General features: G+C 35.6%; 1 protein-coding gene and 1 pseudogene across 1 annotated transcript; one reads left to right on the top strand and one right to left on the bottom strand.

The window, feature by feature from the left end:
- Positions 1-20534: 20534 nt before the first annotated feature.
- Positions 20535-100323, bottom strand: BMT2 (base methyltransferase of 25S rRNA 2 homolog). Its single transcript, XM_059932686.1, has 5 exons — positions 100099-100323; positions 85053-85194; positions 68336-68506; positions 38080-38194; positions 20535-22645 (listed from the first exon to the last, which is right to left on the bottom strand). The coding sequence occupies exons 1-5, from the start codon at positions 100256-100258 to the stop codon at positions 22016-22018; spliced, it is 1218 nt and encodes a 405-aa protein (XP_059788669.1). The 5' UTR covers positions 100259-100323; the 3' UTR covers positions 20535-22015.
- Positions 23511-24511, top strand: LOC132372179 (protein-L-histidine N-pros-methyltransferase-like; annotated as a pseudogene).
- Positions 100324-105116: the final 4793 nt, after the last annotated feature.

Genomic DNA, 105116 nt, shown 5'->3' with positions numbered 1-105116 from the left:
CCTTGACCATTAAGCCTCTAGGCCGCCACCTCGGGCTTCACCGAGACTGGGGCAAAGCGGCCGGGCCGGCCGGCCACACAAGGACAGTAAATACTGCAGGAGGCGTTGCTGCTCCTTAATACCTATCGCATAATATATAGCTTTGTGTCCACTGACCAGCTAAAAGCTCAAGCTCCTTAGGCTCGCCTTCAAAGCCCTTCTCGCCTCCTTTTCTAATTAAGACTCCCTTTCATAAACCGCCTGGGTCTTTACTCCGCAGACAACGCTAAGCTCCCGCAGTCCTGACCCATTCCATTACCCCTCTCCCCCCCCCCCTCCCTTACACGTTCACCGGCCCCGCATCCTGAGGGTCCTTCACATTCCAGGGCTAATTCTTCTTTGTATCTGAACGCACTGAATAAACATAAGGGGTTATTACTCGGCAGCGTTTCACAACAGCTGTGGAGCTGATGATCTTGGGGTTTGAATTCTGGTTTCTCCCCTTCCTATGTGCCACCTAGGTTTCTCCATCTAAGAAATGGTAACAAAACCTTCCTTGCAAAGGAAGGAAACCTTCCTTCTATGTTGTGAATATTCAGTAAAACATTTTTTTTTTTTTCTGGCATCATAAGGTAGGCCCTCAAAAAGTATGAATCCCCCCTCCCTCTCCAAGAAGCCCTTCCTGCCTGCCAGCCTTCTGTCCCTACCATCATTTTCTACTGTTCATAGCACTTAGCAAGGTCAGTCTCTATGAACCCCAGTTCCCTCATATGTAAGTAGAATGCTAATAATACCTACCTTACAGGGTTGCTGTAGGGATTAAATGAGATGATGTATGTAAAAATTACCTTAAAACCTTTACATGGTTTATCCCCTTTGGGATAAAGCGCAACAACAGACTATACAGCAGCTTGACCTCCAACTGAAACAGTAGGAAAGGGGGGCAGGGCACAACCTTTAAAAGAATGACATAGCCATAGGACATGACAAAAACTGGTTAGAACCAACTAGGTCCAAGATGGTGGAAGATTTGACTTCCAGTGGACCTTGAGCCTCATTATACGCTCATTGTAATACATTAGCGGGCTAAATGACACACCCACAGGTTCCATGACAGTTCTAAGGTCAACCATAAAAGGTCAAAAAGTGAGCCATGGCCCAATTCCTGGAAATCTCCACCCCTTCCCCAAAATAACTGGAATAATTCTCCCACTAATTAGCCTTTGAAATTACCCAGCCCATAACAACTAACCACCCCATATTTCAGGGCCTCTCGCCTTCTGAGATGGCCCACACTCTGTCTGTGGAGTGTTTCTCTCTAAATAAATCCACTTCTTACCTATCACTTTGTCTCTCACTGAATTCTTTCTGCAAGGAGACATCAAGAACCTGAGCTTCTTTAAGTCCTGAGACCAGGTGTGTGATCTCAATTAAAAGACCATGGGTTCAAGTCCCAATCTGGGTTCTGGCTGGGTTCAAGTCCCAATCTGAATTGCACGATTTCACCACCACACTCCCCCAACTCTGCACCCTAGCCTGCTTCCATTTCCTCAAATGCAGTGACATGTCCAGTTTTGCTCACCATTAAATAGGCCTACATGGTGCCTGATATATAGTTGGTACTTAAATATTTGTTAAATGAAATAATAGAACAGAGTAGGTCCTCTCCTCCCACTTATTTTCTATTAGTGTCTTCTATATTCTTGTCCTATTTCCCCTAACAGAGTATGAATTTCTTCATTTTCATTTCATAGATGGTGAGGGGTTGGAGTGGACAGCACGTCCATAAGTGATGAAGCACCCTCAGACTCAGATTCCTCATTTGTAAATGAAAATTTTGTGTTTGATTCTCTCCAGACTCCTGTCTAACTCTAAATTCAATCAGTACCCAGCTCCCAAATCTGTAACTCTGTCTCTCTAGGGAATACAGTGTCACATTTCCAACTACCTGCTAGATGTTTCTACTTGAATATATTGTCCTCACTTCTAATTCAACTTGCCTTTAATGGATTCCCACCACCTGAACCCTGTTTCAGTGTGTGGGGAATTCTCCCCTGTTGACTGAAAAAAATGCACAACCTAAAAGTTGAGAATTATGTTTTGTTTGGCAGACAAAACAGAGGACTTAAGCCCAGGACACAGTCTCAGATTGCTCTGAGAGACTGCTCCAAAGAGGTGAGGGAGGAGCCTCAATATATAGGAGTTTTCGCAACAAAGACCAAGTAATCGGAATTTCAAAAGATTAGTGTTAATTACAGAAAACCAGACATCTCAAGTTAATGAATTTAACACTTTTCTATGTATGGGAAGATGCAATAGTCTGGGCTTACTGAAATCATTTCTTTGATATGTACATCAGCTACCTTGGGCCAGTATCCTGTATTTTCCCATCCTGAGTCTCCTCAGGGCTCACCTTCGGAGGGTGGGGAGGGACCTGTAATTTGATGGCTGCAACATTCTTCGTTTACTGACATGGCAGCCAACATTTTTCACTCACACCCCCCAAGCTTACGAGTCTAGTAGCTGAAACTGAAATGCCAAGTACTTATTCAACCAATCATGAGCACCAGCTGGAAGCTATTGACTCAAAAAAGCAGGCACAGAAAGCTGTGCTCCCTGGATAACTGCAGGAATGCAGCAAGGTAAGCTCCTGGCGCAGTAGTGAGAGTGGTTCTAGTCGTGACATCCAGTATTAGCAGTGTCATTGATTCAAGGTGCCTGTGCATGGTGACGGCAACTCCAGAGCTTTCTCTCATCAGTTCTGTGGTCTTTTATTATTGATTGTAGTCTCTGGCCATGCAAGTTCAAGCCTCGCGCTCCAGCAATTCTCTGAGCTACCCAATATCCTCTAATAAATTTCTTTCCTGTATAAATCAGCCACAGCTATTTTCTGTTCCTTAGGACTAAGACCCCTCATTAAAACAGAGCTTTTCATCTTCCTCAAACATGATCCTTTGCCTTGTGACCTTGCAACCATTTTTGATGCTTGTTATCTTTGTCAATATACTTTAGAATACTTCAGTGAGCCGTGTATGTGTTTGAGAGTTAACTTCAATCTGAACGCTCCAGGGTAGGTAATTAGCATTTGAAAGCCTAATCAGGAACCTTCACTACAAAGTTGGATGCACAAGTGCTTCCAATATCACTATGTAAATCTGCACTAGAGGTATATTAATTAGCATAAAAGATTAGAATTTTTCATTGTGGAAATAACTGGTGGTCAGGATATGTGGCTGGTTAGAATATTGTACAGGCACTTCTGTCCTTGCATAAATGTGGTATGTCTGCTGAGTCTAGCAGACTGACACTCATCAGAGTGGCTCCCTAGAGTCTAGACCTCTGTTTCATACTTTGTCACAAAATATTTTTTGTGTACTGTTTTTTCGTGTGTGCCTGCTGTTGATGAATATTCGTGTAGTACTATTATGTCCAAGACTTGCTTTCACTGTAGGACACTACCTAGTACCAAGGGAGGAGATGGGTAGCTCTCATCAGTCTTTAGTTGTTGAAGGCTGCCAGCATTTACTAAAAGGACCTGACAATTGTGAAGGTCAAGTGTTGCTTATTTTCATCCACCATATTTTTTGCATTTATCATTTCCTATCAACTTCCATTGCCACTACCCTAGTTGAGGTCCTGACCCTGAATTACTTCAGTAACTTCTATGCTGATCATCTTGATGTCAGCCTCACCTCAGCCTAACCTACTCTACAGTCCCCCTGACTGATATACCCAGGGTACCACTCTGTGTCAGTCTTGGATTAAAACCAATGATTTATACGAATTCGAGAATAAAGTCCAAACTCCTTAATCTGGCACCTGAGGCCTCTGGTGTATGATCTACCCATACGCCCCCTTGCCTGGTGCCGTTTATCTTGAAATTAGAAGTATCAAGGTCAGTTCTTGGAGATCTGGCACATCAATAGCCAAACACCTGGATATAAAACAGCCACCTGGGAACCATTTCAGTGACAGATTTCAAGCTGCAGTTATTGATGGCAGTGTAATGATCCTAATAGCTGGACCATCCATTCTTCAACACTTGCTTCTCTGCAGGCAAGGTCTGTGTGCTCCAGGCCAGGAATTTCACCAGAGGAGTTACTTCAGACTAAGAACACCTGTTGAAAATAGAATCATGATCTTAAAAAAAAATCAAGGAAAGGAGGAGGGGACAGCACCCATGGCAGGAGAAATGGATGATCCTATCATCCATTTCAATCCTCTGTGGCAAGCATTCACAGATGACTCCTACATTATTTCTAAGTTCTCTCTTATTTTCCTCCTACTTCTTTCAATCCTTCAATCCTGTTCTAGAGCTAAACCAACTCAGGTTCTCCATAAACGATTTTCTTGGCCTGATTCCTTGTTATTTCTATGTAATACTTTGAGATTACAGACTTATTTCACCTCTATCATGTAATCTAATCTTTACAAAAACATGGTGATATAAATATTTTCATCACCATTTTTTAGATAAAATAACCAAGCTCCAGAGAAACTACACTGTCCCATAGCAGGGACTTAAACCTCGATCTTTGGACTTCAAGTCCTAGGCCACAAGTGCAACTTTCTATCATTTCCCTGTACATGAAACAAAGGTATTTCAGTCTCATTTCTTCTGTTCACAGTAAGTAGGGAAAGGATTCGTGTTAAGTCTTGGTACACTTCTTGTTAATCATCTGGAAGATCTTTAACCTACACACCCATACCCAGGCCCAGCCTAGATTAGTTAAATTAGTTTCCTCTGGAGTGAGTCCCAGGTAGATTGTGTGCTTTTTAAAACGCCCTCCCTTCCCCCTCCCTAGTGATTTTAATGTGAAGCAAGGGTTGAGAACCACTGAGTTATTACTTCCATTAGTGTAGTGATTCTGCAAATGTTAGAAATGCAGATTATCAGGCCCTACCCCCAGATCTACTGAATCAGAAACTCAAAGCATAAAGTCCAGATTTTAGGATTATGTTCAGATGCATGTGTCAGAAAACTCAGTAACTGTGGCTTAATAGCAGTTTATTTCTAGAAGAAGGTGTTCCAGAGCATATGTGGTGCTCCTCAGTGTTAAAGATCCTGATTCCTTCTGCCTTTTGGTCCTCTACTCAGGGCATGGCTTCCTCCTCATAGTCCAAAATGGCTGCTTAATTTCCAGCTGTCACTTCTGAATTCTAGTCAACAAAAAGGAGGAAGTACAAGAGGCAAAGTTATTCCCCTCACCCCTACTTTAATGACACTTCTTGGAAGCTGTATAAGACACTTCAGCTTATGTCACATTGACCAGTATTTAGCATTTATAGAGTCTGGGAAATGTGCCATGTTTTTGAGTGGCCAAATGCATTACTGTCTTCTTGAAATCTAAAGATGCCAATGACAAGTTGGATAACAATTTGATTCCCATTCCCTTGAAGGTAATCTGTCTTCTCTCTTACCTTTTAGAAAATTGTCTTTATCCTAAATCTTCTGAAATTTCATTATGTTTAAATTCAGGAAAATGCTGTATTTTTATTTAGTAATCTTTTTTTTTTTTTTATTGAAGGATTCTGATCATTCTTAAATTCTGGAAAAATATTCGCCATATTATTTTTTTCAGTATTTCCTTCCTTCCATTTTCTCTATTCTCTTATCTGGAATTCCTGTTTCTAATATATGTTAGAACTGTATCTAGACTTCACGTTTCCTTCATATTTTTTATCTTTTTTTTCTTTGTGCTGTTTTATGGAAGAATTCCTCAGTTTGATCTTACAGGTAGTAATATACTACTCAAGCTATTAAATTTTTTTTTCTAGGCCTCTTTGTTTTCTTTTTTTCCGTGAAATATCTATTATCTTTTTATAATTTATTTCTCATTTTATGGCATTTCCCTCCTTGGAGGATATCGAACATACATGTTTTAAGTCCTGTGCTGAATGCTCATTTTACTGTATTTTATCATCTCTTCTTCCATTTGTTGGATTTGTCATGTATCTTTCATGGCTTTGACTTTCTTCACGTGTTAGGAATTTTTGCTTTTCCACAGTAGCTTTCCTGCTGGGATCCCTGAGCCTTCCTGTTTTAGTCTTTCAGTCTGATAGGGTTTTTTCTTGCTTTCCTTACTTTGAGTGCTCACAGTTCCCTGTTGAGAGTTACCTTCCAGTTTTCAATGTAGCTATATTTATACTATATTATTTAGAACATATTATTATTTTTCTGGACTTGGTGTCGGAAAGGGGTATTTTTGCCTTTGCTGATTTTGCCTTCTTGAATTTTGTTTTATACCTTCTGAGTATTACTTTATTAAAAATATATTACATTTTAAAAATGTGGCCATCTCACTTAATTTTTTAATATTATATATAGCAATTTTTTTCTAAAAATAATGCACATTTATTTTCTCTCTACTTGTTATACCTCTTATTCTTCAATCAAAATTTAAAGCATTGTTTAATAATTTTGGTTGAACTTTAAATATGTAGTAAAAATAGGCCTTCTTGTCATGTTCCTGACATTATTGGAAAAGCTTTTAGTATTTTCACCATTGAGCATATTCTTGATGGATAATTTAAGTAGAATGTTTAAAGAATATGTTCTTTCATTCTCAGTTAACTCCAAGAAATTTTTCATTGTATGTTTTATCTTAGAAATTGGTTTTGAAGTCAATCAAGTTCTTTTTAAGGATCTTTTGAGGTGTTTATATGATTTTCCCTCATTGACAAACTGATATATCAGTCTACCATATTAAGTACAAATATTAATCTATCCTTGCAATTCTGGAATAAATCCTCATTGGTCTTTTAACTGACTATTGAATTCAATACCCAATATTTTATTTTTGATATAATTTTAAGTTAGATTTGTACATGATCGTATTTTCTTAGTATTATCTTTTTAGGTTTTGGTATAGTGGTATATTTGTTCTATTTAAAAAATTGGGTAGGCTTCCTTATTTTTTTCTATTTGTGCATCAGATTATTTTGTATGGAAATCATCTTTTAAGTTTGAAGGAACTCAATCCTCAAGCATTCAGAACTAGAGGTTTTTTGGGTTTTTTTTGGAGTTTTGTGGGGTTTTTGTGTTTTTTTCTTTTTGAGAGGTAATTCCTTATTAAAACATATTCTATGCTCATTGGTCTTTCAAGTTTTTACTCCTCTTTGAGTTTATTTTAGTAACTAATATGTTTTCATAATACTGACCACTTAATCAAGATTTTCTAATTTTTGAGATAGTTTAAAAAGTGTGTCCTATCACTTTATATTTTAAAATTTAACTTCTGAGAACTTACTTGATATCTTCTATTTACTTGTTCCCCATATACTCTCCAAAATATCTGTGTTCCACTAGTTTATTTTCCTCTCTACCTCATTCCTTGACTCGGCCACTTGCTATTTATTTTGAGAAGCAGTATAGGGTAGTGGTTAAGATGCAGAGATCTGGAGCGAGACTGACTTTGAATTCTATCTGGAATATTTATTAGCTCTGAGTTTCCCCATGTGTAAAATGGAAATAGTATTTATTCATATGGTTGTTAGAATTAAATGAATTAACATAGGTAAAGTATTTAAAATAGTACCCGACACTTAGTAAGTTCTCAATTGTTAGCCATTTTCATTTTTATATAGATCAGTATAGCGTCTCAGGGCTTCTTTCCATTTTTTCCTTCCCTCATTTTTCAGATCAGCTCTGTAATACCCAGAGCTCAGCAAGAAGGCCAGAAACCTTTTTAGGAAGCAGGGGGAGGGGTGAAGGCTACAAATACCCTTAATATCCTTTTATCTTTGTCACATCTAATTATAAAATAGACAAAACAATAACCTTTGACTTTCACATGTAGAGGGATTCAACCCAACTTTGCTTCATCTTTATCCTCTCACATATCCATTCATTACTTTACCATATATCCTAAGAAATTAATAGCTTTCTTTCAGCTTTGCAACAATTTTTATTAAAGTTATTTATGTTTTATTTATATGTGTTTATTTGATTTCAGTGTTCACTACCTTTCCTTTCATACTATGCCCCAAATTATATCTGGCTTAGTGGCCCCCAAACTGTAAGGAAACTATTGGAATACACAGATTTTGAAGCTCCGCATAAAACCTACTGAATTATAAGTTCTAGGGTTGCTGCCTCCATACCTATAATCTTTAAAATCCTCATTCCCAGGTGATTCCAATTAAATGCCATGTTTGGGAACCACTGTTGTAGCCAATAGAGAAATGAAATTAAAAACTCAAGACAGGTGAGAGTAGCGGAGGAGAGGTGGTGGTTTGGTTGACCAAGATCCCTTCTCCATTAGCTTGGAAGGCCAATATTCTCCTTGTTCTCATCCTACATCTCTGACTACTTTTTCTTTGCTTTATTTGTTTGAATTGCTTCAAACACTGGTCCCACTTCCTCCTGAATAGATTTTTCCTAAAGTCCAGTTTGGTTCTCTTTTCCTTTTTTGCTCCCTTAGCTAGATATTGATGTTAATTTCACTTCTGTACAGCTGATTCCCACGCCCATATACCTCAAGCTCTCCATGCCATGTTGTAAACTTGCCCAAATGCTATTTCTCCCAAACTGAGCTCTTCCCCTCGTCTCTTTCTTTATATGTTTTCTACTCATAGCCCTGGCTCTATGTTCCTCTGTATCTACTGTCTCTACCATAATTCATGCTCATTTTTTGGAAAGGACTGTGGCCTCCCACTTCTAGCTTCTGCTTCTTCAATGCATCCTGGTATCCAATTAACCTTCTTAAATATCATTCTACTCTTACAAGATTTTTTTTTTAAGTCTTTATTGAATTTGTTACAATATTGCTTCTGTTTTATGTTTTGGTTGTTTGGCTGTGAGTCATGTGGGACCCTAGCTCCCCGACCAGGGATCGAACCTGCACCCTCTGCATTGGAAGACAACGTCTCAACCACTGGACCACCAGGGAAGACCCTACTCGTACAAGATTCTTTTTTTTTTTTTTTAATTATTATTTATTTATTTATTTATTTATGGCTGTGTTGGGTCTTCGTTTCTGTGCGAGGGCTTTCTCCAGTTGCGGCAAGTGGGGGCCACTCTTCATCGCGGTGCGCGGGCCTCTCACTGTCGTGGCCTCTCTTGTTGCGGAGCACAGGCTCCAGACGCGCAGGCTCAGTAGTCATGGCGCACGGGCTTAGTTGCTCCGCGGCATGTGGGATCTTCCCAGGCCAGGGCTCGAACCCGTGTCCCCTGCATCGGCAGGCAGATTCTCAACCACTGCGCCACCAGGGAAGCCCCGTACAAGATTCTTAAGTTCGATATCTTTCAATTGTTTTACATTTTCACTGTTTATAGTGTTCAAATACTTTAGCCCGATAACCAAGACCCTCCAAAAATATTGCCTTAACTATTATTATCTCTTAATTCCAAATAATTTCTCTTCAGTGTCATTAGCTCTATCAAATGGCAATATTCCCTAATTGAGAGCCCTCATTTCCCCCCTCTGTGCTCTCATCTCATTCCTCTACCTAGGATACTTTTTTTCTCAGTTTTACTTGTCCTAACCTTAGCTTTTCCTTCAAAGCTCATTTCAAATGTGACTTCCTCTAGGAAGTTTTCCCTGATTGCCCCAGATGAAAATATTTTCTTCCTTTGATTTCTCATAGATTTTTCTGTTAGGTGACTGAAGACACTTCATCTTTTTTGTATTTTCCTTCTCTGTTGTTGCTTAATTGCTTTTAAAATGTACAAACTACACTAATTCACACAATTCAAACAAGTTAAACTACACAGAGTAAAAAGTGGAAGTTCCTCTTCAGCACTTTGCCAAAGCCACTCGCATACATAGAGGAAAACAGTATTACTCTCAACATGTTGGCCGGAGACTCTACTTCAAATCATGGCAGGTGGGGGGTTGGGGGGAGGGTTGTTACAGATCCCGACCTCCTGAATCAGAGTGGCATGGAAGTGGGACCTAGGAAGCTGCACTTTGATGATTCTTAATCATACTAAAATTTTGTGAGTCATTGATCTTATCCTCTTTCCATGTGTTAATAAGAATTCTTATACAAACATATAATTCTGTTCTTTGGTTGTTATATTCCTACTACTGTTGTTTGACTTGCTTTTTTTAAAAATTTATGTATTTTTAATTTATTTTTGGCTGCATTGGGTCTTCGTTGCGGTGTGCGGGCTTCTCATTGCGGTGGCTTCTCTTGTTGCGGAGCACGGCTCTAGGCATGCAGGCTTCAGTAGTTGTGGCGCACGGGCTCAGTTGCTCTGCGGCATGTGGGATCTTCCCGGACCAGGGATTCAACCCGTGTCCCCTGCCATGGGTAGGTGGATTCTTAACCACTGTGCCACGAGGGAAGTCCTTGACTTGCTTTTTTATTTTTAGCAATTTATCTTGGAGATGTTCTCAAGATAGCACACAGAGATCCCTTAGGGGTTTTGGTTTTTTAAAAAATTTTTAGACAACTGTATAAGATGATTGTACTATGATTCAGATTAACTATTTTTCTATTGATGGACATTTAGACTTCCCATTTTTTTTTTTGTTGTTAAGAACTGTGCTTCAGTGAATATATGAAATTTGCATACACAATGACATGTTTATGAATTAGAAATTGCTGGATTAAGTGCATATTCAATTGTTCACCAAAAATCCTTTTTGAATTTATACTAAATTTCTACCAGTAAGGAAAGGTAATATTCTTATTCCCCCCACACCCATATCAGTAGTGCAAATTCTCATTTTTCATTTCTGTCTGGCTGATGGGTGAAATACAGTATCTCTCTGTTGTTTTAATTTGCTCTTTTTCTCTTTACTAGTGAGTTGAGCTCTTTGTCATTTTTTTTTCTATTTGTATTTTTCTTGTGTGAACTGTCAGTTCCTAGCTTTTGTTCATATTTATTACGATTTATTCAGTTGTCTACCACCAACACTATTGTCTATATTTTTTCTACTGATTTGAGATGTCATGTTGTCTTATACTAAATTCCTATAGGTACATTGGACACTTTCTGGACTTTTTATTCTGTTCTATTAATCCTTTTGCACCTATACCTTACAATTTATATTATTAAAGCTTGTATGTTTTATACCAGCATCTTCTTTATTCTTTTAAAAAAATTTTCTTGGTTTTCCTTGCCCATTTTCTTTTTCATATGAAATTTTAATCTGGTAATAAAATTGATACAAAAATATTATTTGGATTTTGATTGAGATGGGAAGATCTGACATTTTCCAAATCTTGATATCTCCCCAAATCACAGACTTATCTCTGATATTTAGTCTTCCCATGAGGAACTTGACAGTGTCTGCAGATATTCACACTTATGTTCTTTGGTAAAGTGGTAGTATTTTCTTTACATAAGTCTCAATACTTTTTATTTTATTCTATTTTTAAAATTTATTTATTTATTTATTTATTTATTTATTTATTTATTTATGGCTGTGTTGGGTCTTCATTGCTGGGTGTGGGCTTTCTCTACTTGTGGTGAGCAGGGGCTACTCTCTTCATTGTGGTGTGCGGGCTTCTCATTGCGGTGGCTTCTCTTGTTGCGGAGCACAGGCTCTAGGTGCGCGGACCTCAGTAGTTGTGGCACGCGGGCTCAGTAGTTGTGGCTTATGGGCTTAGTTGCTCTGCAGCATGTGGGATCTTCCCAGACCATGGCTCGAACCTGTGTCCCCTGCATTGGCAGGTGGATTCTTAACCACTGCACCACCAGGGAAGTCCAACTTTTTAATATTTAGTTTATTGCTAAGTATTTTTATAGTTTTTGTTCTTTATTTTTGCAATCATGAATGGGATGTTTTTCTACTATATTTGATAATTGGTTTTTGATGATATATAGGAAAGCTAACCTACTAAACTTTCTTATTAATTCTAATAGTTTTTTGGTCATTTCTCTTATACATTTTAGTCAATGATATCACCTATAATGAGCTTTATCTCTTCCTTTCTACTATTGTACCTCATTAATTTATCTCATTTTAGAGCTTTATCTCTTCCTTTCTACTATTGTACCTCATTAATTTATCTCATTTTACTAAATTAAGTCTGTTTGTACATTGAATAGACCTGGCGCAATTGAGCATCACTGTTCATCAAATCTTCTAGTGTTTGTTCATTAATTATGAGGTTTGTCTATAGGTTTCTGGTAGATACTTTTTGTCATGTTATGGAGGCTTTCTTCTATTAATCTGACTAAGAGCTTATTCATGAATGGGTGTTGGATTTAATAAATGCTTTTCTCAGCATCCAGATGAGTATATGGTTTTTCTCTTTAAATTGGTGCATATAGTGACTTACATTATTATTTACCTGGATTAATGCTTGGAAGAAAAAGAACCCTTGATGGTGATAATGAATTGTGTTGATATATTACTTTTACTTTATTTTTACAGTATTTTATTTATTAGTTTTGCATTAATATTTATAAGTGAAATTGTCTTTGAGGTAGGCAGAATAATAGTATTCCAATGATGTCCTAATTCATGGAACCTGTGAATAGACTGCTTTACTTGGTAAAAGGGACTTTGCACATGTGATTTAGGTTAAAGACATTTTGCTAAAGTGATTTTCCTGAATTATTCTCATTGGCCTAATCTAATCACGAGTCCTGAAAAGGGGAAAACCTTTACTAGCTGCAATTAGAGAGAGATGGAGAGAGATGCAAAGATAAGGAGGTTCAAACTTGTGATGGGAGACGGACTTGATCTGCATGGTTGGTTCTAAAGATGGAATAAGAGAGCTATGTGCCAAGGATTGCAGGTGGTTTCCAGCTGGAAAAGGCAAGGAAATGGATTCTTCCCTAGGGTTTCCAGAAAGGAATGCAACTTTGTCCAACACCTTGATTTTAGCTCAGTGAGACCCATGTTGGACATCTGACCTACAGAACTGTAACATGATAAATATTTATTTATTTTATTTACTTTTTTTAAAACTTTTTTATTATTTTTATTTATTTATTTATTTTTGGCTACCTTGGGTCTTTGTTGCTGCGCGCAGGCTTTCTCTAGTTGCGGTGAGTGGGGGCTGCTCTTTGTTGTGGTGCGCAGGGTGTGCGGGCTTCTGACTGTGGTGGCTTCTCTTGAGAAGCATGGGCTCTAGACGTGCGGGGTCAGTAGTTGTGGCACACGGGCTTTGTTGTTCCGTGGCATGTGGAATCTTCCCAGACCAGGGCTCAAACTCATGTCCCCTGCATCGGCAGGCGGATTCTTAATCATTGCGCCACCAGGGAAGCCCAAAATATGTAGTTTTTAAAGCCACTAATTTTATAGCAATTTGTTACAGCAGCAATAGACAATTAATACAGCTTGTAATTGTATCTGTGTGCTCTCCAAGTTTGAATTAACTATAACTGAAAGTTTCCTCTTTCTTTTTGAACTCTTGAGTTCTTTTTGAATGCTTTGGAACAGATTTTAGAAAAAATCATTCATAGATGTTTGATAAAACTCACCTGTAAAACTGCCTGGTTTAAAGGTTTCTCCTTTTTAAAGGAGAAAATATTTGACTCAGTTTTCAATTTCTTTTGTGGCATCCCATTTTCTACCTTGTATTATAATTTTCATGTACATATTTTGTCTTTCCTACTAGACTGGAAGTTTCTTGAAGGCATAATCTGTCTGATTTATCTTGGTATCAGAACTCAGAATGTAAAAGAATGCTTTGCACAATGTAATGCAAACACTTTATGCATATCTTATTCAACTTTGCATCCTCACAACACCATACACAGTGCCCACTCCTTATGAAACTAGTTTCAAAAATATATAGTCAGTCAGACAACCACATTTATTAGGCACCTCAGGTAATGTGATGAATGAACATAAGATATGAAGTTAGGCAGACCCAAGTTACATTCTGGCTGAGCCACTTTTCTATCTATGTAACTTGAGACAATTGCTTAATATTTCAAAGATTATTTCCTCACTAGTACAATAATAATAATAATAGTACTTTGTAGGCTTGTTGAGAGGATGAAAGGCTTGTTGAGGCAATGTTTGTTTGTGGAATGCTTACTTAGCATAATACCTGATATGCAGTAGTTTCAATCATACTTGTTATTGTTATAATGACTATTGAAAGGATTTTATTTAGAACTGAATGGTATTTTTTAAAAATGTGTCTTTTTTGTTGCTCCTGTTGTAATTTTCTAGGCTGTTGTCATGTCAAAAGTGGGTACCAAGTCTCCAATTTGTTCTTGTGTACAAGGCCTTTGCGGTTCCAGAGCTTTAGTTGGTTTTCAGACAAGTACTCTCCATGGATGAGGTTACACTCATAACTTGGGATGTGATAGAAGCAACAGTAGGTGTGCTTTTGTAGAGCAAGAGAAGTCGGTACTTTAGCAACTGAACTATGTTTCAAAGGTTTTTTTCCCGTTTAATGCTGTAATATCCCTAATCCCTTCCTACTCTTAAATAAATTGGTGATTCTCCTAGTTCATATTAACTGCCATCGTTTATATTTATGGAAACTCCTTCGTGCTTAATGATTAGACAGTTGAATCAAACATACTGAAGTGGTTACCCATCTTTATGAAATCATATTTTAAAAAGAAAAGACAATCTTGTGTTGAGATTTGTTTTGTGGTTTCCATTGAAACCTTGCAGGGTAGGTGTAACGAACTGGGTATCTTCTATGTCATTTGCTGGGAATTCATAGGGGAGAAAATCCAAGATAAAATTAACACTATTTAACTTGCTCAGTTGGTTCTAAGGAGTGGATATCAAGATCTTGAATCGAGTGGTGATGGTGGCTGTGAAATGGTTAATGTGTGTGGAAGGCACAGAACAGGCAAGACTAAGAGAAAGTAACAGGGCTATTAAAGCCTATTTGCGGGCTTCCCTGGTGGCACAGTGGTTGAGAATCTGCCTGCCAATGCAGGGGACACGGGTTCGAGCCCTGGTCTGGGAGGATCTCACATGCCGCAGAGCAATTGGGCCCATGAGCCACAACTACTGAGCCTGCGCGTCTGGAGCCTGTGCTCCGCAGCAGGAGAGGCCCCGATAGTGAGAGGCCCGCGCACCGCGATGAAGAGTGGCCCCCGCTCGCCGCAACTGTAGAAAGCCCTCGCACAGAAACGAAGACCCAACACAGCCAAAAATAAATAAATAAATAAATAAATTTATAAAAAAAAAAAAGCCTATTTGCTAAAACAAATAATACTCACTATGTGTTATATCCCTACTATGTGACAAGATTGTGTTACTTGCTTTATATAAATTGTTTTTAAACCTATCTTCAACACAGCAAAATGTGTGGATTAAGAAATAAGTCCTGAGGAAATTTGCCCAAGATGTCATAGTATTTAATGGTGGAAACCTATCTGGATATAAAGTCATTGGGCAGTAGTTGGAATAATGTATCCCTTACACAAATTAAGAAACTGCTGGAGTACCACTTCTCTTGTGGAGTTGAAGACATCAATTAGCTAAATCTTCCTTTTTAGTATGTAGTAAAGGTAATGATGGCTTACAAACTTAAATTATTTTATTGGCAGTGAGAGAGAGGTGGGGATTGGATGTCACAGAGACATGGTGAGAAAGGATCTGAGATTAAGAAACAAGAAATCTAAATGGGTAGGAGTAAGCAAGCGGGGTGAGGGGAGAAATTACTTAGTATTGATCTAAGCTACATTTTATACAAACCAATTCAGACTTTTCTGAAATATAAATTGAGCTATATCCTGATTCTGAGAATACGTTAAGTAATAAACAATATAAAACAGACCTAGACCTTCTCCCCTCCCCCGAAAAAAATTCATAAACTAAGTATTGGTAGTGAAGCTGTGTCATCTCGCTTGCATTCTATAAAGTAAAATGAATTCATCTGCAAATATTTACTGATCACCTGTTTGTGCAAGGCACTTTTCTCAGCTGAAGATACAGAATACGATGGAAGAGGGCCTTGCCCATATATATAGACAAAAAAGGAAAAGGATAAACCAGGTGAGTGATGCAGAGACTACTTTAGATTATGTGGACTGGGGAGGTCCTCCTGAGGAGGTGACATGCAAGCTAAGATCTGATTAGCAAAAATCAACTAGCCATGCAAATCCAATATAAGAGGGAGAAATTCTAGGCAGAGGGACTAGCTGTTGCAAAGGTGAGCACAGGCTTGGTTCTCCCCTGCCCCCACCCCCAGGAGGTTAACATAGAAGGTGAAGGAGAGAGTGTAGGAGGTTGAGTTGGGAGAGGCAGGGAGGGGCATCATTTATATTTGGTACTTCCATGATGAGAGATACCCATATTTGATTGCATCTAGATTGGTTATGGACAGTGTGCCATAATCACATGAACAGATTTCACTGATATGTATCAACAAATGCAGCAGTGCCAGAATATACTATTCTTCAATTTTAAAGTTTTTCTTGCTTCATATTAATGCAAATGTATTTCTCTTTTTTTTCTTAAGTTACATTGTTAGCTCTGAAGAGCACAACAGACACCTATTCCTTACAGTACCTAGTCTAGTGTAATAGTGTAGTAATGAAGCCTCAAATGATGAATCAAGCAGGACTAAGGAGATGGTTTGTGACATTCTAACTCCCATTCTATAGCTCATTCCAATTGGCATCATTCTCCAGGCCACTGGGGTCTCTCCTACCTTGATAATACTTCTGGTCACACAAGATCCAGACCTTTTCCTCTCTATCAAAATATTATCTTACCTTTTAAATTCCCAGGTCTCTATTTTTCCACAGTAACCTGCACTCTGGTACTTTAATCTGTGCTAATATTTCAATGGGGTTGAAAAACATAAAAGCTCCTTTTTACAGTCAAGCCATTAGACCCTCTTTCTGTCTCAGGTCTGTTTCCTAAGCATCTTTCTACTTGCAGGCAGGCTCCAGGGATTTAGCCTGCTTACCTCTCTTCTTTCCAGTAATCATGCATCTACTTTACTTCTAGGCCTGGCTTTGGGAATGTTATCTCTTAGATTCCTAGTGAAAAGGCCTGTGGCGATTTAAAAACTATAATTGTTTCTGGATGACTTTATCTTTCCTACATATTTTAGCCTGTCTCAGTACTCTCCAAACAGGGGATGTGTTACAGGACAAGAGTTTGAGGGAGAACTAAATTAATACTGGCCATGGCCATGTTTGTATTCTTTTTCCTTGGTAGAAGGCAATGGGAATAGCTAGTGGCATTAGTTAACTCTAGGAAAGATTTGTAGGTCTAGGGAATAAATGTAAATGACTTACATGTGGATTCCATAATAGCCTCATATAGACTGTATCTGTGACAAGTCATATTCTTCTAGATATCTGATTCCCCCACCAGCTCAAAGGTATGTGGAAAGAATGTTGTCATTAGGAGATTACTGATTTACTTGGTTGTGTCTGCCTTCAATAGATAAGACATACAAGCAATAAAAATGCATGTACATTCTCCTGGCTATTTTCTGTAAAGAGGTGCAAATAGGCCCAGTGCCAGAAAATGCTACCAGGCATTGTTTTGTCTTTTGAGTAATGCTTCCTACTACTTTTATTGTTTACATGGGTATTCCAATCCAACAATATTAACAAATTTGTTTTACAGTCTTATTATTGATGGCAAATTCAAGAAACAATCCTGCAGTCAACGCCTATTACCTAATTTTTTGTATCTTCCTCTAAGTTAAAAAACATAGGTACCATCTTTGGTACTACTGATGGGCCCAATCTTAGAAATTGTTAAAATCTATAGTGTAAAAGAGTTATCAATATATTCAATTACTAAAGACAAGCAGTGACATGAATAACAAGTGCTTTATATTATTGCAAAAAGTGGAATAGCTTTCTATTAATTGAGCAAAGGTGTTCTGTTTAAAAATAAAATTCACAGTTGAACACTGCTTATGTAGACTCAAAGTTACCACTTAGTAGTGCCATCTGTAACAAATTCTTATCTGAAAAATACACACTAAACTACCGAGCTCATTCTGAAACAAATTTGGGATAAAACATACATTCAAACTTGAGTTTAAAATAAATTAAGAGATTCCAATTGTTAAGGTTTGAATATCTCTAAGACAAAATAGGGTTTAGAAAACCTAATACTTCTCTCCTTTTTTTTTTTTTTTTTTTTTTTTTTTTTTTTTTTTAGAGCATTAACATTTTTTTTTAATTTTTATTTATTTGGCTGTGTTGGGTCTTCGTTTCTGTGGGAGGGCTTCCTCTAGTTGTGGCAAGCAGGGGCCACTCTTCATTGCGGTGCGCAGGCCTCTCACCATCGCGGCCTCTCCTGTTGCGGAGCACAGGCTCCAGACGCGCAGGCTCAGTAATTGTGGCTCACAGGCCCAGCTGCTCCGCGGCATGTGGGACCCTCCCAGACCAGGGCTCGAACCCGTGTCCCCTGCACTAGCAGGCAGACTCTCAACCACTGCGCCACCAGGGAAGCCCGCTTCTCTCCTTTTATAACATTTAGAGGTCTTGATTTGTTAGCTATTGTAGCATGCTTGTTTATTGGGTATTATGTAATATAGGCCACCATTAATAATTTTGGGGAGTTTTGTGTTCAATTGATCATGGACATGAATTTTTTATTGTGAACTATCATGCAAGTTACTGCAAATCAAGTTTTTGGAACGAATAAAATAATTATAATACAAACATTCTTTGTAATAAACGTTTGTATTATGTTTTTTGGGACTAGTAATTTAGAGGTATTTGTTTTTCGCCTTTGCTGTCTAACAATTTCCAACACCAAGAAGGAGCCAGATCTTAAGTCTACGTTCTACTTACCTAGTATGTGGACTCTTGAAGAGGAACACCATTGCAGCACTGTGCTCAGAAAGTGTGGGAAAATGGAGCAAAAGCTCAATTCCATTTTTTCCCTGCCTTTAACAATCAGAATTTATTTTCAGTTTGCACTTTTCTGGAGGGATGAACAATACATCCCTCTTATCTACAATGTGTATGTGATTTGCTAAACAGTTTTTGTTGTGTTTTTTGCCTCCTGTTCTATTTAGGAAACAAATTAAGGAAGTTAAGCAGGAGCAAATGTGTAGGATCAGTAGGCAATCATTCCTAGATACAGATGTTAACTCCATGTAGAATGCTTGTCATCTTCATTAGATCCTAAGTTCCAATGAAAGCAGGGGACTGTGAACACACCAAGCCCTGCTGTTTCCACAGCATATTGCACTTGGTAGAATTCAAATATCTGTTTAATGAATAAAGAACTCTTTCACATCATGAGAAAGCCATCTGCTGCCCTAAAATAACTGATATACTTAGGTAAATTATCTTGGATGTAATTAACTTTCAAGGAAAGCAGGGTATGATATAGTTGACATATAATGAACTAGAATTTGTTGTTTGTTGTCCTTGTTCGTCAGTAAATAGCATGATAATGGGGAAGTCACTTGAGCTCTCTGGATCTCAGTGAATGAATTTATGAAATTAAGGGACTAGACTAGATGAAACCAGATAGAAAATTCTAAGTCATTTAAGTTTTAAATTGCTTCCCAATTCTGAAATCACTTAGTGAGATTAGGTCAAGACCACAAAACTTTCAGTTCGTAAATAATGGACAAGGAATATTAGAAAATTTAAAATTTTTAATAAATGTGCTTTGTTCACAAAATGTGAAAAAATACAACAAACACAAACATACATTTTCAGATAAGCCACCTCCCACCACTTGGCAACTATCATAAAAACCACTTGATCTAGTCATAATCCTGAAGAAACCAAGCAAATGATCATTTGTTTTTGAAACATCAAATTATTTTGGAGAATACTGTTGTGAATGTGACAGGAGGCCCCTTAAATTCTTCATATCCAAACAAAATCATTCTCAAGAGTACCCATACAGTATTAAAGGCTCTAATAACTTCTTGTGTCATTACATATATAATCTGGCACCAAGCCACATGACTGCTTATATTTTAACATTTATATGTTGAATTGGCTTTGGTGGAATACGTGTTAGTTTAAATCCTGCGCCAACCTAATTTTGAAGATGAATTTACAGTAACAAATGAGATTTATAAATCCAAACAAATTTATACTAAGTGAGAGTATAGGTTTTTATAAAGAGATTTTTCTTTAAAGTACTACTTAAAACACATCATGCACACTTTGGAGCATAAGCAGAATCAACATCTGTAAACAATCAGAAGAATTTATAGCACCAACATTTTAGCTGTAACACATGGGCTAACTCCAAGGTCATATATCAATACTTACACCAGCCTCTCAAAAGCACTGTTTTCATTTACTTTCAAAGCACTTTTGTTTGGTATGTTGCTTTTCTTTGCCTTTAAGATAGCATTTAGCCAAATCACAGAAAACAGACCGTATGGTAAAGGAGGTACTAACAACACACATTTCTATGTTACCCTGAACAGTGTTTTTTTTCTTCTTTTGGGCGAGTTACAAGACTTGACCTGTAGTGCTTAATTGGAAAGAAAGTCCTAATTATTCCTTATTATTAAGTAATCTTATGCTATTGAAAGTAAACGAAAAACTTCAAGTTACTTCTGGCATACTTGAGCAACCAATATTTATTGCATTTACTCAACTGACTTTTAGGTTAATTACAATCTTGTTACTTTCATTAATTTAGAATGTGAAATTTAATCTGAAATATTGGGTATACACACTCAACCATTTATATCTTAAAGGGTAAATTTTTTATTTCTAAATAAAGTTTGACATTCAGAGTTAACTACAGCAATTCACAATAAGCACAAAAACACTTTTATCAGAGTAAAGAAGTTCAGTTTATGAATTTAGGATCAACTATTGAAAATGCAAATTTCCTTTAAAAACGCACACACACAACATTAACCATGAAATCTGAAACTGTGATATTTCAGTGCAAAAACCTCAGTATGAGGTAATTTTAATGTAATAACCACTTGAAAAAAAATCCACACAGTGGCACTCTTAAAAATGATAGTTTACATGACAATTGCTGGCTGACAAGACAATGTGGACTAAATGTTCTTAGCCATTTAAACTAATCTTGTCTTGTTGGACATATATTTCTCCTTAATCATTTGCTTCTGATTCAGAAACACAGAAAGGCATTTATCAATGTGGAAAGGGAAAATTCCCACAGCCAACTAATGGTTTATATATTCAAAGAAAAATTTCTGCTAGGATTTAGATAGAAATTAGAATACCAAAACGTCAAAACCATTTTATGAGATTACCAGGAGAGGGTTAATTTAAAATTTTTCTATATAATTCCAGACTTGTAGTGCAGCACCTCCTTAATGGAAAGGTGAGGACCCTATTAAGGTTGGTCTAGGTAGAACATAAGCTCTCTTACAAGTGCAAACCCTTTCACAAATGTGTTTCGGGTCAGTATTGAGTATTATATTGTTCCTTGCTTAAATAGAAAATTTTGTAAATGAAATCTAAATGTAAAAAAGTAAAAGTGAATTCTCACCATTAAATATACTTAACACCAAGGCCCAAATCAACAAGAAAGATATGAAAACTCTATTTTGGCAATGGTGTTTACTGTACTATGCTAATCAAATTAGAATACATACTTCGGGGGAAATATCTCCCCAATGTCTGATGCTGCCAAATGAGCAAGCAAGAAAGAATAAGAATTATCAATTCCAAAAAGTTTGGGGAATGTTCAATCATCAGACAAAACTGAGCCAAAATGGCTTTCTATAACAGGTAACAATTTAGTTAGAAAAAAGAATAAGTGCATCACAAAACTACTAAACCAATCTATCTCTGTCACATTTAACTTGTGAGTCATCAAAGTGCAATCTACAGCTTTCTACATATCTTAGTTTCTCATTGCAATGGTTTAAAGTCAACACTGAAAAGATGAAAACAAGAAAAATACATAGCAAATTATGCTTCATTTTTCACAATAGCACTAAAGAGAAAAAGGTACCTTTCTATAATATCTTAGTGCTAAATGCTAAAATAACAGTGGTTTCTGCTATGACAGGAGTCACTCCGCGTGAAACTTTCTTTCTATATAAGAATAAATTTTAAAATCCAGAAGTAGAAAAAAATAGCAAACTCTGTAAACCTTTGCATTTCTTCTATGCAAAGCAGGTTTTAAGTACTGAGTTCATGTTAGTATTTCTGATTAGTGTAAGCAATTAAGTTTAGGAGTCTGGACTGAAAGGGCCTTTTGCTTTTATATTAACTTAAAAGTAATATGGGATCTTCTAGCTCATAGAAAGGAATAGAGCTGGATTGACTTTCTCCAGAATCTGAGTCGTATGGAGCATCAGGGAGCTCTGTGAAACCATATGCTAGCTGTTCATCTTCTATATCTGATCGAACGTAGCAGGAAGGATTAGAATATTCCTCATCTTCTATACTGTTGAAATCTTGAGGAATATATAACATCCCTGGGTAGTTCCTACTAACCAAGTCACTTGTGGTTTTTAGGGAGGTTTTTCTAAATGCCATCAGATGCATATGTGAAAATTTTGAATACTTGAAACGTTTAAAGCCCAGGGACTCTATAGCAATCTTCCAGCTTTTCATCATCATAGCGTGACGGTTCTGATGGGAGGAATCAGGTGTGATGATAAGCAATAAACCATTTAACACTAACAGTTCATGGGCTTTCTTGCAGCAAATCCATCGCTGGTAAGGTGATGGAAAATAGGAAAGAAGGAGAGAGAAAACAACCACATGGAAAAGTTCTCCAGGAAGAGAATCAATAGGGTTTTTTAGCTGCTTCAAAAAGGCATCTATAGCATCCTGTGCAAGCTGGAGTGGTTGCTGAAGCTGCAAATTCAGGAAGTCACATTTATACACACTCTGCAGAAAGGGAAAAACAAGGCATGTTAAGAATTTTAAGATTACCTCCACCTAATTACATAAATTTTAAACCAAACTATTTCACAGCATTTCTACATAATTCAAGCTTTAATTATGTACCTTTCCTTTATAAATATTCCACTTGCACACACTTATTCAACCAAAACTTTTACTCAGAAAAATCTCAGAGTAATTAAGCCCAAAGAATTTCTAGTCATCATTTAAAAAAAAATATTTCTGAGTAACAATTAATGAAAAATTAGAAATAATGTTTAAGTATATATTTTTAAAAAATAATAAGGGTTTATTTGAAATTTAATTTGGATAAGAGCTTACAGGGATGATTTATTTCTAAACTTAGTCATATTTATATTCACTTAAACATTTATAGTTACCAAAAAACAGGTTAATATAAAAATAACTTTAAACAAGAAATACCATGAAATAAAGATGAATCAAAGAAGTCAAAGAGGATAATGAAAGCAGTTATAAATGTGTAAAAGCAAAATACCTTAAACTTTTTTAAGGTCATGAAAAACATCTTTTCAACCATTAACTTTAACCATCTCAGAAGTAATTTTAATAATATATTGATTCTATTAAAAAGCTAATCTCCGGCTTGAAACAAACTATGTATTAAATTTAATTAACTGAGTCAAATGACCATGAGATACACTACAAGTAAAAAAATAAACAGCACTGTATCATTTGCTGAATATTAAAACTCTATGGAGACCCTCCGCCTCTGCCCTGAAGGAGCTGGATGGGCGAGTTCGGCGCGATGGCTTGATCCTGGGCGGCAGCGGCAGCGGCAGCGGCAGCTGGAGGCGGCAGCTGGAGGCGGCAGCGCGTCCTCCTCCTTGCCCCGGCACCGGCGGTGATCGGAGCGAGCGGCCGCGGCCCCCGATGCGACTGCTCGCGGTCTGGCTGTGTCTGAGCCTGGCGTCCGTGTGGCTGGCGCGGAGAATGTGGACCCTGCGGAGCCCGCTCACCCGCTCCCTGTACATGAACATGACGAGCGGACTGGGGTGGGCCGGCGGCGGCCGCAGGCGGCAGGAAGAACCACCAGTGGTTTGTGTGCAACAGAGAGAAACTATGCGAATCACTCCAGGCTGTCTTTGTATCCAATTATATCACTCTTTTGTGTCATCTGTTTTTAGCCAGTTTATGTCTAGAACGTCTATCAATGGGTTGCTAGGAAGAGGCTCAATGTTTGTGTTTTCACCAGATCAGTTTCAGAGACTGCTTAAAATTAATCCAGACTGAAAAACCCACAGACTTCTTGATTTAGGTGCTGGAGATGGAGAAGTCACAAAAATCATGAGTCCTCATTTTGAAGAAATTTATGCCACTGAGCTGTCTGAAACTATGATATGGCAGCTTCACAAGAAGAAATACAGAGTGCTTGGTAAAAATGAATGGCAGAATACAGGGTTCCAGTACGGTATCATCGGCTGCTTGAATCTGCTGGACCGCTGTGATCAGCCCCTGACTTTGTTAAAAGGTATCAGAAGTGTCTTGGAGCCAACTAGAGGCAGGGTCATCCTTGCTCTGGTCTTACCTTTTCATCCCTATGTGGAAAACATAGATGGCAAGTGGGATAAACCATCAGAAACTTTGGAAATCAAGGGATAGAACTGGGAAGAACAAGTGAATAGTCTCTGCCTGAAGTTTTCAGAAAAGCTGGTTTTGTTATCGAAGCTTTCACCAGACTGCCATACCTGTGTGAAGGTGACATGTATAGACTACTACATTCTGGATGACGCTTTGTTCTCAAACCAGTATAAACACGTGGAGGTTGAAGTCTTCAGAGTCCACCCCAAGAATGTATGCTCCGGAAGAGGGTCTGTGTTCTCAATTTTGTGAAGGGAGGACCTTTGGGGACTGCCATTCTAAATATCATGCAGGAATTTTAAAAGCCAAAATACTAATTATTTCTTTGTAGTGTGTAAAAAATGTTTTTGAAAAACAAAACCCCAACTCTTTGAGGATTTTTATTAACTCTTTACTGTCATGCAGGTCACACTCCGATTATGGGAGACATATATTTTTTGAATTTTATTTTATTTATTTTTTTATACAGTAGGTTCTCATTAGTCATCCATTTTATACACATCAGTGTATACCTGTCAATCCCAATCGCCCAATTCATCACAGCACTCCCCCACCACCCCCGCTTTCCCCTCTTGGTGTCCATATGTTTGTTCTCTACATCTGTGTCTCTATTTCTGCCCTGCAAACTGGTTCACCTGGGAGATATTTTTTTTATACTTAATTGCAGTAGGGACTCATTCTCAGGCAAAGCAACAGTCATGACTTCACATGGAACCAATAAATATGGATTGTCTTTAATAAAATGAAGACTGGCAATAAAGCTGTCCATCCAGTTGCAAATACTGGTTATAGGATATAGCCACTGATACTCTTTTATGTTTAGAAATTCTATCATTATTCAAAAAATGTTTTTAATCATGCTAATAAACTTTTTTGGAGATGGAAAAAAAAAACTCTGTGGAAATAATCCAGAATAAGAAAGCAGTTTTAAAATTAGATAAAAATTAGTTACCCTTATATATAACAATAGTTAATTAATTATCAAAGATATGAGCTAATACCTCAGTCCCTCAATTCTGTTAGTGTGTAGACAAGCTGGTCACATAAGCATCTGGACTATCTATTAGGAAATGCGACACATAAAGTTCTACTACGTGGAACTATGTGGAAAAAAGATTGTTTTTCTTCTTCCTTTTGCTCCTTTTGGGGCAGGGGCATAGCTTTACTGAAGTATAACTGATATACAACCTGCAGTATAACTGACACACAAACATTTGAAGTGTACACTTCGGTAAGTTTTAACATTTATACATTCATTAAACCACTACTACAATCAAATTGATGAATAGATCCAACACCTGCCAAAGTTTTCCTGTGCCCCTTATATAATCCCTTCCTTGTACCCTCCCTGCTCTTCCCCTGCCACTAGGCAATCATTGATGTGATTTCTATCTCTATAGATCAGTGGGTATTTTCTAGAATTTTACATAAGTGGAATAATACAGAATAATGTACTCTTATTTTGCCTGGCTTCTTTCATACAGCACAATTATTTTCAGATTAATCCATTTTTTTTGCATGTATTGATAGTTTATTCCTTTTTAATTGCTGAGGTAGGCTACTATATTAAGATATACCATGCTTTGTTTATCCATATACCTTTCATAGATAACTTGGTTGTTTCTAGTTTTTGGCTATTACAACTAGAGCTGCTATGAACATTCCTGTTTGTCTTTGAATGGACATGTTTCATTTGTCTTGGGCAAATACCGAGGAAAGGGGTGGCTGGATCATACAGTACGTGCGTGTTTAACTTTTAAAGAAACTTCAAAACTATTTTCAAAAGCACTTATACTGAGTTTTACATTTCTACCAGGAGTTTATTGGAGTTCCAGTTCCTCCAAATCCTCATCAACACTTGGAATGGCCAGCCTTTTAAATTTTAATCATAGTCACAGGTGTGTAGTAGTATATTGAAGTTTTAATTTGGATTTTCCTAATGAGTAGTGACGTTTACCTGGGTATCTTCTTTGGTGAAGTGTTTGTTCAGTTTTTTTGCATAGTGAAAAATGATTGGGTTGTTTTAAATTTTAAAAACCTATTTTCTTATTGAATTTTGAGAGTTCTTTATTCTTCATCCAAGTTCATAATCTGATATATAACTTGAAAATACTTCTCTCAGATTATGGCTTGTCTTTTCATTCTTTTAACAATGTCTTCTTTTTTTATTGAAATATGGTTAATTTATAATATTAGTTTCAGGTGTATAGCACAGTGATTCAGTATTTTTAGAGATTATACGCCATTAAAAGTTATTACGAAATAATGGCTATATTCCAGAGTGCTGTACAATATATCCTTGTTGCTTATCAATTTTATACACAGTAGTTTGTATCTATTAATCACATACTCCTATCTTGCCCTTCTTCCCTTCCCTCTTCCCCACTGGTAACACTAGTTTGTTTTCTATATCTGTGAGTCTGTTTCTGTTTTACTATATACATTCATTGTTTTATCTTTTAGATTCCACATATAAGTGATATCATATAGTATTTGTCTTTGTCTGACTTATTTTACTAAGCATAATATTCTCTAGTTCCAACCACGTTTTTGCAAATGGCAGAAATTTCATTCTTTTTTATGGCAGAGTAAGGTTCCATTGTGTGTGTATGTATGTGTATATACCTGTGTGTATGTGTATATATGTGTATGTATTTTCTTTATCCATCTGTTGATGGACACTTAGGTTGCTTTCTTATCTCGGCTATTGTAAATAACGCTGCTATGAAAACAAGGGAGCATGTATCTTTTTGAACTACTGTTTTCATTTTCTTCTAATATATACCCAGGAGTAAAATTGCTGGATCATATGGTTGTCAATTTTTAGTTTATTGAAGAACCTCTATATTATTTTCCTTAGTAGGTGCACCAATTTACATTCTCACCAACAGTGTACAAGGGTTCCCTTTTCTCCACATCCTCTCCAACATTTGTTATTTGCAGACTTTGAGGACAGCCATTCTGAGGTATAAGGTGATATCTCATTGTTGTTTTGATTTGCATTTCTCTAACAATTAGCAGTGTTGAGCATCCTTTCATGTTCCTATTAGCCATCTGTATGTCTTCTTTGGAAAAATGTCTATTCATGTGTTCAGCCCATTTTTCGACTGGGCTGTTTGTTCTGTTGATATTGAATTGTATGAGTTTATATATTTTGATATTAACCCCTTGTCAGTCATATCATTTGCAAATATTTCCTCCCATTCTGTGGGTTGTCTTTTTGTATTGTCGATGGTTTCCTTAGCTGTGCAAAAGATTTTAAGTTTAATTAGGTCCCATTTGTTTATTATTGCTTTTATTTCTTTTGCCCTAGGAGACAGATCTGAAAAAATATTGTTACAATTTATGTCAAAGAGTGTTCTGCCTATGTTCTCTTCCAGTTGTTTTATGGTATCATGTCTTATGTTTAAGTCTTTAAGCCATTTTGAGTTTATTTTTGTGCATGGTGTGAGGGTGTGTTCTAACTTCATTGGCTTACATTCAGCTGTCCAACTTTCCCAGCACCACTTGCTGAAGAGACTGTCTTTTCCCCATTTTATATTCTTGCCTCCTTTGTCATAGATTAATTGACCATAGGTGTGTGGATTTATTTCTGGGCTATTTTGTTCCATTGATCTATGTGTCTGATTTTGTGCCAGTACCATGCTGTTTTGAATACTGTAGCTTTGTAGTATAAAGCCAGGGAGCGTGATATCTCCAGTTTTGTTTTTGTTTTTGTTTTTTCAAGATTGCTTTGGCAACTTGGGGTCTTTTGTGATTCTATATGAATTTTAGGATTGTTTTAGTTCTGTGAAAAATGTCATGGGTATTTTGATATGGATTGCATTAAATCTGTAGTTTGCTTTGGGTAGTATGGCCCTTTTAACAACCTTAATTATTCCAATACAAGAGCACAGGATATACTTCCATGTTTATGCATCATCTTCAATTTCCTTCATCAGTTTTTTATAGTTTTCGAAGTATAGGTCTTTCACCTCCTTGGTTGAGTATATTCCTAGGTATTTTATTCCTTTTGATGTGGTTTTAAATGAGACTTCTTTTTTGTTACTTTCACTTTCCAACAGTTCATTACTAGTGTATGGAAAAGCATAAGATTTCTGTATATTAAACTTATATCCTGCAACTTTACTAAATTCATTTATTAGTTCTAATAGTTTTTTGGTGGAGACTTCAGAGTTTTCTATATAAACTATCATGTCATCTGCAAGTAATGACAATTTTACTTCTTCCCTTTCAACTTGGATGCATTTTATTTCCTTTTCTTGCCTGATTGCTGTGGCTAGGACTTCCAATACTATGATAAATAGAAGTGTGAGAGTGGGCGTCCTTGTCTAGTTACTGAATTTAGAGGAAAGGCTTTTAGCTATTCACAGTTGAGTATGAAGTTAGCTGTGGGTTTGTCATAAATGGTCTTTATTATGTTGAGAAATGTTCCCTCTATACCAACTATGATGACAGTTTTTATCACGAATGGATGTTAAATTTTGTTAGATGCTTTTTGTGTCTACTAAGATGATCATGTGACTTTTATCCTTTTGTTAATGTGGTGTATCACATTAATTTGCAAATACTGAAACATCTTTGCATCCCTGGACTATATCCCACTTGATGATAGTGTATGATCTTTTTAATGTATTGCTGGATTTGGTTAGTTAATATTTTGTTGAGGATTTTTGCATCTATTTTCATCAAAGATATTGGCCTGCAATTTTCTTTTTTGTAGTGTCTTTGCTGTTTTGGGTATCAAGGTAATGGTGGCCTTGTAGAATGAATTTTGGAGTGTTCTGTCCTTTTCAATATTATGGACTAGTTTGAAGAGGAAAGGTGTTAGCTCTTCTTTGTATGTTTGGCAGAATTCCTCTGTGAAGCTATCCAGTCCTGGACTTTTGTTTGCTGGGCGTTCTTTTAAATTACAAATTCAGTTAAACTACCAGTGATCAGTCTGTTCAAATTGTGTTTATTCTTGATTCAGTCTTGGCAGGTTGTAGGTTTCTAGAAATTTATCCATTTCTTCTAGATTGTCCAATTTGTTGGCATATAACTGTTCATAGTATTCTTTTATTTTTTTTGGTATCTCTGTGGTATCAGTTGCTATTTCTCCTCTTTCATTTCTTATTTTGTTAATTTGGGTTCTCTTTTTTTCTTGGGTGACCCTGGCTAAAAGTTTATCAATTTTGTTTGTCTTCTCAAAAACCAGCTCTTGGTTTCACTTATCTTTTCCATTATTTTTTTGGGTCTCTATTTCATTTTTTTCCTCTCTGATCTTTATTATTTCCTTCCTCCTGCTGACTTTGGGCTTTGTTCTTCCTTTTCTAATTCCTTTAGGTGGTCCACGATTAGGTTGTTTGAGATTTTTTTTCTTGAGGAAGGCCTGTATTGTGATAAACTTCCCTCTTAGAATTGCTTTTGCATCCAATAGATTTTGGAAAGTTGTGTTTCCATTTCCATTTGTCTTGAGGTATTTTCTGATTTCCTCTTAGATTTCTTAATTGAACCGTTGGTTTTTTTAGTAGCATGTTGTTTTAGCCTCCCCATTTGTTCTTTTCCCATTTTTCTTCCTGTAACTGATTTCTAGTGTCATACTGTTGTGGCTGGAAAAAATGCTTGATATAATTTCTATTCTCTTAAATTTGTTGAGACTCGTTTTGTGGCCTTGCATGTGATCAATCCTAGAGAACATTACACATGCACTTGAAAAGAATGTATATTTTGCTGTTTCGTGATGGAATGTCCTGTAGATATCTATTAAGTCCAACTGGTCCATTCTGTCATTTAAGCCCACTGTTGCCTTATTGATTTCCTATCTGGGTGATCTGTCCATTGATGCCAGTAAGGTGTTAAAGTCCCCTACTATTATTGTATTCTTGTCAATTTCTCCCTTTATGTCTGTTAGTTATTTGCTTTATATATTTAGGTGCTCTTGTGTTGGATGTATATATGTTAATGAGTGTAAAACTTCTTGTAGTGATCCCTTTATCATTATATAATGCCTTTCTTTGTCTTTTGTTATATACTCCGTTAAATTCTATTTTGTCTAATATGAGTATTGCTACCCCCACTTTCTTGTCATTGTATGAAATATCTTTTCCATCCCCTCACTTTCATTCTGTGTGTATCTTTAGCTCTGAAGTGAGTCTCTTATAGGTAGTATATAAATGGGTCTTGTTTTTTAGGCCAATCAACCACTCTATGTCTTTTGATAGGAACATTTAGTCTATTGGCATTAAACTGATTATTGATAGGTATGTACTTATTGCCATTTTATTACTTGTTTTCTGGCTGTTTTTGTAGTTCTGTTCTTTTCTTCTTTTGTTTCTTCCCTTGTGGTTTGATGAACTTTCTTTAGTAGTAAGCTGTGTTCCTTTCTTTTTAATTTTTGTATATCTATTGTAAGTTTTTTTATTTGTGGTACCACAGTGTTCATATGTATTGACCTATAATATATCTACTTATTTTAAACTTACAGTCATTTAAGTTCAAACACATTCTAAAAGATCTACATTTTTAATTCCCCTCCCATTTGTGTTTTGACGTCATATTTTACATTTTCATGATTCTCCCTTAACTGTTTATTGCAGTTACAGTTGCTTTCACAATTGATTCTCTGTCTTTACTATATATTTGCCTTTCCTAGTGGGATTTTCCCTTTCCTGTAGATCCTTACTTCTTTCCACTTAGAGAAGACGCTTTAACATTTCTTTTAGGGTAGGCTTAGTACTGATAAACTATTTTTTGCTTGTCTGGGAAGTTCTTTATCTCGCTTTCTATTCTTTTTCTTTTTCTTTTCTTTTTTTAATTTTTTTATACAGCAGGCTCTTATCGCTTTCTATTCTAAATAATCGTTTTGCTGGGTATCCTAGTTTGCAGGTTTCCCCTTTCAGCATTTTGAATATATCATGCCACTCCCTTCTGGCCTGCAAAATTTCTGCAGAGAAATCAGCTGATAGCCTTACAGGAATTCCCTTGTATATGACTCTTTGTTTTTCTCTTGCTGTCTTTAAATTCTCTCTTTAAATTTGCCATTTCTATTATGATATGTCTTGATATGGGTCTGTTTGGGTTCATCTTTTGGGGACCCTCTGTGCTTCCTGTACCTGGATATGAGTATTTTCTCTTTCAGGTTTGGGAAGTTTCCAGCCATAATTTTCTCAAATACATTTTTGATCCTCTTCTCTCTTCTCCCTCTGGGACGCCTATAAGGGGCTTAGCCCTATTTGTGGACTCTCTGTTATATTTCATTAATAATCCTGACACTAATACCACACTGTTTTCATTACTGTAACTTTAAAATAAATTTTGAAACTCTCCAACACTGTCCTTTTAAAAAGTTGCTATTCTAGGACCTTTGGATTTCCACACAAATTTTAGAACACATTTATCAATTTCTACAAAAACACCTGCTAGAATTTTGATCAGGATTGCACTGAATCTATAGATCAATTTTGGGAAAATGGATGTGTTAAAGATATTGAGTTTTTCCACCAATAAACACAGTATATATCTCTACTCATTTAGGTCTTCTTTACTTTCTCTTGATAATTTATAGTTTTCAATATACAGTTTTGCTATATATTTGTCAGCTTTATATTTCATGTAAGTATATGTTCATATATTAAATACTTCATATTTCTGATGCTATTATAAATGGTACTATTTTTAATTTCTAATTGATTGTGGCTAGTATATACGAATTGATTTTTATATGTTAATCTTACATCTTGCAACCTTGTTAAACTCACTTACTGGTTCTAGTAGCTTCTCTGTAGATTCCACAGAATAATGTAATAGATGATCAATGTCATCTGTGAACAAAGACAGTTTTACATCTTATTTTCCAATGTGGATGCCTATCATTGCTTTTTCTTGCTTTCCTGCACTGGTTAAAACCTCTAGAGAATGCTGAATAGAGGTGGTGAGAGTAAATAACCTTATCTTGTTCTTTTTTCAGTTTTTATTGGAAAAACATTTTTCTTTCACTATTAAGTATGATGTTAGCTGTAGGTTTCTTTTTTAGTGTATTACGGTGATGAAAAGAATAAGTGGGGTTTTTTTTATGGTATATGTAATTTTATTTTTAACCATTTTTAAACTGAAGTATAGTTAATTTACAATGTTGTGTTAGTTTCAGGTTTACAGCAAAGTGATTCATTTATATATATATTCTTCTTCAGATTCTTTTCCATTATAGATTATTGTAAGATACTGAGTAGAGTTCCTTGTGCTATACAGTAGGTCTTTGTTGTTTATCTATTTTCTATATAGTAATGTGTATATGTTAATCCCAAACTCCTAACTTATCTCCCCCCCAGACCCGTCCCCCACTATCCCCTTTGGTAACCATAAGTTTGTATTCTACGTCTGTGAATCTGTTTCTGTTGTGTAAATAAGTTCACTTGTATCATTATTTTTTAAGATTCTACATATAAGTGATATCATATGCTATTTATCTTTCTCTGTCTGACTTCATTTAATATGACAATCTCTAGGTCTATCCATTTTGCCTCAAATGGCATTATTTCATTCTTTGTTCTGGCCGAGTAATATTCCATTGTGTATATATACCACATCTTTTTTATCCATTCATCTGTTGATGGACACTTAGGTTGCTTCCATGTCTTGGCTATTGTAAATAGTGCTGCTATGAACACTGGGGTGCATGTATCTTTTCAAATTGGAGTTTTCTCCAGATATATGCCCAGGAGTGGGATTGCAGGATCATATGGTAACTCTATTTTTAGTTCTTTAAGGAACCTCCATACTGTTCTCCATAGTGGCTGCACCAATTTACATTCCTACCAACAGTGTAGGTGGGTTCCTTTTTCTCCGCACCCTCTCCAATATTTATTATTTGTAGACTTTTTAATCATGGCCATTCTGACTGGTGTGAGGTGATGCCTCACTGTAGTTTTGATTTGCATTTCTCTAATAACTAGTGATACTGATCATCTTTTCATGTGCCTGTTGGCCATTCGTATGTCTTCTTTGGAGAAATGTGTATATAGGTCTCCTGTCCATTTTTTGAATGGGTTGTTTTTTTGATACTAAGCTGTATGAAATGTTTGTATATTTTGGAGATTAATCCCTTATTGGTAGCATTGTCTGCAAATATTTTCTCCCAGTCTGTAGGTTGTCTTTTTGTTTTGTTGATGGTTTCCTTTGCTGTGCAGAAGCTTTTAAGTTTAATTAGGTCCCATTTGTTTATTTTTGTTTTTATTTCCATTACTCTAGGACACAGATCAAAAAAATATATATTGTTGCGATTTATGTCAGAGTGTTCTGCCTGTGTTTTCCTCTAGGAGTTTTATATTATCTGGTCTTATATTTAGGTCTTTAATCCATTTTGAGTAGATTTTTGTATAGGTGTTAGAGATTGAGTATTTTTTTTAACATTAAACCAATCTTACACTCCTAGAATAAATCAAACTTAGCCATGATGTATTATCCCTTTTGAAATACTGTTGGGTTCAATATGTTAGAATTTTGTAGACAACTTTTCTGTCTATGTTCATGATGGACGTGGTCTGTAAGTTTTTGTTGTTGTTGTTCTATAATGTCTCTGGTTTTGGTATTGGGGTAATGGCCTCATAGAATAAGTTGGGAAGTGAAGCCATTTGAGCCTGGAATTTTCTTTGTGGGAAAGTTTTTAACTGCCAATTCAAATTTCTTTACATTTAGGGCTACTGAGGTTATGTATTTCTTCATGAGTGAGCTTTGGCAGTATGTGTCTTCCAAGGAGTTTGACCATTTCACTTAAGTTGTGGAATTTATTGGCATAAAATTTTTTGTAATATTTATTTTCCTTTCTTTTAATATTGGTAAAATATACATGATGTTACACCTTTCTCTTTATTTCCTAATCAGTATGGCTAGTGATTTATAAATTTTATTGATCTTCTCAAAGAGGTAGTGTTTGCTTTCATCAGTTTTTCCCTACTATTTTTCTGAAGGTTTTCTATTTCATTGATTTCTGCTGTAATCTTTATTATTTTCTTTCTTGTATTTTGGATTTAATGTGGCCTTGTTTTTTTTCCTAGTTGGAAAGTTGATGTCATTGCTTTGAGACCTTTCTTATTTTTCTAATGAAGGTGTTTAGTATTGTAAAATTTCCTCTAAGTACTATTGTAGTGATTTTAGTGGCATCCTATGCATATCTTATGTTTTTGATATCTTATGTTTTTATTTATCTTCATTCCAAAATATGGTCTAACTTTCCTTGTGAGTTCTTCTTTGACCAATGTTCTAATTGTTCCATCAATTATTGAGAGAGGGGTAATGAAATCTTCAACTATAATTTTATAAATGTCTATTTGTAATTGCTACCTTATCAGTTTTTGGTTTACGTATTTTGAAGCTCTGTTATTAGATGCGTATATATTGAGGATTGTTTTGTACTCTTGATGAATTGACCTTTTTATCATTATGAAATGGCCATCTTTATTGCTGGTAATATTGCTCTGACATCTACTTTGTCTGACTGTAATAGTGCCACAGTGCCTTTCTTTTACACATCCTATTTGTGTGTTTATAATTGAAGTGCATTTCTTGTAGGCAACATATATTTGAGTCTTGCTTTTTTTTATCCAATCTGACAATTTCCACCTTTTAATTGGTGTATTTAGGCCATATCTATTTAATGTGATTATTGGTAAACTTAAGTTTAAATGTATGATCTTGCTATTTATTTTCTATGTTTCCCATCGGTTCATTGTTTCCTTCTCTTTTCTGCCATCTTTTGGATTAAAGAAATTTCTTTATAATTCTATTTTATCTCCTTTGCTGGCTTATTAGCTGTAACTCTTTATTTTACTGGTTGCTTTAGAATTTATAGTCTACATATTTAATCTATCATAGTCTACCTTCAAATAGTATTTTACCACTTCATATATAGTATAAAAACCTATTACTATACATATAGTATATTTCCCTTTCTCCCCTCTTGTGCTATTGTTATCATACATTTTATTTTTATATAGATTATAAACTCTACATTACAACTGACTCTTGAACAACACGAGTTTGAACTGCACAGGTCCAATTATACATGGAGTTTTCCAAGAAATATACAATTAGTCCTCTGTATCTGTGGACATGGAACCCAGGGATATGAAGAGCTGACTCTAAGGACCTGAGCACCCACAGACTTTGATATCTGTGGTGGTGGTGGGGTGTCCTGGAACAATTCCCCTGGGTGCTAAGGGTCAGCTCTACTATTAGTTAGCTTTTATCAAGTTCAGAAAAATTCTGACCATCACTTCTTTCATTCCTTTCTGGGGGGACTCCAATTATGCTTATATTTGGCCATTTGAAATTAACTCACTGCTTGCTGATGCTTTTCCATTAAAAAAAAAAAACTCGTTTAATTTTGGGTAGTTTCTATTGCCATGTCCTCAGTTTAACTTTTCTTCTTCAATAGCTAATGTACCATTAATCCCATCTAGTACATGTTTCATATAATAGATCATAGTATCCATCTCCAGAAGTTAGATTTGGGTATTTTTAATTATCTTCCACGTCTCTACTTTACTTTTTGTTCATACAGAATACAGTCATAATGTCCCTATCTTAATGTACTTGTTTCCAAATTTTAACATCTGTGTTAGTTCACAGTTGGTCTCTGATGGATGATGGATCTCCTCATTGTGGGTCCTATTTTCTTGCTTCTTTACTTGACTGATTACTTTTTTATTGGATGCTAGGCATGGTGAATTTTACTTTGCTGGGTCCTGGATGACTTGGTATTGCTATAAATAGTCTAACTTGCTCTAGGATATAGTTAAATTATTTGGAGACAGTTTGATCTTTTTGGTTTTTGTTTCAAGATTTGTTAGGTGGGACTAGAGCAGCCTTCAGTCTAAGGCTAATTACTCTCCACTACTGATGCAAGGCTTTTCTGTGTACTCTACCCAAGATACTGTGATTCTTGAGGTTTCCAGTGTGGCTGGTGGGAACGGGTGCTACTTCCAGCCTGTGTGAGTGTGCTGGGCACTATAACCTCTAGATCTTTGAGGTGGTACTTCCTCCAGTCTCATGTAGTTTTCTCACAGACATGTACTGATAAGTACTCAGCTGAGTACTCAGGGAGGATTCTTTGCAGACCCCTGGAGTTTTCTCTCTGTGCAGCTCTCATATCTTTGGTACTTTGTCCATGAGCCCCAGCTGTCTTGGTCTCTCAGGACTCTCACCTCTGCCTCTACAACTCAGTATCAGCTGGACTCTGCTTGGGATCCCCTGTTTGTGCCACACATTGGAAACTCTCTGAAGGCTATGTGCTGGTGCAACCATATGGCTCATCTCATTTGTTTTCCATCTCTTGGGGATCACTGTCCTTCATTACCTGATGTCCAGTGTCTTGTATATTATTTTGAATATTTTGTCCACTTTTTAGTTGCTGCAGGCAGGGGGAAAGAGGATCAGTCTGGTCCCTGTCACTCCATCTTGACTGGAAGTATAAGTTTCTTCCCTTGGTTTTAAAATTAGTTATAGGGTTCTGGAACTATCAAAGTCTGATTCTACTACTGAACTCATGTATAGTAGTTCTTTTGCCTTCTCTAATGGCTTTACAGTTGAAAATTTATAGCCCTATCTATAAATAAGCTTAATATTTAAATATTTGAACCTTAGGTTTAGATCAAATGGCCATCATATCTTACCAGTCCCTGAAGGACATCTCTAATGTGTGTCTTGAGGAAGGAAGGGGAGAGAATCCATGTACAAATCCACCTGCACTTTAAAACTATAGCTTCTAATGGCCCAGGAGGTCTCTGCAGTGGTAAGCTAAGAACAGCTGTTTTACCATAAAGCAAGTATCTGTCTACGTTTAGGAGATAATAGTAATGCTTTTAGCATTTTCTTATTTGTCATTGTTAGTCATATAGATTCAATATAGACAGTCAAGCTCATAAAAATTAAAGAATAAATTCATATGAAAGTTGACTCTTCATGCAGGAACTTTTCAATATAACAGTAAACATTTCTTTAGCACTCACTATATAACAGGTGCTTTGTTAGGTGCTTTAAATACTTTTTCTCAAGTAAACATGACAACAATCTTATAAGGTATGGTCCACTACAAACCCCACTGCACAGACGAGAAAACTGAGGCTCAGAGAGTCAAATCAAGGTTGAAAATAAGATTTCATTCTTTTATTCAAGAAATCTTTAATGAGTACTTAATATGCCAGGCACTCTTCTAGGTGCTGGGAATATAGGAGTGGAGGAAAAAACATCTCTGCGCCTGAGTTTATACTCTCTCACAATCTCTTTATAGCAATAAAAATTTGTAAAAAAATTTTTGTGCCTGGTGCCATATCAAAAGTAAAATGGCAAATGTTATAAACTTATGTCATTGAGGGGAAAAAAATCTAATTTTAAAAGCAGAGGAAACATTCTTTGTAAAGTTAAGTAGTTTTATCTACTAAGTACAAATAGCTGGGATTTAATAAAGTTTTGGCTGTCTCCAAAGCCCCTGCTCTTTCCACTATTCCATAATAGCTCTACATCAGAGTACATTTCAGAAAGAGATGCATTAAAAAATAAAATAAGGAATCTTTGCAACTTACTGAAGTTTCTTGATTGAAATGATAGATGATAAACAGGGAACAAAACAAAATGAAGACAAATATGGTATTGGTCAAATTAATATTAGTTAACTAAATGCTCAAATTTTCACAGAGTATACATTTAGTTTTGAATAGAAATAGTCTCTTATCAACTTGTACACAAGAAATATATTTGCTATTTCAGGAATGTAAAGACAGTGCTTTCCTTTGTAATATATACATGTAAAATATTCATCTCAAAACAAACAGAACTATGCATACCTCTACAGCAGGTACGATGTCTATGCCAACAGTTAGAAATTCTTCAAACTTCAGAAATGGGTTAAAGCAGCTGCCAACATCAAGTAATCTGATCTTTCCTGAGGTTTGTAGCAACCTAAAAATAGATTATTTTCAGTATGCCTTTTATAAGATGAAATAAAATATAAGAAAAATTCAAAAATTTGAGAATAAAAAAGATCATATAGATTATTGGCTCTCTTTTTGGTCTCATGATCCCTTTACATGTTTAAAAATTACTGAAGCCTAAAAGCTCTTTTGTTTATGTAGGTTCTATCAATAATACCATATTTGAAATTAAAACTGAATGGTTTAAAAACATCAATTCATTTATAAAACAATAACACTATAGTATATGCTAATGTAAATTATACTTTCTAATGAAAATCTAGATTAGAAAGATAGTAAAAGTGAGTTACTGTTTTACATTTTTTCAAGTCTCTCTAATGTCTGGCTTAATAGAAGACAGATGGATTCGCATGTCTGCTTTGCATTCAAGCTGTTGCAACATCACATGCCATGAAATTTCTAGAAAACTCAACCCTACACTCAAGAGAGGATGAGAGTAGAAAAGGCAAACAATATTTTAGTATTATTATCAAAATAATTTTCCCCCCACAGAGACCCTAGAAGGGTCTCAGATCCCCAGACCATACTTTGAAAACTGTCTTTGTAGATGAAAGAATCCATTCACAGATTAATTCTCAGTAGTCAATATAATGATGTCTTTGGACTTAACTTTAATTTGTCTCAATGATTTAAAAGGACCAAAGAGCAAAGCAATGATAGAATAGTATTTCTTAAATTATGAAAAATTTTATTTTGTGCAGGAGCGTTCCTTGTGTCTAAAAGTAGTAGGAAAAAAGAAGGTAAACAAAACCGAACATGACCACTAAAGTTAGTCAAATGCAACTATTGATAATATGGATCTACATAGCAGCAAATAAGGATGAAGGAAAACAGTGGATTTTTGTTGGTCTGAAGCCTATAGTCCTAGTGTCCAGACAGTAAAGCAATAATAAAAACCAACTTAAGACATATGCCATTTTATTGATATTAAGACAATTTTGCTGAAAAAAAATTATGAGTAGATACTGCAAACATAAAGGAAAGAAATATAGTGAAATAACTGGGTAAAAACAGAATCTTGGTTCTTTAAAGCCTATAGGGCAGAGAAAATCTGCCCAGCTTCTGTTCCTTATACCTCAGCTAGCATACTGCCATAGTGTCCATTAGAGAGGTGTTAAACTACAGACTGTAGTTAAGCTCCTGGAAAAGGCACTGTAAGTCAAAATAAAATAATATAAAGTTTTTTTTTTCATAAAAGGAATGCAGTAAATAGGGGTTACATTTTTTACCAAGAGCCTGATGTCCTAACATTTTACAGAAATGACCATAATCACCATTTGATTATAAATAAACTGTATACAGGACCTGTTTAATACAGTACATGGCATTTTATAGTACCATAAAAACAATATGAACCAATTAAAAGATTTCTGTCAACAAAATTTTATTTAAGAACTCATCCAAAGAAGGGGTTATGAGGGTATAAGGAAATAAAAGGAATAGCTAGAAACTCCCTCAGCAACAAGAGCTGATCCTAGGGCTCAAAAGGTAATTTTCTGTACTGCAGCCAAATCAGGAAGCAGATTATTATGTAGTTTGGGTGATGTGTATAACAAATAATCATCTGTAAAGTTGAATTAAGTTTAGCGATACTTGAAATATCACAATACACTAGCTCTAAGGAAGAAGGAGGCCAGCGAACTACTGTGGTATAGGTTCCAAGTTGCTAAACAGAGCAAAAGATCCAGTAGATAGGTACCTTGAAATGCCTGGCATATAGCTGACATTTACTGCTGAATTAACAAATTTGAATACTCAAATCATAACCAGTTTGAATAAATGAATCTATAAAAATATGTAACACTAAGTACACTACTAGATTGCCATTCTAATCCTTATGTGGGGCTATGGTTAAGAACAAGAGTTCTGGAATCAGAGAGACTAAAATCAAAACCTGATTCTGTCCTTTACCTGTGTGATATGGGGACAACAATGGTACCCACACTTAAGAGTCGTTTCTAGGATTAAATGAGATAATGCGTTTATAATTCTTGCCCTAGTATGTGGTACATGGTAAACGCTCAAAAAGTGGTAGATATCATTGTTAGCTATTAATATCATGTTATATACAAAATCTTTTGTGGTTTGTCCACTAATGATCTTCCTGAACATAGTAAAAGCAGAATTTGACTCACACTAAATTCTATACTGGTAGACTCTAGTAAATTGGGTAACAAAAAATTTCTGATAGTCTTTAAAAAAGTGCTTCTTAGAAATTAACCTTTCTACCTGGATGGAGTATTCCAAATCATTCAACTTAATTCAACTTTAAAATATAATTACCAATAACTTAATATCATGGATTAACTTAATAACATTAACTCTCAGTAATACACTTAATCCATTTCAAATTCTTTGGTTGAGCTCTGTAATTTTTTTTGCATCAAACATATATTTAGTTTAAAGACTATCACAAAGTGAACAGAACATCCAAGTAATTATCACCCAGGTCAAGAAATAACACATTGCCTGCACCATAGAAACAGGATCCTCCCTGACGACATCTCCTACCCCTTTCTGTAATGGTAACCACTATCTTGTTTTTAGTGATAATCATTCCCTTGATTTCCTTTTATAGTCTTGCTACCTATGACTGAATGTCTTCTGAATAACATAGTTTAGTTTTACACTACACATTTGCTTTTGTGACTTTCTTCTTTCATTTAATATTAAGTTTGTGAGTGTCATTTGTGTTTCTGTAGTTAATTCATGTAAATTGCTGTGTGATAGTACCTTTATACAACACATCCCATTGTGATTTTGATTAGAGTGGCACTGAGTCCAAAGATCATTTGGGAGAATTAACGTCTTTACAATATGGACTCTTTTAATCCATGGACATGGCATAGTTCTCCATCTATTTAGTTCCTCATTGTCTCTCAATAGCTTTAACAATTTCTCTTAAAAGGTCCCATGTATATTTTGTTGGATTTATACTTCTTGTTAACTCATATTTTTTGGTGCTGTTATTGCTTTTCCCCTATGGATAGACCTTGTTATTTTTTAAAATTTAATTTTTCTTTGTTGGTTACAGAAATGCAATTCATTTTTGTGCAATGATTTGTATCCAGCATCATTACTAAATTCCTGTTATCTCAACTGCTTATCTGTATATTATTTTGGGTATTCTAGTCTAGGTACGTAGTTATATAATCTGTGAAAAATAATATTATTTCTTCTTTCTTATCTATCCATGCACCCACCCATCCATCTATTTTTTGCCTCACTGCTTTGCCCAGGACTTCTAATACAATATTAAACAGGACTAATACAAGCAGGTACTATTTTGTTTCCAGTCTCAGAGGGAACATTAAGTATAATGTTCACCATTAATGTATAACTCACCATTAAATATAATGACTGTTGTAGGTTTTATATAGAATCCTTGATAAAGCTGATGAAGCTACTTTTATATTTTGCTAGTTCCTTTTAAAAAAAAATTTCACACAAATCTATGTTGGATTTTATCAAATGCACTCAGCTACTGAGATATGACTTTTCTTTAATCTGTTTATGTGATTAAATCTGTTTAAGTACACTCATTAATTCTGTAGCATTAAATCAATCTTGCCTTATTGGGAAGAATCTAATTTGGTTTTGATAAATTATTCTCTTCATAATTTAAAGGATTTGTTTTATATATGTATATATAGTTGGTTCTATTTGTGATGGGTCTGGTCTATAAAGTCACCACAAACACCGAACCATGCTCCTAAGGGAAATACAAGACTAGGCCTCTGGTTACAATACTTTCAACACCAGAGCAACACATAACTTGGATTTATGTGTATTTCTGTTTAAAGTTACCTTATTTAATATGTATTATGATGCATCAACACTGAACTCACAGCCAACACCATTACAACTCATGCCTAAGGGAAGCATATCTAATACACTATTTTCTCTGTTAAGGCATAATACAGCATTCCTGTGCTTAGATAGGCTCGAGATAGAACTTTAACATTATGCTTAGGGGCCATTTTTAAAGCAATAGGGCTTCCCTGGTGGCGCAGTGGTTAAGAATCCGCCTGCCAATGCAGGGGACACAGGTTCAAGCCCTGGTCTGGGAAGATCCCACATGCCGCAGCGCAACTAAGCCCATGTGCCACAACTACTGAGCCTGCGCTCTAGAGCCCACGAGCCACAAGTACTGAAGCCAGCCCGCCTAAAGCCCGTGCTCTGCAACAAGAGAAGCCACCGCAATGAGAAGCCCGCGCATCGCAAGGAAGAGTAGTCCCCGTTTGCCAAAACTAGAGGAAGCCCGTGCGCAGCAATGAAGACCCAATGCAGCCGAAAATAAAATTTTAAAAATAAAAGTAAAATCAATAAAGCACAAAAAATGTGACATTAAATAGACTGAAAAAGGGGCATTTTTATACTTGAGAGCTGAAACAATAAGGTAGAGCTCGCATTGTTTGACTTCAACTGGGAAGGTGTGTGTCAGATGACAAATTTTTCGCCACCCTCAGCATGCCCACAAATGAGTCTGAAACTGCCATGAGTACTGACCTTGGAGTTGAATTTTAGTGAGTAGTGAATTTGCAGATGTGGAATTTTTGAATAATTAGGATAAACTGTGTGTGTGTGTGTGTGTGTGTGTGTGTGTGTGTGTGTGTGTGTGTATGGATTTTTGCATCTATGTTGATAAGTGAGACCAGACTATAATTTTCTGTGCTAGTACTGTCCATGATGGGTTTTAATATCAAGGTTATGCTAGACTCTTAAGATGAGTGTGGGGTAATTCCTTTCATTCTATTTTTAAAGAGTATGTGTAAGAACAGAATTCATTTTTCCTTAAATGTTTACTAGAACTTGCTGGTAAAGCCATTTAGGCCTGGAGTTTTATTTCTGAGATTTTTAACCACTGATTTAATTTCTTTAATATTATTACAAAATTCCAACTTTTATCTCTGACTTTTTCTATCTTCCTGCTCTTTACTATTTCTTTTTCATTTTTTTTGGAGGGGGAGAGGGCCTTATTTGCTGAGTTATCTTTAATTTCTTGAGACATATTCTTAGTTCACTAGTTTCAGCTTTTCTTTATAATATATGCATTTAAGCTATAAATTTTCCTTTAAGTGATGCTTTAGCTATATCCACAAGTTTTAATAAAAAGCATATTTGTAACATTTTTTGACAAAAAATTTCTTCACAAAAAGTATCATTATTATTTAGTTGGTAACGCTCAAAAACTAATAGGAATATATCAAAAGGTCAAAGGAGCTAGCTTACAGGAGTTTCCACTGGCCTAATGTGAGATGATTTCAGCATCATAATAATGATAGGAATGAATTATAACACACTGAATTTTTTAAAAAATCTATCAGTCTACAGAACTTTAAAAAAGAGGAGGAAAAGGGAAAGTTCTCCTTTATAGAAGAATACCAACCAATGAATGTGTAAGCGAGCTAGAAAGAGAAAAATCACCATTTTCCAACTATTATAGTAAAAAAAAAAAACCAAAACAAAACTTGATTCAGGCAAGACCATGTTAAAGTTACAGTGAAAATTGTCAAGGAAGAGGAAATTGTCTCGGTCTTCACGTATAACCCAACAGATTAGAGATTAAAGGTACCTTTACAGTGAAGAAATCTGGTGGATACCAATTTAGTCAAGTGATGAAACTTAACATGAATGATAATGGGACAAACTGACATATGCCCTCTTAGTGATATACTGAGAACACAGTATCATCTATACCTATCAAAAATGTTTAACATGGATCTAATCATGGGGAATTTTCTAGATTAATCAAGCCTAAGAGATATTCAACTAAATACAATATATAATATTTGATTGGCTCTTGGATCAAACTACCAACCCACAGTTATAAAGAACATTATTAGAACAATCTGGAAAATTCAAATGTGAACTATGTAAACATGTAACTATATCAATGTTAAATTTCCTGAATGTGATGACAACTATATTGTGGTTACTAGGAAAATGTCCTCAATCTTTGGTGATACATGATAACGTATTTAAGGCTGAAGTAACTCAAATGGTTCAGAAAACAAACAAAAAGAAAAATGTGTCTATATATACACACATAGATTTATGGAGTAAATGTAGCAAAATATTAACTGTTAATGAATCTTGGTAACAAACATAAATGAGGGTATTGGTTGTACTACCCTTAAAATCTCCCTTAGAGTTTTGAAACTTATCAAACTTTAATGCTGGGGGGAAAAAAAACAAACCTCCTCAAAACAACTGTAGGTCTGTCAATTTTTGCTTTATGTATATTGAAGCTATACTATTAGGCACATACAAATTAAACACATATTCTTCTGTTAAATCACACCTTTTATTATTATGAGAAATATACTTTATCTCTAGAAATTATATTTATTCTACCATCTTATATTTTGGATATGTCTCTCATAAGCAACATAAACTGGATTTTAATGACAATAAAAATTTTCTTTTAACTAGAGTATTTAGATCATTTACTTTTAAAGTGATTTACTAACATATTTTGATTTATATACAGTATCTTACCTTGCACCTTCTATCTGCTCTATCTGTTCTCTGTTTCTTTTCCTCTGCTCCTTGCTTTCCGTAGAATCACTCTGGGAGCTTCAAAATTACTTAAAGACTCTGATTTAATTGGTTTAGGATGGAGCCTGGGCATTAGGGTTTTTAAAAGCTCCCCAAGTGAATGTATTGTGTAAGCCAAGGTTGAGAATTGGTTTTAGAATTTTCCTTTTAAATTTTAATAATTCCATATTGTTTCATTTTACGGATTTCAAAATTTATAGTTTGTTCTTTTAGAAAAATGTATACTTAACTATTGAATAATCTTAGCCTTCTCTCAAACCATACAAATGCTTGAGACCACAATTCTGTTGTGTGGTTATGTTAGTCATTCTGTGTATTCTGTTTTATAAATGTTTGTCCATATTTACCTTTTTGGTTGTTGTTGTTGTTGTTCATTCTTTCTTTCACTTCAGACTTTCCATCTGGGATCATTTTCTTTCTGCTTGAAATACATCTCCAGAATTTCTTTTAGTAAGAGATTTCTCTCTCCCATTCTTTCCTCTCCTTCTGCAACTCCATTAAGAAGTTAAACCTTATTTTATCTTCTATGTCTTTAACCATTTTAATTTATTATTTTTTTTTTCTTGTCCGTATGTGGCATTCTGGATAATTTCATTTACTCTGTCTCACTCAGTTCAATAATTTCCTCTTTAATTCATGTCATACACTGAGTTATTTTAATTATTTTATTTTTTATCTCTAGAAGTTTTCTTTTTAATTTTGGCTTTCCAAATGGCTTGTAGGTTCTTAAAGTTTCTAGTCCCTGCAGAAACTTTCAAGCATTCTTTTATTTTTAAAATATTATTTTATAAACAGTGACTCATAATTCTAGTGTCTGAGGCCTTTAAATATCTATTCTTGATGCCTGCTGATTTTAGATCATGGTTCCTTGTTTCCATACATGCTTCATAATTACTTCTTACTGTGAGCTGTTTTTCTTCAAAAATTATTTACGAAGTTTCTTTGAGCAGAAGTATTCATTTTTGCTCTGTCAGGCAATCTGGGATACCACCAGTGCCGGACCACTTTCAACCAAATAAATTCAGGGTTTAAAGTTTTTTGGACCACCCTCGTGATGTGAATTTAGGAGTTTATGCTTGGGATGTCCTGTAGTTTCAACTTGTCAGAGTCTCTCATGCTGTGGGTGAACGGGGTAGATTTATTCTGGTTCACCCTTAAACTGAGACAGTAATTTTCAGAGTTGAAGCTCCAAATCAGTGGAGTATAAAAACTAAAGTTGAAGTCTGCAGTTTGGAAAAATGCTCTCAAGGCAAAAGAAGCTTTGTGCTCTGCCTCCCTTTCTGGGTTCCTGCCAGCATTTGCATTTGGCCCTACCAGTTCTTTGGTGTTTTTAAGATTTATCCAACATTTTAAAAAAATTATTCTTTTCAAGTTTGAGAGATTAGTTAGAATATTCTGCTAGCATATTCTAGTTAACATTCAAAGTAAATACATAAACAGATAAAATTAATTTAGTCTAGCTGGTCAGCATAAAATCAGTCTGTGACAAAAAGAGTCAATAATTATAAAAGGAGGGGCTTCCCTGGTGGCGCAGTGCTTAAGAATCCACCTGCCAATGCAGGGGACATGGGTTCGAGCCCTGGTCCGGGAGGATACCACGTGCCGCGGAGCAACTAGGCCCGTGCGCCACAACCACTGAGCCTGCACTCTACAGTCCATGAGCCACAACTACTGAGCGCACATGCCACAACTACTGAAGCCCGTGCGCCTAGAGCCCGTGCTCTGCGACAAGAGAGGCCACTGCAGTGAGAAGCCCGTGCACCACAATGAGGAGTGGCCCCTGCTTGCCACAACTGGAGAGAGCCCGCGCGCAGCAATGAAGACCCAACGCAGCCAAAAATAAATTAATTAATTAATTTAAAAAAATTATAAAAGAAGTAGAAGAAGTATTTCATTATTGTTCACAGATATGAAAATACTTATTATGTGAATACATTAGGTGTGCTAAGAGCAAAAATAGCCTCTGAATAATCTATCAAATGACTTTGAAGCTTCTTAATCAAAAAAGGCCAGAGAGCCAACCTTAAGTGACCTTAAATGACAGACTTCATAGTTAAAATGCCAAATACAGATATGACTAAAATGACATTGAATTACTCAATTTTCTCATTTTAATCACTATTTCAAATTTTTCTGCAAGAGAAATAAGCAAGTCTTTTATGTTAATACTATGTAAAAGCTATCCTGGTCTCTCTCAGGTTTACCCTTAATAAATTCTTATGGGATTTGTAATCCCATAGTCCAAAATAAATAAAATTTATAAGGACTACTGTCACATCAAGATGATTTTTATTGATAATGACTAAATCCTGGCACCTATATTTCTGTATTTGAAGCACCAATACTTCAAAATTAAGCAACAAACATTACTACTTATGCAAATTCTCATATTATAAATTTACTTGGGGGAAAAGCCCCTTTTGTTTGCAAGTTAAATGATGGGTAAGGTGGTGGTTAGGTATCTGGAATTCAAAACATTGGCCTCAGCAAAGTAAGAATAATTCATTTAACAAAAGAAATACTTAAACAGTATAATAGGGTGTTTTTTTTTTTTTTCTCAATAGTACCAACAAACTACTCTTCCTCACTGAAGCTGAAAGATCTTGAAATTCCTGTATCTTGGCATCCAAATTATATTTCAGAATACCTTTCACTCACAGAATACAAAAACAAAACAAAATCTTTGTCAGATCGTATGCTCTAATTTTTGATGTGGAAATGGAAATCTGAAGCCTCAAGGTTCTAAAATCAGAAATAAGATTAGAGTTTGGAAGGAAATTTTCAAGTTTATACTAAATAGCTATAATCATAAATATATAGTTAAGACTGTTTAATCTTAGTTTAGAAGTTATTTTAATTTGAAATTATTCATCGAAACAGTATTTCAAATCTTCTACAAAAAACCCGAATACCTTTAGTATCATTTTAAAAAATACTTTAAATGTATACATAACTATAACTTGACAAATACTTATTGAATACTTATTGTACCTGTCTACCTCTGTTTAGGAGCTTGAGATTCCCAAGTAATTCAGTTCAGTAAAGAAGACACACATGCAAATACAACATGAAAACAATGCAATGATTGTATAGTAAAGGAGTGTATAAAATGTTATAGGAGTAGAAGAACACTGGTAGAAGAGAAGGGAAATCCATAGCTGGGACCTGCAGGATAAGCAGGCTTCTCCCAGGAGAAAATGAGAAATGGGGGGTGAAGAATAAAGGGAAGGACTGTTGAGGTAGGTGACTGTCATTCCAGTTAGAAACCATAGTAAGTGCAAAGGTACATGTTTCCAAGTAGGTGTGGACTTTCCATAAAATCTGTGAAACTCATAAAGTGCCTTTTGAAATGTCCAGCAACTGATTTCACTGTATTGTAGTTTTTAAGTCCAGAGTGACAATTTTTTGTTCTTTCTGCCCTTAACATTTTTAAAACTTTGAATTTTAAAAACAAGCAAAAAAACAAAAAAGCCTCTAAACACATTTCCTATAAAACAGAGAAGAATATTATCTGAAATGGCTCTTTCGCTGATTTATCCAAGACTTGAAATCTAATTCCACTACCATGAATAAGTACATATATGTATATGGCATTATTTTTCAAACTGACTTACATATTTTAATACAACATTCACAATGTAATTCCCCCAAGAAAATTTCCCCAGAAGAAATAGTTACTAAAATGCCAGTAATAGCACCTTCTTCATAGTGTTGTATAAACATTAAATGAGTTGCCTACACATCATAGATGGGGACAAGGAGTAGAGAAGTAATAATTATCAAAAGTTTGGTACAGTAAAAAAAAAAAAAAAAAGGCTCTGGAGACAGTCAACAGAACTCTGTCTTCACTTGTGCTTTACTACCAAGTGACCTTAGAAATTTTACTTACCCTTTTTTGCGTCTCAGTTTCCTCATCTGTAAAATGAAAGGCCACTCTAATTCTAAAATTCTAGATCAGTTCTTGATAGAATAAAATACCACCTTCTTGCAGATGTGAAACCTGTCTCTATCAATGTCCCATTGAAAATAATCAAATAAACAAAAACTAAGACTTCTTAAAAAAACTGCTACCTAGTGAATTTTCCTGAGGTCCAAATTTCATGAAAATCTATTCTGTCAGATTGTTAATAGACATCTAACAGCAGCAAAGCTCTAAGGGGCACTTTTTTCAACGTTCCATATATAGGATAAAAACTGGCGTAATTATGGCACTGTCAGATGCAACAATAATGAACCAAAGTCTTTCACTGCCTCAACATGGAGGCAAAATGGAAAGGGACTCTGTCACTTAGGATGCCTCTGCATGAGGCTCTCTACCAATAGTTCTTAATCTTTTTGGGTAACAAACTTCTTTGAGTATTTGATGAAATCTATGGCCTTTTCCCCCTAGACAACAATACACATATGATACACAAATCACATTTTTATATAATGCAGGGTGGTTCACAGACTCTGCTTGGATTATCTGAGTTTCCATGTATAGGCAGTGATGATGAAGCTAAGGTTTTATAGAATCATTGTCTTGGTCTGGTATAGTTTTGTTGCAAGGAACAGAAAACCACTTAAACTAGCTTAAGTAAAGGCAAATTTATTTTAAATATGAAAAGATATCTCATGGAATTCAACTTTAAGAAGCACAGTTGGTCTTCATGGGAACAGAAAAGTTACCAAGGAGATAGTCTTCTGTCTCCTTCTTCTTTCCAGAAAGCTGCCTCAGTTGCCTACAAAAAATTTCTGGACTTTGATGACAAAAATAGACATGGTCCTATATCCCTGAACTATACTATTAAAGTATAATTATTTTTCACTTCAGTTTAGAGTAGTTAGTATTTACATACACAGTCAGGATGTGAGCTAGATTAATAAAGTAATATTTGTGAACTCCTCTCTGAGTTAATGTTTAGCATTCTTCGTTAGGATGTGCTCTTTAAATCCCTTCCAAGACACTTGTAACTCTCAGATAGCCCTTCTCAGATTATACTTTTCATGCTTTATCCCTCTTCCCATAGCAACCTAGGACTTATTACAGCTATATCATTTTCTACTGAAACATCTCTCCAAAAATTAACATCAAACTCAACCGCAATAGACAATTTGCCACCATTAAGAATGTTTAAAAGAAATGCGATGTAGGAGTTGTAACTTCATTAAACAGTTGTAATAAATTTTGTGGTCTACGGCAGCACTGTTGGAACATGTTAGTGTTCTCTGGAGACTACTCTGGGGCATTTGAACACATTTTTCTAAATGTGCACTAGGCTGTATGTAAGCCTTAGATTTTAAACCCTTTTTTTGACACGTAAAATGTGATTCCAAAGAGATCAAGGGAAAGAAAAAAAAAAAAGTCATTATACCTTATGAGAAACAAAACAAAAAGGAATGGCTGAATTTACTAATGTTGGTAAGGCAAATACTTGGAAAAAATTAGTTTTTCTAGGGCTTCCCTGGTGGCGCAGTGGTTGAGAATCTGCCTGCCAATGCAGGGGACACGGGTTCGAGCCCTGGTCTGGGAAGATCCCACATGCCGCGGAGCAACTAAGCCCGTGCGCCACAACTACTGAGCCTGCGCGTCTGGAGCCTGTGCTCCGCAACAAGAGAGGCCGCCATATTGAGAGGCCCGCGCACCGCGATGAAGAGTGGCCCCCGCTTGCCACAACTAGAGAAAGCCCTCGCACAGAAACCAAGACCCAACACAGCCAAAAAAAATAATAAATTTAAAAAAAAAAATTAGTTTTTCTAATGAGGAAAATATAACAGGTCAACAGTCTGACTAGTCAGGAAACAAACGGTTTTCTAAAGGACAGCTAATTGAAATACATTTAGACTGGTTCCTAATTTCAGCATATACGCACTCTCTTCATTTACATTCTGTAAAGTGATAAAACATACTGATTAGAAAACAAAGTTTAGCTAGAAAGTTTGTAATGCTTCCTCTACATTTTAATGTCTCTTTCAAATGTTCATTTACATTCCTCAGTAAATTTTCATTTTGCTTCTTTAGGCGGATTTAAGCAGAGAATCTTAAAATTGTATTATTTAAAAACATTTTTAAAACTTAAGAATTCAGTCTTCTAACTTCATTTGCAGTTTTTCAAAAGTGTTAAGAAAAAAATCTTATATGTAAAAATGTATAGGCTGGTCAAATGATAACTTTCTATTTAAATTTCCCATGTTGGTGTTTACTCAATATTGTCTTTGTTCTCTTTTCCAAAACAGTTATAGTAAAACATCACATTTCTTTACTCTCTCCCCCTCAATTCCCATCCATTGGTTAAGGAGTTTAGTAAGGAAATGCAGGATTTTATTTCCTACAAAATTTTCTGTCTGGCATACTGCCAGTGTCAACAACAGCATCTTGAACTCCTCAAGACATATTAAGAGGGAGTTGTAAACTCTAAGTAAAATTTTTTGCTCATTACATAAGAAAATCTGGCAATATTTACCCAAGTATGCAGTTTACAACAGTTTTTCAAAGTGCTCTCTACAAAGCTGTAGGTATTTTCCAGAGTCCATTCAAGGGCCAACAAAGGCAGGTATGGGAGATATCTGGAGGCTACAACTTCTGTACCCTTTGACCGTACCATAAAATGTTTCCTCTGAAGAAAAGGTTCTATGGTTAAAATGGCTGAAATCAATGATCTAGGCCTTACTAATTATCCCTGCTGGTTTGACATAGAGGAAGGGGGAAATTAGATTTCCATATCTTATCTTTTTGAGAAGAAAAAACAAGAAGAAAATGCATTTTTGAGAGTCAGTATGTAAAACAGCACTGTCACTCTGACTCTGAATTCATGACAGTCATATATATGGAAATTTTTCTAAAGCCAACTTTTGGGGCTGATAGATGACAAATAAGTGGGGAAAATTTATTACTAGATACCTTGGATCATATAAAAATCCTTAGTTCCACCTATCCTCTTGTCTCAATCATTCCTTCAAGGAACAGCAGAAAAAACAGTTAAAATAGAAAACTTCTGATTCTGATGACTTGGTTTATTATCATTTACTTAGCAACTCGTTCTTAGCGTTGTACATAATCCACTTCATTTCTATATGTATCACAAATCCCTGAAATGACTGCTAACGATTATTGATTTTGATGGCAATGCGTAAAGCCAGACAACAGTTTCCCCTCCATATTTTGGTAGTAAAGAACAAAAAATATATTGGAGGGAGATTAAGTGTGTGAGTAAAGGTTGTTTATAGACTAAATAATCTGCACTAAGTAGATGAAGTCAGGCTTTAACAAGGAAAAGAGAAAACAAGAGTTAGCTCATGGAGTTGATTTATATCTGGAGGGCCAGTTTTTCCCAAAGTGCATTTCACGAAATAGTCTTGCAAGTCGCTTCTTTGTCAATAGGTCAGTGAATGTGGAAAATATAATCTCTTTTTGAAGAACTACAGGCATGTAACCATATAATAGCTCTATAATTAAGAAACTCAATTTAATTTTAATGTCCAAATTTATTTTGTTGACAAACTCCCTTTTAAATTATGTATTACTTATTTTACAGAACTTCTCTGGGAAACTTTTGAGACGAGATAGGGATTCATGAGAAAGGCATGGATATCTAGTTTTTAAGCAAAACATCTGAAAAAAACTGAAAGGGTAACCCAGAAAATCCATATACAGAGATCAGAGAAGGGTATAAAGAATTAAGTGAAAAGATCTCAGCATGGTTTCACATGAATGCCCAGATTCCCGCTCTTATTGACAACATTCTTTGTGTTGCCATCATGGTGATCGTTGTAATCATATACAATGGTCACTATATCGGCAATGTAAAATTCTTATGAGTAGGTACTACTACTCTCATTTTATAGATGAGGGGAATGAGGTTAAATAACACATGGAAGGTCATATGCTAGTAAGTGATTTCAGGTGGAATTAAAATCTGTCTGACTCAGCAGCCTGAGCTTTTAACAATTATGTTCACTATGTTTAGCATAGAAGGAAGTAGCAGTTTGGATACAAATTAACAGTTGTCCATGCATAAAATAAAGATGCTATGGAAATATATACTATAAATGTAGTTCTTCATTTTGAATACAACCTAATCATATGTATTAGTTTTCTATTACCATGTAATAAACTACCACAAAGTTAACTTTAAAATACAACCTAATTCTATAGGTTAGAAGTGCAGGTATGCTTGGCTGGTACTCTGCTCCGGGTGTAATAAAGCTGAAATCAAGGTTTCAGCAGGCCTAGGCTCTTATTTAAGAGTTTTGTGAGGGAAGAATCCACTTCTAGGCTCATTCAGGCTGTTGGCAGAAACCAGTTCCATGTGGATGTAGGACTGAGAGCCCTGTTTTCTTGCTGGCTGTCTGCTCAGCTTCTAGAGGCCACCTGTATACCATGGCTCATGGCCCACACCATTTTCAAAGCCAACAACAGCATACTGAATCCTTCTTATGCTTCAAATCTCCCTGATACCCTCTTTTCCCCTCCTCTTCTGTTGCATTTGGAAAAAGTTCTGTGTTTTTAAGGGCTCATGTGATTAGATTAGGCCTACCCAGATAATCTTCCCATCTTAATCAATGGATTAGTAACCTTACCAGAAAAAAGACTAAGGTCACATGAGGAAGAGGGAATTCTGCCTCCAGACTACTTTTAGACTCAAAATGCAACATTACCGCTTCCCTGGGTCTCTAGCCCACTTTCCTGCCCTGCAATTTTGGACCTGCCAGTCCCTACAATCATGTGAGCCAATTCCTTGAATCTCTGATCCTCTACACACACCCACATACTATATTGGTTCTATTCCTCTGGAGAACATGACTAATACACACTCCCCAAAAGAATCCCTGTATCTGGTGGTCAAGCTTCCTGTTTTTTGTGTAGGGTTACCTGAGAGAAGAGAGGGAGCTCCAAAACACGGAGGAATATCAGTGGCATATCCCTGCTATTTGTTCCCTAGCAGCCTACCACAACATATTGAGTTTCCTTGCTCCCAGGTAAGTCAACAGATAGACTGAATTATTGGTTTTAATTAAACTAGGCCTCATGAAAGAGTAGCTTATCAAGATGCCTGGCAAAAAAGCTTAAAGGCTGAAGATAATCTAAAAAGGCAAACGCAAGGGAGTTACAAATAAAACAAAACAGATCTGACACTTCGATTCCTAGTAAAAACATTTCTTAGCTAGACTGAAGCAAGCAAAAAAAAAAAGACTAAATCAGATCTGGCAAGAAATTGGAAAAATTCAAAATTATAAAGTTAATTGAAATGCAGATTTATATTCACTCATGACCTTGTCCTAAGTGGTATTTTAAAATACTGTTTAGGGCTTCCCTGGTGGCGCAGTGGTTAAGAATCCGCCTGCCAATGCAAGGGACAGGGGTTCGAGCCCTGGTCTGGGAAGATCCCACATGCCTCGGAGCAACTAAGCCCATGCAACTACTGAGCCTGCGCTCTAGAGTCCGCAAGCCACAACTACTCAGCCCGCGCGCCTAGAGCCTGTGCTCCGCAACAAGAGAAGCCACCGTGATGAGAAATCCGTGTTCCACAACGAAGAGTAGCCCCCGCTCACCGCAACTAGAGAAAGCCCGTGCGCAGCAACAAAGACTCAATGCAGCCAAAAATAAATAAATCAAATAAATTAAAAAAATAAAATAAAATACTGTTTATTTCAACTTTCTCACCTGTTATTTATGAAATAAACAATTTGTTGGTAACCTACACTTCAGTATTTTTTAACAACTCAAAATTTTGTGATAGGGCATGATTCTTTAAAGGCAAGGATCTAGTGCTTGAGTGACAATATATTTTATATGTAATGGAAATCTTTTAAGAGTTAACATAGTCTTACCTGTCTTCTTAAAAATGACTTGAACATTATCTTTTCTGGACATCAGAGGTATTCATCATGACCATTCATCATTTTTATAGATATATAGGACTCTGCTCCTTCAAAAAATTTGCCTGTTTCTAGAATTATTTGTTGCTTTTCTTTAAGATAGTTGGTGTTTTCTCTGTCACATTTTGTTATTATGTAAACTGACTCTTCTGTTTTCTTAAGGTTTCTAATCTATTATGCTTTGAAAAACTCTCCTTTATTTTCTCTCCTTCATTTTTGTGTATGAAGGCTTAATTCCATGGCAATTACTTGAACTGATCTCATCTTTATTCAGGGTGGTTAAATATAAGTCGGCTAAAACTAGATATACTGTCTTTTATTAACCAGGGTAAGAAGCCAAATAGTAGAGAGATTAGATTACCAGTGTTTTCTGAAGATATAAAGTGTCACACACAACACCCCCCAACACCTGCACCCCCTTTTTAAAACCTTTTCTTAGTCTACTTCTAACATTTTAATCCTTTGTTTTTTCCCCTTGGGATCACCCATAATCTGTTGTATTTATGGCTCCATCCTACTCTAAATACTTTGGGCCAACATCACCGTACTCAATGGTATACAGAACTGAAAAGATATTCTAGGGATAAATAGAAAATAAAGGAAACAGAGTACTACTAATTTTCCCTGTTTCTAACCTTGATTAAGTCATCTTTGTTCTAAAGTCACAGTTAACTTAATCATGAGATTGGCACTATTTGGGGTTTTGGTTAAAATTAATTTTATAGTCCCTTCTAACAGAATTCATTCATTCACTGATTTACTGTGTTCCTTTATGTGCAAGGTTACTGTGTTAAGCCCCCAAATTATAGCAGAGAATAACAGAGTTTGAACATCTGTCCTCATGATGCTTTATACACTAGTACATGGTTTGGAAAATTATAATGGTTAGTAAGATTATAATGCCCTTTGGGCCAGTTACTAAAGTGAATAACTTAATTCTTTTAGAATTTTCTAACCCTTTTTTAAAGTTCTCAATTACTATTAAAGCCTAAAGAAAACCTGGCCTTTAGACACAGACACAAGTTCTCTTGTGATTTTACGATAGAGTAGATTATTTTACTTAGATTAATTTACTGTGAATTCTGTCAAACATACAGACTTTCCCAGGTTTTTTAAATTGTTTCTACCTTTGAGAATATGTATTCAATCTAGAGTTAATCCATAACAGTACAGAGATCTTGGGAGGAATAAGCTTTTCCTCTTAAACGGTTCTTAAAGCAAATAAACATTGCCTAAAGGCTTAGAGATTGAGTGAGGTAGACAATGTCATTCCGAAATACTTTACTACTCTATACTCATATTTATAGTTTAAGTTCTAGGCTGTGACCTCTATCACTGTTGGCTTAGATAAAAATTAACACAGGTAACATTGTTTCTATGAAGGCTAAAAACCACTGCTTCGGAAAACTGAGGTAGAAAAGAATCCAGCTGGCTAAGGTTCTTTAACAACTTACATAATTCACAGAAGGCTTCCACCTCAGATTCACATTTCATCTCTGGTCATGTTCTTAAGGCCACATTCTTAATTTTAAAATATTCTCCAGAAGTAAAGCAATTACGCTCATACTTTCTATATTAGATTACTCAATTGTTTCCATTTTTCCTTCATTTATTCAAATATATACTGAGTACTTATTGTATGCCAGGTATTCTGTAGGTACTGATGATACAGTGGTAAGGCAAACTTACTGTCCTTAAACTTACACAGCAGGAATCTAATTTAGGTAAGTGCTGTATAAATAAAACATCATCAATTATTTTCATATGGCTTTCTATAAGTAGAGCTGAACTGAGAATGGGAAATACACACAATATAATAAATATATAGTACTACATGAGGACCACCACTTCAAAAATGAGTCATAAATAATATATGATTTGGGAACTGAAGTGTCTATTCACTCCTCCATATACAGTTACTCAGTATCACTAATTTGGCTATTATCAGTATAGTAAGAATAAACTTAGTAACAATGTGTTATTAAATTTGGTGCAGGGAAACACTTCAGAATTCTGTGCAACACTGTTACTAATCTAAAGACCCCAGCTCTGACTTAGGCAGATCCGCAGGTAGGCAGTCTCCATGGGCCAAGTGAAGCACGGAGAATGGGCGAGAATCAGGGAAGGAAAGCTATGAGCTACTTGCTGCTGCCTGGTGAAACAGAAGAGGTCAGGAGGGAGTGGGCTGAAACCCAGGAAGGCGCCTGTTTATTGTTTACAGAGTTTCAGTTCCTATTTTATCTCTAAATAGCAGCTTTCCCACAAGCTTCATGGTTGAAGGTTTAGAAAGCCAAAGACACTAACTCTATTCTTCACTATAGATCTCAAACTATAGATCCTGTCTAGGCCTAAGTACTAGATCTCAGAAGAGCTTTATAAAATCTGTAGGGTACTATCCTTAACCATGACAGTTATCACAGCAATATTTTGACACTTTCATATCAAAATGCTATGACAAAGATTGAGTTATATTTATCAAAAGGCAAGTGACTGAAGAAAAAAAATGTCAAAGAAAACATAAGTACCATCACTCTCAAACACTCCATATAAAACTAGTGAATGTTTTCTAAGGTTCAATACCAAAAAACCAAGTTATACTAGTTAACTAGGAAAGATAGCACTAACTAATGGAAAATCCATTCTCTGAGTGTAATGAGTGATTTTAAAAATTACGGACCAGAAAGACTTACCTACAAATGAGGGGGGGGGGAGATAAAAACAAAGCTTTCAAGTAAAGCATTTCTTTTGGAGAAGTACTAAACAGGAGATTTTTATTAAGAAAGTGATTCTCCTATGGATAAGAAGGAGGTGATGATTTAAAGTTGCAGCACAAACAACACAATTTACTCTTCAACCCACTCAATTTTATACATATACATACATCTTCTGTTCCTTGACTTTAGCCAATTGCTTGTATATCTCCATCCTCTAATTTAGTTAATGCTGTTGTATTAGCATTAAAACTAAATCCAGTTAAATTCTTATTTAGATGATTCAAGATAATAAAAAAATTTACTCTATAGACTTACAAGTACAAAATAATATGTGTGTTGTAGTCACTTGGGGAGAACTCCTGAATTTCCCTAAAGACATTATCCTATCTTAACCTTTTCACTTGCTATCATGCTTCTCTTTAGAGTATCATTACTCTTTAAACCCCCTGAAGAACATCCTCTCAATCTGTATCCAATTAATGATTATCCTCCTAACTCTTATATTCATTATACCTTCCTTTTCATCCCTGTTATACATAAGCATTCCCTAAAGTTCCATAATTAAGGTTTCTCTCTTTCCTTCTCTCCTTCTACTTTACAATTTTTCTCCAGACTGTTTCAGGTGATACTCTCAGATGATATCAGGTACTTCCAACAATCAAAATAATCCCCAAATGCAGATGATACTTCTATATCTACTTTCTGATTTTTAAAATTTGTTTCTTAGCTCTAGATGCACATTTCAACAATATGCAGGATAATAATAAACACATGCTGTTGAATTCATTAATTTAACAAGTATCTATTGGGGACCTTGTATGTGTTGGCACTATGCTAGGAGCTGAGTTACCCACAAGGCAGAAGTGGGTGGACCTTATCTTCACAGGGTTTACAATGTGGTCTAAGAGGAAAGACAAACCATAAACAGAATAAGGAAAATACGATGAGTTAGAGCAGGGGTTTTCAAACTTTTTGGTTTCAGAATACCTTTCTACTCTTAAAAGTTACTGAAGACATCAAAGAACTTTTGTTTATATGGGTTATATCAATTGATATTTACTGTATAAAAATTATAGTTGAGTAAATTTTTAAAAATTTATTCATAAAAATGAATAAAATCATCACAGGCTAACTTTATAAATAGCATTTTTGGAAAAAAATTACATTTTCCAAAACAAAAAATTAATGAGAAAAGTGACACTGTTTTATATTTTTTTTGCAAATCTCTGTTGTCTAGCTAAACAGATAATAGCTGGATAATCATGCCATCATGCTTTAGTGTGCTTTTTGTGTATTTCCCATTTCATCACATGACATATTAAAAAGACAATTACTCAATAGTTACGTTTAATACAATTTATAATTTTTATTGCTTCATCGCCAACAATCAAGTTGAAACTGGAGTTTTTTTTTTTTTAAATTGTGGGTGCATGGTGAAGAATACGACTGTTAATATAATTTGGTTTCACTGCCTTGATTTGTGCTAAGATGTCAGCAACCTTATCCACCATTGCTTCTGAACTATCAGTACAAATAGCAACATGGTAAAAAAGGCAAACAATATTTTAATATTAACATGGAAATACTTTGAACTCAAAGACCTCCCCAAAAGGGCCTCAGAGACTCCTAGAGATCCATGGATCACATTTTGAAATCTGCTATGTTAGAGGATTCTGTAGCCTTGTTGATGATACCAAATCTAGGAGTAAAGGAAGTTCCTCCTCAGAGTGTTGAATGTTTAAGACTATATGTAAGGATTAACAGGAAATTATCCAGGTGAAGGGGTTGAATGATGGGTTGTGAGAGGATGCTCTAGGCAGAAGGAAAAACACCAGGCCGAAGCTGGAGTTCTACATGAATAAAAGAAAGATCAGTATTATTAAGTCATATAGTTAAAAAGAAAAGGTACTGAGGAAATGAGGGATGCCGAGGTCAATAATGAAGGATTTTCTATGTTATGTTAAGGAGCCTGCATTTTATCTGAAGAGCAAAAGAAAATCCCTGAACAGTTTTAGGTAAGAGAGTTGGCATTATCAGGTTTACGTTTCAGAAAAAAATTCTCAGGTTGAACTGTGGAGAATGAATTGCAATAAAACTGGAAATAGAAGTCTACTGTAGGGCTTTCCTGGTGGTGCAGTGGTTGAGAATCTGCCTGCTAATGCAGGGGACACTGGTTCGAGCCCTGGTCTGGGAAGATCCCACATGCCGCGGAGCAACTGGGCCCGTGAGCCACAACTACTGAGCCTGCGCGTCCGGAGCCTGTGCTCCTCAACAAGAGAGGCCGCGACAGTGAGAGGCCCGCGCACCGCGATGAAGAGTGGCCCCCGCTCGCCGCAACTGGAGAAAGCCCTCGCACAGAAACGAAGACCCAACACAGCCAAAAATAAATAAATAAATAAATAAATTTATTAAAAAAAAAAAAAAGAAGTCTACTGTAATTGCCCTGGTGGGAGAAGAGGACAGAGAGATGTAGACTGACTGAAGTGATACTGAGAACTTAGAAATAATAATAGGACTTGGTGATTAACTGGATGTGGGAAGTGAGATAGGGAAGGAGTCAAGATAAAATCTTTAAGTTTCTAGCTTGGGCATACAGATGCATTTAATGAAACAGGGAACATTGGAAGAGGAACAAATCTGGGTGATTCAGAGAGTAGGAAAGGGGAGAATATTAGCTTGCTCATGATACAAGGGTATCTCACAGGCACAAACGCAAACAGAGTTTAGTAGGCACCTAGATATATGAAGTTTAGATCAGAGCTCTGAACTGGAAATACAGATTTGGTATCACCAGCATATACGTGGTAACCAAAACTATGGAAGTAAATTAAGCTGCCATGAGAGGATATGAAAGTGAAGAGAGCACAGGACCAGCATTTAAGAGGCAAAGAAAGGGGATGTACTGCTATTAAGAAATGACAAGAAATGGACTGATAAAAGGACGTGTCCTTACAGCACATGTATTAAGATGAAGACATTTATTTTTTAAAGATAACACTGCAGTCATAAGGGGAAGAATACATAAGTTGACTGTTAATAACAACTAAATTACCATTAAGACTCATAAAATAGGTAATAGCACATGCCTCTGCCACCCCCATAAAATGAATAACATTCATTGATATTTGTTTCAGGACGAGTTTTATTAGGCTTTAGGTAACTCACTAGAAAATGGTAATTTGTTAGTTAAAACACCAAAGACACTATTTCCTAAATTATGTTTCTATAATTCCACGTAAGTCTAATTAGCTTTATATTTTTTATTAGATCAAATTAGATTCAATTCCAGTTACCAAAATAATAAACAACTTGTTTTAGATAATAAATCTTTAATTTACTATCTGTTGAGGACATAATATACAGAACTATAATAAAAATCTTATAAACTGAAGTTAACAGAATTTTGGGGGAATGCTTTAAATCTTACTAAGGAAGCACATTTACTTTAAGAATTCCTCCAAACAGGGACCTCCCTGGTGGTGCAGTGGTTAAGAATCCGCCTGCCAATGCAGGGGACACGGGTTCAAGCCCTGGTCTGGGAAGATCCCGCATACCATGGAGCAACTAAGCCCATGAGCCGCAACTACTGAGCCTGCGCTCTAGAGCCCGCAAGCCACAACTACTGAGCCCACACACCTAGAGCCCGTGCTCTGCAACAAGAGAAGCCACCGCAATGATAAGCCCGTGCACTGCAATGAAAATTAGCCCCCGCTCACCGCAACTAGACAAAGCCGCTGCACAGCAATGAAGACCCAACACAGCCAAAAATAAGTTAATTAATTAAAAAAAAAAAAAAAAAAAAGAATGCCTCCAAACAGAATTTTTGGTAGAAGATATTTTTTGGTCATCATTTTAATTTATATATACAGTCAGATTATAGAGGTCTGGATCACGGTATTCTTCTTATGACGATGTGCCCATTGTGCTATTGTTACCCAAATGATGTTTTGAACCTATATAATCATCACTACTTCCATTCTCAACATCTAGTACTTTGGGTCATTATCTGAAAGCTCAGACCTTTGGGGTTTTTATACATAGTTCTTCCTATTTTTTTTTTAACAGAAGACTATACAGCATTATTTTATTTTTATAAATAAAGGGAGACTCAGGAATGTTAGATATTTTCCCAAGGTTATTCTCTGAGCCAGTGTTAAAATTGGGAAAGGAACTATCTAACATTTTAAAAAGAAGCAACTGATAAGCATGGATTATTAGCATTCAGCTTATTCATAATCTCCAATATATATATTTTAAACCAAGAAAACCTATGGAGGAAAACTTTACATTTTGAATTGGTAATTAATACACATTGTTTCTGTAGAAATAGCTTTAAAATATTATAATATACATGGCTTTAAATGGGACTTAATATCTTTTTTTTTTAACAAGAGGCATCAGCCACCATGTCTGTCTCTTTTTTAAAAATTTTATTTATTTATGTATGTATGTACATATGTATGTATGTATGTCTGCGTTGGGTCTTCGTTGCTGCGCACAGGCTTTCTCTAGTTGCAGCGAGTGGGGGCTACTTTCGTTGTGGTGCGTGGGCTTCTCATTGCAGTGGCTTCTCTTGTTGCGGAGCACGGTCTCTAGGCGCACAGGCTTCATTAGTTGTGGCACACGGGCTTCAGTAGTTGTGGCTCGCGGGTTCTAGAGCGCAGGCTCAGTAGTTGTGGTGCACGGGCTTAGCTGCTCCATGGCATGCGGGATCTTCTCGGACCAGGGCTTGAACCCATGTCCCCTGCATTGGCAGGCAGACTCTTATCCACTGCGCCACCAGGGAAGTGGGACTTAGTATCTTAATATTTCTAAAACTCCATATTTGATATTTGTAATCACAATTTTATCCATTTAGTGTTTCAGTGAAATAAATGAAGAATTTTACTCTCAGGTTCAAATTTATATTTGTATATATGCTTTGATTAATATGTAATGCATTTCAAACTAAAAGGAAAACACTTGAAAAGCACTACTGAAACAAATTTTTCATTTATATACTGCATTATGTTCAAAAGACATTTAACTTCCTCCTTTACTACTGTAATATCTTTTACTTACTAGGATAACCTTCAATGTTAAAAGCCAAAGAAAATATGAAGAATGCTAAAAACTGAATAAAAATCAACTGCTAACTAAAACTCTGAAAAAAAAAGAACATTAAAATGGTATTCAAAACCACTATTTAATTATTATAAACCGAACTCTCAAAACCAGCATTAGTATGTCGAATTAGGTCCTCTTTATTAGATATTACCTATCATCATGTATTGTATTCTCTCTCTGTCACAAGCCTTTTAAGAATCTGTCCAATATCTTACATCCTCAGGCAGTATGGAGGTAAGGTCCCTAAGACTCTTGGATTGGCAATGACCATCTAATAAATAGTCTTTCCTTTTGCTCAGTGCCACCTCTTCCTTCTCCCCTTCTCTATCAGTTAACTAAATGTCAAGTAGATGATTAAAAAAACCTGATTCTACTGTCCTAAATATGTCTTTCCTTCTTTCATTTCCTTCCATCCATCCGTCCACCTGTCTGTCTGTTCTTTTACCCATGAAGCATGTGTTAAGCCCCCACTCAAATCACTATAAATGTCCAGTAATATCCTGAGTACTAAAGAGCTCATACAAATTGATAGACTTAAGATCATAAAACTTAAGTGAGCAAATGACATGAACAGACAATCCTTAAAAAAAAGAAATAATGAAATGATCCTATTCGAAGCCTTGGCTTAGATGCTAAGAAACTTAGAGTCAAAACTGTGTGTTCTATTTGTAACAACAGTAATGGACATAAATTGCAGATGAGTTTCTTCTCTTATATTGACTGATTAATTGGTAACAGCTTCTTAGAGTACTGTGTAAAAGGGATTCTGAGGCCAAGTCCAGGCTCTGTAGGAAAGATCCAATGACCAACTACTTACATTTATCATGGATTTTGGAAAGTATTATGAAAGCATGTATGCCATGTTTCTACCATGGCAAGTACTAGAACATCACAGAATGAATTTTATTTTTCTGATTTCATATGATTTTTTCTTTTATTTAAAAATTTTCTTTTTTACTTTAGATTGGGAAATGGGAACACTGGTTTAACATCTTAAATTACATTCTGCTGGGCTCACAGAATGAATTCAGAAGTGTTCCCTCTGATTCTATATTCTGGAACAGATTGTAGAGAATTGGTCTTTTTTTTCCTTAAATGGTAGATATCACCAGCGCAACCAACTAGGCCTGATGCTTTCTGTTTTGGAAGACTATTCATTATTGCTTTAACTTCTTTAATTAATAAAAACCTATTCAGATGATCTATTTCTCTTTGTGTGAATTTTGGTAGATTGTGTCTTTCAAGGAATTTCATCTAAGTTATCGAATTTGTGGGCATACAGTTATTCCTAATATGCCTATATTATCCTTTTATTGTCAATGTGATCAGTAGTGATGGCCCTGCTTTCATTTCTAATATTAGTAATTTGTCTTTTTTTTTTTTTTTTGGTTAGCTTGACCAGAGGATTATCAATTTTATTGACCTTCAAAGAACCAGCTTTTAGTTTCACTGATTTTCTCTATGGTTTTCCTGTTTTCAATTTCATTAATTTCTGCTCTAATTTTTACTATTTCTTTTTCTCTGCTTATTTTGGATCTAATTTGCTCTTGTTTTTCTAGTTTCCTAAGGTAGAAGTTTAGATTACTGATTTTACATTTTTCTTCTTTTCTAATATATTCATTCAATGTTAAAAATTTCCCTCTAAGCATGCTTTCACTACATCTCTCCAATTTTGATAAGATGCATTTTCATTTAGTGCAATTAGTGCAAAGTATTTTAAAACTTCTCCTGAGACTTCTTGTTTGACCCATGTGCTAATTAGATAATCTATAAATATTTTGGGATTTTCCAGTTCTCTTTGTTATTGATTTATACTTTAATTCTATTGTGGTCTGAGAGAATACTTTATATAACTCAAATCTTTCTAAATTTGTTAAGGTGTGTTTTATGGCCCAGAATATGGCCTATTTTGTAAATGTTTTGAAAAAATAATACTTTTAAAAAGAAAGCAAAGTACTTATTTTGTATCATTTACAAGTATATATGTACAACATGAAGGAGGGTCGGGACACGGCGATCTTAGTATTACAAGGAATGGTAGTAATTGGGGCTTGGGATAAAATTTCCAGCTATCACATTATATACAGATTCAAAAAGTGTCACGTCTCAATTCTGAGCCATAGATGACTTTAAAAAGTGACTCTAGTAGTAATAAATTTTTGGTTTTCGTAAAATGTAAGTGAAAAAACCCAAGGTATTTTTGCTATGTGAGCCCTCACTATCTGAACCCGGAAATCAAAATGACTTGATTTTGTGATAAGACCGGGAAAAAGATAACCCTTGCTAGCTACACTTGCTACCCAAAGTTGGAAGTCAAACAGATTTAGATAGTAACAAATACATATCTTCCTACATAATAATATCTATAAATAAAGAGAGTAAACATCTGACCTTTGACTATTTCATCTACCTCTCTAAAAATGTGTATGTGTAAGAGAGCGAGAAATTCTCTTTGGAAAAATTGATTATTATTTTATATGAGGATCACTTTCTATTTAGACACATAAAGTGGTAGATATTTATGATAAAATATAATGCAGAATGAGTGTTTTAATAGCACAGAAAGAGCAGTTTACACAAAATTTTTTATACTGCATGGTCTCTATTGTGTAAGAAAACAGTGCCTATTAAAAAGACTGGAAAGAAATATACCTAAATGTAACCAGGATTGAGTAATAATGTTTCTACACCTATAATCTTCTCTACATGCAAATTTTTCATACTGTTATCGTATTTCATTTGCAGTCAGGAAAATATACAATACTGATTTTAATACAACATGATAAGTACTGTAATAGAGTATTAAAAGGTTTGATATTGGTACCAGAGTACCAATTCTTTTGAGAAGTTCAAGATAAGTTCTGGAAGGGAAGATGCTTCAAATATAGCCTAATATAATACAGCAATAGTTGATCAGAAAGAGGATATATTGTACTTGCAAATGCCAGAAAGTGAGAACATGCGTGTGCCACTAGGGGAATTTAAACAGTTCCATAAGACTAGAATATGGGCTGCAATAATGGTAGGAGGAGCGGAAGGGATAAGTCTACATACACATGTTGGGGCCAGATGCTATACAAAGTAGTTTCTAGAATGAAGGAAATCTAAACCTAGCCATCCTAGGCTAAGACGTTTCAATGCTTAATTTCAATACTAAGTAAGTCCTGACCTATGACAATCATATTTCCTTTAAATACTTAAAACTACTTTTTCTCCTTTACAATTAAATCAGAGACTGAAATTTCTTGACTATGGCAGGGGAGAGGCTGGCAAATCCACTCCTCAGTAAACAACTATAACAAAGAACACAATCACCAAACACAACCATTTCAGGGCTCAAACACAGGCAAACACATTGCAAAGTGTTTATTCATGAAAACCAGCGAAATCTTAGCTAACAACAGTGGGGATCTGCGGTGTCTTTGCCTGAAGCCACTCTCATCATCCCCACCCTTTGCTCCGTTGGTATGGAAGTTCTTTGAGGACAGGGCTGGCTGTGAAAAACAGCAACTACACTGCTGGAAGGGGTTAATGGGATTTGGAGCAGAGGGTGAAAAACCCACAGAACAATGTCAGTAAAAGTAACAAACATGGTAAGAAACAAACAGGGCAAGTCAGCAGCTATGCTAGCTTCAGGCTGCAGTTTTGGTTGGCCAGAGCTGTAGACTGGAAGACTGGGCAGAAATTTAGAAATTCCAGAAATATCCTAGAAATAAGAGAGGCACAGAAGCACTAGATAAACTTTCCACATAGCCTTGGCTGCTTGGGAGGCTAAATGAACATGCACGGGAGACCCACAAGGGCCTGATGGAAAGCAAAAAGTGAGGCAGACTTGGAGACTGCCTGAATTTTAAATGTACTCCCAAATCAACACACATCCACTGGCAGAGGGTGGGAGCCCTACAGGCTGGAGAGGTGTTTGAGCACAACCTCTGACCTATCATTGACCCCTAATCTGTGCAGACACAGGTACAAACCGTAGGAAACCAGCCTAAAAAAATAAAAATAATAGTAATGTACGAACTACCAGGGAAACAGACCCCACAGATTAAGTGCAGGGAGATTACTAAAAACCACCACCACCACCACCCTCCTTGGGGAAAAGTCCAAAACAAGAGTTTCTATAACTTCAAAAATATATTGGACAGTTTTCAACAAAAAATTATGAGACATGCAGAGAAAAACAGGAAAGTGTAATCCATATTCAAGAAAAAGTAAATAGATTCTGAGTGAGCCCAAATGTTGTATTTAGCAAAGACCTCAAATCAGCTATTATAAAAATGTTCAAAGAATTCAAAGAAACTACGTTCAAAAGAGGAAAAGGAAAATATGACAATGACTTAACAAACACGGTAATCTCAACAATGAAACAGAGACTATAAAAAAAGAACGATATAGAAATCCTAGGGTTCACATTTTCCATATGTACCTGTTTTCGATAGCACTGTTAACTATATAATTTCTTATGCTGGTCAATATTTTAAAAATATTTAAGAATGTTCATAACACCTGAGTTATAAGATGTTTAGTAACTCATTATGCTTTGTAAGCTTTGTAGTAACCTTTGAATAAAGGTAAAGATCTTTACCTATAGAACTAATCAAAGGTATATTAATTTTTGAATGAAACTGCTTATACCTAACTAGATAATATTTCAACATGGTATAAAATCAAAGTAACCAAAGGTAATGTTATGTTGATATCTACAGGTTTGGAAATGTTTTAAGAGGTTAATTTAATTTTATTTCCATGGTTAGCCTGCAGTGTCTATTAGGAATGTTTCTAGAATTATTCAAGCTTAACATTTTCAAGAGAGTAATACAATATTACTTGATTCCACAAATTTATTCTGGTACTATGGTATATAAATAATTTTAATACTGTTAATAATTAATTGGATTATAATACATACACAATGAAATATTATTTAGCCATAAAAAAATGGGAAATCCTGCCATTTGCAACAACACGGATGGACCTTGAGGTCACTGCACTAAGTGAAGTAAGTCAGACATGAAAAGACAAATACTGTATGATCTTACTTCTATGTAGAGTCAAAAAAAAAAAAAAAGCCAAACGCATAGAAACAAAATCAGATTTGTGACTGTCAGATCACAAATTTAGGGATTGGGTGAAAGGTACTTCCAATTATAAGATAAATAAGTTCTGGAGATGTAATGTTCAGCATGGTAACTATAGTTAACAATACTGTATTGTATATTTGAAAATTGCTAAAAATTCTCATAAGGAAAAAAAATGGTAATTAGGTGAGGTGAGGGATGGTTAACTAAACTTACTGTGGTAATCATTTCACAACATATACATATATTAAATCACTTTGTTGTATGTGTTAAACAGTGTTACATGTCAATTATATCTCAATAAAACTGGGAAAATACTCATGTACTTATTAAATAAAATTTATGCCTATATGCATATATATATATATATTACCAGCAGGCAGATTTTTATATTGAAAATAAAATAATGGCAATTGGTTCTATTAATAATCTTCCATTAATTCCTTATTTGTAATTTGTCAGTGGGTAGCCACTTTAAATTTAATTTAATCGGATTTCACTGTTTTGATTCTTTGTATTACCATAAAATGTAACATTTAATGAATGATTCTTTCTCATTTTTAGTGAGAACAATCGATGTTATGGAACTACTAGTTTCCCAGATATCCCTTAAAATTTTATGCTACTTTCCTACCTAATAATATTACAAATTTACATTTCTCAGACTAACATACTACCAGAGAAGCAAGCAAACTGCCCACTACTTGGCATAAACCATTACACTATTTTACATTATTAACACAGCTATCCAGGATAATGTTAATAATCTAAGGAGAAAAGTATACTTACTCAGTTATAAATTCAGGGTTTGTAAAGCTGAGGTTGGTTAAATGACCTTCAAGTTTAGAAGATTCATGCGTATTTAAGGCTGGAGTGGTCTTAGTGGCGAGTACAGCTCTTTTTTCATCTTTTTCAAGTGCTTTTCTCTTCCCACCATTTTGGAAATATTCTCTGCATACACTACAAGGCAAAATAAAGTTATATTTTAAAACAATAGGTATGAATATAATATAAAATGGGAAAATATTAACCTTTATTAATCAAAATGGGAAATTTTCAAATTATAGTGTCCTATTTTTAAAATGTCAAACAGAGGTAAATTTGAGCACCTGTAGCATTTTCAAATTTTGAAAATTACCATACAACAAAGCATGATCATAGATTATGTTTAAAAGTGTTTTTTCAGAAGTACAATGTGCCTGTATGTTTTGCTGAACTTTATTCTTAGCTAAAACATAAGTTCCTCCAGAAAAGCTTAGATAACTCTGTTATTCAGTGACAGAATCCAAAAAGAATAGTAGTCACAGTTAATTCTGAGCCAGCTCTGCTGGTAGTAGACAGTTGTTTTTCAGATCCCTCCTGGTTTATAAAAACAAAGTCACACATATATACACTAATATGTATAAAATAGATAACTAATAACCTGCTGTATAGCACAAGGAACTCTACTTAGTGCTCTGTGTTGACCTAAATGGGAAGGAAATCCAAAAAAGCAAGATATATGTATACATATGGCTGGTTCACTTCGCTGTACAGTAGAAACTACAACATTGTAAAACAACTATACCCCAATAAAAAAAAATATATATGTATAGTTTTCACACAAAAGAGAAGCTCCATTAAACTATACCTAATTGCTGTTAAAAAAAAAAGTCACAAAATCAGGTTGCCAACATATTAAGAATCATGCTATTTGCTCTGAAAGAAGAGCATAAAAATCTGGTTAAGGTAAAAATGGTATCATATTATAAAGGTATACATTCAGAGAGAACAAAGGTTTGAACATAATAGTGATTTTTATAACACTTGGAAATTATTCCTGTCCATCAAGAGACCACTACCACTTGTCTCAATTCTTATAATATAAATGGATATTAAAATGCAGATTTTTCGAGATGTATTATCTCAAGCTCATTTAGTTTAGCCCATATCAGTTGTTATCCGTAATCAGAAACTGATGACTGGCATTAAGATTAAACAATTTTCTTCATACCTAATACAATTTTAGGGTGAAAATAGTAGGGTACCATGCCTGGGTATGTAACAGGACAATAAACATGAACCACAGAATCAACTCAAAACACTTACTAGCTATTAAAGACAAGAAACTTAAAGGAAGAAAGACTGGTATGATCTGCCTCTGGCCCTTGAGCTTACAATATGACAGGAGATACGTACTTAGACAATTAACTGATATACTTATCAAAGCTTAAAGTGAATGTAAATGGAAACTAAACAAATTTTCTTTCTTTTTAGATTCTTAAACCACGTTATTATTCCATATAGCTCATACTCTGAACAAGCTAGACTATTTTTCTCCATAGACACGGCTTGGTGCAGTTTCAAAAACACATGGCTAGAGAAGAACTGAAAAATTAATTTAAAACTGATTTCTGCAAGTAGAACTATGGTGTCTAACGAAACAATGCCCATTTCTCCTCACACTTAAAGGATGCTATTAGTTCAATTTCAGTTTGTCTAAGTATCTATTAAAGACTTCTTTAACTTATCCTATGGAGATTTAATTTTAACTCAAATTATATACAGGAGTTGAAACTCATTTATCATTAATCAAACATTTATTAAGTACCTATCATGTGCCAGGCACATAGGTGATGGAAAAACAAATTGAAGAAGGCATTGCTGCCCTCAAGGAGCTCAGACTAGTGAAGGAGACAAATAATTATATATTGGGTTGGCCAAAAAGTTTGTTCGGGTTTCCAAAAGAAATTTTTGGCCAACCCAATAGTAAAGAAAATATAATTGATAAATACCTAACGCCCAATCTAAAATCAGTAGTATAAGCTGATTTTAGGAAGGTAAGTAGGAATAAATCAGGCTAGGAAGAATGTTAGTTAAGGAGGAAAGTGCTTTCCTGGCAGAGAGAACAGCATGAGCAAAGGCATGGAAGAGAAAAGCAACATGGATCCCGCAGAGATAGACATCAGTTCAAGGCATGTGAAATTTAAACTGCCAGGCAGAAAATGGATGGATGGACTCATAAGTGAAAAGGTCCTAAGGCCAACACACATATAGAGAGGAATGACAGCCACATGACACTGGAGAGGTAAGCAAACTTCAGATCATGCAAGACTGACAGGCCAATTTAGGAATGTGGCCTTTTTTAGAAATCTAATATAATGACAGAAATGGTTTAGTGGTTTCTTGGAGTGGGGGGTGGGCTGACTACAGAAGTGTACACTAGAGCTTTTTAGAGTCATGGAAAAGTTCTGTATCTAGACAGTGGTGATGGTTACACAAGTGTAAACAACTGTCATTACTCACTGAACTGTACACTAGAATGGGTATATTTTATTGTATATTAATTAAACCTCAGTAAGGTTGATTGAAAAATATAGCCTGAATCACCTTGGAATTAATACTAAAAATAATACCTTTGTCATATAATATTTCACTAAGGCATGAAACACAAGGGTAAAGAGATTGCTTACCTTTCTATTAGGTGGAACCACAAAGAACTGCTGATATTCAATAGTTCTTGACCCACAAAAATTGCAATTTTATGTGGTTCAATCTCAATGTTACCTAGAGACTTGACTGCAAAATACTTAAAGGGCTAGAATTCCAGATACTCATGGGATAATAACTGCCATCTAAACCCCAATCTCCCTACAAAACTTCCAAAAAATATACAAATCATTAGGAAGAGCAAATAAAAGCACACACAGTTCACACCTATGGCATAACTAGAAAACAGGAATAGCACCTTATTTTACATGTAATTGGGGAAATAAAAATCTGAGGCCAACTGAGTTGGCTTTGGAGTTACCCAAAGTACAGAGTCAGATGAGGACTGTGTAAGAGAGGAAGGTATGATGGGGTCTTAGAGGTGGCACAGAAAAATAGATAATACCAGCTAAGGTTCACCACAGAGAGAGTCCAACTCTGAATGGAGAGATCTTAAGACTTATGGGACGTAGTGAAACAAAGCATTAGGCACAGGAAGACCAAAAGGAAAAAGTTTGGAAAGTATATGGGAAGGGCTGTCACCAAAGGTGAGAGCCCTGTGAAGATATTATTTCTGAGGGAGAAAGGAAGCACCTTGAAAAAAGGGGGTATCTCTGGAGGTGTGTTGATAAAGGGAAAGAATGAAGCAATTAAGAATAAGGAGCAAACTGACATAAGTTAAACCTGTTAAAAATTCATAAATCAGCCAAAAGAGGACAATATTTATTAAAGGAACTCCACTTTCATATTTGTAGCAATCAAGCAAGGATCTTTGGAATTAAGAAACAAAGCAAGCACCCAAACCTCTACCTATACCTCTAGAGACAGTCCAACATAAAAGACAAAACACATAAAAGAAATGTCCAATGAATCCAGCAATCATACAAGTTTCTATTAGAAGGGGAGAGAAAGATATCAAAATTTTTCAGTGGATGAAAATTCTCAAAAACGCAGAAAATAACAGCTATAAAAGAGAAAAAAATTGTAACATAACACTTCAATATTAATTATATATAATTAAGCAATGCAGATATGAAAAAACATTTCAAATTTGAAATTAAATAGAAAACTGAGGATAAAGAAGAACTACATAAATAGATATTCCATGAATATGGATAGGAAGACTCAATACTGTCACTATGTTAGCTCTTCCCAAATTGATTTATACATTCAACACAATCCCAATCAAAAGCAGAGCAAAATATCTTATAGATAAAACAAATGGATTCTAAAGTTTACATGGATAAGCAAAGGACCCAGAATAGCCAACACAATATTGAGGGAGATGAACAAAGTTGGAGGACTGACACCATCTGGTTTTAAGACTTAATATAAAGCTATAACTATACTATTACTATTAGTAATCAAGGACAGTATGTTGTAGGCAGAACAATAGACAAACAGATCAATGGAACAGAAATACATTCAACTGATCTTTGACAAAGGAGCAAAGGCAATACAGTGGAGTAAAGACAGTCTTTTCAACAAATAGTGCTGGAACAACCGGATATCGACATGCCAAAAAATGAACCCTGACACAGACATTACACTCTTCACAAAAATTAACTCCAAATGGATCACAGAGCTAAATGTAAAACACAAAACTCTTAAGAGAGTTTTATAAATTTTTAGGAGAAAATCTAGATGACCTTGGGTGTTATATCTAAAAAGTCATTGCCAAATCTAAGTCACAATCCTTAAAAGAAAAAATTGAGAAGCTAGACTTAATTAAAATAAAAAACTTCTGCTGTGCAAAAGACAATGTCAATAGAATGAGAAAACAAGCCATAGACTAGGAGAAAATATTTTCAAAAGATATATCGAATAAAAGACTGTTATCCAAAATATATGAAGGACCCTCGAAACTCAACATTATGAAAACAAACAACCTGATTAAAAAATGGGCAAAAGACCTAACAGACATGTCACTAAAGAAGGTACAGATATCAAATAAGCATAAGAAAAAGACGCTCCATATCACATGCCATCAGGGAAATGCAAATTAAAATAGCAATGAGATACTACTACACATTATTAGAATGACAGAAAACCAGAACACTAGCACCACCAAACGCTGGCGAAGATGTGGAGCAACAAGAACTCTCATTCACTGCTAGTGGGAATGCAAAATGGTATAGTCACTTTGGAAGACAGGTAATTTCCCACAAAACTAAATATACTCTTCCCATATAATCTAGCAATCAACTTTCATGGTATTTACCAAAAAGAGTTGAACACTTACCTCCACACAACAACCTGCACATGGATGTTTACAACAGTTTTTTTTTAAAGATTTATTTATTATTTATTTATTTATTTATTTATTTTTGACTGCTTCGGGTCTTAGTTGCGGCACGCGGGATCTTCGTTGAGGCATGTGGGATCTTTCATTGTGGCACACAGGTTTCTCCCTAGTTGTGGCGTTTGGGTTTCTTCTCTCTAGTTGTAGTGCATGGGCTCCAGAGAGCATGGGCTCTGTTGTTCGTGGCATGCAGGCTCTCTAGTTGAGGCACTCGAGCTCAATAGTTGTGGTGCACAGGTTCAGTTGCCCCGTGGCATGTGGGATCTTAGTTCCCTGGCCAGGGATCAAATCTGCGTCCCCTGCATTGTAAGGTGGATTCTTTATCACTGGACCACCAGGGAAGTCTCTACAGCAGTTTTGTTCATAACTGCCAAAATGTGGAAGCAACCAAGATATCCTTCAGTAGCTGAAAGGATAAACAAGCTGTGGTCCATCTAGACGATGGAATATTATTTACCACTAAAGAGAAATAAGCTATCAAGCCAAGAAAGACATGGTGGAACCTTAAATGCACATTATTAAGTGAAAGATGTCAATATGAAATGGTTAAATACCATAATTCCACCTATATACATTCTAGAAAAGGCAGAACTATGGAGACGGTAAAAAAGTCAGTGGTTGCTGGGTGCGGGGGAAAGTTGGGGGGAGAAGGAATTAACAGTTGGAGCACAGAGGATTTTTAGAGCAGTGAAACTGTTCTGTATGATACTATAATGGTGGATACTTGTCATTATATATTTGTGAAAACCCATAAAATATATAATACCAAAAGTGAACCCTAATGTAAACTATAGACTTTGGATTCTAATGATGTGTCAGTGTGGGTTCATCAACTGCAACAAAGGTAGCACTATAGATGGATGTTGATAGTGATGTGACTGCCCATGTGGGGGGTCAGGGTGTATGGGAACTACCTGTATTTTCTGCTTAATTTTGCTGTGAACCTAAAACTGCTCTAAAAAAATAATGATTATTTGAAAGAAAAAACAAAAACAAAAACACAGAATAGACATCATGTGCCTCCTGATGTAGTACCCTGAGAAGGATACAATATCACCTATGTGATATTCTTGCTAATAATATGCTTAACTTGAACCTAATCACAAAGAAACAACCATACAAATCCAAACTGAGACAGTCTGTAAAACTTTGACTTTACAAAATGTCCATGTCATAAAAGACCGAGAATTTTCCTACATTAAAGAAGACCAAAGAGGAATAACAACTAAGTGCAGTGATACACACTGAAGTATTCAGGAGCAAAAGTCTTGTGATTTCTGCAACTGACTTTCAAATGGTTCAACAGAGAGTGAAGGGAAAAGGCGAGGGGGGTGTGGGGGGGGGGGAGAAAAAGGGGAAACGATACAAAATGAGACTAAAATAGAGCAACATTTTTTTTTTCAAAACTGAAGGAAAGAAAGTGTGAGTCAAGGATTTTATATCTAGCCAAGTTATGCATCTTGTAACAAAACTATAGAAAAATAGCTTTTGGTATGTAAAAACTCATAGAATATCACAGTTGCAAGATTATTAAAGCATGAACTTCATCTATGAGATGACTGGGAAATGTTGACAAAGAGGCTGGTAGAGAATAAAAAGCATTAAATGAATTAAAAAAGGATACTTTATCATGCTGAAGACCACAATTCCCAGTGAAGCCATGTACTACGTATCATAGCAGCCATCCTCACAAAGCAGAAACTCCATGAGATGCATGGAGAAACAGGCAAAACTAAAAACAGGGAACTTTAACATACCACTCTCAATCAAGTAAATGAACAATAAGTAAGGTTACAGAAGCCCTAAAGAGCATAATAAGGTTTATCTTATCACTACATAACAAACTTCACTCTCTCTATTCTTTTTCAAGTGCACATGGAATATTCACAAAAATTACCATATACATGTATTAGGCCACAAATAAAACTACAGTAAGAGCCATAGGAAAAATAATACAGACAAAATCAATCTCAATGCAATAAGGCTAGAACTAATAATAAAACAAAAAATTCATTTCACCTGCAAATTGTTTTAAAATTTAAATAACTCTGGAGTCAAAGGCAGAGTACTAATAAAAATCACAGAACTTCTAAAAAACAATAACAAAACCACCACAGGTCAGAATCTAAGAAATGCACTAAAACAGTGACCTGAGGAAAATTCAGACCTTTAATATTTATACCAATACAAATGAAAGAATCAAAATAAATAAAATAAATATCCAACTCAAAGGATTAGGGGAAAAAAGTAAGCAAACCAAAAAAAGGGAGTAAGATATTAATGTTAGGAAAAAACAGAACCAACAAATAAATACATAAACTGGTTCTTTAATTTGCATAACTTTATACAAATAAAGCTGAAAACTTAGATGAAACATGATTTTTCTAGGTAAGTATACTAAATATAGGATATAGGAATATAGGAAAATTTATTAAACTTGACTCTTGATTACTGGTAGAATTAATAAACTGCAGTTAATTTTGCAGTTAAATTGCAAAATTTAAACAAAACCAAAATTCATAGATGAAATAAGAGAAAGTTATCAAAGAGTTGCTTCACCAAAAAGCATCAGTATCCACTGAGGAATTCTACCAAGACTTCAAAAACCAGATAACCCCTGTATTTATCAAGCTTTTAATTTTCTGTAACTTAGGATGTTTTGCTATCTGGGAGGGCCTTACAGACCCAGGGAGAAACTGCCTCTCCCAAGGCTAGCTAATTCCTTAAGATAATAAACAACTTACTTGGGAGCACGCCTCTCATGTGCAACCCAACCATTTCCTTTATTTAACTCTCACACAAGTCCATGTTTCCCATACCCTAAATTAACCCAGGTCCAGGTACCAGACAGTTAGGGACAGCTCCTATGTTCCAAAGCCCACCAAAATTATTCAAACTAGCCAGTCCTATACTGTTTACCCTGCTTTGCCTTTCCCATGTAAACCCTATAAAGGATCAGGTCTATTTTTTCCCCTCACTCCTGCTTCTGCCTCCTGACCAAATGTGGTGCTTCCCTGTGTGACATGGCATACCCTCTTCTCTCAGGACATGTAAGTAATAAATTCTTTCAATGGCAATGACCTCTCCATGCCATCACTCAGTCACCTCTATAAATAAAACACACAAGTACAAATTAGGCAACGCCAAAACTATTTAAACAGTTCCAGACCATACAAACAAAGGAAAATTTTCTAAAGTCATTTTTTATGGAGCAAATACAATGATAATTAGGTGTGAAAATGTCTACAAAAAATACAGAAATATAAAATACAAAATATAAAAATAAATATCAATGTAAAATATGAAATAAAATTTTAACAAACAGAATCAAACATGACCAAGGAGTATGTATCTCAGGAATATGAGGATTATTCAATATAAAAAATCCTTCCATATAATTCACTATATTCACAAACCAAGGAGAAAACTTATTCATTTCCATAGATGCTGAAAGGACATTCAACAATATCCAACAGCTATTCCTAATAAAATCAATCAATCAATCAATCAGAGCTTGGTGAATACTTCCGAACAGTTAAATTGTATCTATATATCAGCCAAAAAAGCCAGCAACTTATATAATGGGGATATACCACACACATCACTGAATGAGTAAAACATAGCTAATGCAATAGACAACAGAAAAATAATTAGTCAAATGAACTGGAGAGAAAGAAATAAAACTCTATGTATACACAGATATGATAATATACCTAGAGAACCCAAAAGAATCAATCACAAAGTAATCCAAACAGTAAGAGAATTCAGTAAAACAGGATGTAAAACATACAAAAATCAAAAGCTTCCACATGTATACAAACAATAGCCTGTGAGGATATACAACGGAAGGAAAGATTTCATTTATAATAGCAACAAATGATAAAGTACCTAGGAATCAACATAATAAGAAATGTGCATAATCACTATACAGAAAACCTTAAAACACGACTGAAAATTCAAAAGTGGACTAGAACAAATGGAAGGATATGTAACTTTTTCATGGATACAATGATTCAACATTATAAAAATTCCACTTTTCTCCAGTTATTAAAAAATTTAATGTAATCCTAATAACAATACAAACTTTAAAAAATTTAGTTAGACCAGTTGATTCTAAAGTACATATGGAAAAAAAAAACCAACAAGAATAACCAAGAAAATCCTGAGAAAGAAGAATGGTGGTGGGGAGGGGGAAGAATGTTATAGAATAGCATGGATTAAATGATATAGACAAGGAATCATTACAGGAAGTCCTAAAACAGAACCAATTATGTGGGGAAACTTGGTATATCACGTGAGTATATGTCAAATCACTGTAGAAAAGGTAGACCTTTTCATAAATGATGCTGGAGAAATAAATAACTATGGGGGGGGGGTTAGATCTATACTTTGCAACAAACACTGGAATGAATTCCAAGGAGGCCAGAGATCTAAATGTAAAAAAAAAAATGATTACCATAAAAGTACTACAAGAAAACATGAGTGAATTTCTAATAGGAATTCCTACAGTCTGGGAATCAGAAAAGCTTTTCTAAGACAACTGGAATCTGGAAGCAATAAAAGAAGAGACAGATATATCTGATTACGTGAAAACAAAAACCTTCTGCATGGCAAAACAAAAACTTGCATGGCAAAAGATACAAACTCAAAGAAAAAGGGCACGTATCTCTAAATTATATAAAGAGCTCTAAAAAAAATCAAGAAAAAAGGGACCAAAAACCATTAGGAAAAAAAGCATCAAAAACACAAACACATAATTCACAGAAAAAAAAGGCAAATATTTCCTAAGTATATGAAAACGTACTCAACATCATTCATAACAGACACGTAAACTAAAATCACACAGAGATATCAATTCCCATCTATCAGACTGGCAAAAATTCAACAGGTAGGCAACATACTCTGTTGGTAAGATTTTGGAGAAACAGGTATTGTCATTTTTGCTGGTGGAATTACATGATATAACGTCTATGGAGGGTGATGTGGCAATATCCAACAAAATCACATATGCATTTACTCTTTTACTCTGCAATTCCACGTCTACAAATCTACAAAGATACAATGCCAAAAATACAAAATGAATATGCACAAGGTTATTCATTACAGCACTATTTGCAACAGAAAAAGCTTGTATGTAACTTAACAAAATGAGGAAGACATCTATATACTTGTGATGGTCACTTTATGTGTCAACTTGACTGGGCTATGGGGTGCCTAAATATCTGGTCAAACATTCTGAGTATTTTTGTCAGGACGTTTCTGGATGAGACTAACATTTAAATGGGTAGACTGAGTAAAGCAGATTGTCCTTCTTAATGAGGGTAGGCTGTATCCCACCACTTGAAGGTCTGCATAAAACAAAAAAGCTGACCCTCCCCAGAGTATGCGAGATTCTTCTTGCCTGACTGCCTTTGAACTGGAACACTGAATTTTTCCTGCCTTCAGACTCAAACTGAAACAGCAGCTCTTCCTGGGTCTCGAGCCTGCTGGCCTCAGGATAGGAATTACACCATTGGTTTGGTTCTCCTGGGTCTCTGGTGTGTCAACTCATCCTGCAGATGTTGGGACTTGTCAGCCTTCACAAACACATGAGCCAATTCTCTGGAGAACCCTGATTAATACAATATCAAATAGAATGATCTCCATGACATAATATTAAGTAAAAATGAAATGTGCAAAAGAGAGTATATGACATGTACCACTTGAAGAGATAAGACAGGATGGATACATGTATATACATTGTATGAATTTGCTTATTTCTGCAAAAAGGAGAAACAAGAAACAAATGAAGAAAATGGAAGGGGGCCTATTCTGAGTATACCTTTTTGTAAAGTTTTGACTTTTTTTTTTAATAGCTACTTTATTTATTTATTTATTTTTAGCTGTGTTGGGTCTTCGTTTCGTGCGAGGGCTTTCTCTAGTTGCAGCAAGCGGGGGCCACTCTTCATTGTGGTGCGCGGGCCTCTCACTATCGCGGCCCCTCCCGTTGCGGGGCACAGGCTGCAGACGCGCAGGCTCAGCAGTTGTGGCTCACGGGCCCAGTTGCTCCGCGGCATGTGGGATCTTCCCAGACCAGGGCTTGAACCCGTGTTCCCTGCATTAGCAGGCAGATTCTCAACCACTGCGCCACCAGGGAAGCCCCAAGTTTTGACTTTTGAACCATGTAAATGCCTTATATTCCCTCAGATTAAAAGAAAATAAGAAAAAAGCCCATAAAACAAAGTAAAGTGAAACTAACTACAAAGTAAATTGGTAACATAACCATACACAAAAGAATTGTTTCAAGTAACTTTTAAACACAGTATTGTGACCCTTAGTGAGATATGTTCTAAAGACGAAAGAACTAACTGCAAAGAAGTCTTAAACTTCACTCAGTTTATTGTTAGAAGTAGAATTGGTACTGTAATTTTGAAACCATTTTATGTTAACTATAGAACAAAGCAAATATGTTGATGTTATTCCAAACTAAGTCCTTCAGAGTAACAGAAGAGATAATATACAAATATAAAACAAAGAAGTTAGGCAAAAAACCTGTAATGTTACATTTGAATAGTAAATATCAATTATGAATTTAAGACTATAAATATTTCTGTTCAGTGAAAAATTCTAGAAGGAAGGACACCCCAGAAGCATATCTAGTGCCCAGATCTTAATTTCTATTTCTCACTACAAGAAACTAAGGCTCCTTGATTGTAGGTCTTGACTTGGAAGGTAAAGCTTATCTTGTAGTAGATAGCAAGAAGTGCTCAAAGGTGATGTCAGAACCAAGAAGCCAGCTTTGAAGAAGCTCCCACTGGCTAAATACGGATTAATTTGAAGACAAACACACACACACAAATCAAAGACTGATGGAAAAAGTGAATCCAGGAGCCTACAGTGATATTCCAAAAACAAACAGACAAAACCCACCAAAACCAAACAACACCACCACCACAACTCATTTGTCACAATCGGAATTGACTATTACACCAACTCCTTACTCTGAAAATTGCTAATTAAACAGAAAGAATTACATGTATATGTTTATTTTTACCTAGCCTTTCCAGAAAACATGTAATCATTCCCTGTTCATAAGGGAAAGTTTTTATTTACAGAAGAATGACCGCTAATAAATGCAACGAATGATACAATTAAAAAAATCATTTTACCACCCCAAATTTATTTAATAAATGGAGTAAACCTGTTAGTTGAAACATTGTTGGGAGACAGGATTGATCCACAAGCCAAAAATGTCACTCTACGTATGACTTGCTAATTACAAAGGGAAAACATAAGTTTACAATGGAAGGATCTAGTAGTTACCACCTTAACCAAATGGCAAAATTTAGCATCTCTAATAGTGGAATAACCTGACAATAAGAACTTGCTAATGTGTTGCAATGTGAAGTATGCAGTTTCACCTAATAAATATTTTGGCAAAAATCTGGGACCTGAATCAACACTTTAGACTCAACGTTCAGTTTATAAGAAATAAAGGAGACTGAGGAAGTAGTTAAATGGCACCACGATAAAACAATCAAATAAATCCAAAACAAAGACACAAAGCTAGTTTTGGATTAGGATACAGATAATCATAACAGACCCCTGGTTGTGCTATAACTAGGAAAAAAGAAAAAAACCTACACAATCTAAAAAATAATGTATTAAAAAGAAATCAAGAGAACTGAGTATGCAAAGAGGTCTAATGGAAGGGACCACAGGCACTTTGTGCATTTGCTGAAAAGGAGCATGAGTGGTGAAGGATCAAGCCTTCCAAGGTAGAGGAATTTTGTTCGATTAAAGGAAAAGCAGCAGAGCTTTCAATGGCTGCTTAGAATGGAGTGACACACTGGAAACTTTAAGAAATCCAAATGCAGAGATTGTTCACCCCATTCTCCTGCCTTCCCCCCATAGGTCTTTTTTCAAGTAAGAAAAAGGTGGGGGAGGGGGGAGCACTGGAGACTTGGGAGTGGGACTAAAAAAGCAAAGAAAATTCTCTGCACTCTTCCATGGGCTTAGGTCCCAGAGTCCTGCTACAGGTTGGTACCTGTAATATACACAGAACAGGACTCACTCTCAAGGCATTTGAAGCCAGATGTGAACTGAAACTATCTAAAGTGGTAATCCAGCTTCAACCCAGCCTAACTCCTGATGAGATCAAAGTGTTCAATCTCTTATCCCAGCTGCCTATCAGAGAAAAAACCATGCCCTCTCTGGGAAAATAATATTTACCCCAGTCTCTTCTAAACATAATGCCAGTATATATGGGTTGGCCAAAAAGTTCGTTCGGGTTTTTCTGTAAGCTGTTATGGAAAAACCCGAACAAACTTTTTTGGCCAACCCAGTGTATTTTTAAAAATTACCAGACATACAATGCAGCAGAAAAAAATGATCCATAACCAAAAGAAAAAACAGCCAAAAGAAACAGAACCACAGATTAATTTTATGTTGGAATAAGCTGACAAGGACTTAAAATAACTATTATAAATTTTTTTAATAGAGAAAAATATTAACTGAATAGATGAAAATATGGAGAACTTCAATAGAAAAATGAAATCTTTAAAGAAGAGCCAAATTATTATAGAAAAATTAAGTAAAATGATATCTTGGAAACATCTCTTTTGGTAACTGATAGAAGGCCAAAAAGAAAAATCAGTAAGGATATATAGAATATTTGAACAATGCTACTAATCACCTCGAACCAACAATCACAAAATACAGAATGTGGTATATTTTACAAATCAACTGACATTTCTCTAAAAACAATGTTAGGGAAAACAAAAACAATAACCTAAAAAATTTAACCACCAAAGCACAAGCCTTGATTTAGGAGAAACAAATTATAAAGTATGTTATGGGGACAATAACAAAAATCTGAATTTTATGCACTAGATATTTTAGGAAATTACTGTTAATCATCTTAATGTGTTTATATAGTATTGTGGTTATGTAGGAGATGGAGATGAAATGTCATGTCATCTGCAATTTACTTTCAAATGGTTCAGGAAATGGTGTGTTTATATGTTCCTCTGTGTGGAGAGTTAGAAAAGGCAAATTCTTTTATTAAACATACAACTATAACTTTATATTGTGTTTTGTTTCTAATTTAAATACTTCATATTACAAATATAATTTTACTAATTTTTAGAAGGAAATCTTATGTATAATTCTTCAAGCTAAACAGTCAACAAAATCTCAGCAAGGTAATGTCAGTAAGACTTATTTCACACATCAAATTCCTCTAAAGTTTTTAGTATAACTACTGGAAGCGAACTTTTGTCAAACCCCTTTTAAAGCTGATTTTAGCTTTTCAGAGTGACACTGCTCTCTTAGAACTGTCAACAGGGAAAGGAAATACATATAACCCAAGTTAGAACTACAGATAACTCATTTCAAAATTCAATATTGCTTTGAAGCCTTTTTTCCCAACCTAGTTTTAAGTTTAAAGTAAAGACACTATAAAACTTCTCTTGGGATTACTTTCCATAGTAAAATCTTTTTACCGTATTTTGCCACTGTTCTTTTTCAGCAGTTTGACCTAAATTCTTATTAATGTTCTTTTTCAGCAGTTTGACCTAAAAATGACCTCTTTCAGAACACATGTAGATACAAAAACTATTGATAAAAACACAAATCTGAGGAAAAAGAAAGAAGAGTGAAGTGTGAGGCATATTCATTATTCAAGTGGAAGGTACAAGCAAATGCTCCTATGAGAATACCACATATCAAAGTGGTATTTGAAATAAAGTCTGAGAGCTTGCCTGATGTATTGGAATACTAATTTAAAAGCAGTGCTGCTAAGAGCAAAGAATGCTGGTCTTAAATAGCGATGGTACTGACTTCCTGATTGGATTACAGTATTACTTTGTATCACAAGGGAAATATTTGGCTCAGTAGTATGCCTCAATTTGCGTTTCTTAGCTTGAAGGAGAAATGTATACTTTGTAGAATAGTCACATTTATAACCATTTTTCCTCTAGAAAAAGCAAAAAAAAAAAAAAAAAAAAAAAAAAACCCAAACATTTTAATCCCAAGCATCTCATTTCTTATTATTCTGGCTCCTTCCTTTAGTTCAACTCCACAATTCTTTGGCTCCACAATCCATTGATAATAACAATCTTTTCATTGTTCCTCACCTACCTCACATTTTCAGCTCACTTCTTACATATCATCATAATCACCACCATGTATACATCACCATCTCCCCTGCTCCTCTCTTAAGTCATTATACTCATTTGAGCATTAACCCTACCACACAGTCTGTCCATTCACTCTCTCCTTCTCCAAGAGAACTGTTTCACTATAACTTTGTGCCTTGATTACTGTAGCAGCTTCCTAACTGGTTTCCTTACTAACATCCTTGCCTTTTCTATAGTCTATCTTAACACTACAATTAGTTCTTAAAAATCACTGACACATTTCAAAAGATTAATAAGATCCTGTTACTTCTTCTTCTTAAAACACTTAATGACTTCGCATCTCATGCAGAATAAAGGCCAATGTCTTTACCATGGTCCACAAGATCCTACAAAATCTAGCTGTTTGTTATCTTATTTTCTATCACTCTCCCCTTCTCATTCTGTTCTAGCCACACTGGTCTCCTTGCTGTTTCTGAAACATGCCAGCAAGCTCCTGTCTCAAGGCCTCTGGACTTGTTAAGGCTTGCTCTCTTACTTCCTTCATGTCTTTTACACATCACTTTAGTGAGGCCTTCTCTGTCTACCCTATTTAAAATTGTTTTATTTCTCCTTGCTTTATTTTTCTCACAGCACTTACCATTATCTGACCTAGTGTATATTTGACTTATGTATTGTTTCTTGCTTCTAACCCTCACTAGCATGTAAGTTCAGTGAGAGCAAGGATTTTATCTGTTTGGTTGAGTGCTATACTCACAGTGCCTATGATGTGACTGGTACACAGTAGACAATCATTTAAATTTATTTATTAAATGAATAAATAAAAGAATGAAGTAAAATACATATTTTTCTCTGGATTATTTGTTGAATAAATGAAATAGGCACTATTACATAACTTTTAAATGAAATCAAAACAGAAACTTTGAATAAAAACTAATTGAAATGAAATATAAACCTAAAGTTACCATAAACTTATTGTCCAAGCAGAAAGATAATGTTTTGTTTTCTGGGAAGTGATTTTTAAATTCAGTCAATATACAAATTCATTCTTATTATTTTACCACTTGAGAGAAATGATCAGCAGTATTCCATTTTCTGATGTTTTTAAAATTAGAAGCTCTGCTATGAGAAAATAAACATTATCCAAAGTCAATATAAGTGCTGGAATACCCTGAATCACATATAAAAATTCAGGATTTGGAAACTTTTAAGATGTTTTCAGCTTTAAAGAATTGAAAGTATTCATTTTTACTTGAATCCAAATATAATTGTCTAAAGAAATTTCTATACTATAACTTATTAATGATGAGTCAAGTGCTAAATCTCATATTTTAAATGTACCAGTGCTTAATTAAACATATTAAATGTATTTAAAGTTATACGTTTAAAAAGTTGAAACAAAGAAATTTAAGTTATATCAAAGAAAAACATTTTGATTAAAAAAAGGTGAAAGAAATAAACAGAGAGAAAGTGAGGCAAATGGGGAGAAGCTATTTAAAAGACATCATCTGTTTTAAAACATTTCTATTTTGGTACAATGAATCATATACGGCATTATTTAGACTTAAGAATTTAAATAATACATTAGAAACCAAAAATGTTAGTTCATAAAAACACTCACCTACAACACCATTCAATACGACCTTCGCCCTCACAAGTTTTTGCCCAATGATTATCTGCCAAATTTTTCATTGCAACAGCATATTCACAAAGTGTTTCCTCATCCTCACAATGTTCTCGCCAGATCTTATCAAAATCTCCCACTAAAAACAAGGAAAAAAATAAATTAAGTTGACTTAAAATACGTCAGGCTCTTAAAAGCTTCAGCATAATCTACAATTATTTAAAGATGAATAAAAGCAAACTCATGAAGTAAAATTCCGTGAAGTTTAAACTTCATAATTTTCGAAGTTCCTTTATGCAAATAGATTCATCATTTTAACCATGATGATTTGATAACCAAATAAATTTTACCATTTTAAACAGATGGATTTGTGAAGCTGAATAAAACTAATAAATATAAGTAGACATATACAAGTTATCAATTTATAAACCAAAAACATCCTGGTAGGGGACAAGTATGGCTGGGCATTCAAACATTAATTGTCCTGCTACCATTGGGCAATATGACCTTGCAGCAACAGAGAAGCCACTTAATCCTTCTTCTTGTATGTTATTTTCTTGGATCTCTACAAATTTATCAGTTTTCTATATTAAAAGGGGTTGATAGGTGAGATGGCAACATAAATTAGCATGCAAGTTAAATGGCTGTGTATTGATACACTTGGACTTGCTGTAGGCATACACTTAAAAAATTATAATCCTAGTGCAAAAACGTTGCTAGAGAAATTACCTTGGAAACCTCTCCAAAGTTTTGAGTCTTTATAAGATGAATAAAAATTATAAGCTGACTACATTATCTGGCCACAGCATTACTTCCAGCTACTACCTTTTTTCTTTTTAAATTAGATCAGTCATCATATTTAATTTGAAAAATCAATGTGAGTTCTGATAAAGAAAGGTATGAATATGCCACAGCCAAATAAATAACATTTACATAATTGTAAAGGTAAAAGAGTAAACAAAAATTATCAAGTTGGCTTCAATCAATGTTCTTAGACATAATTTAGGTTCTCTTGCCACATGTTCAAATATAGGCAATTGTTTAGTGACAGAATAAACTTAAAAACATAAACACAACAACCAAATTTGGGGATGGTAATTATAGTCAAGTTCTTTCCCCAGGTGAGACAATTAGATTCCAGTATTTAAGAGTTGGGTTTTTTTTTAACAGAAAAGGAATTATAATAGTTCAAAGTTAACAACACATCTATTCAAAATTTGAAAAACTTTACTGGTTATTTTAAGCACTTAGCCCAGCACGTACTGAGTTTAAAACCAAACTATTAGCCTTCTAGTTTGACCAATACCAGAAAGAGCAATAAGGGTACAAACATGCCCTCACACACACATTGCTCAGTTAAGATGAATATGTATCAGTCTCAGCCTTGGTCTGAATATTGACTTTAAACCCCAAAAGGATGAAAAGCTTTCTCTTTTTTCATGGTTATGTTCTTATACAATAATGTTTTCATTAATCACTAATATTTGTGTAGTGACAGGGCTCTCAATTTGTTATACAGCAGGTTGGCAATAACTGTCCACTGAAAACAAGCAGGCAAACAAATTTTTCTACATTCTCAAAGGAAAACCCCTCAGTTTTGGTAACATCTTTCAGATGTAGTTATTTATCAAGTATCTAAGTAGGACTACAGGAAGTAAAGTCTTTGAAACAAATATTTTGATTAATGATACTTTAATAAACCTATGATGTTCATAAGACTATTCCTGACTTTACTCATCAGACTTGATGTCAAATGATTCATTAAGGTACAGTATTATTTTAAAGGTGCTTTATCTTTTTTTTGAGATGGATATCATCAACTCTAAAAGGTCCATTGTTTGAATATGTAAGTTTCACTGTCTTATGTAATGTACATATTATAAATACATAAATTTACTATATTTTCTGGTAATAGAAGTCATTCAAACAAAAGTTCTATGATCAAATACGTTTGGGAAGGGCTTCCCTGGTGGCGCAGTGGCTGAGAATCTGCCTGCCAATGCAGGGGACACGGGTTCGAGCCCTGGTCTGGGAAGATCCCACATGCCGTGGAGCAACTAGGCCCGTGAGCCACAACTACTGAGCCTGCGCGTCTGGAGCCTGTGCTCCGCAACAAGAGAGGCCGCGATAGTGAGAGGCCCGCGCACCGCGATGAAGAGTGGCCCCCACTTGCCGCAACTAGAGAAAGCCCTCGCACAGAAACGATGACCCAACAGAGCCAAAAATAAATATAAAAATAAATAAATAAAATAAATAAATAAAAATGCAATAAAATTTTTTTAAAAAATACGTTTGGGAAAAGCTATGTTTAACATACTTAAACAGATTTCCTTTTTTTAAGACTTCTTAGTTTAGATTCTACAGAAGGTACAACTTAAGACAAGGACCTGGGTTCAAGTAGTCTATTTAGGAGGGAACCCTATGAAACAGGAGTGAGGGAGTGGGAGAACAAGTTAAGGGAGGAGAAAATGCTAATACAAGGGTGCATTATTGAGGCTGCTGCTGTGGGCAACACAAAAGCATACAGAAAGCCTCTGGAATTGTATACTGAAAGGATGGGAGGCTGGACCATTTATCTATCAGTTACTATCCCCTGTTAACTGAAGGTTGTTAACAACCTGTACCTCTAGTCTACACTTAGGCACTGAAAAAGGGGATGCCCTCAGTGGGCTCCATCAGTGTTGGAAAAAGGTGAAAAGTAGAAAAGAAAGCAACACACATTTAAAATGGGACTCTGTCGGGGCCGAGTGCCTCTGGGCTCACAGTGTTTGTCCACCACACCCCAGGACCAATGGTATGCTATGTGAGCCGCCAAAGGCATCTACTATAAATTCTCAGAATCCTTACTATGACATGTATACTATGAAACTCAATTTACTCTAGAATTATTCTACTAGTTATGAGATACAAAGATGAGTTTATATATATATGGAAACCTACTGCCCTTCAGCTTTTTAGATGACCTCTAGTTTCTCACACTCAAAATTCTCTTTAACTATTTTAACTATTTAACTAAATTCTAAACTAAATTTAGAATTAAACTAAATTCTAAACTAAATTTAACTAAATTCTCTTTAAATACTTCAATTTTTTATGTAGTTTTAAGGCTTACTATCTGCTCTACTAAAGTTTTGAGGAAGGATTCACATTTTGTCTGTAAGCCTATCAAACTGATTGCAAACTTCAATTTAATGTTTTCACTAACATTTAAGAGTCTCCAGACTCTCTAAATATGCTGATACTGAGATTAATGTGATTAATAAAGTCAGTACACTTAATATATAATTGAAACTAAATGCAATTGTACATACTTTTCATTCCTTCAACAGATTTGCTGAAAAAATACTCTAGGTCAAACACTACAGAGAATAATAAAGTTAACGAGCAAGCACTGGCATCAAAGGAAGGGGAGAAGATGTATTAAAATGTGGTATCTGCTCTGATAGAGATATGAACCTGATATATTCACTATGGTCCATGTAAGCCACTCTGGACCCAGAACTTTTAAATCATGTATTTATTCAACAAAAAGTATCAAACCCCAACTACTAGGTATATACTATGTTACATGTCTGGTGGTTACAAAGTTGAACAAAAAATATAGTTAGCCTTCAGAAATTCCACTTTCCAGAATACCCTTGAAAGGTTATTTTTTTTTTAAAATTTTATTTATTTATTTATTTTTATTTATGGCTGTGTTGGGTCTTCGTTTCTGTGCAAGGGCTTTTCTCTAGTTGCAGCAAGTGGGGGCCACTCTTCATCGCGGTGCGCAGGCGTCTCACTATCGTGGCCTCTCTTGTTGTGGAGCACAGGCTCCAGATGCGCAGGCTCAGTAACTGTGGCTCACGGGCCTAGTTGCTCCGCGGCATGTGGGATCTTCCCAGACCAGGGCTCAAACCTGTGTCCCCTGCATTGGCAGGCAGATTCTCAACCACTGCGCCACCAGGGAAGCCCGAAAGGTTATTTTTAAAATAAATAAATTTATTAAAAACAGAATGGGAAAATTCAGGTTTTTTTCATAACAGCCCATTATTTGTTTTTACAGTATTCAAAATAATGCTATTTACCTTTTAATCACTGTATTTTCAAAATAATTTATGATTTGGGTTCTAAAAGTCAAAAAAAGTTAAAGTTCACCAGTGCCCAGTATACAAATTCAAAACTCTGCTGCTAACTTGGTCAAACTGCATATGCAAAAAAATATGTTAAAACTCAATTCTGAGGACTTTTTGGTTGTTGTTATATTTTAGTTATTAGGTCACCCAATATTTAAAAGATTGTCTTATTTAAAAGGGAATACTTTTTCATTATTGAAAGGTAAATCAAGAACTAAGAACTTCCTGAGGTCTGCATCAAAAATCTACTCAACAGAACAAGAAATGCTTAAGTATTAAAGTTCAATCAATCGGAGGTCTCAATGAATTAATAATTAGCTTTATAATGATTTCTATATATTGGTATTTGTGATGACTCAAAATCATTGTGATTAATAATCTATTTTCTTATTTCTTACAGGCATCCTATAAAAATACGAATGTATCTTAGTTAAAGAGAGAGAGAGAGAGAGAAAAGGGGGGGGGGAGGAGAAGAGAAGGGAATGGAGAGAAGGGGAGGAAAACCTCTAATTAATGCATACATTTGACTTTGCCCTAACACAGAGAAATCTGGGTAATTAAAAAATTATATTTAGAAAGCACAATTAAATATATATATGTCCTGCAGCCTAACTTGAAATTAATAGTTAATAAACATTTTATAGTCGGACTAAAATAACAAACCTAGAGAAGAAATCAGTATTCATTTGTTCAAATACATCGTTTTAAGATCAACTTAAAGCTCTTCCAGGTCTTAAAGATAAAGTCACCTGATGGTCTCATAAAATTGTAGAATGAAGTTCACATTAACATGACTTCTATTAATTATATTCTCTTTACATTTAAATTTTTAAAAACACTAATTTAAAAATTAATTAATAATTCAAAACACAAGTGATGTCAACTTAAAGTTGCCAAACCAAATTCAGTATGGAAATCGGATGAACCAAATTATTCTGAAGCATGGTCCTACTGTCAGGATAATACCATAATTATTAACTAAACTACCTTCACAAACATATGCAACAACTGAAGAATAAATATAAGTTACTTCCTATGAAAAGACAATAACTAGGAAAAAATAGAACATTCATTAGTTGATTAAAAAGACAAAGTTCTATGAAATCTAAGAAGGCAAAAAGGAAAACCAAACAGCAAGCTCATAGATACAGAGAACAGACTGGTAGTTGCCAAAGGCAGAGAGTAGGGGAGTGGGCAAAATAGGTGAAGGGGGTCAAAGGGTACAAACTTCCAGTTATAAAATAAATACGTCATAGAGCTGTTAAAAAAAAAAAAGAGTTCCATTTTTAAGAATTTTGTGATTAGTTAAGATATTATTACTTTGACTGCAGCTGTCTTTGTAAGAACCAAGTATAATAAGTTAAGGAGTCATTTATTGTTGCTCAAGAACAGCTGTATTATAGGTCCAAACTCAGGTGAACCAATAGAATCTCTAAACTGTCTCTTTAGAATGGATACTACTCTTCCTTTTTGAATTAACCTCGCTAATGCCATCTGGTATACCAAATTTCTTTCCTTCAAAACATAACTGAATTCCCATATTCTTCAAGAGGATTTACCTGCCTCCCATTTGATCATCTTACAATTCCCCCCTATATGCATTTGCCATCCTTATAGTACTCTGTCACTTGTTTATATAGAGAGTTTTCTATTAAAACCAGGTGTGATTTTTTCCATTAGAAAGTATAAACTGAAAGGCAAAGACTACTTTTGATTTATAACTTATATAAGCTATAGAAGTTAATCATGGTGCCCCATTAATGGGGGAGAAAATATTTAAATTTTCACCGTGCTCAAAAATTATAAGAAACACCAAAAATTACAAATTAAATAGTTGCTAGAGTAAAATTCAAATTACAGATCATAACTGTCAGTAGATAATAGTGATGAATAAGCAGTAAAATTTGAATACTTCAAACAGTGTTCTCAAAATATTAGTTACAAGACGATTAGGAAACCAATAGGTTCAAAGTCAATTTTCTGAAGACTCTCCACTCTTTTAAGCTAATTTATCATTTTTTTTTCACTTCACATTATTGTCAAAAAAAACAAACAAACTTGCAAGTGGAAATGCAATCACATTTATTAAATTCTTTGATTATAGTACATGGGTCTTTTTGGAAAATCTATAAGATTAAGAAGAAATTATTGGTAACACATTACATAGATAAAGAATTACTTGTAAATGAATAAAATGAATAAGAGGTGCTAAGGTTCATGCATTTTTACATGCTGGGACCATATGATGTTTAGAAGTACATTAGAAATAACATTATTTTTTCAATAACTACATTCTAATTCTCAGTATAAAAAGACAGAATATAAAGCACAGAAGATAAGACATTTAGCAAGTGTAAATCTGAGGCCAATTTAAGATAAGAAAAGCATGTCATTCTTGTCAGTTTAGCCTTGTGAGTCACGATACCAAAGATTAACATTGCACTATTGTGGTCCTTAAATGGCGTACAATGCAATGGAGAAGGTATCACATGATTCCATGTATATAAAATTCTAAAATATGAAAACATATCTACAGGGACAAGAGATCAGTGGGACCAAGAGTAGAGTAAGAGAATGACGCAAAGGAGCACGAGGAAATTTGGGGGGCAACAGAAATGTTCTGTGTCTTGATTGTGGTAAAAGATGTATAGGGTGTATACATCTGCCAAACCCAGTGAATTATATACTTTAACTGTGTGTAGTTTATTGTATATAAACTGTACCTCAATAAATTTCATTTTAAAATATGACGTGCTGTGAACACAGCATAAGTTACAAAATAAAAACTATATTTCATTAAATTTGAGGGTCATCAAATACTCTGAAAACAAAAACAAGGAGTTACCTTGAGTATCACAAACAAGTCTTAAACTTTTAGAAATTCAGAAAATTTTCACTTTTACTTAGGTATATTACCAAATAGATGACCAGATTACCAAATTCAAGTTCAAAGAACATTTAAAGGTCATTTTCTCTAATATGAAGTAAGCAGAGAAACTCATGACCAAGTGGAAACAAGTTCAGCAGCCATTCCAAGACATTAAAACAAAGTGATCAGGACAAGATTGTCTCACGAACATAGTTAAACCACACACAGACCAGCTTTCTCAGTATTCTTGAGCATCTGATATAGTGACACACATAGAGGTGGGACAAAAACATCCAAGATGTTTGGTGTTGAAGCAGCTCCTGAGAATCAAACAAACGAACCACCTGCAAACCTGCATCTTACACCTAACGTGTTGCGACTAGTCATTTCTCTGATAAGGGGAAAAACCTAGTATTCTAATGTGCTAAAAAAGTTGGACCTTTCACATAAAAAGTTAAGAAATACAAAAAGCAAAGGGGGTCAAGAAAAAAAAGAAAAGAAAAGAAAAAACACTACAACCATCCTAATACTGAAGAAAGACACTATAGAACAGTCTAGATAGAAATTCCAGAAACCATTCAATCTTCAATGCCCTTAATGCATCCAGGTGGTAGCTACAAATACACCTTTTATTTTTTAAATTATGTATTTAACACAAGTAATGCTTCCTATGTACCAGATACTGTTTTAAGTACTTTACAAATATTAATTCATTTAATTCTAATACCAGCCCATTGAGGCAGATATTTTACTTTACAGATAAGGAAATTGAAGTATAGAGAGATTAAGTAACCTTCTCAAGGGTACACATCAAACCTGGCAGTCAAGGGCCAAAGTCCACGCTCATAACCGCTATACCACCTTGCCTCTCTTTATGAGTTTTTAATTTATGAACTTCCATGGATATGAGCAAAGCTTTGCACTAAAGCAAAGTACACTGACTCTACTAGCCACAAACAAATGGTCTTTTGTCAGTCAAATGCAGTTATTTAGTCTCTGCAACTGCATTATTTGTCAGATTTCTGGCAGTGATTTCAACTCTGGCTGCACACTGGAATCACCTAGAAGTTTCATTTAATTGGTCTGAAGTGGGAACTGGTCGTTTATTTCACTGCTCCCCACATGAATCCACTGTGCAGCCATGGCTGAAAGCCATGGGTCTATGGCAAGACTGTAAACTCAAAAGTCTGGTGAAATAATACACAGAGCAACTGAGACTTGGGGCAAACTGAAGAGTCAAATTTAATTAAAAAACAAAACACTGCATAGATAAAAGTTCACATTTATAAACACAGTTTGGCCCATGGTGCATCTTCTGTGCATGGAGCACTCTCTTATTATAAACATATTTATGATAAAAACAGTTAATTGAAATGTAAAACTTTGAACACACCCTGTACAAGAGATAGAAAAGAATCAAGAAAAGTTAGAATCAATGGCATCAGTATCTGTTATTCCCCTGTGAAACAACTTTACCGTAATGTGTACCACCACACAGATCTCTTGTTTAGTGTAAGCAAAGGACTTATGGAGAAACTTCTGGGACTTAAATTTTTATATAAATGGGAATAGGAATTTCTATATAAGTAGAGCAATTTCTGTATAAATGAGAATAGGGGATACTCAGATGTCTCTCTAAAGGCATGGGGTTCTAAAATAACCCTTGCAATGAGCATCAATATATCTACACTTAAAGCACAATAAATTAGTACAGTTTAGATCAGTGGTTCTCAGATGTTTGGATTTTACAACTAGTACAAATTTCACCTCCAAAATTTAGGCAATTGATATTGGGGTTGCAAAATTTTGTGTGTGAAGTTAGAGTATATAATATATATACACATACACAAAATTATCATCTTAATACCAACACACACAAAGACACATTATACCACACACAATATCCTTATTAGTTCTCATTTTCTGAAAACAAAAACTTTTTTTTATCTATATTTGCCACTATTTACAGTTTTTTTAATAAAAAAATGGAATGATACTAATAATGATAATTTGGACCATTTTCAAAAGGTTAATCTAATATACTCACTTAAAAAGATATGATCATAAATTCATTACAAAAAATTTGTATCCAAAGTTAAAATGTAAAAGTTCTGAATACAAAAAGATTAGACTCAAACTATAAGGAAATATGTATATCAGCTTTTCTTTTGTGTGTGTGTGCCTTAAATCTACAAGGCAAGGTGCTAGGTACTGGATACAAAGATAAAAGGCAGAGTCCTACTCAAGTAACTAAATTCAATGAGAAAGACAAGTGAACTGGTAAGTGATAACTATGATAAAAGCAAGGCAATTGTGCCATGGGAGCATATGGTAGAATGGGCAGTACTTATGTAAAATTGGACACTACTGGTATCTTCCAAGGATCTGTCCTCAGTTATACATTATCATCACTCCACTGGGTCATTCATCTGCCCTCAAAGCTGCAACTTCAAGAGAGAGTTTCCAATCCTTCACTTCCAAGGGATACCTTCCAAACTAAATCATTACCACTATCCCTATGACAAGCCAACCTGCCTGTCTACTCTTTTCTCCCTGCTCCCACCTCAACACAGACATTTCCAAACTGGATGAAAATGGCTATTTATATTTTTCCAGGCAAGAAATCTTGGCATCATTATTGACTCTTTTCCCCTTTACTTTCACTAAAACTGCTCACTCTGACTTTGACTTATGTTTGCCTATTTGACTTATCTTTCTCTATTTTCATGATCACCACTGTTATTTATGCTATTATTCACCTTTAAAAAATAGATTAGTGTAAGAGTCTCCTAGCTGATCTACTTTCTTCTAGATTCCTTCCTACTCCAATCTATAGTACTTTAGCTAGGTGTTCCTCAACCCTTTTGTCCACTGTATAATCTATGGAGCTTTTAAATAATACAGATGCCTGTGTTCCACAAAGTTCCAGCGATGATACTGATGTGGAATCAAGGCTAATATCCACTACATTTGTTGTTATATTTTTTCCCACAAAACAATCAAAGGATCTATACCAATACTTTTTAGTTTTACCGTATCTTTTGAAATACAAAAAGTTCCTAAAAAGATACAAAGATGACTAGAAATAACAAAATCAAATAGTTAATATACTATGTGTACCTCACTGAGCTGACTGTTTATCAATGTTCCTTTTATCTTTTAGTGTTACTAATTATTAAACTCTTTTCATTTTTTTTCCCCTGCTAGAATGGCAGTTCAAACTCTCCTAGGGCAAAGTTAACAAGCATTTCTGTGGACATTTTTCACCTATTTTGTTGATTGAGCAAAGATTCTACCACAAAAAACAGCACTTTCAGATTCTATATCAGAATCAGAAAAGACCACGTAAGGAAAAAAGAGTAAAACTTCACTTGATAAAAAAGTAAAACAAGGAGAACCTGTGAAAAGTGTCTTGGGGTCATGGAGTTGGTCTGTATTTTGAAACAGTTTTGAAAGCCACCGAAGGAAAAAAAATTAGAAAATTTCAATTAAAAACACATAGTCTGTTATCCTAATTTTAAAAACAATTTCAAAACTTTGTTTCAGGAAAAACTCTAACGATACATTTATTCTTTCATTTTTAGACCTTTTGGTTTTAGTTTAAAATTATTTCTAATTCAAAGGTTTTTTTCCTTCCCCCCTACAATTCTCATTTTAGATGTATGCTAAAGAAAACTCAATCACAAATGTATTTTTCAGCTTATCCTAAACTGCTATTCTAGCTCACCCTTTGTCTCAAACAAGGAAGAATAATTTCAATAATAAATAAGAATTAAACATCTAAACTAGGCTATTTAGTAGTTGACTCTTAAAATGCTGCTCACAGCTGTTAACCTTCGTAACACAGTGTTTTCCAGACTTAGTCTACAGAACCAACCTACTCTGTGTTCTCCTTTTCTGTTTCAGTATCAGTAATCTGTCTTACTTACTCTAACTACTTTTATAATATTATCATTGCTACTAATAAGATTGACTTTTTTAAATGTAGAAAAGTATAATAAAGATCTCCCATTAAACCATGACTTTGAGAATATCACTGTTAACAGGTTAACGTGCATTTTTATTTGTGTCTGATTGATAACCTACACGGGTTTATGTGACAAACTTGTTTAACCTGTTTTGGCATATAGAATAAGTAAATTCAGAGACTTAATTAAGTTGATGAAAATTGCTGAAGTAAAGACATTCACAAGATAAGTTAAAAAATCAAAACTAAATGGAATGGGGATCATACTTTTATTCCTAACAGCTGTAGCCTTTACATTTTCTTGTAGTTTTTACACGGATACTTTCAATTTAAAAAGAGATGCCAAGCATAATAACAATCATTACAGGAATAAGATTATGTGACTAGGATTATGGAAAAAATCATACAAAGTCAACTGAAAATACACACGGCTCTACTTCAGTTCTCAATTAGATATGTACTTATCAGGCAGATTTGATTAAACAATGACTCCCTGTTCCAAACTCCCTGTTTGGAAAGAAAAACTAGCTGTTTCTTATTTAAAAGCTGTTTCCAATCCTATGATATATTTTAAAATATTTTTGTCTTATATCAAGGCCATTATTTTGAAAATTCTGTATAGCAAAGACAGAAAACACCTACATCTACAAGCATATTTCCATTTGTATAAACTCAGTCTAAAAGACTGTCCCTTATCTATAAATGGCTGATACCAGAAACACCCCTTCTCATCACCATTGCTAAACATTTCCCTACCATTTCCTTCTGGTAACTACTTCAGATATCAGCACTGCCTGGAACACTGACGTTTATCTCCAGTTCTCACTTTACTCTTATAAAAATAGGGAAAGGATCTCTAAGTGGTGACACAGGACAGGCAGTAAAATGGAGCAGAGAGGGGAAAAGTGGTAAAAGAGTGCATTAAACTTACCTGCTAGTCTTTACAATCCTATCCACTACCCCCTACCCCAAGCCTGCTCACTGCCACAACAAGCATCAGTTTGGACAAATGGACTGGGAATGATGGAGAGAAACCTTTTTTTACCACATCAGAAAAATCTTATTTTCAATCTTATTCCGGCTTCATGTTCAATTCCACTACCAGAGATAAGGAAAGGGAAAACTATATTATCCAACCCTACACTCATTATCCAGGTCTCACTCCTGTCTTTACTATCCAGTGAATGTTTTGCCTCCTTCTTTATTCTACCCCAACTTATTTCCTTCTTTGCCATAACTCCCTAAGAAACCCACACCTCACATAGCCCTAACTCAGTGAACCATACCTATCCCAGGGATTGCCCCATTCCCGTCAGTTTACATCCTCTTACCCAACACAAATTCTAGGGCTACTTCCTGCTTCCCATTTTCCCTCCCACTCCAACAACATTTGGAGACACCATTAGGCTTTGAATTGGAAAGAAAAACACATTATTCCCATAAAATATGTTCTGTGCTAATGATAAACTATCCAAACTTCAAGCAAGTTATTTTACTATTTTTAGGATGCAGCTCACTCATGTGTAAAAAGGAAGGAAGTAGTTTAGATTATCAGTCCCAAATCTGGCTGACCAATTTCCAAGCACCAGATAGGGATTCTGAAACTGTACATCTGAGGTGGAATGGAGTAATTTTCTAAAAGGCACCCATATGAGTCTACTGTTTATCCATGTTTGGGAATCACTGATAAATGCTGAAGTTCCTTCTAGTTTAACATTCCAAGATTCTAAGCTGGAATTTTCACTGCATTTTCTGATAGGAATATTGTTATAAAAGGAGTAAAGTTTCCATAGTTATTGGTGTTACAGTGCAGGCATGTTACTGATCAAATAGGCCTTTGTAACCTGACCTAGAACCTAAGCACCATTTATATTATTATTTTATAACCAGAGATGACTTTGCAAATGATATTATAACGATACTAAGACCCCAAAGGAAAGCACTAAAAATTACTTCTTTGGTATTATTATGTGCATAACCAGACTTTTTCATAGATGGCTTTTTCATGGATTTGTGTCAAATCACAACTAAGATTTGACCTACAGGTCAGAAATAAAGGTAGAAAGGCCATGCTCTTAAGGATCTTTTACTTTGCTAGTTCACTGATGGGGCTTTGTATATCATTAGAGTAAAGCCTAGAGAAGTCTAGATCATTGGTGGAATTCAGGGCATTAAAATGCCTAAAGAACAGTCTCATTCATAAGTTTACAGACTGCCAGGGCTTTACTTGTCCTAAAGCACACTAGATCATTCACTTATGCACTACATGTATCTATTCTAGCTCTCATAACTTCCAAATACTAATTCTCATTATAAACAAGTGTTCCCTTGGTTAATATTCAGGCTTAAAGACATGTTTCAACATGTGAGAACTAAGCAAATATAAACAGCTCTTGAAGACATGTTGACACATTAGTAGTATATTAAGTGGAATCTATTCATTTATGAATAAGTTAATAATGAATAATAATTATAAAAAGGTAAAAATGGAAATTGAATTATATGTTACCCATTTTTCTTTAAAAAGATGTACTTGCTTAAGTTTATACAAAATAGCATGATAAAGTGTGTCCGTTTACTTGCTCATTTCTCCAAACAACACAAGAACCTACACTGAATGCCATTATGTAAGTGCACTCTCTGAATATCAAGAATGATGCAACGATTGCTATGGTAACTACTCATTTTATTGAATAAATTGTGGGTTGGGGTTTAAAGCATTCTTTTAAAAAACAAATTTCAACATCTCAGTATGCCCGATAAGCCTCTTTCTATTGCTACCTATTAAACAATAACTATAGGTTAGCTTTGAGGACGACTATTTAAGCAGCTATTTAAAAAATCGAGGCTTGAGTTGCCAAGGGGAAAAAACTCTGAATTTAAAGTTTGAAAAATGAAACACATCACCTACACTCAAGAGAACAAAAGACACTTAGTTTTAATCTTCCAGAGTAATTGAAAAGTGTTTGTAACTCGAAAGTAACATGATCTTACCTATCTGTTCCTTCACTGTCATAATTTTGCTTCTAATCCTAACTTAACTAAGTATAAGACTGCCGACTTTTGTTTGCAATTAAGCTAAAGACAGAAGAAGAAAGTTATCCCTCGTTTTGATCTTTAGAAGAAATGTCTCCTGAGCACATGAAAAAACTGGGAATTTTCACTGTTAGTTTCTTATAAAATAGCTCTGTAAAAGAGCCTATATTTTAAAATACCAAGGATAACTGTAGATCCCAACTATAAACCTTCCTCAGGCCCAGGTAAAAGCTACTATGGCTTCTTCCTTTGCTCAAGACCTTCCATAAGAAGGGTTCCCAGCGACGGTCGGCTTCACCGGGATCTGTATCCTTAGGAGGCTTGGTAGTTACGGATTAGTCAAATCTAAACAGTATTTTGAGAACCTGCCCCACATCTCTTCCTCTCCCGCCTAAGTAAACCCTAAGATGCAGCATTTGAAGAATGGGGGGGGGGGCAAGGATGGAACCCCTCCCCCTTTTAACAAGGTGAAGTCTAGTCAGCTCTAAGGCCTGCTGACTTCGCAGCCCTGGAAGCCAATGCGAGGAAGCTCCGGCCGGGGCTAAAGCCGCAGGAATTAGGTACTAGGAAGGGGGTCTGACGGGGCAGCAAATCAAACAGGCTGATCAGGCGCGAGGCAGCGAAGGGTAACTCGGGCTTCTTTCAGTTCGTCTTTCTCGAATGGATTCTACCTGCCTTCGTGTTTTAGCTTCATGTCTCTCGCAGCGAGCGACCTCCACCTCCTGTGTGAGGATCTACGTGCTTGTGTGTGTGGTGACAACAATCTCAGCACCCCGGCTGGGGACAGGGGATGGGGGAGGTGGGCACTCGGCTCCTCCACAGGCCTGGAACTCTCCTGAAGGGCCCTCGAAGAAAAGGGGGCGGGAGGAGCACGCCTGACGCCAACCGAGTACTCGACCGAGAAGGGGGCGTCCGGACCTGCGAGAGCGGCCCTATTAGGGGCTGACGTGCAGCTCCTTCAGGTTGTAATGGTGGCCCCTTGGGGGGAGGGGAGCGGTTGACAAGGGGCTGGGGGCGACGAGGCCTCCCCTTCCCCCCGCTCAGCTCGCTGTTTACCTTCCCGGTACTTCTTGCGGAGCCGCCGGTGGACGCTCTTTACCACCCCGGAGAGCTTCTCCTGCTCCAGCTTCCGCTCCTGCTCCCTGGGCGGCGGAATGCTCGGGGGCCTGGCCCCGTGCCCGCGAGCAGCGCTTCGGCCGCCGGCCCCCGGCTCCATATCGCTGCCGCCGCCGCCGCCCCTCAGGCCCCCGCAGCCACCCGCCTGACGGAGGAGGTGGGGAAGGAGGAGGCAGCAGCGGAGGCAGCAGCGGGAGGAGGCAGAGGACCTGGAGCGACGGCCTAGGAGGTGGCCACTTACCCAAACGCACAAGCTGATTGGTGGACTCTGGAGGGCTGGGCGGAAACGGAAAAGGCCAAGGGCCAATGGACGGAGAGCACCAGGGACGCACCCGCTTGTTTGGGAAGGCGAGCAGCTGAAGGAGGCGGAGCTTGCAGGCTGGAGTTGCTGAGGCGGTAGGAGCGCCAGGCCCGACTGCTCTCTCTTCTCCCCGCAGCTCCGGGGATCCTGTGCGCAGGCGCTGTGGTGAGGCCACGGAGACGCGCCGTGAGCCACGCGCTTGCGCGTCTGAGCTTGCTTAGGTTGGGCATCTTTCTACCGCCCAGCCTTCTTTCGTCTTCTAGCTCTTCCCCCCTTTGCGAGTTATATTCTGGTGTGTTGCAGCCAGGGTCCTCTACCTGAGCCCCCGCTGCACCTTGTCGGTTGTAGGTTCCCTTTAGCTGCGTAGGCCTGAGAAGCGCTTTAGAGGTGACTTGGCAGCACTAGAATTTTACACTTTAAGGGACCCAGGCGTGGATGCTTTGGTGGGCGCAAGGAGAGGTCTGGCTGCCAAGTACTGGCTTAATTCACGGGCCAACAATGGTTAATGCCTCTGGTGCTAGTGCTGAGCGAAAAACAGAACTTGGGGAGAGGAGCGGGCCAATAAAAACAATATAAGATGGAAGAGGGGAAAGAAAAGATGGGGAATCCACAACAGATGCCCTCAAGAACTTTTGTGGTGGCCCGGGTGTCAGAGAAAGCCTGCCTTGGTCTAATTTGCGTCAGAACTCTGAGCGCTTTTAAAGTTGGCTTGGGTGACCTCCCGCCTTTTAATTGGTAGGTTAATCTATGCGAACGCCTAAGTGGGTTTGGCAACCTGTTCTACCTCCCTCCTCTTCTGTCTTCTCATGGGAAGCTTATGGGGAATATGGTTACTGACTTCTGCCCCAGAAAGGTGGAACGCTGCTTTCCAGAGAGAGAGAGAGCGAGAGAGAGGGACTCCACATTAGCTTCGAAAGTGGTACTGAGACTGCTGGAGTGTCAGAGAGTCAACCAGCTGAGAGCCCTTAATGAATTGTGTTAGGTTGTAGCCCCCGCACTCCACCCACCGCACTGCAGTTGTCAGTTACGTGATGTTGTTTGGAAATTGTTGCAGTAACTATCTGATCAGTAATTTTATAAATATGAATGAAGCCTGCGTTATGTAACCGTTTTGTATGGCACCTTCTGAATAAAGAAGACCCTGAAGAACGTAGCATACACTCTCCAGAACATAGGAGGAGCAAGAGGGAGGAAGTGAAGGGAGAAGACTGGTGAAATTTAAGATGGAAGATTATGTCCCTACCCGCACAGAGAAGAAGCAGATGAAACACAAGATACACTTCATAAGAACTAATTGTAATTATGAGGAGAAATTACATGGACATGCCTAATAAAATGAGGATATGCCTCATGAGAATATGGGGTCTTATTTGGGGGAATTTCATTTGGGAAAAAAGGGAGCTTGAAAAGACATAACCTCGTTTGGCTCTTACATATTTTAATGTTTATCGGAGGCAGAAAGAGGTGCAAATATTTGGAAATTATAATCATAGTAAAGAGAACATTAAATTTCATCTGTACTAAATTGTAGTTAAAAAAATTTTTTCCCTCCATGCGACTACTAGCATATGAATTTTTTTTTTTTAAAGCACTTTTCTTTTTTATAGCTACTTTATTTATTTATTTTATTTTATTTTTGGCTGTGTTGGGTCTTCGGTTCATGCGAGGGCTTTCTCTAGTTGAGGCAAGTGGGGGCCACTCTTCATCGCGGTGCGGGGACCGCTCTTCATCGCGGTGCGCGGGCCTTTCACTATCGCGGCCCCTCCCGTCGCGGGGCACAGGCTCCAGACGCGCAGGCTCAGTAGTTGTGGCTCACGGGCCCAGCTGCTCCGTGGCATGTGGGATCTTCCCAGACCAGGGCTCGAACCCGTGTCCCCTGCATTAGCAGGCAGATTCTCAACCACTGCGCCACCAGGGAAGCCCTAGCATATGAATTTTAAAGTCCTTTTAAAAAGTAAAGATTACACTGAAGGACACCTGGAAAATACAGAAAGGAGTAAAGAAAGTAAAAGTGCTAAGAGAGTAGATCTTAAATGTTTGCATCACAAAAAAAGAAGTGGTAACTATGTGATGGGATGGAGGTGGTAGCTAATACTATGGTGGTAATCATTTTGCAGTTTATAAAAGTTTCAAGTCAATTGGATGCCTTAAATTTAAACTTACACGATGTTATGTGTCAATTACATCTCAATAAAGCTGGTGGAAAAAAAGTAAAAGTCACCTGGAAACCCAGCATTGAAAGATAACAGTGATTTTTTTTTTTCCTTTGCTTGTACATACTTATTTCAAATGAGATATTTCTTATGGCTATGTGATAATCTATTATATGAATAGCCTATTGTTTTAGTAACCAATTCCCAGCTATTGTATATTTAGGTTTTTTCCAGCTTTTCTGTATTCCAAGTAATGCTTTGATGAACACCCTTGTACACAAATGCTTGTCCATTTCTTTAATTATACATTTCACTAGACTAAATTTCTAAAAGTTGAATTCCTGAATCAAAGGATCAAACATGTTAAGGTTTTTTATGTATATTGTCAAATTGTCTTTTCTGAAAAGTGGTAGTAGTTTATGTCACCTCCAGCAGTAACTGTGAGTGTCTATTTGATTGCACCCTTACCAACTATAGGTAGTACCATTTACAAAGTCATTAATGAGATTTTTTTTAAAGGTCTCTATTTTTAAGAAACATGTGGGAATTTTCTGCTGTTTCTTAACTGGCTATTCTGGTTGGCATAATTTTTAACACTAAATACTAATATAAGAGCAAGTAAAAGGAACTTATTTAAGACTATCTAGTTGTCATTTTTCAAGCAAATTGAAGAGCTCCACATTTTTAATTTGTTTTTTGATTTCATACTTTCTCGAGAAGCAACTCAAGATTAGAAACTAAACAGCTAGATTTTATTCTAAATTTGAATGAATTCACATAGGGCAAAGGCCAACATGTCCTGAGATACATCAATACTGAATTTTCTTTGGAGGGTATGGCAACCAGCCATAGACCACAGTATAAAAAGGAGTTTATAATCTTCCTCCAGTGTGATTAGTAATATTGGGAAAAGCTTTCTGGCTGTTAAGGTAGCAGAAGAATGGTAACAAGATTTTCCATTTAAGTAAAATAATTGTCCCAATTGCTGGTAAGAAGAATTCACTGCAGAAAGTAGGTTTAGTGCCATATTCAAAGAGCATATCCTATGCTCAGGAAGATATCAACATCTTCCCCCTACCCTCTCTATGTGTGACAGAATTTCATTTACTGTAAATATCTTTAAAAATTTTTTCTCATTATTTTAAATGGCTGTTGGGAAAAGGGATGTTGGAATAAAACAGTATTCATTGAACGGGACAAAACAGTCTGGGAGGAAGAGACATTTCTAAAGACTGCACTAAACTAAAGCCCTGATAACTAAATTTCTCATCCTCATTCTTTACCTTACCTGATGGACTTTTGCACCCTTTCCCATGCACATTTGGTATGTCATAGTAAGCTTCCTATGTCAAAGAACCACTCAGTATAGGAAAATATCCTTGGCAAGAAAAATACCGTGTCTTCTTTGTTTGCAACTATATTCTTTGTAAGGAAAACAAGTTCCCACAGGCAATGAGAAGAGTCAACATGTAAAAATAAAGTGCATTCTATTTTCAGTATGAGTTGAAAACATATTAACTGGTGATGAAAAGTAAACTTGTAGAATCCATATCAAAATCTGGGTGGTGGCGCTGAGTTAGCAAATAGAAAGATTCTGGGTGCACTTTGCAAAAGTGTACTTTTCGTTGCTACATATATTGAGTTTTCCTGTAGGAGGGAGAAGCTTACACAATGGAAATTGGGGTTCTTTGATTATCTAAAGCATTAATCATTGGTATTTTTTACTCCTCTTTGACCCTCTTTATCATCAAAATCTTAAAAGCAATTAGGTTTTAATGTGTAATAGAAGTATTTATATTAAATTTCTGTTTATAAAATACACAGTGGTGTACAATAGTGCAAAAAGACTTGATGAACCTCTTTATTATTGAAGATAGAGATATTGCAAGCTGGCTAAATCTTTGGCTCATGGCTATTTAGAAATAGAATTTTTAGAAATTCAGTTAAAATGAGGACCAGAAAAGTAAAATCTATATTATTTTTTTAAATATTTATATATTATTTGTATAACTCTTACCCATTAATATAAAAATATCCATGAAGTTTAAGTACTTTGTTTCTAGTAATTCAAATTTTTAAAGTGTAGATGTATCATTAATTGGGCACATTTAGAGAAACCGTTGAAAAGCTTTTGTTTTTCAAATTTTATTTCAAATCATAGAAACTTTTTTTGGAATATGTATTTAATGTTTGGATAGAAACAAACATAGCAGAGAACTAGCAAGAAAAGAAATATTTTCATTGATATGTTTTCATTCAGTATGGCAGATTACAACTTTAAAATTCCTTCTATTTATTGAAAATAAAATTATTTTCTTTAAAAATTTGTTTATAGTTACTAGTACAATGTGTCACCTGCAATTCTTAACATATCTGCCAACATAAAAATCTTTAAAATAACAGAGGTTAGCTGTCTTTCCAGAGTTAATATGCAGAATGGTGTTAAGACTAGTATTAACTACAGCCAAGTGGTAACAATTAACTACTGCCTCACTCCAAATGCA

Source organism: Balaenoptera ricei, chromosome 9, assembly GCF_028023285.1.
Source record: "Balaenoptera ricei isolate mBalRic1 chromosome 9, mBalRic1.hap2, whole genome shotgun sequence".
Taxonomy (NCBI): domain Eukaryota; kingdom Metazoa; phylum Chordata; class Mammalia; order Artiodactyla; family Balaenopteridae; genus Balaenoptera; species Balaenoptera ricei.
Note: the sequence above shows the minus strand (reverse complement) of the source record. Positions and strands in the feature narration are given on the sequence as shown.

Excerpts from the sequence above, each read along its gene's own strand:
- BMT2 (XM_059932686.1), bottom strand. The coding sequence starts at position 100,258 with ATGGAGCCGGGGGCCGGCGGCCGAAGCGCTGCTCGCGGGCACGGGGCC. Across the intron at positions 85,195-100,098 it reads CCGCAAGAAGTACCGGGAAG|TGGGAGATTTTGATAAGATC; the intron begins GTAAACAGCGAG and ends CCTTGTTTTTAG. Across the intron at positions 22,646-38,079 it reads ACATCGTACCTGCTGTAGAG|AGTGTGTATAAATGTGACTT; the intron begins GTATGCATAGTT and ends CCCTTTCTGCAG.